The sequence below is a fragment of the Sceloporus occidentalis genome, unplaced genomic scaffold, assembly GCF_023333645.1.
Source record: "Sceloporus occidentalis isolate IW3139 unplaced genomic scaffold, rSceOcc1.0.p SCAF_1, whole genome shotgun sequence".
Taxonomy (NCBI): Eukaryota; Metazoa; Chordata; class Lepidosauria; order Squamata; family Phrynosomatidae; genus Sceloporus; species Sceloporus occidentalis.
Genome location: NW_028316981.1, coordinates 21,012,912 through 21,157,090, shown reverse-complemented (window position 1 = coordinate 21,157,090; position 144,179 = coordinate 21,012,912). Strand labels below are relative to the sequence as shown.

The window sequence follows — 144,179 nt, the reverse complement described above, 5'->3', positions numbered from 1 at the left end:
TCACACACATTGGATACCTGAATAAGGGACCCCTCTTGATATTGAGTGTGGGCATCCCCTGAATGACGCTTCTATGTGGAAGCTTCCTCCATCTCTTCCAGAGGGCCTATCCAATGGATCGTCTCTAATCTGATTTTGAACATCTGAATACGATGACTCAATTCTTACGACTGTGAGCAATACTGTAACAACTCTTCCCTTTTTATTTCTGATTGATGTATTTTGTATTATCTATGTATTTTATGATGTTTTTACTGTTGTAATCCCGCTTCGATCTGAAGGGAGAAACGGGAGATATAAATAAAATTTATTATTATTATTATTATTATTATTGCCTCAAAGCGGGCAGATCATGTACACAAGCTAGCGTTCCAGGAGTCACTAGGAGGATGTTTAGTTCCAAATATAACAAAGGTGGTGAGAAATGACCTGGTCATGGAAGTTGGGATGATCCCAGTGGGAGGGAACATCTTTGTTTACCAGGTCTGGTAAGACAATGTGACCATTCATATCCCCCCAATTCATGCCCTGGAAGATCCTTAATGAAGATTTAGACCATTTGGCCTCACAGCCTCTGGACTTTGTCCCAGGGCACAAAATCTCTATTTAAACATCGGACATTCCTTTGTTCGCCAGCTTGGACTTGCAGGAGGCCTGCCAGTCTGTTTGACCATGTTCCTTGGTGTTTCCACAACATCCTGCTTTGTGAGGGGAACTGTTTGAGTCCTTCATTCCCCAGGATCCTCAGTAACCAAGACTGTAATTCTTCAGGTGAAGTATCTCTGATGTATTTCAGTCTAACCACTCTATTTCTCAAGGTGTATGTGTGTGTTTTAAATAAACTGTGTTTCACTGAGAATTTGCCTTTGGAGTCTCTTTGTCTTGGACTTCAGTATATATAAGCTTAAAGACTCCCTAAATAACACAGCCATTGGTAAGGTCCTGGCTGTGGCTTACCTGCCAGACATAGGAATATAATAAGACCTTTGGGTATGAGTTGTTTACATTCTTTGTAAAAGAGTGATAAAAGAGCAATTGCTGCTGAGGCAGGAACTATCTGGCTTGTGATTTTACTGATTTCAGAGAATACATTAGACCAAAATTTTGCTATCTGGACATTTCCACCAAAGATTAATATATGTACCAACCTCTTTCCATCCTCACCAACAGGTGCCCTTCAAATTAGAACTAAGTTATCTTAAATGTACAGGGGTAAGGTACCATCTGTGAATGTTTTTAAACATTGTTTATAATAAACAGAAGGAGTACATGATCAATCTTTTGAACCAAGGAGGAGGTTGCTCTTCCTGTGAAAAAATAGGAATTTTGAAGAAACCCAAATAAGTTTTGAGAAGATCAACAACTTGACTGTTGATAATAATGTATAATGCAGAGTTTGGGAAAATAACTGTCTTCAACTACAGGAGTCTACAAGAGTCTTTCAGCAAACATGGACACTGTAGTCCAAAAAGTAAATTTTCAAAACCCAGTAATGTAGGTCACCTAGCACAAAGCCTTAGGAGCAACAGCTTAATGTCTCAACTGCCTTGGAGTTTTTAAGATGTTCCCTCCTGAAAGGCATGGATACCTGTTTCTGCTTTGCTTCAATTAAAAGCCAGTTCAGCAAGAGGCAAACAGACAAAGCCTGCCGCAAGAAATGCCCTAATTATTGAAACTGCTAATTAAGACATTAGACTCAGTGGTTACGCCTTCAGAATGAATATTCTTGTGTGTGTGTGTTTTATAAGATGCCAATGGCTATATGAAAACAAGCACATTAACTCTGGATGAGGAGATTAAGGCAACCTAAGGGAATATACAGAGAACCAGTGTGTTGTAGTGGTTCGAGCATTGTACTAGGACTCTGAAGACTCTGCATCTCTCATCAGCCATTGAAACTCACTGGGTGATCTTGGGCAAACCATGCTCTCTCAGCCTCAATGGAAGGCAATGGCAAACCCCCTCTGAACAAATCTTGCTACCAAAAAAGCCACACATGATAGATTCACCCAAGAGTCACCATAAATCAGAAAGACTTGAAGGCACACAACAACAACAGGGATATACACAGTCTTTTTAGACCTAAGATTCACTTTTATCCCCAGCCTTGAATATGTCACCCACATTAAAAAAAACCAACTATATATATGTCTGCCTTCTTGCTCTCTATGGCGCGGTACAGATGCCCCTTTTGCACTGTGCTGGCGGTGTAGTAGGGTTAATTGCAGGTATTCACAATCACTAGTCACAATTGTAACACTATTGCCACAGCCCCCGCCCACCTCCTTTACTAGGCATCAGCTGTGTGGAGTGAAGGGGCTCCATTTGCAGCATCAGTGAGTAGAGGCTACTTACTTAAGCATACTGAACTATGTAGCTGTTATAGAATACTGGCTTATTTTTTACTGACCCCATATTTTAAGACTTTTTGTTTACTAGCTGCATTGTATTGATATGGTCTAAAGCTAGGGGCTCCAATGTCAGTAGGACAGTGAATCTGCTCCAGGTTTTCCTCTGTTTGAAGGAGCTGTCCAGGGTGCTAAACTCTCTCCCCCCAGAGTCATTAGAGTCCTTATTTGCTCATGGTCAAAAACTGGGTTACAAATGCACCAAATAAATAAATCACTGGAAGGCCTTTGGTTGTCCCAGAGTCTTAACCCTACTTTGTGTATAAGAAAATAAACTGGAACATGAAATTTTAACTACTGGGATGTGGGGAAAGGCTAAAAATAAAGTATGTCATTTAAATAAATTGGTGCCTTTGTTCTTACTTTGTGCTCCACTTAGAGTTTGTCCTTTTTCTCAAGGAAAAGTAGGTTATATTGTTCACTGACAGTCAGAAGAATGGCTTCTTGCCCTGGTCAGTTCCTTTGCAAACATTTCTGTTCAGTTTTTGCTACAGCAGCAGAAGCATGATTGAATGCATAGACAGTTTGGGTCCCCCCCCCCATTATGCAGCTGTTTTTCACTCAAGAGATAATAGAAGGGGGCTCTCCCTGCGTAATCGTTGCTTATAACTCAGTGCATAATATGCAAATCTAAACTGAGCAATTCGATTCTAATTTATTCTGAAAAAAAAAAACTGTAAACAATAAAATCAATCCCAGGTGTGAACATAAAATTAAATTACTTCTTTGCTTCTGCTTCTCATTCATAAGTTTGTCAAAGCATGGAGCTTTTTGCTGACTGCAATTTGCAGGTCTTACATGCAAGTAAGGCTGCATCCACACTACAGAGATAATACAGCTTGACACCACTTTAACTGCCATGGCTGAATGCTATGGAATTCTGGGAACTGTAGTTTGTTGTAGCATGAGAGATCTCTGACAGAGAAGGCTAAACGGCTCACATAAGTGCAAATCCCAGAATTCCATAGCATTGAGCCATGACAGTTAAAGTGGCATCAAACTAGATTATTTCAGCAGTGAGGGTGCAGCCTAAGTCGTTGACAAGATGGCCACCAATGTATATATGTTTTCAAAGGATAGTGGATTACGATTTGGGTCACCCTGATGAAAGAGTAAATTGTTTAATGTGTTGGCCTTGCACCAAAACAAACAGGCTGTTGTGATTTTGTCTGTTTTTTCTCCCTTCAGATCAATGCAGTGTGCCATATGCCACTCCCTTAGATATGTTGACATCTAAGGGGGTGTCTGACACCACTGCTCCTCAAACACCTACCTTTTGGCAAAAATGGGCTGTGGCATTCACCTGCTTCCCTTTAAAATGCTTTAAGTGATGGTGAGAGTGGGGTGAAGCTCAGTGGGAGGGGGGGGGAAAGAGGCCCAGAATTTTTTCAAATTAAAATTTCAAATTTTTATTTTTTAATTTTTTTAAAAAAATAATGTTAATTTTAATTTTTAAAATAAAATTCTTTAAAAACATAACATTTAACCAAATCTTCACTATGTATACATAAATACACTTAGGTTGTGTATATCATATTGTAATTTGAAGGTATAATTTTAATTTTGCTAGTTGTTTATGTCACAACTATGAGCATTCCATTCAGTGGTATGTGGGAATGATGATTTATGAGTAAAATTAGTGTTCAAAAAGCATTAGTAAGGATTCTGTATGGTGTGAAATGGGAGGAGGTCAATGTGGGGAGGTGACACCATGAGTTATCGCACCGGCTGACACCAACCCTAGGGATGCCACTGCTTCTTGCAGTGGAGGAGACAGTGGAAATGGTTTCTAAACAGCATGGTAGGGAAAACTGGATCAAATGCTCCTCTTAATGATTGTACATTGCACTTTTGTATATTTGTGTGTGTTTGTGCATCTTCAAGTTGCATCTCAGTTTTTGGTGACCCCATGCATTTTTTAGGCAAGCTGTCCTCACAGGTGGATTTGCCAGTTCCTTACTTTGAAATATAGTCTAGAGCTCCTGGTATTCCTTGGCTGTCCCCTATTCATGTATTAACCAGGCCTGATCCTGCTAAGCTCCCAAGATCAGACAGGATCTGGTGCCTTTGGAGTATCTAGGCTTTATAATATTTGAGATAGCCCCTCATCAAAAAGAGAACATAGTTGCTAGGGACACTTGAGTTTCAATCCCTGTTGAAACAACATTCAAAACAGTATACAGAAGAGAAGTACATTTATTGCTACTTTGGAAATAAACTACAGCCCATGAACTGTTTGAGCCTCCAGGTCATTTTGATGGAGTATGAGAAACTTTTGATCTAGAATATCCAACAATGCTGACACTGTATGTAAACGAAGAATCTCCTTGTCTTTCTCTGCCGTGCACCATACTTGATAGGGGTCACTGAAACAAAATTCAAGATGCCTGAGATAATTGGTTTTTAATCCCTTTGATGAACAGCTTCTATTTAAAGAGAAATAAGGCTACGTCTCACAGATATCTAGGTGACACCCTGCAAAGACTGCCCTGTTTCCACACCAGCTTTCAGACTGAATGCCATCTGGAAAATGAAAAGTAAGTAGGTGTCTCTATCTATGCTATTTTTTGTATTGTGACATCCTCTGTGTGTAGTTATACTGCTGTTCTTTTGTTTATTCCATATTAAACTAGTCCCATTTTGGAATGATAAAATATTTGAAATAATTTTTGAAATAATTTGAAACAATAAAAATATTTTATGATTATTTTAATTTATTGAATTATCCAGATCCACCCATACCACTGAAGTTCTTGTTTTTATATCTGGCAGTATGAATACAGTTTCATGCAGATGTTCAGACTCTGTTATCTATTTCCTGTATAAGGAACATGGAAATGCTCTCCAGTTTGTCATGTGTATTTTACTGTGATGATTCTCTGCTTCATCTCATCAGTGTACCTTTAAATCTAGCAACAATAATTTTCAGATTTTCAGTCTATGCATCCATTATTTAGTTTTCAAATGCTCATCATTTAAATATTGCTTTCCAGCTTCCTCTGAGTGTAGCTAGTATCTCTGTCTTTCTCCTCTTTGTTACCTTTTACTCCTCCTCACTGAAAGACTCTTCATATTGAATTCATTGCAGTGTGTACATATTTCAAAGAACCTGCATGGTGATTTGAGTGTTGGACTACAGCTCTGGAGACCAGGGTTCGAATCCCCATTCAGCCATGGAAATCCACTGGGCAACCTTGGGCAAGTCAAACTCTCTCTTCCTCAGAGGAAGGCAATGGCAAAAAACCCTCTGAACAAATCTTGCCAAGGAAACTCCATGATAGGCTTGCCTTAGGGTTTCCACAAGTCAGAAACGCCTTGAAGCCACACAACAACAACAATACATATTTCAATTAGATCATAATTTCCCAATGAAATTGAGTCCAGGGAGAAATGTTTCTGACTTACCTTATTCTCCCTTATCCTTATGCTAGTTAAGCACATAGTTAAACTGCGAGACTTATGATCACAAGAGGTGTTAACTAAGTTGGTTTTATTAGGGAAATTATATAGTATCAAAGAGGATAAGGCAACCATCAGCTACTAATGGTTGTCTACAATTTCTAGGATCAGAGGTATCAACATGTGTCAGTTGCTGCGAAACAACAGAGGCAGGAGGACCATCTTGCTCTGCTCAAAGCTTGGAAATAACATGTTAGAAGCGATGAGTCTCTCATGTCTGGGGTGGTGAATCCATGCCTGGTCTTAGTCCAAACTTTAAAGGATTTAAAGGATTTATCCAACATGCTGAATCTATTTGGGAAACAGGGTTTAGTCTCTTGGATAATTCTTCTCAAGTTTGGACTACAATTAGCATGGAAAACATCAACTATCACTGCTTATCAGTCAAAGTGTTACCTATATTGTGCTGCTTTCAGGGTTGATGATCTGCATCCCCCCGCCTCCAGATGTTTTTTGGTGGAAACTACAGCCTTATTCTTACCAACATGCATCTCTTTAACCAGGGAAAAGATCCTATAAACATAATTTGACTCCTAACCTGAAGGGATTTAACTCAGCTTGAATGGGATGGGGGAATCTCCCTGTTATTTCTAATCAGTGATGCAAAGTAATAATGGAATCATCTCCTTTTCCTGCTTATATTTCTAGTTTGCAAGATGAATAGGGGAAGATTCCTCCTATTATCTCTGATCATTAATTAGCAATAACAGGGGAGAAGATTCCTTCTTTTGCCCCCTCATTCTCCAATGGAATGGTGAGGATTGTGCAAAGAAACTTTCTCTGTGATGAGGGAGGCAATGGAACCATGCTCCATGAGGAACATCTTAGGGAGCTGGGTATGTTTAGCCTGGGGAAGGGAAGGCCAAGAGATGACATGACAGCCATGTTTAAACATTTGAAAGGATGTCCTATTGAGGATGGAGCAAGCTTGTTTTCTGCTGCTCCAGAGGCTAGAACATGGAGCAGTGGATTCAAACTACAGGAAAAGAGATTCCACCTAAACATTAAGAAGAACATCTTGATAGTAAGAGCCATTTGACAGTGGTGGAGTCTCCTTCTTTAGAGGTTTTTAATCAAAGGCTGGATGGTCATCTATTGGGAGTGCTCTGATTGTGTGTTCTTGCATGTCAGGTAGTTTGGACTGTATTGCCCTTGGATCTCTTCCAACTTTAGGATTCTGTGATTCTATGAACTCTGAGAGACAGTGAGAGAGAAGAACTAGATAACATCCAGGGAAGAGCTGGTGGTGCTGGGCTATTTGTTTATAGTTCAAGAGGTACAGCAATCCCAAGAAATATAGAACATGCATCCAAAGGCATGCTGCTGGTGAAGAAACAAAAATAACAAACTTCTCCATGTTCAAATGACAATAACGACATAAATGATATACTTCTCATGCATTGTTTAGGTTCTCTGTGTGTGTGTCTTCACGTGTGGTTCTGATTTATTTCAGAAATGAGCAGCAAAATTCCTTTGGGATTTCTGAACAATGAATTAAAAGTAGGTAAGTGTGGCATGAACAGACAGTGACATAACAGACACAGGGCCTTTGGAAGGGGGGGGGCAGTTTGACTGTGTATCTTTTGAATATTAAAAAAGTGAATAGAGAATGTAGCAAGGATGATGAGATAAACTGAACATTTTGGACCTGTTCTTTCTGCATGGAAATGCACTGATTGCTTCTTCTGAAACTATCAGTGGAGAGTTTTTGCCACTGAAATCTATACCTTTGTGAGGTTTGCAGTGGATTTCAAACTGGAGGAAATATGAACAAAAGCATGAATATATTTTATAAAAGTGTACAAACATGCCTTGTAAATACTTATGTAAATGTGTACATTTTGGTGGGGGGAAGACATGGAAAATTACATCTCAATTTCTGCACACAGAGGGGAAAAACCACTGTACCTCATTACTGCTAAGAATGAAAACAATAGAAGGCCACCTATTTGTGACTTCCATATGAGTTTCCTTCTGGCAAATCAATGAAAATTGTTCATGCATAAAGTAAGATATAAACCAGGACCAGCTAGGATTAACAAAAATTTGAATAAATGGAATGTAATGTGGAATGATGTTTAATATTGGGCTAGTTTGTTTGTTTTTTGTTCTATATTCTCACAGAGCTTTGTGAAACATATGACTAAATATTAGAAAATGGACCCAGAACAAATAGAGGAAGTTACCCAAATTGGGATAGCCAGCATTCAACAAAGTGCCACCATTCAAGCAGAGGACATGGATGAGACTGGTACAGAGGGCACTCACATTCATATGAGCAGCAAAATCACAACCACCTTTCAGAGCAGAGATGGCAGTGATGAAGACACCATTAGCTCCGAGACCACCGAGACCACCGTTGGCATTACATCTGAAAGGATCACCACGTACCAAGCGAGCCCAACGATTATACCAAAAATCTACATTAGCACTTCCCTTGAGAGCAATACTGAGGATTGGGAAGAAACGTTTGACATGGGTGGTCATGAAGATAGTGTTACTTCTGGATATAACCACGTTAGCACCCCTGAAGTGGTTAGCAAGTCCACTTCTGGTGATGACATCTCAGATTCCAAGGAAGACATTTTGGAGGCATCTCAAAATATTAAGTCTACAGCTTCTGAAAATGAGCATAGTGAGGAGTCCATTATCAGCACAAGCCCTGATGACAATACTAAATCTACATTCAAAGAGACTACTACAGTTCTTGAAGATATAACCATCACCACTACCAGTGGTGACACCTTCTGCAAAATGGCCAAAAATATGGCTGTTGATGAATCCATTGTGAGTGCCATTCCTGAAATAAGCACTACACCAACCATGACCCAAGAAGATCTTTGCAGTAACTTTGCCACAGGGGAAACTGTACCTCTTACTGGAGATATTAGTGATATCATTTCTGGAGAAGAGATTATCAACACACTCTCTGGAGATTCTCTTTCTGTTGGAGACACACTTGACACTGATAGTACTCTTGCCCCAATGGTGGACTTTATGGAAACCAATGGCACTGAAGAAACATCATACTCTGGGAACTGTGCCACAAAAGAAGATGATTCCACCATTTTTCCTGGAGATTTCACCAACAGTCCTAGCCCTGTTTCAAGTCCTGGTGAGAATTCCATTCATGCTTTGAAAGGAATTTCATGCTCTGACCCAGAAGCCACCATGTTTTTTTCAGACAGTGGCAATGAGAGCCTTTTTAGTGAAGATACTTCAGCTATTACTCCAGCGTTCTCAGCTGCCTTTCAACAGGTTAAAACTGTTGTCCCAGGAACCACAGTCAGCCTCTCCTCTGACAGTGACATCATAGCTGTTGAAAGTGCCAAAATGACAGTTTCTTCCAGAGATAGTCCTACAAATGGAAACATAACAGACAGTATAATTAAAGAAGCCACAACCAATGCTCTCACCACTGCTGTTGCCTCCAGTGAGATGTGCAATGTTTCTCCAGATGGCAACTTTAACATTTCTGAAAACAGGACCTCCACTATCTCTTTAGGGACCCCTAAATATGCTGTTACAACAGACTCTGGAAACTTTGCCATCGATGATGATGATGATGATGATGATGATGATGATGATGATGATGACAACACCACATTTTCTGGAATTGCCTCTACTCCTCCTGCCTCTATTAATGCGAATTTCCACATTGTTCCTGGAAATGTAAGCAACAATATTAGCACTAGAGAGACTACAACTAGTGACCCCAAAGACATGGACACAGCTTTTGGAAACATGCCAACCACAGAGACCTTCAGCAAGCCCAGCCCTTCTGGTGAAAGTACCAGCATATTGTCTTCTGGAGATGTCAGGAAGACTGAGGCCTGTAAAGAGAAAGCAATCACTATTACTGAAAATCCCATCATTACACCCAGTTCCATTCATTCCTTTGACTATACAAACACCACTGAATACATTGCTACTTCAGGTTCTGGAAATAACACAATGGAAGAAGATGGCATGGGCACTACTCCAGCAAGTACATGTGAAACAGAACAATCATCTTCTCTTGGAAAGGTCACTAACTTCATGTCTGGTGATATCCTTTATAGGAATACAAAAGACACCTTTGGAGATACCTCAACTGTTTCTTCTTTCACAGAAAGCATTGTTGATCCCATCCCTATGTGTACTAAGACTATAGCAACTCAAGGACGCCCATGCACAAACATGGCTGGAAATATTACTACCAGCTGTGGAACATCCATTATCTCTGAAAGTATAAGTATCACTTTGGATAAAAGTGATCCCTATATACACAAGATCGCTACCAATAGCTTTGGTGATTATGCCACCCCTAGAAAGAATACAGAAACTGTATGCAAAGATATCAACCATTCTCCTTTTGATTGTGGTATGATCACCACTGTATCTGCCTCATTCCAAAATGATTTTGATGATCCTGGATATACTACTACCACTGCTTTTTCCCAGGATACCTCTGGATATGCTGCTGAAACAAAACTCCAAAAATCATCAGAAACCATTACTGACAAGATCAATATGGCTTTTGGAAATGCTACCACTACTCGTGGAGTAAGTGCTAGTGCTGATGTCATCCACACGATTCCTACGACTATTGCCATTGCTGAAGGTGCTACTAAAAACACAATTCCCAACCTGGAAGACAATAACATCACCACCACAACAGGAACTGCTCTTGCTTCTCAGTGCTTTAGTGGTACAACTTCAGAAGAACACATTGCCACAGCAACATCTAGAGATCTTATGTCTAGAGAAACAGCTACAATTCATGTTGAAAATGATTTTGTTACAGCACCCTTTACTGATTCTGAGAATACCAATATCACCTTCTCCAGCAGAGATACTATTTCCTCTGCTGGAGAAGATGCTGGGGATATTGCTTCTAGAAATGTCACCACTTCTGCTAATGAAGAGCTTCCTACCACTGCACCTAACAAGGTTCCCATTGATAATTACAAAACCACTATGCATATTGAAAGGACAACTACCAACCCTAAGTCTAAAGATTCCCAAATCACAGATCCCTTTGGAAACTCCAAAGAGAGAAGCATTACTGCCTCCATCAACCCTTCTGCAATTGTTACCAGCACCAAAGAGGCAAATAACACAATGGATTCTGCACAAAGAGACACAGCCACAACAGCTATTGATAAACAATTGACATCTCAACATTCCAGCATCTCTCATGTGACCTCACCTTTAGGAAAGGATAGTAGTTTAACAGAAAGCTACACATTTAGTGAGACATCAACGTCTGCTGTGACTATGAGAATTCAAGGTAACACCAACCATGGTGAGAATACACTTCCAGAAGAATTAATAACCCCAGTTCCAAGCCCAGCTTCATCAGCTGATATCACATCTCCAACAACATCTTCCAGAGGTCAGCCTGCTCATGAATTCACTAGTACTCATGGAGATAATCATGAGATTGCCAGCTGTGAGACATCTTCAACCCACAGTATAGTATTGGAACAAAATCTGAGTGTTGCTTCAATTGATGATGACAGCAACCTCACTTCAGATACTACAGCAGTAGATTCTGCAATTTTTAAACCAGACTCTGAGTCTGCTCCTAACATTTATCTGTTTTCAAGAGAACTTGATACTGATGTAGTGGAAGACACTACCACCAGTACAGTTGATTCTTTATTATTTGATACAGCTGATAGCACAGGCACTTCCACTGATACTTCAGAGGAGAAGCAGTATGGCAAGGGAAGCTCTTCTACATGTAGTGGAACCACTACAGTCCTTGTTCATCTGAACTCTTCATTCTCAGTTGTATCTAATGTTCAGGAGGCTAGCACAGAACCAACTGTTGCCTACACCACCAATATCTCAGGGGATGCACACACTGAAAAGGTATTTGTGTCAATGCCCAATCAGATAACCACCACCCTTGAGCAGGAATCCAGCTTTATTAAAACAACAAGCAGTGGGTGTACCACAATTGAAATCACTAGACAAAATGGGAGAGCTGGGATAGAAGATATTAGTAGCTGTTCTGAAAGTGACAACATGTGGAGTGATACATCCATGAGTCCTGTGGTGGTCATAAGATCTAAGGACAATGCCAGTAATGGGGATACAATCCCTCTTCACAAACCTGTGACACCAGGGTCCATGGTAACCTCAGTTACTTCTAGAATATCTGATGTCATTGGTATACCTGAAGATGCCAAAGATAACACTGTTACCAGAGACATTTATGCAATGGAAGAAACAAACATCCTGAAACCTTCTGTTGGGACAAATGTCTCTCTTTTTAATAGATCCAGAGATCTGATCACTATGGCCTCAGATGAATTTGCTGAAACTGCCACACATTTGGAAGATGCTGTTGCCCTTGGCCCTGTCAAGGAAGCCATATCTACAGTTACTACCATTAAAGATTCTGTCACAATCACCCAAGATTTTTCTGGAGATATTGACACTCATTCTAAACATAAACTTCCTTCTATCCTTCATGACAGCCCCCAAGAGGGAGAAATTCTCCCTTTGGAAAATATTGTAGCGTATAACCTTGGGGACACCAAAATGGTAATTGATGATGAAGTCCTTACTTCTGAAATGACATCCTCTGCAGAGACCCACGTCCTTGAAGATACTATTGACCTTGTGGATAACATTATCCCAAAGGAGACTCTCAATAATGACCTTACTGTGATGACTACAGATACACCAGCTGCTTCAGGTACCATCAGTTCTCTCAATGATACTCTTTCTACTCTTGATGATGCTACTTCTGTGCCTGAGATTGCCATGAGTTCTGAAGAAATTTTGTCTTCTGGGAATGACTCCACAGCTCCCTTTGAAGCCATCATTATTCAGAATCAGACCCCATTTGCTGGGGATACTACTATTGTCCCTGGTAAGATCTTTCCTACTGGAGAAACTATTACCATTACCCCAACTTCTGAAGCAGAAACCATCACTGATTATTGTATTGTAGCTAATGGCATGGAGAATGCAGTCACAGATGATGCCAACATTCCTAACAGCCCTGAAAATGTCACTAATGTCACTGTCCCTGGCATCAGCTCTACAGATTCAGATACTGCTACCTCTATCCCACCTGACAAACATGCTTCAACCATTGCCCTGCAAGAGACAGGGTCCTTGGGAAAAACATTTTCCTCGGGAAATGCTATCAGTGTGACCACAGGAGACACCGGTGCCCATCCAGACAGCTGCATTACTACACTGGGCAGCACTCCACATCTACACAATAGGCACCCATTCACTTCCAGCCTTGATCCTGTTTCCACATCAGGAGATACTGCTAGGATATTTGAGGCAAGTGATGCCTTTGGAAATTCCATACTTCCTAACCTAGTTGCTAATGAAACTGATTCAACCATTGATGGTGGAGAAGCTAGCCCATGTAAAGATATTGCTAGCATTACCTCTGAAGTTTCCACTAATTCTGGAAGTCTGAACACCAGTAAATCTGAAGGAACTACACTTACAAATGCCCCTAAATATATCCCCATCACTTCTGAAGCCATTGTTTTGTCTGCTGGAGATAATACTATTGAACTCTCTGATACAAAATGCATATTCACTAATTCCCTGCCTTCTGGAGATATTACTGCCACAATCCTTGAAGATAGCACTATTGACCTCAATGTTCCAGAAGGTACAAACATACCCACTGCTCTTGGAGATATTCACACTACAAATGTGATTAGCTCTGGAGATGCCACCAACATGATTAAAAATAGCACTATCCCAATTGTTGGAATCACTAAAAATACCCAGTATGACACTTCTACCCCTAGCCACACAAGACCCCTTGGAGAGACATCAGCATCTGAAATGACATGTGTGCCAATGGCTAATGTGGCCACTAGAGAAACCTGTGGCACCAACGTCTCTAAAACTGTCATGAAAACAGGAAAAGCAGCTACTGTAAAGGGCAGTACTACAGCCCATACTGAAAAGCCCACCTCTACTCCTAGAGATTATACTTATGTTTCTGATGGCATCCCCCCCTCCAGAGGGAAAGTAACTGCCATGATTGCTATTTTTGAAGATGTGGGGAAACAGAATGAGAACTTCATCTCTAGAGCACCTTTTTCCTTCACAGAGACACCTGTAAGACAAGTAAATTTCAAGTCTGGAGTGAACTTTACTTATAGAGAAGTTACCAGTACCAATCCTGTACCAATTAAATGTAAAGAAGATGCTGTCTTCACCCCTGTTGCTGCTTCTACTGTTGCTGTCATTCAAGCTAGTGAAACTGCCACTTCCTATAGTAAGACCAAATCTTTTAGGAAATCAGATCTAAGTATGAGGAGTACCAGATCTACAGCAGACTCTGTTCCTGAAGATGTGTCTTGCCCAAGAGAGATGGTCCATATTTCCAATGATGTAATGTCTGGCTCCTCCTCTGAAAACACATTGAAAGGGATACCCACCATAGAGATTCCTTCTGAATTTCCTGAGGTTGGTAGTTCTCCAGTAACCACACCTTTTGAGGATACTCATGTCTCTGATAATGCCACAGTTCCTATAGATATCAGCAACAGGATAACAGTTGGCACTGAAGAGACCTCCACATCTAATGTTTACAGTGTCCTGGGAAAATATCCAATGTCAGAAGTAAAAACAGTCTCAGGAGAAATTGCTCCTACTGGCATCATCAGTTCCCCTAGAGATAACTTTTTTTATGGAGCCATTAACAGTTCTATAAACACTACAGATGTTAGTACTTTACCAGATTCTGCCTCCGAGTCCACTATCTTTCCTGCTGAAATGGCCACCCATGGGGCTCTTGTTTCCTCTGAAGAGATGGACACATCTGGAAATGCTTCCTCCAATAAAATTGTTGCCACTGTTGACATGACTTCTATGGTCACTACTACTAGCAGTATAAATTCCTCAGAGGATGTCATTTCCACACCTTGCAGTGGTAGTAATCCTGATGAGGCACATATTTCTGGAAAGGTCATCACCATCAATAGTGAAACAAGCAGCCTCTCAGCAACCACTGCCCCTAAAGGGGAAATCTTATTTGAAGATGGTGTTACTGATGCTTCTGGATATGAAAATACCTCTGAACATCTAAACATCCATGAAAATGAAACATGTGCACCAGAAAATGCATTCCCTACAGTTCCTGAAGGTGTTGCTATTGACTCTGGAAGCAAAATCATTGCTCCTGATGATGTCATCACCAATATTCTTCCCAGGTTCAGTGACATGCCCACTAGAGAGATATCCGATACTGTAGGAGCAAACCTCTTTGCCTATAAAGGAGAGAAACTCACTGCCACACCCAGAGAAACCACTCCTGAAGAGACCAGGACTGTTAGAGAGACTGAAGTTGTACCAAGAGAGACTTCCACCCTTACTCTAGGAGAGACAACCACTGTCACATCAGAAAACATTGATGGTGTCATAACAGAGATCTACACATCAGTAGAAGAAAGTAGTGCTATCACATCTGGCGAACCATCAGTTGATGCCTCTGGAGACACAAACATTGATACATTTGGAAAGATTGTTGGTCCCAGCTCTACAGACTTATCCCCAACTCAAAGAGAGGTAGGAGTTGTTAGTCCTGGAGAGAGTTATGTCTCTGCCACATATAGAGAGAGCGTCGACAACACTAGGGATGCTCACGAACACTCCTTTTCTGCTCCTGAAGAATTGCATATTGATGCTCCAAGGGAAATAATTGTTGCCCAACCTGGTAATATTACTGGAGCCACCACTAAGGAGATCTCCACTGGCATAGATGAGGCAACCACAGTCACTCACAGAAAACCATCAACCACAGTCTCAAATAAGAACCATCCCGCTGCTGCTTCTGGATCACGCTTTGCTATCAATGCTAGTAAGATTCCTCCCACTGCTTCTCCAGTAGCTTCATCTGGAATTACTTCAGGATCCCAAGATGGCACCATCAAGCCAGGTAAGCTAGACTTTATTTACAGATTTATTTCCTTTAATTTCTTAACTACCTCAGGGTGGTTATGAGGGAAAGTAGGAATCAAGGGACTGGTGAAAGCTGTGCTGGGAAGGTATACTGGACCTCTATTTTGGGATTATGGAATGATTTGCAATGGCTTGAAACCTTCCAAATGTTTAGCAATAGGAGAACCAAAAATATGTCTGCTACTCTTCATTAAGATTTTAGAATCACTGATATGTACTAAATTAGGTAGAGATTTATGTTTATATATGCAGATTATCTCAGGGTTCGTCTTGGGTTACCATTGGTACAGGTATATCTCAGTTAATGAAGTTAAAGTGTTCCTGGGTATTACCTTTTTTCACAGAACATTTGGTTTCAGAAGAAGTAGTAACTTAGATAGATAGAATTCAAAGACATAGCTGTGTTAGTCTAGAATATGTTAAGGAAAATGCAACATGGGATATACAGTGAAAGAAATAAAACATGTATGTGAGAGTCAGGATGACTCAGCAGAAGCAATTAGAAACCACACAGGTGTAAAAGGTAATGCAATTAGCAAGTCCTAAATGCCAAGGACAGAAATGCAAAGTGGATAATTGAACACACCTGAGAATTGTTAAGTGGACAAGGTGAAATGATGAAATCATTAATTGTGGGTTGAACCAAGAGAACCAATGAGAGTGGATGTACACGCCCACTGGGTGGAAACTGACAAGAGTGGGTGGTATTATCCAAGGACTATAATAATGGCTATGAATCCCAATGTATTTTGTGGGTAGTAGAGGAGTTGTATTGGATAGTTTTTGGAGCTGTATATAGTATAATAAAGTAGATCTTTTATATAAGACTACTGAGTTGTCTGGTGTCTTGGGTGAAGATACAAGAGCCAGCTGGATCCTGAAGAAGTGGGAAGACTTCTGTGGAAGCAAGAGTGAGAAGGCTTGGAGAGTTTGTCAGGGTCTTCAGCCTATTCTCTGTAACTCTGCTGCTTTAGAGCAAAGCTTTAACCACTGACCAAAACTGGTCAGCGCCGGTGCGTAACAAGGTGGTGAGTTCGAGCCAGAGGTGAAGAGCTAGAACTCCCATCATCCCTGACAGAATATTGATATGCAAAGAGATCCTGCAGCATCTTTGAGACTAAGACAGAGGTTGACAGCATGAGCTTTCCTAGATTTGAGCCTTCTTCCTCAAATACATTTGGTGGAGTGGAAAGCCCAGGGACAGATCTATATAGCAGTCTGTGTATGAGAATGTCCATAGGAATGAAAAACTTTGTGGATATGGAAATGAATGACAAGTCATCTTGTCAGGTGAAGTGCCTCTTCATTTTGTGACCTTCCTGCTCAGACTACTGAATTTGCTGTAATGGTGGCAAACAAAGCACAATTCCCCCTTTGAAATAAATCATGTGCTTCCTGTACACCTTGTTTACAAGTTGAATCATGCTCTCAGAACTCCAAGGATTGTGATTCCATCTTCAAACAAATCAGAAGGGAAAACTGACCTTTAGCTGCTGCTACAGCAAAATTATTGGTGGTGTACATGTATTTGTTCACCTGTGGAGGTTGCCCACTCCTAGCTAAACACTGACTTCCCAAAAAAAGTCACTACCTACCTCAATTACAGTATCCCAAATAACAGAGCAATAAAATAACACTGACAGAATCTTTTTTATGCTTATAAAACTATATTACAAGCTTGTATGACCATTACAGAAGCCCCAAAATTTGGTTATCATATAGCAATACACTGTAACAAATTGCTGTTCAAGATTCTTCAAAAGGTCCTCCACATATGAAGTTGACGTGAAATGTGTGGAAGGAATCCTGTGTAGCCCAGAGATGGCAAATGTGGAGTTATTCAACCATTTTGCAGTTCTTCATTCCAACAGTTTTCAATGCAAAATTATAAATGGTATGCATGCATTTATTCACCTGTGGAGGTGAACGCTTGCTAAAAGCTGACTTGGGCACACTTAAATTTCCCATCTGGGCCAGTTCAAATAAAAGTACTAGAGCTTTGCTTGGACAGTACCACAGGAATTTAAATGGGTTTTTGTACATTTAAATACACATTTTGAAAGAAACTATTCTTTCTTCTTCCTTTTTGCAGTGGTTCCTCCATCCTATTGGTCAATTATGCTTACAGGCATCATGGTCACTCTTACCCTGGCTGTAGGACTCTGCATGGTAAGTGCATGTCCTCTATATTCTGGCTTTTATTTACTGGAAAGAAGGGAGAAGGAGAAGAGGGATAAGGAGAAAGATGACTGCTGGGTGTGGGCTGAACAAACCTTAAAAGCAGTGGGGAGGAAATCTACTCAGTATGTTGATCATACATTGCATGAGGAACGATAAAGAGGGAGCCACAAGAATGCTTGTGTCTGGAAGCACAGCTGGACAAATAGTTAGAGACTGTATATATTAGTTACATGAGAGACTTTTTAAAAGTCCCTTCTGGTCCTTTCCCTGCATCCCCAACCATCAAACTGATAGAATTTTGCAGGAACAATGGACATTATCACATGTGAGGCAAAGTGTCCAAATCCCATGGATAAATGGGGTTTAGATCCCAGGAATATCCCACAAAAGTGGGATTGTTTTCAGACATGCCACACTACTTGAGGATTAACCCGACATTAACCTGTGCAGAAAGTGGGCAAAATTGGCCACTTTTTACTTTCAGGATTTTGCCCACTTTCTGCACAGGTTAATGTCGGGTTAATCCTCAAGTAGTGTGGCATGTCTGAAAACAATCCCACTTTTGCGGGATATTCCTGGATTTAAATCCCATTATCCACAGGATTTGGGCATTTCCCTCCTGTGTGATAAGGTGCAATGTTTGGGTGAGACTGACTGTATTTGGATATGTTGGGGCTCAGCATATAAAAATCATTCAGCTGGCATCCTATGTCACGTGCAGCAAAAATAGAGCATGTATGACCATGTCAGATGGTGGACCTTTTTTAGAGGAAAAATACTGGAGAACTAGAAATACAAGCAGAGAAGCACCAGCCAGCAACTCCCATCATCGATTGGCTATACTGGGTAGGGCTGATGGCAGTTGCAATCCAAACAATCTGGAAGGTCACATGTTTCTCCACTCCTACCACCTGAACCTTTTTAGTGACTGTTTTGCTTTTTCTTCACCATCATACTCTACATCGTTGGCATCTTTGCTCTCTGCTACTGTCTCCTGAGCTTAGCAATGGTAATTTGGGTGGTTTTGGTACCTTATCAGTTTAAATAGCCACTTACAGAATGAGTGAGCTGTTTTGGCCACTATATTGCCCCGGGAGGTGCACACACAGCACCTACATATATACACACACAATAAACTGGGTGACACCAGGGGTGGAGATACCACTGACCTTATTCCCACTTATTCTAAGCTATATGCAGGTAGTGCCATCTCTCCACTGATGGTGGACCTTTTTTAGGGGAAAAATACTGGAGAACTAGAAATACAAGCAGAGAAGCACCAGCCAACCATGTTAACAAGGAGCTTGTTATCCAGGGGCAGACAAGATATGCTGAGGCCCTACACAAAGTTGGGGCATTAAGAAACTAGAAAGTGAAGAAAAATTAAACCTGGTGTATCTCAGAGTACTGCATTCTGTGCTAGATGTCAGGGTTTGTACATTTGTGCTATAACCTCAAATGTTCAGAAGATATGCAATCCTGGCTATCTCCTCTTTTCTTATATTAAAGAGATAAAAATAAACATTGTCAGATCCAAACATTAAGATGTATGAAGGAATTACAACAGAAGGAAGAACTTTGGAGTTCATGCACTTGAAAATTCAACTTTTTGGCTTCACAGTTCTCCATATGACTGTACACTGAATCCAGTGCTGATACTTTTTTTTGTCTCTACCTTTCCCAGGTCATCTATTACATCACATTCTACATCCTGGTCACCTATTCAACATCCTAAATAGATGCATTCCTTCACATCTGCTTTGAAATAGGGTTGGTACAAAGTAACTGTTAGCTGGAGATGTTATGCAAAAAGTTGACTGTAGGTCTTTGCAAGGGAGGGTGGGAGAGAGAAAAAAAACTCTTGACGGGTTCCTTCTTCAGAAAGAGCAGAGCACAAAGACTGTGAATCAAAGATATCAAATGAGGCCAACTCACTGTGGAAGTGGGTTAATGTATTCATTAGTGTTATTGCTTTATATTACACAAATATACTGCTTTGATTCCACTTTAACTGCCATGGCTGCATTCTATGGAATCCTAGGGTTTGTAATTTAGAGAGGCACTAGAGCTCTCTGACAGAGAATTTACAATAGCCCCCCCCCCTGCAAATCCTAGGATTCCATAGTATATTTGGCAGGGGAGTTAACGTGGAATAACAGCACTATGCACAGTATTAAAGGGCCCAAACTCATTGCTTCTTATGAGAAAGCTGCACTGAAGAAACAATGCAGTTTGACACCACTTTAACTGCCAAAGCTCAATACTATGAAATGAGCCAGCAAAACCACTGATCATGTTGGGGCCACATGCCAGCGGAGGGATGTTCCTGTCCACCTTATGCCCCTTACCCCAAGTTTGCCTAAAATCAGTTGGTTTTGTGGGCCCATAATGTTCCCACAGTTCACCATTTTTGGGGGTGGGCGGGATTTAAACGTAGAAAGATTTTCAACTGCAGCAAGACTCTACTATTGTAATGGCAAATCTGTACTGCATAGCTGCTTACAATTTCTGCTCAGTATTGGGACTCTTCCACACTACAGCAGAGGTTCCTAACCTGTGCTCCAAGGAGCCCTTAGGGTTCTGCATGCACTTCCCAGATGGTTCACAATCACTCCAGGAAAATGAAAGAAATAAAAATTGAATGGAATTAAAGAATAAGAATATATTCTTATATATACTCCTAAACATCATTAACTTGTAAGACATAGGATATGCCTCTTAGAGGCTCCGCCATAGAAATAAGGGCTCAGTGAGTCAAAAAGGTTGGGAGCCCCTGCACTACAGAGTTATTATTCCACTTTAACGGCTGTGGTAACATATCATGGAATCCTGAGGCTTTTCGTTCGGGGAGGAACTAAAGTTCTTTGGCTAAGAATTGTTTTGGACTGAATTATGGTGCCCATAACTGGATGGAGTATTCCAAGCGAGGCCTGACCAAAGCAGAATAGAGTAGTACTATTACTTCCCCTGATCTAGACACTATACTTCTGTTGATGCAACCTAAAATTGCATTGGCCTTTTTAGCTGCCGCATCGCACTGTTGACTCATGTTCAACTTGTGGTCTACTAAGACTCCTAGATTCCTTTCACTAAATTTGTTATTGTTGTGTGCTTTCAAGTTGTTTCTGACTTATGGTGACCTCATGGGGTTTTCTTGGCAAGTTTCTTCAGAAGGGGCGGGGGTTGCCATTGCCATCCTCTGAGGCTGAAAGAGTGTGACTTGCCCAAGGTCACCTAGTGGGTTTATATGGTTGAGCTGGGATTTGAACCCTAGTCTCCAGAGTCTTAGTCCAACACTCAAACCATCACACCATGCTGGGTCAAGAATTCTAGATACACCTCCCTAAACACCATAGGATACTGCCACAGCAGTTAAAGTGAATCATGACACTATAATTGTGTAGTGTGTGAGGGGGCTTTTGTTCATTGAATGGCTTTGCATTCTTAGGCCATTACCACATGTTCTTGTGGCAATCGTGACAGTTTTTTTTAAAGGGAAACATAATGGCTTCAGAGGAACCATTATTACATCACAATCGCATGGTTAGGGCTGCTTCAGCCAGTGCGCTCTCCTCCAGGCTCCCCCTTAACCCTGCTTCCCTGCCCTATGCCCCACACAGCATGCCTGCCAGTATTTTTAATATTATTTATTTTTAATTTTACTTTTTCATGCAATTCCAGAGCTCTGCTACTGTGATTTAAGGGGGTTTTTTTTAAAGAAAAGAAATAGAAAAATAAAATAAAATAAAATAAAAGGAATCAGTCTGCTTGGGAATAGACAGGGGAAGAGGGGATGGGGAAGAAGATACTGGACCACATGACTGCCAATATCACAACTGCCTCAGCAATGACATTTTGCACCTGGGGACTAATGTAATTGTGAGCTTTCCATCTCAATGAAAAGGGATGCCCTAACTTTGCTTTGGGAACACAGTAGCTATGGGCTGGAGGCATTGTCATGTGTTAAGTATTACCAAAGCTGCTTTTTCCCCAGCTCCAATTGCATTTTAAAAGCCCTGTGTTGTCATCTCCTTAGTCTGCAAATAAAGTCATTAAACATTTTATTTCTATGTAATTCTCAAACTAGCAGTTTACAAACTAGAAGAATTCTCCTTTAAAAATGAGGGGACAATTTTTCCAGAGAAACAGCCATGTACCTGCTGACTTCTTTATCACATGATGAAGTGCTAGCTATTTTTCTTTCTTTGTCCCATCTCTCTACAAGTCTGAGATAATAAATAGGTATGGCTCTTATACTCATGCTAAAAACACACACCCATATTTGTTCAGTTTATTGCATGACAGAACATGGCATAATTAGGATTGTCTAGTGGCAGAAACAAAATAATGCAAACAATTGAAATAGCTTCAAATCCTCAAAGCAATTTCCAATTCCCTGTAGCATAAAAATTGGACTTCTACAGTGTGAAAAATTAAATATGTTTCTGAGCAATTGTTTAGCCAGTGAGATTCTCGATCTTGGATGGCACATGGCCTCTTCTCCAGACTATTGGTCTGAGGTTGCTGGTAAGTGGTCACACAGCCATAGTTGGTTTGGGTGGGATGAAATTAGTGCCAGGAGAGAAACAATTTGCAGCCTGAATGCAACTCACAAAGGACAAAGAAATCCAAGTGTTTGCAATACATTGTCAAGAGGAAGCACTGAAGATCTGCAAAAGATAGACAGTTGCCTTGGAGAGAATGGATGCTGTCCTCAACCTCACCCTGTTGGGCTGCTTCCCTGCTCCCTGCTGCTCAGTGTGTATATTTCTAAATAAACAGATCTTACTAAACCACTGAAAGTCTCTAGTGTTTCTACTTGTTGAGGAAAGGATGGGAATCATATGGCCTTCCAGTTTTTGGACTGCAAGTCACAGCATTCCTCACTGTTGATTATGGTGGCCAAGGCTGCTAGAACTTGAAATTCAACAACATCTGAAAGGCTGCACGATTTCCACTGCCTGATCATGGTCATCCAGCTATTAACCAGCCATTAAGTCATAACAGGGAAACAGAGACCTTATGTTGGGGGAAGTTGTGGCCCTCCAGATGATGCTGAAATACAGCTCTTACGCTAGCCAGCCTGACCAATGGTGAAGGATGATGAGACTGCAACATCAGGAAGTCAACAAAGTGTCCTCTTCTAACATATGTAGCATACTAGACCAGAGGTCCATCAGATCCAGCATCCTGTTTTCCAGACTGGCCAACCACATATTTTCACACAAGGATGTAAAGAATGGATAAGATCCTGCAGCAGAGGTGTAGCCATAACCACAATCTGTTTCCAGACCAGAGCTCTGAAACCCACATTAAAATTCAGATGGCTGCACCAAAGGATGGAATTTTGTGGCTCTAATGAGCAAGGCACTGGAAGATGATGCACCTGGCCCCCTCCCACCAGTGAGCTGTGATATACAGAGGACTTGCAAAAGGACCTTGTGGCAGTTCTTGCTTCTGATGTTGCACCATGACTCACTAGTAGGAAGGGCTGGACACCTTGCATCTGTCATCCATCAGCACCCTCTAGCTAACTGAAGAATTCCATCCTTTGTTGCGGCTGGCTTGATTTTAAGATGGGGTTTAGAGGCATTTATGGTTGTGGCAATGATACCATTGTAAATATGGATGAGAACAGCTGCAGTATGATAAGTCTAACATACAACAGCATAAGTAACAGGATGCCAGCCAATATATTTGCAATTATTCATCTATAGATCAAAATATAGGTTTGGGAAATCTCAACAGGAATAATAGTGGAGCAGTGAGATTTTTGTGCAGCTCTTCACCAATATTCAGACATCTTAAGGTACTGAAGAGGAATTACTCTGTCGAGAAATATACAAACAATATGAGTAGTTTAAACAAGAAAGACACTTTTTGTGCTGAAAACATGTTTTTGTATGAAAAACCCACATTTTCCCATAAAATTATTGCTCCACAACACCTCAGGACATTTGACTACATGAAAAATACTGGGGAGAAAAATACAACAATTATTGGTATTTGCATGTGATGATGAAACAGTGGAATTTCTCAGGAAAACAGCAAGTAAGGGCCAAAGAGCAGTTCCCAATTCCTGATCAATTAACTCAGCAGGGAAAGAGGGGGCTGGAGTTTTGCCTTTCCCAGAAGGCTCAGGCAAAAACAAACTGCTGCAGCCTCTCCCAGATTCTCTGTTCTTCATTGATCACTTTTGCTTTCTTGACTGCACTGTGATATTGCTTAGCCACACGTGTCCTGATTTTATCTGTAGTACACCAGAGGGTGTGATCCCATGCTTTAAAGTCTCCCAAAGCAGCTTTCATATCAATTAACCAAAACAGTCCCTCCTCTCAAGCTTACAGTCTAAAAAAGTTGCAACAAAAAGGGCACATAGGATAATGAAAGAAGAAGAAGAAAAAAGAAAATCCAGGTGGTACTGTTTTCCCCAGGGAAAACGCTAAGCAGAATATCGAGGGGAGGAATTAAATGGCATGGCAGGAGGGTGTCTTGACTTTGTGCAGTAAGGGACCTGGTAAAAAAGAAAAGAAAGATGTGTAAAGATCCATGGGTTACACACTCAGGACTTTACCACACCAGCCTGCTGTCCCACCACAGTGAAACTAGTATAAAAATGGAAACAAACCAGTTTGGCATAATTTCTTATCACACTTTTCAATAGTGCTTTGATTATCTCTGGTTGCATGATCTGTTTTCCACACTGTCAAATGCTATCTTCTGGAAGGAAGTGGGGGGAACGAGCAATCACAACTGCCAACTGCCTCCCAAAGCTGGCTACTGTATGAATGTATTCACAGCAGCTAGCTTTGGGAAGCAATTGGCAGCTGCAACCACTCCCCCTCCTGAAGCACTGGGCTGCTGTGTTCACAATTACACAGCAGTCTCAAGCAATCGTGGCCACCAATCACCTCCTGAAGCTGCTGCTGTGTGAATGTGCATATAGCAGCCAACTTTGGGAATCTGTTCTTTTTCAGCTGCATTTATGTCCCAGTTGGTTTAGTGGTTAAGATACCAAGTCTGACAATCAGAAGATTGGAAGGTTTCTAGTTTGAGGCCTGAGTGCTGCATGATAGAGTCAGCTCCTGTTACTAGTCCCAGCTTCTGCCAGTCTAGCAGTTCAAAAACATGCAAATGCAAGTAGATAAATAGGTACCACTTTGGTGGGAAAGGAACAGCGTTTGATGCAGTCATGTTGGCCACATGATCACCACAGCAGTGGTGGCTCTTTGGCTTAGTAGTGGAGATGAGTACCACTCCCTACAGTCAGTTACAACTATACATTTATGTGAAGGGACTACCTTTACCTTTACCTTTACCTTTTCTCTCTTCTCCCCCCACTTTTCACCTTTGTCCTTGGGATACATTAATTGTTGGAAACTGAGTTCAAAGAAGATTTCCATACCCGGCTGAATCATAGCTCCAACGTTGCTCAAATGTGCCTGAAATGTGGAGGAAGTGTGCATGTCTGGAAGCCTGGCGCACTTCCTCAATCATTATGGAAACATCACTCCCTCTTAACGTCCCTGAACTTTGCGTTCATAGGAAATCCACTCCCCTTGAGACAATTCAGGGACGTTAAGAGGGAGTGACGTTTCCATGACAATTGAGGAAGCGCATCTGACATCCAGACACGCGTGCTTCCTCCATGTTTCAGGGACATTTGAGTGACGTTTGAGCTATGATTCAGTCAGGTATGGAAATCTTCAAAGTGCAAAAACAGGTTGCATTCTAATCAGCTCAGCAGAGGAAGAGGAGAGAAGGGAGAAGAGTCTTGCCTTTCCCAATAGGTTAAGGAAAAAGCAAGCTACTGGAGCCTCTCCTAGTTGGTGTGTTCTTCCTCATTAATAATTGTTGCCACCTTGATCACCCACTGATGTTGTTTCACCACATATATCTGAGTTTTCATTTGTGAAATGTTGCAGATTATGCAGCTAAATACCACTCTGCAAAAGGGAAAATTGAAAACAGCTGCCCAAATCTGACCATTGTAATACTTACCAAAAAGAGGAGGCCCACTAGAATGAAAAGTAAGAATGTTGTTGCCAAGCAAAGAAGAACAATAGCCCATGCTGGGAAAATATGGCAGTCCAGGTAGCACATTTCAGAGTTCTCTGAAAAGGATAATATTAAGAATATCTTTGAATGAAACTTGTGGCCAAGTGCTGACATCACTTAGGCTAAAAAATATTTAAAGAGAGATCTTCATTGCAAATGTACAGAAGTTTTTAGGATTATTGTGAATGTTTTCTTGCTAGTAGCCATAATGGTTATATTTCACTTCCAGAACCGGAAGACTCCTCTACATTGGTCTAAAGAAGTGTGAATTCTGATATAGCTCCTTGTATTGTATTGCCAGTTGTCATCACTGTCACTAAAGGCACCAGATCTTGTCTGATCTTGGAAGTTAAGCAGGGTCTGCCACCAACAAATGCTAGGTGCTGTAGGCTATATTTCAGGGGAACTGGCAAAACCACCTCTGAGTATTCCTTGGCTATGAAATCTCTATGAAATTCATTGCATTGCCATAAGTCAACAGGCTATATAAAGGCATATACACACAAAGTGCAGTTCTAAGCAGAATGAGCAAACCAGTCATTTTCTTGCTCCTTACCTTGGGCATCAGCAGAAGTCTCTTTAGGTATGGGAGTGGTATTTCCAGAATCTGTAGTCATGGCATGTGTGGTGGTATCTTCATGGGCTAAGGAATTTGTTTTCCCAGTAATAGTATGAATAGTGTTTTCTGTCTCAGGTGTTTCTCCTGTGATAACATCTTCCTGATCAGAGGAGGGTTCCTGAAGTAAACTCAATATATTCATAGTCAAGGCCCCATTCTGGGGTGTCTCACTTGTAGGAACCACAGTAGCTGTGTATAGTATGGGAGGAGTCTTTGTCGAAACAGTGTTGATAATATTTGGGGGGGCATTTTCAGTGGTATGTTCAAAAGGAGAGGAGGAAACACCAGGGATGGGTATGCTGGTGGCAAAAACACCTGCTGAAATGGTCCCTTCAGCTGTTGTATCACTAAAGGTCGTGATGACGGGCAAAGAGATTTGAAAGTTAATATTGCTACAACCTGCAGCAATAGCTATGTTTTTATCAGGAACAATAACAGTTGCAGCAAATGAGATTACATAACCCTTAGAGACAGTGGTTACCGTATAAGTCACATTAGTTCTTAGTGTGCATGGCAGGGGATTTGCTTTCATAGCTGATGTCTGACCACTGATGTTGGCAGGGAAGGTTGCCTTCATTTCTTCAATTCTTCCTTCAGTGATGACAGGACCTGTGGGTGCTGGAAAGTGATAAAGAATTGTATATGCTTATCTGTATACTAGGACAGACAAGTTGAAGGTGAGCATGCATGCACACACCCACACAAGGATGGTGAAAATACAGGCCACATGCATCTCAACCACACTAATCTGGCCTCTAAAGGCCCTAGCACTTCCACAAAGACCCAGACAATGTTATTTAAAAATATAATAAATAACGGTAATTTTCAGTTGATTTTTCCACCCTGAACTGTGCAGATACAACACCCCCAAACACCATTTCTCCTAGGCATTGGCTGGAAATTGTGATGTGACATCACTTCTAGTGTGCCAGGATGCACTATTTGCAACAACAGATACGGGGACAAACATTGGCTTCCCTTGCCAGGTGTTCTCCTCTGCTGTATACATATGAAACTGTTATCTAGGAGGGGTTCATTTGGACTCTTGATCTACATAGTTCCAAGGAGACAAAGAAATGAGTATAAGAGGTGAGTTTAAGTTCAAAACCTGTAAAAGGCAGTGTTTCAAAGAGATGAAGACAGAGTTGCAATGTGAACCAACCATGAAAGAAGCTCTATCTCTGATGTAAATAGGCCAGGTAGCCAATTTGAATTTCATTTAGAGAATATCTGTACCTCCTTACTATTTATGAGCTTTCATTAAAAAAAGAATTATCCTCCCATTCCCACCCATTTAGGGTAGAAAAGAGATTAAACTGGCAGATGAAGACCTGAGATACTGCTTCTTTCATAGGAATGCTGAATCACAGACACTTCAGATGGCACGGCCTTCCTCAGAATATAAGAGCACATCAGAGACTATAAATCTCCTCAGGTGCTTATTTCATAAGGGTCCAAATACCTAAAGGCACCAGATTCTATCTTATCTTGGAAGCTAAGCAGGGTCAGCCCTGCTTAGTACTCGGGTGGGAGAATGCCAGTGAATACCAGGTGTCAGAATCTAATCAAATCTGTCATAAGTTGTGTGCATGTATTGTGTTAATTGGTTATTAATGTAGCAATATAGGGGATATCATTTAAGAGTTGTATATAACATATGTGCATTTTGGATGTGGGAAATGATGGGAGGTGTAATATTGGAGAATATCTTGCTGGTGTTTCACAGTGAAGATACTTGCTTGATACAGGAATGCACAGATGTGTGTGGGATGCTGTTTGTCAGGGGTCTTCTCATGAAAGAAAAGGCATAAAGGGAAAGGGATATGTAAATATTGGGTTTGTTTCAGAGGAAAGAACTGGCAAAACCACATCTGAGTATTCCTTGCCTAAGAAAACCCTGTGAAATTCATGGGGTTAGCATAAATCGACAGGCGATTTGAAAGCGCACAAACACATATACACACAGTTCATGCAAAGAGAACTATTGGGGGAGGGGGCCTAGTTCAGTAAGAGAACACAAGCTTTGCATGCAGAAGTTCCCCAGTTCAATAATAAGAAATTCAAGCTAGTTTTGGGAAAGACATCAGTCTGCAAACTTTGGAGAACCACTGCCTGTCAGTATAAACTGTATACATGGTCTGACAGAGCATAAGACAGTTTCCTACAATCCTATTTCTTGGCCAGTACTAATAACAAAATCAACAGGAGCACTGTACAGGGTGGCTATCTAGGTAGACTGTTCCCCATGCACCTGCTCAACTCGCCTCCAAGGACAAGGCTATCCTCTCCTTTCTGCAGCCACTTTTGCTTTATTTTTGTACATTTTAATTATTTAATTATTTCTTATTTATTTATTTTTGCACAGTGATCGGTTTTCCCAAACAAGGTGCCCTCCAGATATTTTTGTATACAATTTCCATGAATCCTGAGAATTACCTGTGCTACTTGGGGGTGGATGAGTACTATAATGCAACACACCACACTATACCATCCTGAATACACCCAACCTCATCCAATATTTTATTATTTTATTTTAATTTATTATTATGAAATATAAGCCTGTTAAAAGCATGCAAAAGCAAACACCTCAATAAGAAGCCAACCTGGGTACAGTTAAGTATTAAAAGCCTGTCTGGAAGGCTTTTGGAAGATAACCAGTAGAGTGGGGCTGTAGTGGGGAAGATGGACCAGTCATAGGACTCAGTAGAAGGCTTCCTGTGTTCTTATGGGACCCATTGAATATTGTGGGAATTACTATTAAGTAAACATGAATAGGCTACTAGTCAGGGTGGAGAATAGTTGTCCCTTTCAGTATTCTTGGATGGTCATTGGGAAGAGTTAGTTCTTGGACTGCAACCTCCAGAATCCCAACTACTAGCAGATGTACTGCTGTCCAAAGAAGTGACTTCTCCAAGCTATAACAGAAATTCCCATCATTTCTCACCACTGGCTATGCTGGCTTGGGGTAAGTCTCTTTCACTGTGATAATTCAAGACGTAGGGATGGAAAGAACAAAAAACAAACAAACAAACATTTGTAAAATGATTGAAAAACATGCCTCTTGAGTGGCAAGAGACCCTGAACAGAATAATCCTAGGCTGACTAGACTATTTGCAGTTCAGGACTTATTCTGTGCATGTAGTTAGTTTGGATGGAAACAACATTTTCACTGCAGGGAACAGCATTTTCTGTGTCAATAATATCCCTTTCCTGGAGGAAATATTATTTTTAGACACAGAGAATCCTGTTTTTCTGTTTAAAAAAAGTGTAAATTTTAACTTTTGTGCAGAAAATGTTGTTTTCTGTGCAAAAGGACCATATGTGGATTTTGTGCAGTCTTTGAAAACTGTACCATTTTCAAAGGCTTTCTCACAACAGGAAGAAAATGGTTACAATTACTTGGGGCTTCCTTTGAGAGGAAAATTAGCAAGGAATTACATCCCAGTCTGAAAGGTGGCTTACCTGCTTTTGCAAGGCACAGGATAACTGGGAAGAGGATCTCCCAGTTGGCAGCCAGAACAGACTCCATTGTAGTGGCTTCCCAGTAGCCCTACCAGCTGCTAATGGCAGGAGCACAAGTGACCAGATTGGATGGTTTTACAAGCAAGAGGATGTGTGTGGTTTCCAAAGATACAGAGGAATGTTCCCAATAAAAGATGGCAATGCTGGTGCCTAATGACATGGGAGCATGTGAAATGGTGATGGGCAGGGAGAAAACTATAGATGCTAAGGATAACAAAGGGCTTTGCTTCCGACAGAGCCAAAGTCTTTTAAAACCACATTTCTCCCTAATTTTTGTGACATTTCTCTCCCTCACCTTCTTTATTCCTTTTGTCTTGTAAAACATTTTTAGGAAATTCATGAGATAATCTGACGTTTCCAGAGGTTTGGAAATAAGAAACGTTGAGAGCTATACAAACTCATAAGGTGTCTATAAATCTGAAAGATAATAGCACTCTGTCCCACTTTCTCTCCTTTTTCCTTTCATTCATTTATATCTCTTCTTCTTCCCAATATTGTCTGGAGGGATTATGGGAGTTATAGCCCAAAAAGTAATTTCTCCTAGAGCCTAAAGGAGCCTAGCAATGGCTCAAGGTGTATGCAAACATAGCAGTCCAAGTAGAATAATAGCACTATAACCGTGCATTGAGGTATTAAACCAAACACTGGCTCTGCTCTACTTTTAAGTCCTCACTCCCCAAGAACAACACAAATATTTGTACATTTATCTCTTCATTCATTGTTTTACTCTGAAATAAAATAACCTCCCAAATGCCTCACTTCTTGGGCTTGCTGATTCTTTCATAGGATAATGGATGCTTGCCAATCAATACAACTTTGCAGAGCTAGTTTGACACCTCCAGAACTTGATGTTACAACAAAGTAGAATTATTAAGCCCAAAGAAGTAGTTTCAAAGTTGTCACTGCTGCACTTAAAATTCAAAAACTATTACAACAGGTAGTTTTGTCAAGACAAAGCATAGAAAAATATAAGGGCAGAGGTTGTGTTGAAATGCATGGTTCTAATGTCACATAATAAATAGTATTACTTAACAGACTTGACAGTAGTTTTTTTTTTAACTCTGTGAGCTGAGTGGAAAAGACTTCCAAGGACTTCCAGAGCAATTAAAAATAGAAGTCTTGGGGGATTTTAGATTTTTGTGAGATATTTTAATCTAATGCATGTAGGCAAGCTTCATTAAAGGAACAAGAACACTGATACACATAGATATTTTGTGAGTATAAAGAAAATTCAAGATAAAGTTTTTTTCCTAGAAAAAGTAGTCACACAGTGTCATGACATTCCATAGAGATACCAAATATGACACCAAGATGCTGTGGTCAGATGCTGACAGCTCAGATCCTTTTAGTTTATATGTGAAGTTGGGATTTTCTGCCCCAATATGTATCACTTTACACTTGCTTTCGTTGTCTTTTCATTTATGGTTTTGATGCTTCTATTACTACATTCCAAACATGTGATTCACCCCCCCCCCCCTGGTTTTGGTGATGCCTATTAAATCATAAAGGCATGCTTCAGTTGACAAAGGACTTTACTGCATGAGAAAAGAAAGGCAAAAGCAGTCGGGAGAATTGTGGCTTTCTCTGTGCCATTCCACATGTCCTCCTAGCACTTCTGTTCTCTTCCCGAGAGGAGACGATCATCAAAGCATGCCTTCTGCAGAAAGAATTTTTCTCGTTCAGCAAAAGGCATTCTTTGATGACTGTGTTTCCTTGTGAGGAGAATGGAAGTGCTACAAAGTCATGTGGAGCAGCATAGAGAAAGCCATGACTCTCCCTATTAGTTTTGCCTTCCTTTTCTTATGTGGTAAAGTCCAAAATATCTGGGGATAAAAGCTCAAAATTACAAGTTTAAAATTTTACTTCTGTTTTCTGGAAGTTTTTTTTTTTAGCAGCAACAGTACTGAGAGGATTATGAAGGAGTGCTGGAGAAACACAGACTTTTGGTGTTGATTTGCATCTATGTATCTAGGGTTAACAATGCAATAAAGCACTTATTGGGTTCTTGTTGTGTGCTGTCAAGTTGACTCCAACTGACAGAGACTCCTTTCTCAGAGGAGGTGTGCCATTTTGTTCTCTTAACTGGCATTTCAGACAGAATGTAGGCATGTGACTCTAACATCATCACAGTTTTTCTCCTGTATGCTTTTTAAAAACATCTCATCCTGATGAAGAAGCCAGGGAAGCTTTGAAAGCTTCTATAACATATTTTATGCTTTGGAGTTTGCCCAATAAAGGCATAGTTTCTTATGGATTCTGTTATATTTGACTTGCCCAGTGTTACCCAATGGGCTTCCATGATTAAATGAGGATGCATTCCCAGAGTCCAAATCCAACACTCAGACCACTACACAGCACTGGCTCTGAAAGCATGGCTACTGATGATCAATGTAACTAGGTAATTAGCCTGTGTGATCCCAAAAATATGGAAGCGTTTGTGATCAAATGAAGACTCCTCCTTCTCATAAACCTCTATTCCAAAGATGGTTAAGCCACTTCAGAACCCTCCACCTGAAACTCTCTCTTACTTTATTAAAAGTTAGGAAACCAGAATGGATATTTATAATGTGTACTTACATCCAACATGTAAAATATTCTCAGTTATATAACTTAAATCCTGCCTGTTTGCCTGATGCTTTTCTGGTTAGTCTCTGTAGGGTGTGCTACAGATTCTGTGCATTTCTCTGTAAAATTCTGCCAAAGAAATCTCCTTCCTAACAGATCAGGGGCTCATTCATTTTGACGTCTATGCTTTCATCCTGTGGCATCCTAGAACTCGCAGAATGAATGAGTTCATGTTGAACATTTTCAAACTGGTATGATTGTTTGAAAAAAAGAGGCTGTTGTGATAAAGCCCTTAGCCTCTCCCAACAACCCCATGAGGACTGCCATGCTTAGTGGCTACAAGCTGTTGGTCTTCGGGCACACTGACACACTCCCTATCAGTGGTTTCACTTTGAACTTCAAAGGAACTATCCAAGGTGATATTCTTCTTTGTGGAACATAGTTAAACCTGATTCAATGCCCCAATGACATGGAACACGTGGCACCAGTGGTGGATGTATGTATGAACATACTGTTACCCAAAATGCCAGGGTCTAGGAGGGCACCCACAATTAATATTCAATAACATAATTTTATTAGCTCAATTAAAATCAGCCAAGAGTGCTATTTTCCCCTTGTGGCTATACACTCAAAACATTCCTTTTAATATCACATTGATATCAGAAAAAAGATGTGGTGAAAAAGGACTGGAGGTAACAATATACAGAGAGGAAAATAAAATGGAAAGGGAGCATCTGGAATCTTGGAGAGATAGTACTTCTCTTTGCGCCATTTTGTTGCAGGTCCTGGTTTTCTGTTTGGTACACTGCCTGAACTGAGTCACACATCCTTACAAAGATGCCTCTTTATGAGCATCATCTTTATTGGCTGTAGTCAGTAAAGTCATTATCCAGCCATCAGGTGCAGTTAGTAAACAGGGAAGCCATTTCCTGTGCTGCCATCTATTAAGGGACATTTCGTGTCCACAGGAGGCATGAAGTTGTCACTGTCTTGTCGTCGTCATCACCATCATCATCACCACCACCATCACAATCACCACTCCCTTATTTAAAAAATCAACACTATGTATTTCTGTGGCCAGTTCAGATCAGGGTTGGGTGGAAACAAGGCCATACTCAGGAACCTGTTTTTTTTTTTTTTTTTACATTCTGTGATTCAAATTCTGTGTCACCTCTGACAGATAAATTATACGCATAGATAACAAAACGAACAAGGCCCTAATAATGTTCTTCTGTGATGTCAGTTAAGCTACAGGAAAAGAGATTTTACTTCAACATTAGGAAGAACTTCCTGACAGTAAGAACTGTTCGACAGTGGAACACACTCCCTTGGAGATGGTGGAGTCTCCTTCTTTGGAGGTCTTTAAAGCAGAGGCTGGATGGCCATCTGTCAGGGACGCTTTGATTCTGATATCCTGCATGACAGAATGGGGTTGGACTGGATGGCCCTTGTGGTCTCTTCCAATTTTGTGATTCTGTGCGTGTGTGTGTTTTGAAGCCATGCATGGTTGACTCCATGGATGAAGAATCCATAGATAAGGACCAACTGTACATGCAAAGGATTCCCACAAATAACATCTAGAGGGTCAATCACATTCCCAAGAGATTTACTCATCTTCCTGCCATCAGCATCATGGACCATTGTGTGAAGGAATACCTGAAGACGAAAGAGAATCAAAGCAACTAAGGGACTATGATTCTATCATTCTATATGATTCTATGAAAGAGTGGAACTACATACTAGAAAGGAAACATGGCATTCCCAAACTTGCTTTCCAAAAATACTTTGCCAAAAATCTTCCTGCCCCAGTGCTTGAAGAGGAAAATAGAGTCATTTAGCTCTTTTAGCTATTAATCTTCCACTGCAAATATACCCTTGCTTGTTTCGTTTCTTGCTCATTTTAAGTTCCTTTCTTTCACAGTGGAAAGGAAACAGAGAGGCCATCTAGTTGAGCCAAGGGTGCCTATCGTGCTCTTGTGCTTGCTGCCCTCTGCTCTTGGCTTCTCAGGCTTGGAGATAGATGCCTGGTTCTTGGCTCCCCAGCTTTCCCACAAAGCTGGCTCCCTCCCTCCCTGCCTTCCTTCCTTCTTCCTGAGTTCTGTGGTGTGGATGCCGCAGACTGCTAAAAAAGACAACTGAATGGATCACATATAGCAAATCACTAGGACTCACACTAGAATCCAAGATGACTAAATTGAGACTGTCATACTTTGGATGTATCACGAGAAGATATGACACACTAGAAAAGACAATAATAAATAAATAAATAATAAAAGACAAGGTGGAAGGCAATAGGAAAAAGAGAATTTCAGCAGGTGGATAGACTCAATCAAGGAAGCCACAGTCCAGAGTCTGCAAGACCTGAGCAGGGTGGTTGAGAACAGGGACACTTGGTGGCCTCTCATTCATAGGATTGCTATCTGACTTGATAGGATGTAACAATAAGACCCTTGCATTCAAGGAGATGTTGCTATTGTTTAAAAAGACTGTATACAAACCAGTAAACCAGGCATAAGCAAAGTGTGGCTCAAGGGCAGTATGTTTGTCAAATCTGTTTTTGTGACTCTCTCAAGCTGTTGCTTTTGTTATTGTTATTTTATTTATTTTTAATTCCAACCTTTCCACAGTCCTGAGAATCAAGACAGCTTATAAAAGTTAAAACAAATACATTCAAAAGTTCAAATCATACAGAAGTTAAAAATGTAATTAAACCCTGAACAGAACTGAAAGCAATTTAAAGCAAGACTATTAAAAACACACACACACACACACACACATATATATACACACAATACAAAATGTGATGACCTTCTTCCTGAGCAATGAGTCCTCAAAAACCTGCTGCAATTTTTTCACTTGTCTAAGGATAACAAGGAGGGCACCACTCTAACTTCTCTTGGAAGAGAGTTTGAGATGCTGGGAATGACCACTGATATGTTCCTCTCCCATGTTTCCACCAAATGTACTATGATGGTGGGGGTCTCCCCAGAAGATCTCAAAACAGGGCAGGCTCATAGCAGAGAATGCAGTCCTTCAGATAACCTGGATCTGTAGGACTTCATAGGTCATAATTTGCACATTGAAAAAGGCTGTTCTCTTCCTAGCAAAATAAATGGTAAATTACGTCCAGGAGTAGTAATTTATTTTAACAGACTGCAGAAAAATTGAATATTTTTTAAAAACACAACTTTTCAAAATGAGATATGGAATTCTACCAACTTAGGTCCAAAACGCACTGCAGAAATAATACAGTTTGAGACTGCTTTAACTGCCCTGGCTCAATGCTAGAGCTTTGGTGCCACAATAAACTAGTTCCCAGAATTCCCTAGCACTGAGCCAGGGCAGTTTAAGCAGTCTCAAACGGGATTATTTCTGTAGTGCATTTTGGACCTTACTTTTGTTTTCTTTTGAATCTTTGGCTTTTCTGCCAGAGTGACCCAGGTGCAGAAAACTGTCAGTATTGCCCATCCCTACTGGTGGAAGCTGTAGTTTCTTTAACAACAACTGGGCAGCATCTACAACGCACAATTAATGCAGTTTGACACCGCTTTAGCTGCTGTGGCTCAATGCTATGGAATTCTGGGATTTGTAGTTTTGTGAAAGATTTAGCCTTCTCTGTGACGAGATCACTGCTGTGACAACAAACTACAAGTGCTAGGATTCCATAGGATGGAGCCACGAGAGTTAAAGCAGTGTCAAACTGCATTAATTCTGCAGTGTGGCAGCAGCCATGGTCACTCCTTTCTTTAACCAGCTGAAGCTGCAGTACCATGGGCTTTTTCTTTTCCATAAATTCCTGAGTTATTTTTAAAGGTTGTATGCCGCTTTTATTGTGGAAACAAAAAGCGGGATATAAATTAAAGTTTTATTATTTATTTTTATAGAGCCCAACTGCTTTGGCTTTTGCTGCAGGCAACCTTCTCCTCTTGTCTTTTGCCTCAGGAGCAGAGTGTGATAGAGGCCTTGGGGGACCAGAGCCAAAAGAATGGGTAAAGCTTTTCTGTGAAAGAGGCTCTGAAAGTGAAGAGAGGTTCTAGGTCCTCTGAGTCCGAGAACGTCAACCGACCACCTTCATAGTCCAAGCTCACAAGAACCCTGCGGGTCGGGATCTCCGTCTCTTCCTCAGAGGCTGGCAATGCAGGAAAGAGCTGGTAGGGGCCCAGCTCCACAGCCCAAATTCCACATTCTGGCTGAAGCACCACAGGCTTCTTCCTATCCACAGACTCCTGAGCCACACCCAGGGCCCAACCACATCTGCCTCTCACATCCACCAACCAGTGGTGACGGCCCCCTGTGAAACCCTCAGAGCCCAGAACACAAAAAGAAGGGTAGAATCTTTTAGACATGTTGCAATGAGCTGGGCAAACATCCTTGCGACTTGCAGTCTTCCGGTTAGCTGAAATAGCCAGGTTGGGATGAGCTGAATCAGGATCTAGGGTCAAGATTTCTGTGACAGATACAGAGCAACAAGGTTAATACATTCCATTCCTATTATTTTTATTCATCTATTTACTTTTAGTTACATTTACATCCCACCACTCCTCCAATGAGTTCAAGGTGGCACATGCATCTGTCTTTTTCTACATTTTATGCTCACAACAAGCCTGTGAGGCAGGGGGTGTAGGGAGTGCACACCGAACCAGGTGACATCAAAAGGGAGGGTGACACTACTGCTCCCCAAACATCTGCCTTTTGGCAGAAATGGACTCTGGAATTTGCCTGCATCCTTTTAAAATGCTGGAGCTCAGCTGAAGTGATGGGGTGAGTGGGGCGAGGTTCAGCAGGTGGAGAAAAGTCAGGTCCAAGGTGTTTTTTTAAAAAAATTAAAACCTGTATTTTTAAAAAATATATATTATTTTAAAATTTTGTTTAACAACATCATATCTTACCAAAATTTTCATTTTAACTACATGAAACTATGTACATGTAAATACATTTAGGCTGTGCACATGAAATTGTAATTTAAAGGTATCATTTTAATTTTGCTAGTTGTTCATGTCACAACTATTACATTCAGTGATATACAGGAATTACAATTTATAAAATTAGTACAGAAAGCATTACTAAGGATTCTGAATAATAATAATAATAATAATAATAATAAGGATTTCTTATGGTGTGGTATGGGAGGACTTCATTGTGGGGTGACACCATGAGGTACTGTACTGCCAACACTAGTGATGCCCCTGCTGTGAAGGAGGTCAACACGAGAATAAGTCATTGGCCCAAGGCCAGACAGCTAATTTCATTGCTTCATGAGGACTTGAACCTGGATCTCCCAAGTCCAGGCCTATAGTTATTACGCTACACCACACTGGCTCTCGGGTAGAAATGATATGACTAACCTTGCATCTCAGTCATGTGCTCCTGGAGGGCTCTCTTCTTATGGGAAAAATGAGAAATCCTCTCTTCCAGTTTTATGGTGGACACTGGTGTCCACTTTGGAAAGCTCCAACTTTGACACCTTCAGTGAGAAAGAGGCAGGACAGCCATCAGATGGCAGTAGGTATTCTCATGTCCCAGAAATTCTGACTGGATTGAGATAACAGGGAGCCATACATAAAAGCTGCTTTAAAATCTAACATATAATTCATTTATTTGTTCATTCATTCTGTTTATGTCTTCCTGCCTTTCCTCCAGTGAAGTCAAGGAGGAATATATGGCTTTCTTCCTCCCCGCTTTACTCTTAAAACGACCCTGATGAGGTAGATCATGCAGAGTGAGATTAATCCATGGTCACCTACACTCAGTGAAACTCTATCCATATTCTCTGGATACAGAAAGCAAAAAATCCTACAAGAACCTTGCACCATTCCTGGCAGTAAAAACAACAACACAATAAACAAAATATTTGGTGACTTGTCACCAAAAAGTTGCTGCCTGAGGTGCTCTCTGCCTAATGGTAGGGTCAGTTCTGGTGGGAAGCCTATCAATTTGCCCTAGCCCACCCATATTTTGTATGCCAGGTCTTTCAAATATGCCAGGATACGCAACCTGAGCCCTAGTTAAGGATTATAAGAGCTATAGTCTAAATGCTAAATACTGAAGCCAGAATCATCCACGACAGAGTATTTTCCAATTTCTATGTATCTGTGAAAGCAGGACAGTAAAGAAAACTGACAGGAAGAAAACTAACCAATTTGAAATATGAGCCAAAAACTTTTTTATTCAAGCAGGCTTTTAATGTCAGGGAAGCTTTTGTATGGGATGTGTGTTTTTGTTATGTTTTTAACTTTTGTATGCTTATACATTTTATACACTTTTTTAGCTAGTTGATTTTAATCATATTTTAATTTTTTATTGTAAAGTTTTAGATGGTTTTATTTGTGAGCTGCCTTGGGTCCCTTTCTGGGAGAAAGGCAGCATAGAAATGAAATAAATAAAAATAACATGAATAAATGTGATGCTAGATGGGGGCTTCTACAGATACAACGGACTCCCAAGAAGACAAATAAATGAATCTAAGAGCAAACAAAGTTTGAACTCTCACTAGAAACCAAAATGACTAAGCTGAGGCTATCGTACTTTGTATACATTGAAGTAATTAAATATGCAAATTCCCATTTTTAACTTTTTTCTTTCCTTTTCCTCTATATTCTTAATAAAATATATGTATACATTTATACACACACAGAGAGAGATATGCTTATATATAAATCTAGAAGAGAATATAGGAAAATAAGACTAAATGGATTATCATGCATACATACGGTAACTATAAATCATTTCTGTTAACAAACATGTACTGTAATGTTTTATGTTGTATGTATATGCTTTGTATGTTTCTTTTAACTTGTATACAATTTAATAAAGATTAATTTTTAAAAAAGAATATTCCCATTCCTCCTGTGAAGCATGGAGCCTTGGCTTTATTTTTTGTTCTTCATTGTTGTTTATTCCACAGATCCAGGCTACTGCCAAGTCTTGTCGATTCTTCTTGTATAATATAGCTAAAATCAGACCTTTGCTTTCAATTTCTACAGCTAAGACTTTGGTTCATGCCCTGGTTATTTCTCCCCCTGACTACTGCAACCCCTTGATGGGGCTTTCTTTGTCCCACCTTGGTCCTTTGGTTTCTATTCAGCACTCTGCTGCTAGGGTTATCTTTTTTGGTTCACCGTTTTGACCATATCACCCCTCTCTTGACTTCTCTTCACTGGCTCCTGTTCCTTTCGGGATTCGATATAAGCTTCTTCTTTTAACCTTCAAAGCCCTGCACAGTTTGCAACCCCCCCCCCCCCCCCCATTTGCCAGCCCTTATCTCTTCCTACCATTCTGTTCAAGTTCTGTGATCCAGGGGCTCAGGGCTCCTGTCTCAGCCAAAAGTCTCTTCTTCCTTGGTTCAGATTTGCTCTTCTCCCTTGCTGCTCCTCATTCAAGCAATCGCCTCCCCAAACACTTATGGATCATTACATCCATGGTCAATTTTAAGTCCGAACTAAATACTTTTTTGTTTAAGGAAGCATTTCGTGGGTGCAACGTGATATTCTTGAGTACCTCAGACAAAGGTTTATTGTTTATCTGTTTGATTATCTCTAGTAAATTTAATGGGATAAATTGTTTATTTACTTTTGCTGTATTTTGTGATTTTAGATTGCATACCTTTGGCAGGTTTTATGTTGTTTTGATTTGGGAAAGCGCTGTGCAAAATGTATAATGCTATATAAATAAACACTACTACTACTACTACTGCTAATAATAATAATAATAATAAGAGACAATGTGACTCAATGTAAAAGTTGATAATGCTAGCTAAGGTGGAATGCAGTAGAAAAAGAGGAAGACCATATCAGGGAAACTATGGGCCTAAGCTTGCAAGACCTGAGCATGGCTGCTACTGCTAGTGGCTCATGGTGGTCTGTCATTTAGAAGATTGCCATAAGTTGAAGTGACATGATGACACATAATAACAAAAAAGCCCAAAACATCCAGAGAGCATTGGGTTGCCTACCTCTCCTCTAGTAATAGACAGTGTAACAGAAAGAATCAAAATTCAAATAAAAAGGTGAAAATCAAACAGTTGCCTACCTGTTCAGGAGGCTTCCAACATCCTAAAAAAGAGATGGGAGGGAAGCAGAAATGTGAGAAACTGGAATTCTAAAGGGTCAGTAAAGACGCTTGGACATTAGGATGATATTATGAACTGCAACTCTCACAATAGGGCAACACTATGAAGTTGCTACTACCTCTACCATCAGAAGGCAGCACCTGTTTCTTAAAGAAATCCAAAGTGGGGGAAATTAGGCAGTGCAACAGAAACACAAGCAGCTTTGCAAAAGATTATCAGATGGGGAAAATCGGAGAAGAGAAAGGCATACCGTATATACTCGACCTCATGTATAAATCGAGGGCAGGTTTTGGGGGCAAAATTATGGATTTTGATATGACCCTTGAATAATGATGAAGCAAAGGAAAACAATACCAATGAACCTACAATATTACGGCAGGCACAACTGTTTTGGCTCACACTAAAGGCTGGATAGAAGAAAGAGTAGAAGAAAGTCAGTGTTTTCAGGACAGATTCCACTCTTGCTTTTCAACAGGGGATGGTTCCCTTTTTAATAAGAGTTAAAATATAGTATTTACCTTGGCCCATTGGGGTCAATTTTTTGACTAAAATGTCTAGAATTATACATGAGTATATACAGTACTCCCAGGATAATTGCGCAATCGCGCTGAATATTTTCAGATGTCACACATATCCAGGACTTATCCCAGGAAGAACCAGGAATGCTCCAGGAAAAAAAACATTTCTGGGACATCCCTGTGAATGGTTTGTTGCTCGAGCATTCCTGGATCTTCACAGGAGAAGTCCTGGATAAGAACAATGTGTCTGAAACATTTCAGAGCGATCGTGTGACTTTGCCAGGTGTATGCCTTTTATTCCCAGCTTTTTTTCCACATCTGATAATCAAGGCAGTTAGGGTACTCTGACAAAAAACTAACATTATTGTTGTCATGTTATCTATCACTGTATTTGTTGTGTGCCTTCAAGTTATTTTCGACTTAGGCAACCCTAAGGCGAACCTATGATTGGGTTTTCTTGGCATATTCTTCAGAGGGTTAGCCATCCACTGAGGCTGAGAAAGTGTGACTTGTCCAAGGTCACCCCAGTGAGTTTACATGACTTCCAGACTCATAGTCCGACACTCAAACCTTGATACCATGCTGGCTCCTATGCTATTGGAAATACTGTGGATTTCTCTGTGGACAAACAAAGAATTATTGCACTATACTCTTATACTGCTGCTGTTCCACTTTTGCTGCTCTGGCTGCCTCCTGGTTCCCATCTTAATTTCCATCAACACACACACACACACACACACACACACACACACACACATCTAATTGGGACAGAAACTAAAACTCCTGAAATCAGAGCTCAGAAGAAGAATTGGGTTTGGACAGTAATCAAACATGTAACAAATCAAATTTTAAAAGCCGTCCATGCTGTAAAAAAGAGTTCTAACTGGAAAAAAGTCTTATTTGTTTAAATGTATTATTATTATTATTATTAACTTTTATTTATAAAGCGCTATAAATTTACACAGCACTGTACAAAATGTATAAAAGAATATATATTATTTGATTTCCTTAGAGAAAGAAGACTTAAATGTATTGGACAAAGCAATAAAGAATCACGGAAAGATAAATAAGAAATTGTGATTAAATAAGTAGAAGAAGAAAAATGGATTATGAAGAAGTAAAAAAAATTAATATTTTCCATATCTCCGAGGATGATTGTTAATTTAAATGGAATGTATAGCCTCTGTGTGTCTGTTTGTGAGACGAGGAAAAGGGAGCCAAAAAATGGTATATTATGAATTATGGATCATATAACTTGTATATGCGATATGTAAATACTAAATTTTTAAAAAGAAAATAAAAGAAAGCGCTCAGAAATTTTGAACGTTGGCTAGTGATTCTAGAATTAGTAGTCTAAAAGAAAATTTGTTAATTTCTGCATATAGTTAAACAACATACACACTTCCCTCTCTCTCTTTCTTTTCCTGGCCCTCTAATTTTACCTTAAGAAACTCAATATGTGGCTGTTGACACTTTTGTTCCAGCTCAAGGATCAAACTGCGTAGAAGTGGCGCTCCCTGCTGGATCTTGTTCTCATTTGCCTGCTGCATTTGCTTCAAGTCCCTGGTGACTTTTGACAGCCCCTGAATGATATAGCTCTCCCTGTCCTGAAGGGTTTTCCGTAAATCCTGGAATACACAGGCAGTTTGTTGCTGTACCACTTCTGCACGACCCTACAGAGGAGGGAAAGTCAAACAGGGTTCTCAAACCTCATTGCAAAGGGTAAGGACAAGTGGCATTAAAAAAACATTGTCACAAAACTAACAAATGAAACTTTGACTATATGTTTCTTTTTTTCTTCTATGTAAATGTCCCTGGATCTTGGAGTGTTACTTTTAAAATGTAGTTAATGAGCATCCATGGATTTTGGTGTCCATGGGGGTTCTGGAAACAAACTTTAATGTGACAGCAGGGGTGGGCAAAGTGTTGCCCATGGGCCACATTCAGTCCACAGGAATGTTTCTGTGGCCCATGAGGGTATTGTTTTTTGGGGAGGCCTGCCATGTGCCCTCTAAGAAGTGTGAAGTGCAATTAATTTGTTAATTTTGGGGCCCATTTTGGCCATCTGAAGCCCCAAAGAGATGTTTTATTTAACAACAAACAACAACAACAATGATGATGAAACAAACAAGTAGTAAGTTCCCAGTCACTTCCGGCTGAAAAAATAAAAATGAAAATAAGAGCCTCTCCTAAAATGGCACAGAGCTCCCCAATATGAGGCAAAATGTCCTCAAAGTGTTTGGCGACAACTTTTTAAAAATAGTGTGTGTGTGGTATGTGTGGCAGAAATTCTGGCCCTCCAAGGTCTCTGGAGGAATGGTAACTCAGTCCCCTAACCTCTGACACTTGTTCACCCTTGTATTAAAGGGTATTTACCCTAAAGTACAGCATGGACAGTCCTCCAGATGATGTTGGACTATAAGTCACATTAGCCCAGGCTAGCATAGCTGATGGTGGGGAATGTGAGGTTTTTCAAATTCAACATCATCAGGAGGGTTGCATAATTCCATTCTCTGTGTTAAAGACTCTCTAAAGGATCTCTGTTTTAAGGACTGTCCTTCAACCCTGAGCCAACCCAGGTTTGTCCATGAGAGGCAGAGAAACTTACCACCAGCATTTTTAGTCTCTTCCCTTGGTTTATGGCAAGTATCTCCCTGCTGTCTCTCTCACTTTTCAATGTGGCCAAGTGGTGCTGAAACTGCACCTGTTGAAAGCAATGCACAGAGGGCATTAACACCTTACAAAATGAATTTTTCTGGGTCTCATACCTTTCTTCTGTGTGGCAGACACTGTGTGGCAATGGACTGTACAGGCAAAGAGTATGCAATTCATAGGGTACAGGTTAGAATCACAAAGCCCTCCAGGTGTTGGACTATGACTCCTAGCAGCCCTAGCCAGCATAGCCAATGGTGAGGAATGCTGGGAACTGCAGTCCAAAAAAAATCTGGAGGGCCATGCTTCCCACCCCTGTTATAGACCAAGATTAAGGAACCTTTTACAGTGTGAGAACCAAATTCAGTATCACAGCCAGATTGCTTTTCAGCGATGACAGTTTCCTAGCTTTCATATGGTTTTTCCTTCCCATTCTAAAATCTTTTATTTATTTAAACTTTAAAATGCTTCATTACTGGCAGTAAGAACTTGAAGCTAAAGCATAAACTGACCCTTTTTGTTTCCACTCTTTGGCCCTGTCCACCATGTGCTGAGGATACAGTGGACAGCCAAAAAGACAAAAAATGGGCCCTAGAACAGATCAAGCCTGAAATCTCCCTGGAAGCCAAGATGATGAAGTTGAGGTTGTCACACTTTGGTCACATCATGATTACAAATGACTCACTGGAAAAGACAATAATGCTAGGAAAGGTGGAGGGATGCAGAAAGAGAGGAAGACCTCATGCTAGATGGATGCTTTCTATTAATGAGATCACAGGCATGAATTTATAGAAACTAAGCAGAACAGTGGAGGACAGAGGGTCTTGGAGATGTCTCATCCACAGAGTTGCCATGGGTCAGGATCGACTCGAGGACAGTTAACAACAACAAAAACCACTAAAATATGTGCCCCTGAGAATTTATTCAAAACTGATTTGACCCTTGCAGGGCCCTCACTTAATCTTGGTGACAGTACCATTGGTGGTTGCCTATGGAAGTAGGAATAGATTTTTGTAGGGCCAATTTTGGGCAAACTGAGGTGGCTGCTTCAGGCAGCAGAGCTTTTTAGATTTCAACAGCAAACTTACTGGGATGGGGAACTAGTAGGATTTTCTGCCACAGATACCAAAATAATTTTCCTGGTCTTGGATATTACTTACCTTACAGTGGGTTATGGTGAGGACTGTGATGTTCTGAGTGTTCTTATACAATTTTCTTATACAAAGCTACTAAAAATTAAACTTGAATTATAATCCCAAAAGTATTTATTAAATATGATAGCTACAAAAATGGAAGAAAGGAATGAAAAACTATGCTATGTATGTTCACAACTATGCTATAAATGTTCACAAATGCAAAAAAATTAGGAGGTGAAACACATTCCCACAACAGACAATTGGTTAACTAGACTATATGATATGATGCACATGGACAAATTAACTACTTTTATTAGAGAAAATACTTGGACAAAATTCAAAGATCAGTGAAAATGATCAAGGAATTAATATTATTTTTTAAAGGAAATTGGGGTGAAACAGCAGTTATAAGTGTTTAAGAATAAAATGAAAACAAAAACCAAATAAGTAAATTTATAAATAAATAATTTGATGAATAAATATGTATTAAATACGATACATAAACTGATGGAGTATATTTACTACAAGCATCTAATGTGGAAATAAGTTGTAAATTAGTAGAGTCTGATGTAGATTATGAGAAAGATAAATTGAGAAAGTTATAAGTAAGGAGCAAAAAAGTATAACATCTTAAATCAATAAAAGGGGTTTATAAGATCAACGGAAGAGAAATCAAGTTAAAATTTAAAATTGATATGTAACATCCTAATCTATTTTATTTTTTATGGTTTGTTACTTGGCTGAGGAAACCCACTGGGTGACCTTAGGAAAGTTACACTCTCTCAGCCTCAGAGGAGGGCAAAGGCAAACTCTCTCTGAAGAAACATGCTCATGATTTGTGGTTGTTGTGTGGCTTCAAGTCATTTCCAACTTACGGTGACCCTAAGGTGAACCCATCACAGGGTTTTCTTGGCAAGCTTTGTTCAGAGGTTTTCCCCTGAGGCTGAGAGAGTATGACTAGCCCAGGGTCACTGAGTGATCATAAGTTGGAAAAGACATGAAGGCTCACACCACCTCCCACTAATTTTTATTTTATTAATGTATGGAAATGATATTGCAACTATGTTTGATGGTGGAAAAATAAAAGTGATTAAAAACATTAAAGAGAAATGTTATTACGTAAATTCTGCGTGAATTAAGGCAAGCTGTCATTTTCTATGATGTATTAGTTTAAGATAAATGGTTTGTGGGTGGGATTGCACAGTTTGGAGGAGACTGGTGACTGGCGGAGAATTTAAAAGACAGCATTTGAAAACTGGTGAGTGACAGGTTTTGGAGGTGGAGGGTGGAAGGGTATGGAGAATGATAGAGCCTTAGGGTTGCCATAAAATGGAAATTACTTGAAGGCACAGAACAAGTATCTACACTCAGCCTTACTAGCTCTCTTGAAGAGTGTGATTTATATTCTAGTGATACATGTGAGCCATGGGATTTAAAGCAGTGTCAAACTGTATTATTTCAGCAATGTAGATTAGATGTAAAAGGAAAAGGGTAATCCAGGCTGGAACAAGAGGTGAAAATAAAAAGTATAAATATAACACTCACAGCTGCATTCTTTCATGCTGCCTTCTCCTCTGCTGGACAGGAATGGGCTTGTTGGAGTGAGATGGAGGGAAGGATAAACACTATCTGCTGCTGTGGTTCGGACAATGAAATGTCTGTGTCTTGGCCTGGGCTGTCAAGCTGGAAGAAGCTCCCCACTTACCAGGGTGGCCATAAAGTCCTAGAGTGGGAAGAGACCCCAAGGGCCATCCAGTCCAACTCCCCTGCCATGCAGGAACTCACAATCAAAGCACCACGACAGATGGCCATCCAGCCTCTGTTTAAAGACATCCAAGGAAGGAGATTGTGCCACACTCCAAGGGAGCGATTCTACTATTGAACAGCTCTTATTCCTTCTAATGTTGAAGTGGAATCCCTTTTCCTCTAGTTTAAATCCGTTGCTCCATGTCCTATTCTCTAGAGCTGCAGAAAACAAGCTTGTTTCATCCTCAGTATAACACCCCTTCAAATACATAAGCAGGGCTGTCATATCACCTCTTAACTGCCTCTTCTCCAGGCATCCTCCTTTTCCAGGACATGTCTTACACTTCAACCTTCTGTCCAGGAGGAATTCCAAAATGTCCTCCATTTTGAGCATGACCAGGAAGCATGAATTTATAATTATATCAGTGTTTTTAGCTTTTGTTTTGTAATGTCTTACATTTTTCTTGCATGAGATGTAATGTACATTTTTCTTACATTTTGGGGTACCTTGTCCTCTTTTGCGGTTATGACACGTGGTCACTCTGATTCTTACCTTAATCCCTCCCCACACACACATTCACTCATACACAAACAAGGAGGATTTTCTTTTATTTGTTGATTATTATTATTATTATTATTAGGAGCCTTGGTGGTGAAGTGGTTAAATGCCTGTACTGCAGCCACTCACTCACAAACTACAAGGCTGTGAGTTCAATACCAACCAAGGGCTCAAGCTTGACTTGCATCCTTCTGAGGTCGCTAAAATGAGAGCTCACACATTGTAAACCACTTAGGGAGTGCTTCAGTGCATTGATAAAATGGTATAGAAATGTACTTGCTATTGCTGTTATTATTATTTTCTTATATCCCACCTTTCTCCCAATATAGGGACTCATTTATACTTCAGCTACAAAGGCTATTCACTAGATACCAGAAACTGGGACTGCCCTGAGAGAAACCCAAGCCTACTACAAGTACAAACAGCATTTGCATGCTGCAGGTTCACACATTTACCTTGTACTCCTCCACTGCCTCCTCCACAGGTATCACCATGTGGAGCCTGTGCTCCTTGGACCTGTCACAAACCACACAGATCAAGACCTCGTCGTTCTTGCAAAATAATTTCAGTGCCTCCAGGTGCTGCTTGCACATATCTTCTCTGGCAGCAAACTCTGGCTTGTTTGCTATCTTCAGAGTAGGGGTCTTTGGCAGGGCCGAGTCTCTGGCTGCTGCCAGCTCTTTGGCCTTCTCGGCCACCTTCCCCAGCTGGGTATTAGGCCTGAGATTCCCTTTGTGGCACCTTTTCCTGCATTGTGGGCAGGGTAAATGGTCATCCAGGCTGTCCCAGTAAGTGCAGATGCAGGCCCTGCAGAAATTGTGCTCACAGTTCAGGATCACCGGCTCAGTAAAATAATCCAGGCATATGGGGCAAAAGAGTTCTTCTTGCAAGGCCCTGGCAGGATTCAGAGCTTCCATGACTGTCCAGGAAAAGGAATGAAAAGAGAAAGTAATGTTGTGCCGCCCACAAGGAAACCTTTTTTTAAAAAAAATGTAGGCGTGGAAAATGCAAAAAGAGCCGTGCAGTAAAAGGAGAAGTGTTTCGCAGCCTGCAGGAGGAGATAGGCCAAGTTTAGTGGTTCAGATTTAAATGTTGCCACATGTTACTTTTTAAGATTACAACTCCCAGACCCCCCATCCAGACAACATAGCCATCTTCAGAACTGAATTCTGGAAGCTGTAGTCCCAAAACGCAACCTTTCCAAGCTTTGTCAAAGTTGTTAATTGTTGTTGTTGTTGTTATTTATATGCTGCCTCTCCACCGGGATCGAGGCGTCTTACAAAGTGAACAAAAATAAAAATTCCTACAATACAAATACGGTCATCCCTCCATATTTGCGGCTTTGATATTTGCGGATTTGATTATTTGATTATTCATGGATTTGATTAATATGTTCTCTCTACGAATATCTAGGTCCTCCAGCACAACTCTGTGGTTAACTTGAACTAAAAGTAACTGAAAAGACTAGAGATCCCAAGAGAGGATACTCTACTAGGCCTTTGTAGCTCCTCCAGTGCAGTTCTATGGTCAGTGTGTCTGTCAGACAATGACCGCAGACTTGTGCTGGAAGACCTAGAGATTCCTAGAGAGGCATCCTCTCAGGTAAAAACATGGTGGTTTTGTTATTTGCAGTTTTTCCATATTCACGGGGGTCTTGTGCCCCTAACCCTAGTGAATATGGAGGGGCAAGTGTAATCCCAAATTACCGCTCCCTCCCTTAAACCTATAAAATCACCACGTAATAATAATAATAAATAAATGTTAAAAATATTACAATAATTACTAAAATAATCAGAGACGGGAATAGTCTTCAGTGTAAAGGTCCATTTCAGAGGAGGGCGGCCAAGCTAGCTATTCAGGAAAGGCCTGTTGGAAGAGATCCGTCTTGACAGCTTTTTAAAAAGTGTCAGGACTGGTGAATATGATGGATCTCCTCCTACAGGCCTTTCCATAATCTTTCCATAATCAAATCCCCGCTCAGCCATGAAATCCACTGGGTGACCTTGAGCAAGACACATACTCTCAGCCTCAGAGGATGGCAATGGCAAGCCCCTTCTGAAGAAACTTGCCAAGAAACCCCCCATGAAAGGTTGTCCTTCAGGTTGGTATAAATCGGAAACGACTCGAAGGCACACACCATCAAGACCTTGGAGGGCTGTACCTGCTACCTCAAACAACAAACAGAACAAAACAAAAGCTAAGAAATGTTTTTGCCCCCAAACACCTCAAGAGGGTAAAGGGGCATTTTCTTCATTATTTGAGTTTCAAAGAAGTCTTCGCCTTGGCCTGAATTGTTCCAGGGGACCTGTAAAATGTGCTGGAAATGCATCCCACATCCCCTAAGGGACATTTTGAGGCATTTCAGGACAAATTTTTAAACACTTTTTAAAAAACAATTTAATTTTTGACACATGGAGGGCCCTGGTGGGTCTCCAAATGTGTGTGTGTGTGTGCTATGCTTTAAAAAACAACAACACCAGCTCTGCAAGGCCACATGTGGCCCTTGGGCTCCGCTTTGCCCACTCCTGCTCTAGCTAAGAGGCTCTAGGTCTTGTCCCAAATACCTCCTGCCTAGTTAATGATAATGATTGCCCAGTAGCTTTAAAAGTAACTGTACCAAGAGGTTGTAGCAGGATTACCTCCTAAATGGATGAAGGTTACAGGTGTCACCCATTAATTTGAAGGAAAGCTAATGGGAAAATTTAAGAGAGACCAAAGCTCAGTCTGTTACCACAGTGACCTGCCAGGTGCCCACAGGAGCTGGCCAGTAGGACATGAACTCCCCTTTCATCTTAAGCACCTGCAGAGGCATGTTTCTGCTGATAATGGAATGATATGCCTCTGTCCCAACTGTTGTCACTGATATTCCATCCCCTATGAATTTATCCTATATCCTTTTAAAACCACTTAAATTGGAGGCCAAAACTACACCACGTGGCAGTGACTTCCACAGTTTAACTATATTATGGGGTTGTTCCCACGTAAGATTAGAAACGTTTTAAAATACAACGTTTTTAATAAAATCGATTCAAAATAACACTGTTCTTATCCCGCTATCCGAATCGCTTTGTTCATCGTTCCCATCTGGTTATTTAAATCGAAGTTTTTACCTGCAAGCGTTCCTACTTGGCATGAAATCGGTGTTTAAATAAAGCGATTCTTCTCCTCCATACCTTATTTGGAGCTGTCAATCAATAGTACGTCAGAATGACGTAACGTTAATCCGGAATATTTGGAAGCGATTTATCTTTTGGCATCGTTTCCATTTCATTGACAGCCAGGGAGAATCCCTTCAGAGAGCACAGAGATCAATGGGAGAGGCTTCTGGCAAAAAGCGAAGCTCTTTCCAGAGGAACTATGGGATAGGTTTTGGAGAGCAGCATCCTGTCTCCCAAGACAGCCAGGGAGAATCCCTTCAGAGAGCACAGAGATCAATGGGAGAGGCTTCTGGCAAAAAGCGAAGCTCTTTCCAGAGGAACTATGGGATAGGTTTTGCATGACAGCATCCCCTCTTCATGTCTCCCAAAAGACAGCCAGGGAGAATCCCTTCAGAGAGCACAGAGATCAATGAAGGAGGCTGCTGGAAAAGCAGGGAGGGAGCACTCTTCCCAAAGATTCTCTTTCCAGGGTTGGAGGAGAAGGCAGATTCCATTTGAGAAATGGAGGGAGAAAGGCTCTATTCCCCCCCCCCCCAATTGATCAGAGCCCTTCCTTGCCTGGGCGAGATCAGATGCCTCCTCGCGAGGAGCTTTCCCTTCCCTGCCTGGGTGAGATCAGATGCCTCCTCGCGAGGAGCCTTCCCTTCCCTGCCTGGGCGAGATCAGTGCCCAAGCGGGCAGGGAATGCCTCTTTGAGAGGAGCCTTCCCTTCCTGCCTCTCCTCCGTTAGAAATGGGCTCTCTCCACACAGAGGGGAGGTTGCAATCCACCGGGGGAAGCCTTGTACTCCTTTGGCAGATGCAGGCGCTTGAGCAGCCGGGACTTCAGGCGCTTAAAGCGCTGAAGAGATTAAGCGCCTGTAAACCATTAAAATAAAAAATAAAAATAATCCTTATCTCTTATTGAAAGACCACAGCGGACAAAGGGGTAAGGGAAGCAAAAATGGCGACAGCCAGACGGATGGGGACAGAAAGGGCAACTCTCCCAAGGACAGCCCCATCGCACTCCGCTCCTCCCATTCATCTAACGCAATTTCAAAGGCTGTCGTTCCTATTTAAATGCTCCGGTTCCTAAATCGAATCAATGGAAAAACGTAGGTCAGACCCTAGTGTTTTTTTAGCACGCGTTAAATGAGGAAAACTCGAATCAAAATTTTATTCCGCTCTACAATTCGATTTGTAGTGGAGACGATTGCGGGTTGCTCTAGAACCGTTCTAGGTTTAAATCGGATCCTAATAGGAACGCCACTCCTTGGATTCGATTCAGAACGCGGGGTTTCACCTAGTGAGAACAACCTAAGACCCCTTTCATCTTAAGCACCTGCAGAGGCATGTTTCTGCTGATAATGGAATGATATGCCTCTGTCCCAACTGTTGTCACTGATATTCCATCCCCTATGAATTTATCCTATATCCTTTTAAAACCACTTAAATCGGAGGCCAAAACTACACCACGTGGCAGTGACTTCCACAGTTTAACTATGTGCTGTGTTCAGAGCAGGTTTGCCATTACCTTCCCCTGAGGCTGAGAGAATGTGATTTGCCCATTACAAACAGACAAAAACCAAACAAATGAAAAAAACATTTTTCAACTTCCTGAATTCATCTGATCTCATTTTTAAAAAACCTTTTAGCTCATTAATATAAACTTCTGATTTGCCATACATTTTATCAGTCTCAAAAAGTGATTCACTCAAAAAGCTCTGTAATTACATTCTCTATATTTTACACTTTCAATTTACAAAATTCCAAACCTGGAGTCCATGCTTTGTTGTTTTTTTCACATCCTTGTGGTTCAGCCAAGATGTTAGTTTAAATAACCAGTTTAAATAACCATTAACCTATTAAGGATATTCCCCCTCTTAGCCCCCCCCCCCCAATATTTAGCTAGTAATATTGTAGATGAAGTTACCATGCATAAAATTATCCTCCAGTAATTTTCCTCATCAGTTTCAAATCTAAATTGAACAATGAAATTCTAATTAATTATTTCATAATCATAAATGTTAAAATTAATCCCAACTGTGAGCACTAAAATTAAATTACTTCTTTGCTCCTGCTTCTTATTCATGATTCTGTCAAAATGTGGAACTTCCTTGCCGACTGCGATCTGCGGATCTGCCAGTGACTTCAGGGGAGGCCTAGATTTTGTCTGAATCCAGATTAACACAACTATCTTTGTTGCGTGTCCTGAGAGTGGGGGCAGCCCCAGTTGGTAACCCCTATATCAGAGCCTTCTTCTAAGACAACAAAGGTTTCAAATGTGTGAAGGGGTACTGTTACATTTTAAGGAGACAGAATCACAGAAGTGACAAGATGGCAAATGTCCAATGAGATGGATAGTTGGAGAGAAGCGTGAATCTTCTTCGAGATGGTTGGGAGGAGAGGTTTTAAAAAGCCGAAAATCACCACTTTGGGACGACACTGGGGCAGAGTTGGGATGTAGCGTCCTCACAATGCCCCCAGGGTGCTGTGATGTGTGCTGCACCACATGGCACGCGGCATCACTGAGCTGCATCCATACGACACAGTGTCAAAGGAGCGCTGCTGCTTTTTGTGGCTCCTTTTTGTACCCTGGAAAGGCTGGAAGGCAACCTCACACCACAGCTCTGATCCGGCTAGGAAAGGGGGGGCTGGAGGCCGCCTCTTCAGAGCTGTATGTACAGGTTCCCAGTTATCCCATTAACACCAAGGACTACAAATCCCATCTGATCTGTGAGTAAGATCAGGAGAATGTGATGTTCGGATCTGTCTGAAATGATATTATTATTATTTTTATTATGGTTTATTTATATAGCGCTGTAGATTTGCACAGTGCTGTACATACAAACAATAGATAAGAGTAAAGGGAGGAACTCAGAGAGGGTTGTGGGATTAAGAGGGTGAAGTTTTGAGTACAGTACAAGAAGGGGATGGGTGAGTGTTCTCTAGAGTCTTTGCTTCTGTCTTACTAGACGGGGGGAGAGGGCAGGAAATTTAGACTCTCTCAGCCTCAGGGGAAGGCAAATGGCAAACTTCCTCTGAACAAATCTCACCACGAAAACCCCATGATAGGCTGCTTGGGGCTGCCAAGTTGGAAATGGCTTGAAGGCACACAACAACAATAACACAGGACAGAGGAGCTAGCATGGAGTAGTGGTTTGAGCACAGCTAAAGTAAATTCATTGGGAAATGTCTGCTTTTGCATCAACCTAGAACAGTTTTTGTGACAAGCCCCCTTGGATCTTGTCTAGGGATGCCATATCCCGCCGGTAGGTGGGACAAACCTGCTTTTGGCGCTCCGGTTCCGGTTCGGTTTTGCGCCAAAGGCGGGACTGCCCCGCCTATGGCCACCCACCTCCTCCTCCTCCACCTCCTTCTCTTCTGGCCGCTCGGGGTTGCTCATGCAGCCGGCGGGCCCTCAGCCACCGCCTCCTCCTCCAGCTCCGCCTCCTGGGCCCAAGGCAAGCGTCTAGCGCGGTTGCGCGAGGCAGAGGAGGCGGTGGGTGGCTGCCTGCCTGCTGCCTTGGCGCGCGGGCAGGGGGGAGCGCGCCAAGCCAGGCAGGCACCTCTGCCTCCTCCTCTGCCTCCCGGGGCCAAGCCAAGTGCCTAGCGCGGTCGCACGGAGGTGGGTGGCTGCCTGCTGCCGCCTTGGCGCGCTCCCGCCCGCCCGTCCATGCGCCAAGGCAGCAGGCAGGCAGCCACCCACCTCCGCTTGGGCCCGGGAGGCAGAGGAGGAGGAAGGAGGGAGGAAGAAGGAGGGAGGGAGGGAGGAAGGAAGGAGGGAGGGAGGGAGGGAGGAAGGAAGGAGGGAGGAAGGAAGGAAGGAAGGAAGGAGGAAGGACAAGGAGGAAGAAGAGGAGGAGGAGGAAGAGGATAGTGATGATGATGATATGAGCCAGCTTCTGAGGCACGACCAATGTAAGTTGCTCTGATTTTTACAAACTCATGTGCAGTGAAGAAAAACCAAAGTCCCTTGACCAAGTACACACTTCTCAGAAGTACAGTTGAATCCGAGGGCAAACCCACTTCTTGTTAAACCACCTTGACATATTCAGTATGCATAGCATGTTCAGTGTGAAACCCAAAGAGTTTGGTTATGGAATAAGCCTCTGAAATATGCAAGAGATTGCCATGTTAAGTAAAGCCATGTTCAATGCCCAAATGTGCTGTTTGGAATGGGGGAGGGGGGTTGGCCAGAAAGGGAAGTACATTTCTGGCCTCTTTCTAGGAATAATGCCCAAATGCCCTCCATTTTGATCATGCCTAAGAAACATGCATTTATAGTAACATTTTTTAAAAACGTCAATTTTGTTCTCATGTCCTCCATTTTTAAAAAATGTGCCCTCCATTTGAAACTTTTGTCCTACATTTGGCCTACATTTGTCCCGGTTTAGAGGTCCAGACTTATGGCAACCCTAATCTTGTCCTCCATGTGCTGGACAAGGAGCCAAAAACACTGGAAGAAGCAGCAGCAGATTGTTACTTGGAGACCAGTGGAGAGCCACCTGCACAACTGAATACAGAAGGCCCCTGTAAGCTGAGGCCAGAGCACCACTTTACATGCAAAGACAACTCTCACCAACAGGTGCACAAAAACCTGATCAGCAGCTGTCTTCTAAGCACCAAAGCCAACCAAAATACAGGAGTAATATGAAATGCTTTCCATGTGGGGAATCTGGCCATGTTAAGGTCCAGTGTAAGCAGAAGCCTAAGTTGATCTAAATGGTGGCTGCATCCAATTCTGATGCAACTAGGATTCTCCCTGTTGTTGATCCTGACACTGACATGGTTCCTGAGCACAGCAAACACATGCTGTTGACTGAAGGCAAGGAAGTTGTTGGCACCCAACTTTCGGTTCTTCATCGGTCCTATGTGGACCCAGCCTTGTTGGTGACCACATCAGGATTATGCTAAGAGGTTTCAGGTCACCCTCAGTGCAACCGCCAACAGCACATCTCTTTATTCAGTACAAGGGACAGGACAGGCCCAACGCCATCGGGCCTGAAGAGGAAGAGCCCTCCCCTCCCTCCTTCCAACTGTCATCTGGCCTGGGATGGAGCGAAAGGACAGGCCCAACGCCATTGGGCCCGGCCTCGATTAAGAAGAAGAGCCCTCCCTGCAGTCCATCTGCCTTGATCCAGGCCTCAGAGGGAGAGAAGGATGCTGGACCTGATCCCCTCCCCCCCCCCACCATTCCCTTCTCCTTTTGTGTCATGTCTTTTTAGATTGTAAGCCTGAGGGCAGGGAACCGTCTTTTATCCCCTCTGTTGTAAGCTGCCCGGATTCCCAGTGATTGGGCGGCATATAAATAAATCCTATTATTATTATTATTATTATTATTATTATTATTATTATTGGATGGAAAGGTTACTAGACCTTCACAGTGTATAGTGATTTTGAATGTCCTGCAATATTGGGGGGTATTTTGGTCTTCCATGTCATTTGGTCACTGGGAAACCAGACATAGATCTTTTGAGACTAACTGAAAGAAGTTGGCAGCATGAGCTTTTGTAGACTTCAGTCTACTTCCTCAGATGCATTTGGTGGAGTGGAAGCCAGGTACAGACATATATATGCCATTGAACTGACATCCTCAAATACCAATGGCATATATGGACAGGTTGCTTACCTGTAACAGTATTTCTTCAATTCGTCATCTGGCAGTTAGCTTCGGAATCTTCTTGGAGATATTAGAAGCGTATTGGCGGTAGTCCCACCCACTCCCCAACTGCCCTTTTGGGCTCATTTCCTGCCTAGATCCTCAATTCCATGGACGCCGAGCAGCAGCTCTGAACCGAAGAAGAGGCAGGGGCACGACTGCGTGGGGAGGATGAGGGGGGATTTCTGTGAATTTGCAGATGACCATTCCAACAAATACCTGTCTTCCTCCTTCGTGGCCTCTGCAAATCACACAAATGGGTTAGACTAGCAAGCCTTGGCCAATGGAGGAGGGAGTGCCATGCCACACAAGACACATTGCTCCCAAAGTAGAATCACCATTCAGGAAACCAAGCCCTGTGATTGGAAGACAGGTTGTTTTTCGTGTAGGTTTCCTCTTGCTATAGAATTTCCTTACTAATAAAGCCTTTTTTCTTTGAATGTACTCTGCCTCTTTTGCACTCCTTTTCACATGCCTCTACGGCTGGCAAGGGAATTCTCAGCAGTGTCCCATTGTGTTGCTAAAGTGTGGGGAGTCAAGCAGTGAGTTCTTTAGGTAAGAGGTGGCCTCAAGGGGCCCCATCTAGCTCAGGCAGGAGAAAGGAGGGGGACCCAGAGAACCTTTACAGGTCCAATTGGATCTTTGGACTCTTCATTAAGCAACATAGTACTTACCCTCTGCTACAACTGTGAGAGCACATGGAGATGTTCTAAAAGTTACATCTGCATCCTGTAAACAGTGTTTGGTTGCACTTGCCTGCCCTTCCCCAGCAACCATTTCTGCAAATATGACAGAACCAGTGGTGAGATGTACAGTCTTTTCTACTGTAGTTTAGGACACCATCAAAGACATGCAGCCCAGTTGCCTGTCCCCCTTCTCCTTGACCCTTGGCAGAACATGGGGAACTGTGCCATAGCCAGAGGCAACCAATGTTTGTTGTGTGATAGGTGCAAGTGTCCTGTCATGTCCTGGGGTTCAAATTCACCCCAAAACAGAGACTGAGTGTGATGACTTCAAGGATGGAGAAAAATGGATCCAAATACAGAGTTTGGAATACTTATCTTTTTTGGACAAGAATTCCCAATTGCTCCAACATGGACATTATATAGTTAAAAAAAACAGTCCAAGTAGACCTTTTGGGGGTATAGTCAAAGGAATTTTGCTAAGCTCTGTCCAAGAAGGCCATGATGCTCATGATGCTATATTCTGCTCTGGTCAGGCCCCAACCTGGAATATTGTGTCCAGTTCTGGTCGCCACAATTCAAAAAGGACATTGAGAAACTGGAGTGTGTCCAAAGGAGAGTAACTAAAATGGTGAATGGTCTGGAAACCATGCACTACAAGGAACGACTTAGGGAGCTGGGGATGTTTAGCCTGGAGAAGTGAAGGCTAAGAGGTGAAATGATAGTCCTGTTTAAATATTTGAAGGGATTTCATATTGAGGAGGGAGCAAGCTTGTTTTCTGCTGCTCCAGAGACTAGGACCCGGAGCAATGGATGCAAACTGCAGGAAAAGAGATTCCACCTCAACATTAGGAGGACCTTCCTGACAGTAAGGGCTGTTTGACAGTGGAACAAACTCCCTCGAAGTGTGGTGGAGTCTCCTTCCTTGGAGGTCTTCAAGCAGAGGCTGGATGGCCATCTGTCAGGGATGCTTTGGTTGTGATTTCCTGCATGGCAGGGGGTTGAAATGGATGGCTCTTGTGGTCTCTTCCAACTCTACAATTCTATGATTCTATGAAAATTAGCTTCAGTAGACATTGATACTTCTGTTATCTTTGCATAAAGGCTAACACTGTCCCTTCCTTCCCACCCAAAGAATTTATCTCCAGAACACTTAGAAGAAAGTGTTTTAGCTCAGGTACATTCAAAAAAAGAATATGGCTCCTTTAAGCTCAAACAAATTTTCCCTGTGATTTTTCTCATTTTAAGCAGCTGTAGAGCTACTTAAGTTCAAATCTTGTACTGTTTAATATGGGGGACTTTTGCTAATGTAACTTGTATTTTATTATTCTGTAAACCGCCGTGATCGAAGGAACGGCGGTATATAAATAAAGACTCATTCATTCATTCATTCATTCAAATCAGCTCCAGGACAATGCTCAAACTTCAAGTACTCCATTTGTGGCCACATCTCCAAGCTGAAGCTTGGGATCCATCTATCTCCAGCCTGATATTTTGGACAACAATCCAAAAAAGCTAATGGTTAGGCATCATGTAAATTGCAATCTAAAACATCTAAAGAGCCACTAGATCAGAGGAAATTCAGCTAACCCAATGAGCTGTCCATCCTTGGCCATGACATTCCTAATGACTACAGCCAGAAACACATTAGACTCTTGCTTTCTCTCCCTTTCACCCATTCCACAATTCCCATCCTTTTCTGCCAAACCCATTTAAGATACAACTGGTTTGCTTGTTACCTCTCAAAAATATAATACAATAAAATAAGGAAATATTGCAGGCCCTTTTAATAGAGGATGTACATTTCAAACCAGCTGATATTCCATTTCAGGTTCTGATGAAATGTATTTTCATTTCAAATTCAAGGTTTTTAAAAATCTGTATAATTATTATTCAGTCATCTTTTCTTAAAATCTTTCTCCAAATGAAGTATTTTAACAATCGTGGGGGTGCATTCATACAGAAACCTTCATATTAAAAAACTGGACAGCCACAGATACCTTCGCAACAGCTTTTCCCATACTCTTACAAGAGCAAAACTCCAATGTCCATGTTTATATAAACACTGTTGACAAGTGGCTGCAGCTGTCTCCAGGAACAATCAAAATTACACATAATGTGTAGTTCATCCCTTGAGAAGAATCAATCAGGCTGAAAAAACAAAAAACAACCCACCCACCCCAAAATGAAAGATGCCACACCTTCCAAGAAACATGAATAATGTGAGGCTATTCTTAGTTCAAAGAGTGACAACTAGCGGCCAGACAAGGGTTCTGTACATTTTTTGTCTGTCAACCTGTGCAGCAGCAAAGGCCAAAACTGAACTTTGATAGACATAAATATCCTTTCTGTGGGAGGTTTAAGATGAATATTTGGATAGTGGAGTTTCTGGAATTCAAATGTTCATTCCTAGTGTCCAAACAAAAGCAATGCACATTGATCTCAGCAGATGAGGTTCATCACAGAATTTGGTGCCTCAGGGTCTCATGAACTTTCCTACGGATTCCCCAGTGCTTGGTCTCCATCGTCTCATAATGAATCCAGTTATTTGGAATAGGTATAATATAGATATAGTTCTCATTACTCACTCCTCTCAGGAGACAATTTTTGCTTTCTAGTCATCTTCTGGAAGGTTGTTATAGCCTGTTTCACCTTTTCCAACTCGGAACGAAACAAGGAAATCTGTGAAGGAATGATGGAGATTAACTTTGTGGATAATGAGTCATTGTGGATGGTGCATTACAGCTGTGATGGTATGTTATTCAAATAACTTCTGGGATGAAAAAACCTTCAGAATTATCGCTGCAACAGTAGTTGTTAACCATTGGAGGTCATGGATCCTTTTGAGAAGCTGATGAAATCTATGGTATCTCCCCATAATATGGTGATGATGACAACAACAAATGCACATTAGCTGAGTTGTATCCCATGCCATACTACAGCGGTTTGGAATGAATGGAGTTTGGAGCAATGTTTCACATAATTTGACATTTAACAAGTCCCCTTAAAAAGACAATTTTCAAAGTAACAGGAAATAAATCAAAAGAGGGGAGGTAATCCTTTTTGCGCCTGGTCCATGGACACCTGACACCTGTCTATGGGCTCCATGGGTCACAGGTTAAAAATCTCTGCCCTATAATGTTTGGTGGCTATTTCCCCACTTTCTCCCACAAGGGCTAGCAGAACTTGGAAACATTACCTTTTTTTGGACTATCTGGCAGGACTCTGGAAATTGCAGTCCAAAAAGATAACTTTACAAAGCTTTGAGAAATAGTACCTTTTGTTGGTCAGCAGTTTTTGCCTTGAAGGAGACCTGCTCCTGATATCTGGTCCTTTCCACACGTACTGTGAGATCTGCCAGCTGCTGATCCAGTTTCTGTTGCCGAGATGTTAATTTGAGGAGCTCCTTCTGGGGATCAACTAACCCCTGCAAGTGACACAAAAGCCTCAGACAATCTGTTTTGGAACATGGTACCATTCAAAGATGCAACCCCTTCCCCTTCTTCACCACCATACTCAAGGGTGATTTAAGATAATTTCCTGTTTGAGACAAAGAACAAGATGGCACCCCTCCCTCATTTGACATATAAATGTTGAACAGAGAAGCAAATTCCACCCTCCACCCCCACCACCCCCATACTGACAATGGGGTAACAATCTCTGTTATACCAGAAGGCAACAGACTAGTTTAGCTGGTGCAGCTAAGGTCCTCTCCTCCAATATCTATCTGCTTCTCTGATAAGGTGGTATAACAGAGATTTATCGCACGGGCCCTGGAACGGCCCCGTTCTGGGAATGGGATGGGGCTCAGAATGGGAGTTTACTGCACACTGGAATGTTGCTGCTGCCGCCGGACATCCCAATCACTTTCTTTTTCTAATGGCCTTTTTATTTAGACAGTGTTCCTGCAAAGGGTCTTCTAATGGGGGATGTGCCATCCTTCTCCCCCCACCCCATTTTCCTGTCATGCTTTTAAATGCTTCAAAATTATTTTAGTTCAGGGCTTGCCTCCAAGCACTGTTTTTTTTTTAACAATAATGTTATAACTATTGGCTTTTAGTGGTATTTTATTTTAATTTACATTGTAGGTTTCCTTGGGTAATGCACTGGGAGAAAGATAAGAAAATATATAAATAAGGTAATTCAAATTTATAATCTCCTGTCTGACACTGGCCCACAATCGTCCCACCATACGTTTCAGTTTTCACCATCATTCTACATTTTCCTAATAAACCCCATTGATTTGAACCCATAAATGACCCATTTTTGGTCTTACCTGCAGATCCACATAAATGTCAGTATGACTGTTTGCCCTTGCAAACACACAGCTTGCAGGTGGCTCTGCTCCCTCAGAATCTGGAAGGAACCTCAGAGATCCAGCCAAGGATAAAGTCTGCAGTGCTTCCCAATAGTTTTTATATGCACTAAGTGGAACTGCCTCTGGACAGATCAGATATACTAGGGATAGACAGAGAGGGTTAAAAAAACAGTCTAGACTCAGGTAGTCAAAAGTTCATAGTTATCAACCATTATGGGACAGCAATGAGATATGCCTTCTACAGTGCATGATGAGTATCTGTCTTGATAGCAGAATCATAACATCCATCTGTCCAATTATATATAGCAATAAGAATGCAAGTTCATTTCTATACTGCTCATCAGTGAACTAGCACTCCCTAATAGCAATAGAAAGTACATTTCTATGCTGCTTATCAATGAACTAAACACTCTCTAAATGGTATACAATGTGTAAGCCAATTGCTCCCAACAAGCTGGTACTCATTTTACCAACCTACAAAAGGATGGAAAGCTGAGTCACCTTGGGAGGTAGTGCTGATGTGCCTCTTGGCTCTGTTCCCTGACCTCTGTACCATTGATGGAAGGTATCAATGTAGTCTCTATTCCAGAATTAGGAGTTAGGAAATAGATAGCAGACATAGTCAGCATCCAGCCATTCACACTCCACTAAGATCTTTTGCCTAATGGATGGAGGTTAAGTTGGTATACGGAAGAGGGGATCAGGCTTAGAGGACATGTTTTTAGTCCCTTCACATGTGCTCACTGATGTAGGACTCCTAAAAAAACTCAGGTGGTGCCAGAATCAGTGGGTATATGGATTCAATTCTCACTGCTGAAGTCAGTTTACTACAACTCTCTAACCATTTACTGGGGCTTGTCCCAAAGGTTCCTATAGTCCAGGATCTCGGGACTTCTGCAATTCCCCCAGTCCTAGGGGAAAATAAAGTTTCCCACAGCACACATGTGACAAGCCTCACCTGCTGGCCGAGCTTTAGTGAGCTGGTAAGTTGCCCTTAGGGAACGCACCACTCTGACAACTTCCTGTACCAACAGGAAGTTTGCCTCTTCCTCAGGATGACACCAGTGAGCCTGGAAATAAAGGGAAAGGAATGGGATGCATATGAAAAAGTCTTTTCTACTAGACTTGAGTCAAATTCCAGAATCTAGAATGTAGTTTGTTCAGTAAGGAAATTCAAAACAGAGTCAATAATGAAGAGCCATTTTCCCTAAAGAAATGTTTACAAAGTAAGCCTCAAATGGACCTGATTTGTGAATGGAGACCTTAATGACACTGAAATGCCAACTCCCACCCCAGTTTAACTTATTCCACCTTTTACATGACTCACCAGGTGCTCTTTGCTTGGGTATCTGGCCACACAGATGCTGGGAGGAGACTTGGAGTCCCTCTTGGGAAGCCGCTGCCAGAGCTCCTCTGTGAGAAAAGGCATAAAGGGAGACAGGAGACGCAGAGCCAGGTCCACACAGCTGTGCAAAGTTTGACGGGTGGCAAGGAGCTGAGATGGATCCCCACTCCTCAGTATGGGTTTTACAGACTCCTGTGTGGGAAGTGACACTAATCTTAGCTTGAACTGGAGACCATGAGGGCTTTCTGGAGCGTGCTTATTCATCTTTGCCTCCAGTGAGAATCCAAAATCCCCATTCTCCCTATACTACAGTCATCTCCCCCCTTTTCTTGACTTGTCTGCTTTTACATCTTAAACTATGGATAGAGGATTAGATGTTCTGGATTATAAATTCCACAGGGTGGAGCTGAGGAGCACTGTAGGCCAAAACATCTGGGAACTCAAATGCTCCCTACTCTTGTTTCAGGCAAAGATTTAAGGCAAAACCCCTCATCTTAACCGAGGCAGCTGGAATTGGATCCCAGGGGAACTCACCAGGTAGACATCACAGAAATCATGCAACCAGAAAAGATGGACTGAAGAGGCAACAGAATGCAGTTCATATTCTTCAAACCACTGGGCACAATCTACCACTGTGTGATACAGACGACTGAGAATCCATTTATCCATTGGAGACTTAGGGAAGACCTGAAGGATGATATAAAGGAGTGGCAGTAAAGCTTCAGTTGTTTAGAATAAATATATCCCACCTTCTGCCCTACAACTCAAAGCAGCCTCCATAACAATCTCAGCTGGTCTTCCATCTAGGCACTGACCAGTTGCCAAGCCCTATTTATTTTCACCAAGACTGCTGCATCATTCTCCCTCAGATCATACCCTGAGACCTATGCCCTCCAAACTTCTGTATGGGTTGCAAGTATCTATCGCCATTATCCACATTCCCAGTTACCTCCTCTGGAGCCAGTGGATTAAATCCTTCTCCCAAGGCTGCCAAAGTGAACTTCAGAGCATTCCACACCTTGTTGCAAAAACGACTGGCATTCTCCACTGTGGCCACATCCAGGTTAATGCCATTGCCTGATGCAGAGTGGGGGGAGAGGTATATTTATTTAAAATGCTTACTATAATTAAAGTTTATAACTGACATTCTCACCCTTTCTTACTAGAGCTAATGTTTACTCTGTGTTGTAATTTTGTTACTATGGTGACTTCATCTGAAAAAAAGCATTTCCATTCAATCTTTCTACATTAGTGCCAAAGGCAGCTTTTTTTAAAAAAAAGTTTTTAATTTTTTTTAAACAAGCTTACTTGATGGAACCCACTAAATATAAATATTTTAAATAAAGTAATTAAAATGCAGGAAAATCCCCATTCAGCTACAAAACTCACTTGGACAGGGTTGCTCTGAGGGTACATTGGGACTACTCCATATATACCACACCAAAACTCTTCAATGAACGATGGGGTACACCAAGTGATAATCAATCAGTAGATTATCAGTGAACTACTGCCAGACATCTCAGACCAATTTCATACAAATACTATTCATGATCAAGTGTGAGTTTCATTAACAACAGGGGCCTACTACAATCAGGACCCTAGAATGAAAACATAATTACTTCAGCCTTGCCAGCCACTTCATCTCATATTTAATAAACAGGAGATTGTAAGGAGAATGACCCAACTTCTCACCGTGTGCACAATATGAGCAGAGGGCAAATCTTAAAGCATCTGTGCCACATTCAGGAATTCCTTGAGGGAAATCTCCTCGCTGGAAAGGAATGAAGATAGGATTAGCTTATGACACTCCGAAGGGACAGAAACTAATGGGGAGTGGGGTATCCAGGGAACAGATAATCTCACCTGGCCTTCCATAGCAATGACAACCTCTCTTGGATCCAAGTTGCTATTTTGAAGCTTCTCCTGTAGAATCTGAAACAGGAAGACAAATTCAGGATAAATTGAAGTCAGAATTAATAAGGGAGAATCTGCAACTCTCCACTTCCTGTTACATTCCACCACAATCACGGGCTAGCTATATATTCTGTACATGGCTACATGGCAGAGGTAGAGTCTGAAATACTGATCATCTTGAGAATCTCACTTTGCTATCATGTCTACCTTGAAGAACATAATCAATATGATTATGAGAAAGTTATATAGACAGCAAATTGCAGTCAAGGACAGTTTAAGACATGCTGATGCTTCTAAGCTATGTTATATATAAAAAGCCTTACAGTCTCACCTGCCCCATTAAAATGCCTGTTATTACAAAATATCTATTATGGTATTTACCATGCTCTGAGGCCCTAAAGTGTAGCTGTCCTAGTGTGTGCATAAATCTGGCAATGACTGAAGCAGAACTCTCTTTGGCAAAGGAGAGCTAAAGGCTTTAGGAGTTAAATGGAAAGTACTTGTTTTCATCACCCAAGCAGGAAATACAGTAGGCTTTTGGTATCCACTGGGGTTTGGTTCCTTCCAGGTTGCCCTGTGGATACCAAAATCCATGGATGCTCCAGTCCTATTAAATACAGTGGTGTAGTAAAATGGTGTCTCCTATATAAAATGGCAAAATCAAGATTTGCTTTTTGGAATATATTTGCAGATGTCACCAAATTAGGAGGAATAGCTAATACCCCTGAGGAGAGAATCAAAATTCAAAATGACCTTAAAAGATTAGAAAGCTGGGCCAAGCTGTTATCAGCTTTGGCTGCTACACCAGCAATGCCCTTTCCTGGAACCAAGGGATCTGGAGACTGTGTACATGCGCTGGTAACCTCATGACTCAACTTCTGTAATGCGCTCTACATGGGGCTACCCTTGTACCTAGTCTAGAAACTTCAATTAGTCCAAAATATGGCAGCCAGGTTAGTTACCAGATCACCTAGAGATGCACATATAACACCTATTTTTAAATCTCTACACTGGCTGCCTATTAGTTTCCGGGCACAGTATAAGATGTTGATAATGACCTTTAAAGGCCTCCATGGCTTGAGTTCAACCTATTTGCAGGATTGTCTCCTTCCGTACAATCCACCGCACACACTTAGATCTTCTGGGAAAAAACTATTGCAGCCAATAACAACAAGATGGGCAATGGTTACCCAGAGGACCTTTTCATCTGCCACTCCTAAACAATGGAATGGCCTGTCAGAAATGATCTGGAATAGTACCAACCTTGACAGCTTCAAAAAGGCTGTCAATATGGATCTCTTCCAACAGGCCTTCCCTGAGTAACTCACCTGGCCACCCACTGATATGGATTGTCATTTGGAGACCGTCAACTATCACACAGAGAATTTCAACTTGTTCAGGATACCCATCTCTGATTATGGGTTGTATTTTGCATTGTTGTATTTTAGTGTATTTTATGTCATGGCTGTATTTTATTGTTTTATGTTATATTTTAATTGTATTGTAAGCTGCCTCAATCCTCCGGGAGAGGCAGAGTAAAAATAAAACTTTTATTCTATTTCTAATTTGTAGCTGGAAACTATGCCCTATGAGGAGAGACTTAGGGAGCTGGATTTGTTTAGCCTGGAGAAGAGATGCCGGCCACTTCACAGATGGTTAAGAGGTTATATGATAGCTGAGGCCCGTTACAAACGGGTGTAAAGTGCGTCCTGGGGACGTACTAGGCTTAGGGAAAGCGCGTGCCTTACGCATGCACCTAACGCTAATACGTCCCCAGGACGTACAAAATGGCGTTCCACATGGGGGCTGCCATTATGATGTCACAAACACGCCGCCTCCAAATGGGGTGGCGCGGACGCGACGTCTTTGCGCCGTGCAAGGGCGCATAGAGCGCCCTTTCCGCAGCGCTAGAAGGAGCTCCGAAATGGAGCTCCTTCCGCGATTTGCGTCGCTGGCGCAGCCTTTAGACGGCTGCACCAGCAACGCAATGGAGAAAGGGGCCGAGTGGACCCTTTCTCCTCCTCCCCGCCGCCATCGGGTGTCCTTGGGGCATGAAGCCCCAAGGACACCCCTTTCCAGGCCGCAGAAAGCAGCCTTTTGCCGCTTCCCCGCGGCCTGGAAAGTGGTGGATTGGGGCCCCAGAGGCTGCCGTTCTGGCAGCTGAGGCCCTGATCTGGCGGGGAAAGGAGTGCCTACAGGCGGTCTGTAACGCGCTTGAGTTTACTTATTTGAAGGGGTGTCATAATGAGGGTGGAGCAAGCTTTTTTTCTGTTGCTCCAGAGACTAGAACCCAGAACAATGGATGCAAGCTACAGGAAAAGAGATTCCACCTAAACATTAGGAGGAAGTTCCTGACAACAAGGGAACACACTTGCTCGGAGAGTGGTGGAGTCTCCTTCTTTGGAGGTTTTTAATTAGAGACTGGATGGCCATCTGTCGGGGGTACTTTGATTATGAGTTCCTGCATGGCTGGGGGTTGGACTGGATGGTCCTTGTGGTTTCTTCCCACTCTATGAGTCTATGGTTCTATATGTGTGTGTGTGTGCATGTTTTCAAGCCATGCAGGGCTGACTCCATGGATGAAGAATCCATACATAAGGACCAACTGTACCTGCAAAGGAGCCCCATGAATAACATCTAGAGGGTCAATCACATTCCCAAGAGATTTACTCATCTTCCTGCCATGAGCATCACGGACCATTGTGTGAAGGAATACCTGAAGAAGAAAGAGGATCAAAGAGACTAAGAAATTGGCCTACGTTAAGCATCTTCATTCCAGACCCAAAAGTAAACATATAATATCCCAAATGCAGGATCTGTTAACTAAAGTTGCATGGCAGGGAGTTGGACTGGATGGCCCTTGCTGTCTCTTCCAACTCTACGATTTTATGATCCTGCTTTTCAGACAAAAAGTGGCACTCAAGGCAGAAATTTGTACAGGTTGCGTATCCCTTACCCAAAAATCCAAAAACTGAAATGCTCCAAAATTTGAAACTATTTGAGTGCCAATGTGATGCTTTGAGGCTTCAAGTTTGGAATATTTTGGATATTTTGGAATACAAGTATTGTAGTGTGTACTTTATTTGCAAGGCTGGAGATCTGGCTGGAGAGAGATGGGAGAATCTGTAAAATGGAAGGAAGCGTGCATTCACACCAGCGCTGTGCTTGGATTCCGGCCATTTCATTTATCCTTGTGTCTGTCTCCAGCCTCATGTCTCACATCTCTGTCTAGCCTTGTAAATACAGTACAGATACATACTATACTACTTTTATTCCAAAATTCAAAATACGAAACACTTCTAGTCCCAAGCATTTCAGATAAGGGATACTCAACCTATTATAACATTCTTATGAAAACAAATATAAGTCATGGTATCAATCAGTCAGTACAATTTGACCACTTGGGAACTAAGCTCTTTGCAACTTGGCAGGAGAGACGAGATCACTACATCCTAAAATAGAATTGAAAGGTGCGTCAGGGATTAATTCATATACGATGTCAAGTTAATGCATGTGGTGCCAAAATTATGCTGTAACTAGGATGCACTGATCCAAAAATACATGGCAAAGGTAAATATGTGTTAAGACTAACTTGACTTTAGTGGACTCTTCCCACCATACCTTTAGTGAATAAAGTAAAGGATTTCTAGTGCCCAACCCATACCTGAGAAAACGGTAGCTCTCCAGTTAGCTGTTTTCCAAGCATCACCATTCGGGCCACCCAGAAGAACACAAGGTCGCTTCCTGTCTCCAAGAGGCTATTGGGATAAAACTGCTTGAGGTCTTCTGTCTGTAAGGAAGACAAATACACCTCAAATATTATCATATGGCTTTAATCAAACACTGAGTAGTACCCCCTTGAGCCTTCCTCCCTGTCACCTCTCTTGGTATCAGCTTCCTGAGTCACAGGTCATTAAGCTCCAATGCCCTTCTGAGCTTTTGACATGGACTGGGTAGACTTCATTCAAATCCCACTTTAGTCACTGACTCCCTTGACAGCCTTGGCTTCAATGCCCAATCTGTATAAAGGGCAGACGATGACCCAGCTCATAGCATTATTGTGAATTCTCATGCTGATTCTGTGAGATGGGAGTCCAAACGATAACTTTTCCAAGTTCTGAGCATTTGCGGCAAGATGTCTGTAGTGCCAGGATCCAGTGATGTATTTATATCTATTAGAATCATAGAATCATAGAGTTGAAAGAGACCGCAAGGGCCATCCAGTTCAACCCCCTGCCATGCAGAAACTCTCAATCAAAGCATACCCAACAGATGGCCATCCAGCCTCTGTTTAAAGACCTCCAAGGAGGGAGACTCCACCACTCTCCGATGAAGTGTGTTCCACTGCTGAACAGCCCTTACTGTCGGGAAGTTCCTCCTAATGTTGAGGTGGAATCTCTTTTCCTGGAGCTTGCATCCATTGTACCAGTCTCAAGTCAAGTCTCAATTATGGGAGCCAACTTTTAATGTGGGGTGCATTTCTCAGAGAGGAACAGAAAATCCGTCAGGCAATGGGTTTGAAGTGAAGGTTGAGGTCTACTCAGCAGCCTGCCACTGCTGCACAACAGATAATCATTCTAAAGCTTTTCAGAAACTTTAGTAGGATTATCCTGCCTCAAGTCCATTGTCTAATACATTTGCTGTTCCCTTCCAAGAAATGCACCATGGAGTCTGGGGGTGGTCTTGCTTGCTGCTTAAAGGGAATGGCACTGGCAAGTCAGTTACTAAAAATATACAACTCTCAAGTCAAGTCAGTATATCCTTTGTGCCAAGTCAAGTCACTGAAGCAACTTGAGTCCGACTTAAATCCGAGTCAGTTGACTTGAGTCTACATCACTGCCAATATCCTCCTCCCCTTTTCATTTCATTGCAGTCACTGCCTATTTGCTTGGTCTCATACTATGGACCCATCCAGAAAAAAGGGGCAAAGACAGCAGAGGTCATCCACCATGCTCTCACCCCTCTTTGCTTAGGGGCGAAACAGATCGCCCTGAAAGGGCAGAGTGATGTTGCCCCTGAGAAAGCCAGGTGGAGGCCCAACCTGGCTTTTTGCTGGCATAAAAAGAAGTGGCAAATTGCCACTGCTTTTTGAACCTGCAAAAAGCAAGGTTTTCTGGTGCCGTAGTGGATTTGCGGCACTCCTGTAGTGTGCAGCGTGCAAAAGCCATGCCACTGGAGCATTGCAAAGCCGGTGCATGCATGGTCGGATGGGGACATGAAGCCGCCTTGAGTCCCTGTACTGGGAGGAAGGTGGGGTATAAATAAACATAAAATAATAATAATAATAATAATAATAATAATAATAATAATAATCTCGAAGCTGGCACAGAGGGACGGACTGTTTTGCCCCTTACTCAGAAAAGATAGGTAAACAGGCAGTGGGAGCTTGGAGGAGGAGCAGTTTCAAAGAGCTTGCTGTGGCATAGACTTGAGCTCATACCCAAGAATACCAGCTTATGGCAAGGGAGGGCATTCTTTCTCTACCTCTTGCTCTGGAAACTTCTGCCTATAGCCAAGAACAACAATGGGTTAGCAATCCTGTCCCCCCTAAGGCGCACTTACATTATGAGGCCAACCCAATGCTGCAAAGGGGAAGAGGCCAGAGGAGAACCAAGTGTCTAAGACATCAGCATCTAATGAAAAGAAAAGCAATGTAAATCTTACTGAAATCTGCAAACCCCAGGGGAGGAAAAAAGGAAGAGCACTTTAGACTGGTAAAAGTTTAAGAAACAGTTGGGGGACTTTATTTTTATAATTTCCAGAATTTTCCTGCTATCTAGTCAGTGGCCATACTGCTGGCTTGGGAATTCTGGGAGATGTCAATAAAAACACTAACTTTCCAATGCCCTGAGGAATTGAAAAGAGCAAAAGGAGAGGTTCGGCTGCAATTAAACACTAGAGTCAGTGAAGAACTGAGCCATGAAAAAAGGACAAGACGACACCCACATTCAAAATACAATTGTAAATTGGACTGCCATTACATCCTTCATTACACCTGTAGGCAGCAGACCAGTGAGAACAGGAAAATCCATGTTGAACAGACCACAGCTCTATCTTTCAACACAGAACAGTTGAGAAACTTAGGAAGAAGAGCCCAGTGACTGCATCTGTTGCTAGAAACATCTGTCATTTCAGGAGGATGGTGAAGAAGGAGGCTGCATACCCAGCTGCTTTTTCAGAGGCTGTATATCAGTGCACCTAAATTAAAGGCAGGAGATATATACAAGAGTTCTTTCATTAAGAACTTCAACAAATTACTTTCTGAAGTATAACTACTAGAATCTCCCAGACTGAGAGATTCTGGAAGTTGTAGTAAAAAAAAAGTAACCCTTGCAGACTCTTCCTTTTGATACTAACCTAAATATATTGGTACATTCCCTTCCAGAAATTAGTGCGACTGTCCTGTTGGCTTTACCTCTCACCAGCTCCAGGTCCTCTTCTGATTTTCCCAGCATGCTTGCTGCTTTTCTCCGAGCTTCTGCTTCTGTCCTACCAACTACCCAGACTCCATCACTCTCTTCCTGCTACAATCCATGACAAAAATACAAATGACATACTGGCTGGGCCTGGAAGAAGCAGAGACTACCTCTGCACAGCCAACCACATGCTACGGTAGTTTGTACTAATAGGCAAACACTCACTTCTCTGAGGTCAGGTGACCCAGAAACTGTGACTCGATAGGCTGGAATCTGATGACCCCACCAGAGCTGGCGGGAAATGCACCAGTCACTAAAAAAACAAAAATAAAAATGAGACCATAAAGTTTTTAAGAACACAAGAGCCAACAGCTAAACAGAACCAGTATGCTGTAGTGTCTGAACAGGGTTTATGGGAGATCCAGATTCAGCTTTTCACTGAGACATGAAACTCACAGGGTGACTTTAGACCAGTCACAATCCCACAGCTTGGCCTACTTCACAGGGCTGTTGTTGCAAGAATCAAGTAAGGATAAGGAGACACATGTCTTCTATCTAGAACTCTATGGATAAATTACCAAAGACACTCAAAGCAGCTAACATTTTGGGAGCTTCTGGTTTTTGTGGTGAGCACAGTATAATGCATAGGAATCCAGGACAGGGATCAAACTGGATGGCTTTGGACAACTTATTACATGCCTGTTTCAATAACCTCAGAGGGCTATTGAAATATCAGTAATTCAGTTTATGCCAAATCAAAAGGAAGAACTGAAGGGTAGCAGTATAGATTTTAACAGGGAAAGAGACAATAACTTAAGAGTGTGGCATTCCCAGTCCAAGTCTCAACATTTCTATTTAAAAAGTAGTTGGATAGGAAGGTGATGTGAGGATAGAGGTACAGAAACTGGAAACTGAGTCCTAAACTTTTTTGATAAGCAATTCTCAGTATTATCCAGCCAGGTGTCCTAAAAAGTAACTACCTCTGATTTTTTTTGGGAGGGGGAAGGTCTGGCTGAGATCCTGGAGAAATAAAACACAAATGCTATAACCACAACTGTATAATAATTACAACTGCAATATACTGGCAACTACTGTCTTTCAAAGGCGGGTTACATACCGCCGGATTGCGGCGGTCTCCCTCCGCCACTGCTTGCAGCGTCCGGGAGCCGCAGCGGCCAAACCGTGCAGCTCCCGGACGCTCTGAGGAAGGAGCGTGGAAATCGCGCTCCTTCCTGGGCCCCGGAAAAGACGTTGAGAGGTGCTAGTCGTGCACTCGCGGCATCATTTTCGGGGCGCGACGTGTGGACACACAGCGTCCGCTACGTCAATATGGCGGCGGCCGTGTGGCACGGCCGCTGCCATTTTCTACGCACAGAGCGTGTATTAGGGTTAGGGGCGTCTGGAAAGGATGCCCCTTTCTAACCCTAGTGCGCGCTCGTCACGTACTAGGGTGCCCGTTTATAACGGGCCAAAACCTCTTTTTCAGAATGGATTGTAATCCTCTAGGGAGCCACTACCAGTCAGAGTAAACAATATTGTATTAGTTAAGCAAACAGACTAAGAGCACAAGGGAGCTTCATATGTAAAACTGATTGTTTGAACCAGCCCTTTCTAACAGAGGTCCTGATTAGTCTATCAAAAGTTGTATACTCAAGTCAAAAGGGTAAGAAGGGCGGGGAGATTGGACTGCCCTCTTTGTACCTGATACTCAAGAGCCAAGTCCTCCAATTCTTCTCATAAGATTTAGGCGTTACCTTCAGGTTTCCAGATTCCACAGCCTTAAGGCAGAAATGAATAAAAAAGAGGTTAACCAATGCAGGACTGTTCAAAGTCTTGGAAGAGGTGGTGAATTGTTTTGATGCAGTCTCAGAAAAAATTCCCATGATCAACACTCCTCAAGTTGGCATGTCAGATGGAAGATTCTGGCAGTTGTAATAAAACAACAACAACAATGACACTACAGCTTCCACAAGATCTGATCCTTACATTCCAAAATGAACGTGTCACCTAGAACATCTGACAAATAAATATAATATCTAGTATGTTTGCTCCTTAAGCCTGACAAAAATCCCTGCAATTCTAACACATGCAAGCGTCCCACAGTGTTTTAACTTTATTTTATGTTTTGAACTATAAGGCTCATGAGGGCTCTGTCAAAGTATTCAATAAAAGTTTCAATTGTTCAGGGAAAATTACCTCTAAGGCTTTGTGAGCCATCGTTTCACACCGGACAAACCACTGGTTCTTTAGGAGAATTTCAACCACATCCCCAGAACGGCTGCAGATGACAGAAACAAACAAACCTGCTAAGTCTCTCCATGTTTCCTATGTTCCACCTTACAAAGGCTATGGGCCTCTTAAGCTGAGTTGAGAGGTCCCAGGGCCTTAGGCTGAATCTACTCCTCCTAGGGTCCTGGTCTGGCTCTCTGAGATTCTCCACATGGGCACATCTTGTTCCCCACAACACCATCACCAGCTCTTCCTGTTTCTATAAAGGTTGAAATGCCTCCCCTGGCAGCAAGAATTTAAAGCTAAAAATATGCAGGTATTGGTCCCACCCTTTTCCCTTGGCCTGCCTGTCACTGGAATGAGGCATGTGAAAATTTCTCCAAAATAGGATTTGGCTCTTGGGATGAAAGAGGTTTGACAACCTTGCTCTGTAGTATTACACTTCATACAGCAGCATAAGCAAAAAATGACAGACCTTTTCTCTAAGGAGCATGCAGTCTGTTGATTAACCACAAGAGAGGATGTCCTGAGATTTATTTACTTAGAGGAATTAATTTCCCTTTTAAATACCTTCTGCTCTATTACCTGCAAAGAGGAAGCACCAAAGGATTCTCTTTTGCACCCTGATGAAGACCTTTCTCCTTCAAAGCAGTCAACACCTTCTCTCGTGCCACAAACCTATTCAGGCCCTGAAAGAGAAAAATTTACTTGACTCATCATAGTCTTGTGGGCAACACAAAAGGCTAACAGTTTTTATGGCCTTATGTCTAGTTTAACCATGTGCATATATATCTAATTGTATCAGCAGAAGAACTACTCAAGAGCTACTGTTGTCTAGATTAGGTAATTTTAAATGGGGAGCTCTCGTGATAGAAAGATAATAATCATAACAAGTAAGTGATCAATTATTGTCTTTCAGTCGGGCTTCCAAATATGCCACCTTGTGTATCTGAATCCCTAATGTTGGCCCTGAATTGAGCACAAAAGGGCGGCATCCTAAATTTCTAGTTGTACATTACTGCACTGTATCTGTATACATTTTCCAGAACAGTGATTGTTTTAGTTGTTTCTTATGCACTTAAAAATCACAAAGGGAAGGAATCAAAAAATTTGATGTGAAATAGCTCCTTAAAGCAATATATTGTTCGATTAGAAATAGCATGATCACCAGTCTGGCTGCCCCATCAAAGGACATGCTTACCTGTAACCATTCCCCACACTCTGCCGTCATTGAACCATCTTCTGCAATAACCGAAATGAAAGGCAATCTGTGTTCACGAGCCAGTTCATAGTCAGCATAGCTATGTGCTGGTGTTACTTTCACAGCCCCTGCAAGATGGTATGAAGTAACAATGACTGACTCCTCTGAACAGAATCATGTCACAACATTACACCAAGAGACATACATTTGCCACATTTCTGTAAGGAAGTCTCTGATCTCTCCTTACGCAGGCAGTTAGCCTGCAGTGAGTGGTGGTCCAGCTTAAAGGCTGGTAAATGTGTGGGCACAGGCCTGCCCACACATCCCCATGAGCAGAATGGCAAATGGGACAGCCACTGAAACCTTGCGGCTGTGCCCCTGTTTTCCAGTTGTGTTTGCATAAGTGTGCCAGTGAATGTTATGCTCCACCGGTGTTCAGCAGGATTTCATTTCTGACAACAAGCACCCCATGTCTAATGGCAAACTTCCCTCCTGTTGCAAGGTAGGGAACATGCATATTTTTTTTCACCTGTGCCCATCTCCCGCTCCACCAAGGGATCTGTAATGACAGGAATGAGACGGCCAGTGAATGGATGGCAGAGCCTCTTCCCATGGAGATGCTGGCAAAACAAAACAGAGAGAAAAAGTAGTCAGGACAGATTGCAGGCATCTTTTTAGAAATTAAAAATGGAGAGATCACTTCCTGTTGTTGTTTTTTTAACTGTTTCAATATATCATGTTTCCAGCCACTTCATTAGCAAGGAATGCAGAAAATATCCTTATCATGATTCAATCTGCTGCTTCATTGGCCAGTTAATTTGACTAACACTGCCCTCTATGGTTTGAGGCAGAATAATTTTTCTGTCTAATCTGGGATAGAGATATTCTAACATAACGGCATCTAAGCCATGTTTTCCTGAATTGTGCTATCCTGCTTTTCCTAAGATAAAAAAGGATGTGACAGAGCCCTCCCACAGGATAGACCACCAGAGCCTACGCGTGACCACCAAGAATGTTCTTTAAAGAAAGACCATTAAGACAGATTGAAAGTGTAAGGGAGGCTCCACTGATGACCTTAGAAAGTGAGCAAGTTGAAATGAGAGGTCCTTTGTTTTGCCTTATTGTCATTGTACCTGGGTCACTGCTGGAGAATCCAAGGGTTTCTAGGAATTTTCAGGCTATACCTCCCAGTCATTCTTTGCCACTGACAATCTTTGCTAGGCCTACTGAGAGTTGCAATCCTACGAAATTTGGAGGGCCACACATTCCTAGCCCTGATCAAGGCTAAATTGGTCCTTGTCTAATAAAGCACAGTTCTAAGCTTCCAAGCAGAGCTTGGATCAGTTACTTTTTTAGATAATAGTTTCCCAAATCCCCCAGCCAGGAAGGCCACTGGCCAAGTCAGTATGAGGAGTTTGGAGACTGTAGTCTAAAAAGATAAATTTTTCAAGCTATGATTATCAGGTTCCACATCAACCTGTCTGTCTGCAGACAGGTCCCACTAATGCCCAAAGTCTCTACAACCCTTTTAAAATTGAAGTTGCTATGGTTTCAAACCAGGAACTTCTCTGAATACAGATCATGTGCTCTACCACCAACAATAGCCTCTTTCCCAGAGGAAGGGGATGCAGTGCAGAAAAGGCTTACTGTGTACCGTGGGTCATCTGGATGGACAGCAACAGCCACGTCTCCTAACATGGTCTCTGGGCGGGTTGTAGCCACAGGAAGCTCCAAACCTGACCTCAGTAAAAAGAAGTAGAGACCAGGTGACAACAGATGAAGACAACAAAACAAAACGTTAATTTTTTCTCAGAAAAGCAGCTTACTTCTGGGGAATATTTTGCTTAAATAGGGAAGTGGTCATATTATGAGAAGGTTGCACTTGAAGTGGAACAGGGTCAATATGTTGCATAACAGACAAACTCGCAAACCAAGATAATATGATCTGTTCTCATCCAGAATACATATCTAACCTATGATTCTGTAGGTCAGCCCAATCTATTTTGCAGCATTGTTACAAGCTTAAAAATGGAAAACCTCACTGTGCTGAGTTTCTTGGAATGAAGCAAGATTAAAATCTGACTCTGTTATTCTGGGGGTTTTGGAAAGTGAATGCAAATTACAGAAGGAAAACATACAATCTCAAACTCACTTTAAAGTACTCAATAAAACAGGTGTCCACACAGGAGCTGGACATCTCAGCAAAATGCAACATCCAATCATTTCATGCAATATCAAGCTGTTGCCACATCGTGCATGTTCTGTTGAAACCAACTCAGTATTGTTAACTCACCTTCCTCTCCTTCTACCTTGTATGCAAACATCTCCAAGACCCCAAATGGTACTTTGCCCTGGATGCCAGGCACAGAGAGCTCCGTCCGTCCAGCAAGTTGCCTGTTTTCCACCTTGCAGACACAAATATTATGAAATGCCTCTATCCAAACAACATCAAACACCTTAACTGCTAGCACTTGGAACACTTTATTAAACTACAACTCCCAGAATCCCTCAATGGTTATGATGGGAGATTCTAAGAACAGTAGACCCTCCCCCCACAAGGTAACATCTTCAATATGGGACCTAGGCATCCGTTCTAATCTTACCTCAATGTCAGAAATGGCCGATTGCAAGGCACATGACCAGTTCACCAGGCGTCTATCCCGATATATCAGACCTTGTTCATGCAGTCGCACAAAGGCCTCAGTCACTGCTCGGGAGAATCTCTGCAGAAAGACAGAAAAGAGGGTCCAGAATAAGATTTAGAAATTTTGAAGCTATATTGGTTTTTAAAAAACAATACTATTTTTTTCTTGCGGAAAAACAGACAATTTCAGGGAAATTGATAAACCCTTTGCCATAGGGTTTTGGTTTTTTTGACACTCCTTACAAATGTAAAGTCACTCTACTATTTCAGGAATAGAAATTGTGTTATGTGTATTATGCTGTGTTTATGTTTTTTGGGTATGACATATTTAGTTTATGTAGATACTAATTCCAATTTTCCTTCTGAATTTACTTTCAAAGGATTTTTGTTAGAAATTGAGCTACTAACTACTGGACCTTCCATTCTCTCATATCTAGGCACTTGGCTCTCTGAGTGAGGAAATAAATGTTTACAATTAATGATATCTTGTAGAATAACACGCAAACTAGGCCTACACTTAATTTGTAATGCCTCAAGACAGAAGAGCTCATTGCCTTACTTCTTAAAGCATTTACAGTAAACTACTTTTGCAGTTTCATTTTACTGCATCCAGTCTGTATCCTTCCTCTCCTCCAAGGACTATGGAACAATATTTACATTATAAAACAATCCACCCAGGGTCTCCCAGCAACTCAGTGGCACAGCTAAACAAAAAGAATTTAGGATTTATCCAACCCATCTCCAGAACAGAGCTGCCACATTTAATGAACTGGGGAAAGAATTCATAAATGGTGATTCACAACACATACACCTCTTTCTCAACATCCATTACTCACAGAATCCATGGTGAAACACATACGGTCCCAATCCAATGATGCTCCCATCACCTTCAGCTGTTGAAATATTTCATTCCCTTTTCTGATAGCAAGGAAAAATAAAAACAAAAAACCCTATTACACACAAATATATATATATATATATGATATGATATATAATGAAAACCAAGCCAGAGGTATTCTATCTGGTTGAATGGGAAGGACTAAATCCCCTCTTGGCCTTTCAAGAAAAAGATTTAAGTTGTTTTATTTAAGGTTCACCTGGATATACAGTCCTCTATTTATTTGTTATTGTTGTGTGCCTTCCAGTCATTTCTGGCATATGACAACCCTAAGGCCAACCTATCACAGGGTTTTCTTGGGAGAATTTGTTCAGAGGGGGTTTGCACTTCCCTTCCTCTGAGGCTGAGTGTGACTTCTCCAAGAACACCCAGTTGATTTCCATTGCTGAGCAGGATGTATGAACCCTAGTGTCCTAGTCCAATGCTCAAACTACTATACTACGCTCCCCCCCCCCCAATCTGTCCATAAACCAAATCATGACAGCATTTAAGGCCACAGCCACCATGTTATACTCACTCCTCTTTCCAGTGCCAGACTTCTTGGAGGAACTTCTCTCGTGTAAGCTCTTGTCGTCGGATTCTCTGTTCCTTCCAGATTTTTCTTTCTACCACAGCCTGAAAAAAGAACCAAAAAAAAAGGGGGGGGGCAGATCCCATTTGAAGGAAACATGGCTAGGATCTTTCTCTTGCCCATCCTTCTTTAAGGCTATAGTCCTAAACCCAATTGCCAGAAAGTATGTCTAATTAAATACAGTGAGATTTACTTCTGAGAAAACAGGTATAGGGTTGCCCCATTCACTTCAGAAACTGTAACAATGGGTGGTGGTAGAGGAATTGCCCTCAAAAAGCTTCCTTGATGATTCATCTACCACTACCACCCCTACCCCCACTTTCTGCTGGCACTTGGATGTCGATAAAGATGGTGCTACTTTTCCATTGCTCTAGCCTGTATTTAGAACTGAACACTCTCTTTGCTCTTTTCCTGTATTATGCTCTTTTCTAGTGACTTTTCATCTTAATTATTTTTTAATTTTTAATTCTGTTACATTTCCTGCTGGTTATGCATTTTGACTGGTCTATTTCTTGCAGACAAAAGGTGAGATAAAGTGTTTTGGTTAATTCAGTTATACCAGTAGTATTTCAAACACACATTTTTTTAAGAGAAAGAGGAGGGGAATAATAGCAACAACAGTCCTTAAACATTAAAGAGTTTGGAAGTGCAACAAGACGCCAAAAGGTCAGATTTCATCTAGAGTAGAACAAATGTGACCTGCAATAAAATGCTGCAGCACAGAGTGCTGCTTTTCAGGATTCTAACCATTGTATTTTCTTCCAGCTGTTCACCAGTAATCATTGTTGTACTAGGGAATCACAGAGCATGCTCCACCCTCACATGGCTGTTTTTAGGGAATGCTTATGGAAAGTGTAATGTTTGGGATGAAACGTTTAGGGCTCCAACCAGTCCATTCTATAACAGCCAGCCAGAATTCTGTGCTCAATAAACTAAATGTAACCAAGCACATCAGTCATGGTTGGGCTGTTTTGGTTTTTTTACTTTCCCAAAGGGGTTGTTTTTTGATATTTTATATCTAGTGGTATTTGAGCAAGCAGTGTGATACTGCTGAGAGGCGATATGAACACACTCTTTAAATACGTCAAGGGCTGTCTCAGAAAAGAGAGGGCAAAGTTCTTCTTTTCTGTCCCAGGTCTAATGGTTTGAAGTTATAGGAAGGTAAATTTCAAGCTAGCATTTGGAGGAACTTCTTGACATTGAGAGCTGTTTGGCAATGGAACCAACTGCCTAGAGGTGGGGTCTCTTTCTCTGGACAGCTTCAAAAAGAGGCTGAACAGCTGCCCGCTCGGGATGCTCCAGCTGGGGATCCTGAACTGAGCAGGGATTGGAGTCGATGGCCCATGGGGCCCCTTCCAATTCTATGATTCCACTTCTACAAGTGTTGGGGTTGGCCAGAGCCTACTGATAACCTCCCTCTTGTGCACCTGGAACTGTTCTAGCTGTATAAGCAACTGCACTCACAGCCTGAACATTGGAATGACCAGGTATCATTACTTCTTCTCACCTGAGTGGCGATTCCAGCATGATCTGAACCTGGAACCCACAGGACTTTATATCCTTGCATCCTTTTCCTATAACACAACAAAAAGCAAGCATACACAAACGTATAGAACTCAGTAGTGGAGACATGCACAAATATCCTGCTCTTCAACATACATAGGAATCAGGAGTCCAAAGTACTAAAGGTTTCACTCTCATATTTACATAATATTTCAATTATTCTCTCTCTCTCCCCCCCTTTATGAACTGGGTTGTAAAATCTTCAAGGCTCCAACATGGGCAGGGAATGTGTGGCTCTACAAATATCACTGAACTATAATTGCCATCAGTCCAAGACAGCTTAGCCAGTGGTGGGAAATGCTGAGAACTGAAGTCCAGCAATATGTGGAGGATCACCCAATCCCCAACCTATTTTTAGTATCCATCTATATTTGCTGTAATCTCCCCACTGTGAGCTTCATGGCTATAGACTAAGGACATCAGCGATAAATCTGAAATTGTGTGACCATTTCCCATACCCTCTAGAGCTTCACTTACCACCGTACCAAAGCATCTTCAATAGCCACAGTCAAAGCATGGCCCAGGTGCAGGGAGCCTGTGACATTAGGTGGGGGAATAGAGAGAGAAAATGTTTCTGGCTTCTGATGTGACAAATGATGCTGCCAAAAGAAGGAGAAATGAGATAGATCAGCACTGGCTGAAGTCAGAATGATTCCCACTAACCAATGAGCCCTCAGGCCCCAGGGGTGGAATCACTAACTTCATATTCATAAGAATATAAAAGTTTTCTTTTTATATTTAGTGGCAAACAAGATTCTTTGCTGGGAAATCGACAAGCAGAGCATGAAGCCAAGCACTTCTCTCTGCTGTTCGAAAGTACTAACATTCACTGGCTTTCCTGGAGATTCCATAAAATGAACATGGCAATCAACAGCTGATCAATCCATTCTCTATGAATTTCATAGAATCAGAAAGGAGTTAGAAGGACACACACACCATGCTTGATACAGGAATCTAGGAACTATTGTATCCCCTGATAAATGGCCATCCATCTTCTGTTTAAATGCCTCCAGCAAAAAAGAGTCTATTAGCTTCTGAGGCTTATTTTCCAATGTCTGACAGATTTCACCACTAATAATAATAATAATAATAATAATAATAATAATAATAATAAGCTTTATTTTTACCCTGCCTCTATGTCAAAGACAATTGAGGTAGCTTACAATTAAAAGAATCCATACAAAACCCAATATCCCAATTCATCCCTCCCTTCCCTAAAACATGAATTAAACAGATTAACCATTAAAATAATCTATTAAAATAAACAAAAAGTAAATAAAAATAGAGCTACAGTGTATTCACTGAGGTGGTAGATTCAGATTGATGGCCAGGTTTGCTATTCAGGAAAGGTCTGCTGGAAGAGATCCATCTTGACAGCTTTTTTAAAGCTGTGTAAACTGGTAATATGACGGATCTTCTCCCACAAGCCATTCCATAATCTGGGAGTGGTTGAAGAAAAGGTCCTCTGGGTAGTTGCAGTCAACATGGTTTTTGTAGGCTGGAATAGGTTCCTCCCAGAGGACCTGAGTGTGCGGGGTGGACTGTACGGAAGGAGGCAGTCCCATAGATAGGTTGGACCTAAGCCATGTAGGGCTTTAAAGGTCATAACAAACACCTTGTACGGCGCCCAGAAACCAATGGACAGCCAGAGGAGTGATTTTAGAATAGGTGTTATATGGTCATTTCTGGTTTTTCCAGTGACAGCCAGACAGTCATATTCTGAACTAATTGAAGTTTCCAGACTAGAACAAAGACAGATGTGTGGGCCTGCATCTTGTGTTGAGCTCCAATCCATCAGCCCTTACTGGGCAAATCAATAGTGAGGGAGCCAGTGGTGAGCCAAATGTTCTCCTGATTCATTTCCTCCATCTCACACTCCATATTCCACAATAATCTTTTTACTTATTTGTAATTTCTTCTGTCAGTTCAAAGGGGAAGGTTTCGCTATCATTTGCTCTGAGAATATTTTTCTAATACAATTAGACTGTAGGAACAAATTTCTACCTGGTATTCTGGTTTGAAAAAGCCTTCTTTCACCCACCAAGCATACCAAGCAGCTTCAACATAGCGTGGGCTATAGGAAGTGGGCAGAGGCCCTGATGTATCTGTGGGAAGAAGACAATACATAGACCCCATTACTAAAGCAGGCATTTGCATATAATATAAATTGTTAAACATGTGTAGGTCTGTTTTGTTATTATTATTGTGTGCCTTCAAGTCATTTCTGACTTATGCCAACTCTAAAGCAAACCTCTCATAGGGTTTTCTTACAAGGATGTCTTCAGATGTTTTCCATTGCATTCCTCCAAGAATGAAAGATGTGACTTGCCCAAGGTCACCAAGTGGGTTTCCATGGCCGAGCAGGGATTTCAACTCCATTCTCCCAGAGTCCTACACCAGCACTCAAACCATTGCACCATACTGGTTCCTGTGGGTCTGCTAAAGTTACATACTTTATATGGATCCCAAAACATAAGAAGAAGAGGGTGGATTAAACCAAAGGCCTCTCCAGTTTAGTATCCTGTTGCCAAACTTGAAAGAGGACATGAGATCATAAGTCTTCTTTCACTATTGTTCTCCACTGAATGGCATTCCGAAGCATAATTCTCCTACAATATAATCATAATGGCTAGTTGATATTGCTACCCACAAATCAGATCTCTTGTCAGATATACTAGCTCATCAGTTTAGGACAAAAATACTTCTTGAGGAGAAATTCTTTTCTCTAACATATTTGAACAAAAGGGCCTCTGGAATGGGTAAGGAATCAAATTCGCCCACCATACCTTTCTTTTCCCCAGCTACAGTTGGAATGTCATACTGAACCATGTCTCTCACAGCTCTGCCCTTTCCTTGTCTCGGGTGCTCATCCTGTAAAAAGTAAAAACAATAAATGTTTAAAGGAACTTGCATGGTCAGGGGGAAAAAATGACCACTGAATCCATCTCAACTCAGCAGGACTGTGGAGTCAAAGTTGTGGTAAGAAGAAATATATTGACTCCAAAACAAAAACTTATACTCTTATAGGAGTTTTGTGGAAATAAAGGGAGATGGGACATAGATTACACAAAACCATGTATGATACCTTCGGTTTCTGAGAAAAGGAGGGCATAGCTACTGATCCTCACCACCAACCAAAATTTAAAATATATGCAAATGATTTTATTTTGGTCCTATTCAATGGTACAGTTACCTTGCATCAGGAGTGGGAAACTACAGGCCCTTGTATTTCATTTTCTTCCAGTCCAGTCCAGCAGAGTAAGGGATTATGGAGGTTGCACTCAACATACAGAAGGTATATGGTTCCACACTACTTCATTACATTAAATGCTGTCCACTTTACACCTTGCACAGAAGATCATGACTGGCTTCCAGTTTCACTCCACTTCATTCTGTTCTCCACATGCTCCCTATTGCCCTTCTGGCAGTAGCAAAGACTTTTGCTTTTGTAAATGGACTTTCTGGACATTCCCCCACTAACACATATAGGCACATAAAGGCTGCACTTCCACACTGCAGAAATAACCCAAATTGGCACTTCTTTAACTGTCATGGCTCAATCAAATTCTGAAATCTTCACTACCTGTTAATTCCAAATTTATTCAGATTTGGCCACCATGACTGCTGGCCATCACAACCTGCTTGACTCACCTTCAGCCCAGCAGCCAGCCCCGCTTCAATGGATTCAAGTCTCTCCCGTTGCCGTTTCTGTTTCTCTGCCCTATTTTTCAGGTGAGCCATTTTCCCCACTTGGCCATGGGGGCCAGGCTTGCTAGCTTGGGAGTAAGACTTTGTGTCAGCAGGAGCATTTTGGTACCTCTTGAGAAGCAGATGGCAGAGAGAACACAGATTTCGGCTGGGGCTGGGATTAAGTGTGGGTGATGGCATGCTTGGAAAAGTGGAAATTTTCAATCCTCATACAATTCTTCTGTTCACTAAAATTAAAAGGAAAATAAATACTTAGTAAACAGCTTTACCTGATGGGTTTCTGCTACTATTGTAAGCATTGTCAGTGGGGATGTGAGAGTGGGCCTTCTGGATGGCTGCCCCTAGACTCTAGAGCTCCGCTCCCAAGAAGGCCTTGTTGTCTTTCTGCTGGCAGGCTAAAACCTGTTTTTTTCAGACAAGCTTTTAAAGCGAAAAGGTTTTAATGAATAAGCTGGGGGTGCTTTATTTATTTTTTTGACTGAGCTGTTTTAAGAGCTTTTAAAACAAATTATTTGCATTTTATTCTTTTATTGAAGTTGACTTGTTTCAATACTGCAAATCATTTAATTCTATTTAAATGTTCCCTTTTTTATATGTATTTATAAGTATTTGAAGGGATGGCATATTGAGGATAGAGCTAGCTTGTTTCTGCTGCTCCAGAGAATAGGACCTGGAACAATGGATGCAAATACTGTACAGGAAAAGAGATTTCACCTCGACATTAGGAGGACCTTCCTGACAGTAAGAGCTGTGTGACAGTGGAACACATTCCTTTGGAGCTTTCTAGTCTGGCCCAGCTTTCTAATCTATTCAGGTCATCTTGAATTGTGATCCTGTCCTCTGGGGTATTAGCTACTCCCCCTAGTTTGGTGTCATCTGCAAATTTGATAAGTATGCCCCCAATTTTGTCCTCCAAGTCATTGATAAAGCTATTGAATAGCAGGATGGAACACATTCCCTCAGACGGTGGTGGAGTCTCCTTCTTTGGAAGTCTTTAAAAGGAGGCGGGATGGCTATTTGTCACAGCGAGTGCTTTGATTATGAATTCCTGCATGGCAGGGTTTGGACTGGACGGCAGTGGCATCACTGAGGGGTGTGTGTGGGGGACCGTACCAGATGACACCCTAAGGGGTGTGTGACACTACTACTTCTCTAACGCCTACCTTTTTGCAGAAATCGGTAGTGGTATTCATCTGCTTCCCTTTAAAATGCTTTAAGAGATGGTAGGAGTGGGGTGAAGCTCAGTGGGAGGAGAAGGGAGAGGCCTCGAAGTTTTTTAAAATTAAAATTTCAAATTTTTAATTTTTTTAAAAAAAGTTTATTTAATAACATCACATTTTAACCAAAACTTCACTATGTATATGTAAATACATTTAGGTTGTGCGTGTGTAATTTAATGGTATAATTTTAATTTTTCTAGTTGTTTATGTCACAACTATTAGGATTATATTATATGGATAAATTGGAATGACAATTGTTGAGTAACATTAGCGCAAAAAATCTAAGGATTCTGTATGGCATGAAATGGGAGGAAGTCAGTGTGTGTGTGTGTGTGTGTGTGTGCGTGTGTGCATGACACCATGAGTTTCCACACCGGGTGACACCAATCCTAGTGACACCAACCAGACCCTTGTGGTCTCTTCCAACTCTATGATCCTATGTTTTAATTGTACAGGTATTGCTCTTTTAAACTGTGAGTTGCTTTGAGACCAAATTTTGGGGGGAAAGTAGGATATAAAATTGATAATACAGTCAGCCCTCTGCTTCCACTGATTTTTTATCTACAGATTCAAGCATCCATGGCTTGAAAATAACTTTAAAATATATAAATTCCAACAAGCAAACCTTGATCTTGCCATTTTATAAATGAGACACCATTTTATTAGTCCAGTTTATTTAATGGGACTTAAATGGGATTTTTGTATCCATGGGATGGGGAGGGGGTGGTCCTGGAACCAAATCCCAGCAGATACCAAGAACCCGCTGTAACAACAGCAACAACAACAACAATTCTCCCCAATCATGCAAAAGACTGAAGATGTTGGGTGGGGGGCAGAAGACAGGAGTCTGCCAGCCCCTTCCCTGCACCAGCATTGTCAAGGAAACACAGGCTGCATCTGCAATGCAGGATGAATCCAGTTTGACACTGCTTTAACTGCCATGGCTTCATACTATGGAATGCTGGGATTTGTCATTTTGTGAGATATTTAGCCTTCTCTGCCCACCAAAACTTCAAATCTCAGAATTCTCTAGGATGGAGCCATGACAATTAAAGTGGTGCCCAACTGGATTACTTTTGCAGTAGTGTTTTAGCTATTTGGGTTAACTTACAATGTAAGCCAAGATTCTCTATCATAGGCTGCATCCACACTGCAGAAATAATCCAGTCTGACACCGCTTTAACTGCCCTGGCTCAATGCTATGGAATTCTGGGATTTCTGGTTTTGTCAGACATTTACCCTTCCTTGACAGAGAGCTTTGGTGCCCTACGAAACTGAAAATCACAGAATTTAATTGCACTGGGCCATGGCAGTTAAAGCGGTGTTGAACTGGATTATTTCCACAGTGTAGATGTGGCCATAGAGCACTGGTGGTTCAAGTGCCGTCAAACTGGTTTACTTCTGTAGCACAGATACACCTTGAGTATTCCTCCTTTCTCAGCTGCATTCGCACTGCAGAGATCATGCAATCTGACACCGCTTTAAACTGCCTTGGCTCAATGCTAAGGAATTCTGGGAACTGTAATTTTGTGAGACATTTAGCCTTCTCTGTCTGAGAGAGCTCTGGTGCCACAATGAACTACAAATCCCAGAACCCCATAGGATGGAGCCATGACAGTTAAAGCAGTATCAAAGTGCATTAATTCTGCAGTGCAGATTCAGCCACACTCGCCTTTCTCTTGAGCTTAATTAAAGAAAAAAGGGGGGTTAACCCTGGAGAGACAGAGTGGTGTATTGGTTTGACCATTGGACTATGTCTAAGTCACACTCTCTCAGCCTCAAGGGAAGAGAAAGGCAAACCCCATGTATTTCTTAAGAGCCAGTGTGGTTTAATGGCCTTACAACACATTTGTTCCATTTCATTCATCTTATTACCATCTTCCAGCTTCTTCTCTCTTCTCCTAACCTTCCCCCTTTCCTCTTACCTTCTACTACCTCCTTTCTCCTTCCTTCCATCTTTCTTCTCCTTCCCCATTGTTCTCCTTTCACACTCATCTCTCCCTTTACCTTCAGAATGTACACACTCCTTCAACTACATACCTAACTCTCTTATCTTCTCCCTCCTTTCTTTCACTTTCCTCCCTTCCACAGTTTTAGAAGAATAATGGTTTAATGGTGTGAGTGTTGGACTGGGACTCTGGGGACCAGGGTTCGAATCCCATGCCACAAAAACCCACTGGCTGACTTTGGGCAAGAAGTCACACTCTCTCAGCCTCAGGGGAAGGCAAAGGCAAACCCCCTCTGGACAAAACTCTATGTATTTATTACTTAAGAGCCAGTTTTTTACTCTTGCAGTGTGTTTGGACCTGGGATAGTGACACCTTTACTTTCTTGTGGTTCAGTGTACACAGACTTTTGTGTTTCATGCACAAAATTATTAAAGAATATTATATATAAAATTACCTTCTGGCTATGTATATAATATATATATATATATATTTTCTGGGAACTGTAGTTTTGTGAGACATTTAACCAACAACAACAACAAACACTGACCTTCAGTCAAGGCAGGAAAGGAAGGCTTCCTAGGAAAGGCAACACATACAGAGAGACTTTTCCTTCCAGATTTGAAAGAAAGAAATAGCCTAGGTCCCTTCCTTCCCTCCTGACGGAAGTCTCTATAGTCTTTTCCTGTCTGTGATGATGATGAAAGGCATGATGGGAAATGAGGCGGACCCGAGGGAGGACTGTAAAGCTGGAGCCTCGTGTTGGGGGTAAGGATGATTGGAGAGAGAGAGAGAGGTCCAAAACACACTGCAGGAATAAACCCACTTTGAGACCGCTTTAACTGCCCTGGCTCAGTGCTCTTAGGGAATCCTGGGAACTGTAGTTTATTGTGGCACTACTTGAATTCTCTCTCTCTGACAGAAGGCTAAATATCTCACAAAACTACAGCTCCCAGAATTCCCTAGCATTGAGCCAGGGCGGTTATAGCAGTCTCAAACCGGGTTATTTCTGCAGTGTGTTTTGGACCAGAGAGTTAAGTCCAAAACACATTGCAGAGATAGTCCAGTCTGAGACCACTTTAGCTGCCTGGGCTCAATGCCAGAGAAATCTGGGAGCTGTAGTTTTGTGAGACATTGAGCCTTCTCTGTTAGAAAGAGCTCTGGTGCCACAATAAACTACAGTTCCCAGGATTCCCTAATAGCACTGAACCAGGATTGTTAAAGCGGTCTCAGACTGGATTATTCCTGCAGTGTGTTTTGGACCTCAGTCCCTCTGTATGTGAGAAAGGATGGCAACTTGAGTCTGCATGAGAGAGAGAAAGAGAGGATGTGTGTGTGTTTATGAGGAACAAAGAGTAACAATCTGAGGAGATTATCCACATTTCCAGACTACTCTCTTACAACATTGCTATACTTTGGAAGTATGCTGTTTAAATGATGCATGCATCCTAAGAGTCCAGAAGCCGCACCAAAGCCATGCTCCAGTCCTAAGGACTGAAATGCAGCTTTGGCGTGGCTTCCGGACTCTTAGCATGCATTCATCATTTAAACAGTATACCTCCAAAATAACCCAAAGCAGCTTTATTGTGGCCTGCATATACATGCCCATAGAGTGTAGCATTCTGCCTGTAATTGTGAGCGGTCCCTTCTGTCCCCTAAAGTGTCCCTCAAATTCCCTGTATGATATAAAAGTTAGCACTTTGGAATATACAATATGATATTTCTGAATCAGTCTGCAATCCAGACTAGGATGCTTGCGCAGCCAATATCCCAGCATTTTTACCCTGAATACTATAACTGGTTTGTCTCTGTTTGGAATTGAGGGGCCATCTCTTTCAAGTACTTTGATTAAAAGAAGAAATTTCTGGATCCACAGACTTAAAATCTTAACATGGCATGGTCTCAACGTAGGGAACAATACTTAATACTGTCATTCACTTAATATCAACAACAGTGTTCTTAACTGTCACCTTGTATACAACATACTTTTATGTTGTGCAAATGATGATGGCAGAAGCTGAAATGTTTTGTTAATTCATTTATTAAGTTTTTGTTTGTTAATCACTCTAATAAATATATTTATGCCTTTACATTTGTCCCTTAAATGAGTATAGCTGTGGCTTTGTTTCTGGGCAAAGGTTTAAGCGCGTAAGTTTGTACTATCTAAATATCTTTCTCTCAGCTGACATTGTCACAGTGGAGGAGATGCCCTAGCAATAAGCTGAAGTTTTTAGTATGGAGTCAGTGCTGAAACTCCAGAAGGTACACTTGAAATGCAAGAATCTTCATGAATTCCTGCGGGGCCTCAGCCCAGGGGTCCTAGATCGTCTCTACAATCATCCTGCTACTTGTCTAGCAGTCTTCCGGTGAGTGAGAAACCCACTCCATACCCACCCCAATACAGTATCTGAGTGCTACTCTTTCACTGTTCTGAGATTGGGAGAAGAAATAAAAACATCACTATGTTTCTTAAAATAATTTAGACCCAGTCTAAATAACACTCTGGATCACAGTTTTTTGTAGTGCTAAAGCTGCATAAGCTATAAATACAATCCATTTTAAAGATGGTGTTGAATGCGTGGAATAAATGCAGTATAGGAAACTGCCTTCTGTTGAGTTCTCAGCATGTCTCTGGGTTCTCCACATTGATTAGTAATGGCTCCTTAGGGTTTCTGGTAGGAGTTTTTTCAGTCCAACATAGACAAGGGTGTCCTGCAGCCTGAGGGGTCTGCAGGAAAGCATGTGCTCCATCATTGAGCGACAGTCTCCCTAAATTATATAAACATTTTTCTTGTCTGTTTCAGTGTTGCATTCAAGTCAGGCTTTAATGTTTGACAGTAGAACTGTTACTAAGGGGCAGTGAATTCAATTTCATGTCTGCTCCTCTTGCAGCTAATCTGGGTTGTATAGGCACCATCCAGATGTTGTCTCTTATTTTTTACAGAGATTTGGCACCAGGAGAGCTACAGAAGGTGCAGCCTGAGAGTGGATTAGCCACCCTACTAGTGACAGATGCACAAAGTGCCTCTGTTAGACTGCATATGTTAGCAGAAACAGGAAAAAATGAGTCCATGTTCAAATTAAGTGATCATGGATTTGAAAATGATTGTCCTGCTCAAGGTGACAACAGTAGTTCCAGAAGTAAAATACTACAGGAGTAACTTTATCTATTCCACTTTAAAGGTAGGATACCTGAGTAGAATATGGAGGTCTTTGTTCTTATGTCTCCAGAGAGCTGCCAGGCTTGGCCAAGAACTATGTTATGCGAATGCTGTTTCTTGAACAACCTCTCCCTCAAGCAGCTGTGGCGTCATGGGTAAAGAAGAAATACACTAAGTAAGTATTTTTGGTTTCTAATTTCTTCCATCTCTAAGGCTCAGGCTATGTAACAAAATATTGAAACAACCAATAACTGCTAACCTTGACACCTGGATCCAGTTACTACTACAACTAAAGTTGTTGTTGTTGTTGTTGTTGTGTGCCTTCAAGTCATTTTCTGACTTACAACAACCCTAAAGTGAACCTATCATGGAGTTTTCTTGGCAAGTTTCTTCAGAGGGTGATTGCTATTGCCATCAGGGGAAGTTTTAGTGATCTGACATGAGACACACATAAATGTTTTAGTATCTACTGATCCAGTCCAGATTATTATTATTATTATTATTATTAACCTTTATTTATAAAGTGCTGTAAATTTACACAGCGCTGTACATACAAACTTTTTAAATTAGACACCTTACCTGTGAGAAGGAAGTGTACTGCTACTCCTCCTCCATTTCTTCCTGCTGACCATGCTTACTTGGCTCATGATTGGTTCTTTTGTTTCAGAGAACAGGAGGAGAGCTCAGATATCTTGCTGGGGCTGCGGTTGTGGCACAAGCAGTTGCTTCCAGGGGGTCTCCAAGGAATTGTCTTGAACCCTATCTTCAAGGAGAACTTGCGTATTGCCCTGCTGGGAGGGTAAGTGACAGCCACAAGGACAATTGTGGTCTTAGGTATCAAGGGAGAGACTCAGAGCAGAGTTTGCTTTCACCCTGGTTTAGCAATAATGGTGAAACATTGCTGTTATTCTGGTGCCGAGTGAACACATAGTTGTTTACTCAAACTTTTGGTTTTATCCAAGTCTGCATACGCACATCATTTTAAATAATTTAAATTATTTTAGCCAGTTTTAATCTGTCTTCTTTTAACTTGTAAAATGGTTTAATGTGTTTTTAGCCTTTTAAAATCATTTTCATTATTTACCTTGCTTTAAATGGATCGAGCTGATTTTATTGTGCTCTGAAATTTTTAGATGGAAGGTAAATAATGTTGATGTTGGCTGAAATGTGGTTACATCTAACCTGCATTTTCTGTTTCTCATCTTTTCTCTGCAGTGGTAAGGCCTGGTCTGATGACACTAGCCAGTTAGGACCAGACAAGCATGCCCGGGATGTCCCATCTCTAGACAAATATGCTGAAGAGAGGTGGGAGGTGAGTATTTTTGTTTCTTTGTCTTAGTGTTCTGGCAGTTTAGGCTGTGTTTGTATTTCACTGTCCCCCAACATCCTGCAACTGAGTCCCAGTGTAGCGCTGTTTTGAGGACCATGTTTCATTTTCTGTCTGTTTAGTACTTGGTATAAGGAATGTGTTGGTTATGCTCTTTACATTAAGGGGACCTCAGCTGTTGTCAAACAGATTGTCATTGCGGGAATTGGGTCTGTTTTGCAACAGTGTGTAGCTAACTATGGCCTGTTACAGACTGCCAAAATAAAGCTGCTTCGGGTCTCTTTGGAGGTATGCTATTTAAATGATACATGCATCCTAAGAATCCGGAAGCTGCACCAAAAGCTGCATTCCGGTGCTTATGAATGGAGTGTGGCTTTGGTGTGACCTCCGGACTCTTAGGACCCATGCATCATTTAAATAGCATACCTCCAAAGAGACCCGAAGCAGCTTTATTTTGGCAGTCTGTAACAGGCCTATGAACCAACCTCTGCAAAAACCTTTCAGTGTGGACACACCCTTCTGTTTCTTTACACCTTCTCTTAGGTCATCTTGGACTTTATGGTAGGCTCTCCTAGTGCAGCAGTGAGCCAAGATTTAGCTCAGCTGCTCATTGAAGCTGGCCTGATGAAGAGGTAAGAGGCAAAGGAAATAGATGGAGAATACTTGTGGAGTGATCAAATTGAGAAACGTCTTTTATTTCAGCTTTTATTTACTGTGTTTCATAATCATAGCATTTCCTGTAACTGTTTTACAGAAATATGATTTATGCAAAATGTATTTTTGATTGTATTGTATTTGATTTTATTTTTTGCAAAGACTTTTGGTGATAAGGGAAGTAAGGTGTAGCTGACAGAAATAGTTTTGTATCTTTTTCAGGGATGGGGAACTTGTGGCTGTCCAGATATTGTAAACTACAGCCCCCATAGTTTCACCTTGGGGCTTCAGGGTCCTGAAGTCCAAAATGTCTGGAGAGCTTAGGATTCTCTTTGTTCTTGTAACAGTTCCTGGAATTTGATGTATTCTTTCATCTCAGATGAAGTAATAGCAGAAACATAGTAGAGGATCAGAACTCATATCCTTATATAACAGGAATGAGCAAAGTGTGGGACCATGGGTGCCAAGACAATTTTTCTGACCCCCCCCCCAGGTCAAAAATTACATTTTCCCTCTGAAATGCTCCAAAATTATCTCTAGGTGCTGTGGAGAGCATTTCCACCATGTTTGGAGCCCCCAGAGACAATGTTTGCCTCAAAATGCCTAGGGGCCCAAGAAGGCACAAAACCATGCCCCCCATGTCTACTACAAGGCATTTGGGAGCAAAAGGGGATATATATATATATATATATATATATATATATATATGGAGCAGATGTGGTGCCAGGTACAGCCTTCCACATTCTCCTGGATGGTTGATGTAGCTCCCTAGTCTTTCACAGTTGCCCATCCCTTTTAGATGAGTTCACTTAATGTGATATTCTGTATGTGCAAAAGGGCATGTGTACTTCTGTACAGGATGAGTGTATGAATAATACAGAAGTACAAAACCCCATGATTGTTTCAATGTAGGGTCGCCATAAATTGGAAACAACTTGAAGACACAGAACAACAACAAAAATAAGATATCACATCCTGAATTAATAGGTGTCTAGCTCTCTGTTTCTTTTAACTTTGAGTGCTTTTCTCTCCAGTAGTGAACCTGGTGAACCACCTTGCATTACATCTTCTGGCTTCCAGTTCCTGTTACTGGATACCTCATCTCAGCTCTGGTACTTCATGCTGCAGTATCTCCAGTCAGCTGAGGTGAGGAGAAGTGATTATGTCTATCCATTTTGGCTTCATTTGCTTGGTCTGTTCCTAGTTGTGCTGAACTTTCTTTCTTTCTCTGAATCATTCCTTGCAGACCCGGGGCATGGACCTGGTGGAGATTCTTTCCTTCCTCTTTCAGCTCAGCTTTTCCACTCTTGGCAAGGTGAAAAAGAAAAAAGAATACTCCTCAGTGCCAGTCTATTAAATAGGGCCTATAAATCAGAGGGGGGGGGGGGGGACGACATGGGACAGATAAATTCCAGTGTGGTATATCTGGTTAGAGTGGTTAGAGTGTTAGACTCGGATCTGGGCAATCCATATGTGAGTTCCCACTGATTTGAATGCTATGTCAGATAAACTGCAAAGGGCAGAACTTTTGTCAAGTGTCCCAGTGCTGGAGCAGCCTTCCCCAGCTTTGTGCCTCAATATGTTTGGACTACAAGTCCCAGCATCCCTGATCATTGGCCACACTTAGCTGGAGTGATAGAAATTAGAAGTCCAAACCTTTGGTGAACACTAGGTTAAGGAAGAGTGCAACAGAATCAAGCCACTCTAATTTGGTTGTCAGTCACCATTTATGAAATAAGTAATGCAACTCTGTTACAAATGAGTCTTAATTTCTAACTCTTTTCCTCCAGGATTATTCTGTGGAAGGCATGAGTGAATCTTTGTTAAACTTTCTTCAACATCTACGGGAGTTTGGTCTAGTCTTTCAGAGAAAGGTAAGCCATAAAAGGTGGGTAGAGTACTGGTTGATTAAATGAAATATAGTATCAGGGATTGGGGGAAACATGGGATTATTTGAAAAAAATAGAAAGCTGCAGGTTGTAGAACTGTTAGTGGCAGTGATCAGCAAAGTGAAGACAATGAGCTAAGATTGTATGTTTGGACTGAGAATTGTAAGGAGAGTAAAAGCTTTTAAATTTGCAAGGATCTTTCTCCCACTGCCGATCCTTCTCCCCTTCCAGAGGAAATCCAGGCGTTACTACCCCACCCGCCTAGCCATCAACCTTTCCTCTGGCATCTCAGGCACTACGGTGGATACTCATAACCAGGGCTTTATCGTTGTGGAGACAAACTACAGGATCTATGCATACACAGGTCAGAGGTCAAAGCCCAGTGTGCCCTTGACATGTTGGTTTATTTCATTCACAAAGTCTTTCCTCACGTTCTCTTCCTCTTGTTTTGTGATTTTGAACCATTGTTTCCTGGCTGATGTCCCCCACTTGACCAAGATCTGCAGATTTTAAACTGATAGCCTTAATATTGTAATCCAAGGCCACTTCATCTGAGATGTAACCAAGATTTTTGAAGAACCCTCCCCCCTGTTTTTTCAGTCTCCCTGAAAAACTGTTTGATAATGTTATACCAGTCTGATTCACTAGGGTATTGCTTACAAATGATTTTCGTATTTGGAAAGGAAGATGCCAGCCCAGATTGTTAGTCAGTGTGGACAAGGAATATAGGAAGTGCAGCTCATGGGGTGCATGCAGCTCCTGAAATCTGGACACATGATTTTTCAATGGCACCATTTGCAGTGATAGTGGCATTAGTGATAGTGGTAGAAGCTTTACTGTTCCTCCATGATACTGCTGTGGCTGCCCTACTTCCCAACCTCTCTTATCTCCCAGTAGCTTATTCTCCCTGCTGTCACAACAGGGCAGAGAGTCACTCATTGTCCAGGAAAGGTGAGGAAAAAAAGTCTTGGGGGGAGGGGGAGGAACTAAGAAAGCTTAGAAAGCAAAGCAGCCAATTATCCGATGGTAAAGAAGTTGCAAGTGACCACTCCAAGGCCTGTGTTGAAGTGGAACTTACCACTTGCTCACTCCTTCCCTCCCGTTTCCAAAGATGAAAGAAGAAACAAGGCTGCTGCTGCTGCTGCCTTTTTCTTGACTGCTTGAATCTTCAGCACCGGGCTGTTTGGTAGGAGAATGGAGGATTGTTTTTGTTGTTGTGGCTTGGTTTGTTTTCTTCTATCTTGCCTTTTTATCAGTTCAGGACGCAGAATGGCTTACAAAATTTTTAAAAAACACAGTTAAAAATTAGCAAGATACAATTAAAATGAGATTGAACAATAATAAAAAAATTAAAGCCAGATTTAAAAATCTACATTGAACACTGCAAAATAAACTATTTCCTTAGTTCTCCCTGCTTTGAGGACCCATTTGGGAAGCTGCCATCTCTACAGAAGAGCTGGCTGCTAAGTGCAATGGTGTTTGTTTCTTTGACTTCATTGCTGGTGGCAGCAACAACACTAAGGGATTTATTTATTTATTTATTTGATTTATATCCCGGATTTCTCCCAAAATGGGATTCAAGGTGAGTGTACGAGTGAGGGAGCACTCACTCATTCTGCCTCCCTCCAGATGGAAGAGAAGGAGGAAAAAACTATGAGTGAGAGAAGAAGTAAGAGGGGCCTCACTACCTGACCTAGGAGAAGGGGGCAGAGGAAAGTCAGGAGGATAGAAGTGCTAGCAAAAGAACATTTGGGATTTATTTGTAATTTTAAAAAAATGAATACAGTGGGCCCTCCACAATCGCTAACGTTGAAAGTGTAGTGTCTTGTGAAAGTGGAAAAATCGCATATTTAAAAAATCGCTATTTTATTTTACCTGAGATAACAGTCCTTTAGGAATCTCTGGGTCCTTCAGCACAACTCAGTGTCAACATCAGGTGGGAGTTGACCATGGAATTGTGCTGGAAGACCTACAGATGCCTAGAGAAGTGTTTTCTCTAGGAATTTCTAGGTCCTCCAGCATGACTCTATGGTGAACTAGCAGAGTCGCACTGGAGGACCTAGAGATTCCCAGAGAGAATATACTAATCAAATCTGTGAATAGTCAAATCCGCAAAAGTCAAAGTTGCAAATGTGGAAGGCCAGCTGTAGAAGAAAAAGATTAAAAACTTAAAATGGAGGCAGTGAGGATTGGCCCCCCAAAGTCCAGTGGGGTGCCAGTGCAATCCTGAAAGTTGTCTACTCCTGATCCAGCCCATTACTGCTTACTCTGACTGGCAGAAGCTGTTCTTTCCCATCCTATTTTATGTTATATTTATATTACTGTATATTATATGTTCCTTTTTTTTTAAAAAAAAATGAAAATGCCAGGCATTGAAACTAGAACTTTTACATAAAGTTGATAATCTGCTATTGAACTGTGGTCCTTTGTCTAAACTTTAAGTTCTTTTTCATGGTCTTTGTGAATCACACAAATGGGTTATTCTGCTCAGGGAAATGATAACCCATTTGTGTAAATTCACAGATGACCACTCAAACAACTATGTTACAGGTAGGCAACCTGTCCTTCTGGAGCTTGGCAATAGAACATGCAAAACAATAATGAAGGAAGTAGTGAACTTGGACATGTGCAGGATATATTTCTGTTTCACAGCACTCAACCTTGGTTTAGAGGGATTTCATCCAGATCAATGGATGTGTTTTTAAAGGAGACTTGAGCTTGAGCCTCCTTTGGAAATTAAGATCTGATCTTTTTCGCTTTTCAGATTCTGAGCTGCAGATTGCACTCATTGCCCTCTTCTCTGAAATGCTCTATCGCTTCCCCAACTTAGTGGTGGCTCAAGTCACTCGTGAAAGTGTGCAGCAGGCCATCGCCAATGGCATTACAGCAGATCAGGTAAAAACCAGGAGAAGACTCTTGAAACCTGGTCTAAGAAGTGTAGGGAGGTATGGGCTGGTTCTGTTTGCGGTGTTAATTTTCTGCTTCTGGGACATTTCTCAGCCACAACAAAAATATGCATTAGGAAGTAATCATACTGTAAGTATCCAATTCAAAATATGTTAGGGGCAAATTTGGTTCATTCCTATTGGTTTCTCTTTCTTGCAGATCATTCACTTCCTGCGTACTAGAGCTCACCCTGTGATGCTGAAACAGGTGAGAAAATGGTTATGGTGGTCAGGTCTGTGGATGAGAGGATATAAAAAGAATGCCACTCTGTTTAAGAGGGCTATTGCTTTTTTTTAAAAACGCTTCTCAGCAAGTCATCTTCTACAAGGATATTGGGAGGAACTTAGGATGGATGCTTAAATATTGTTGTTATTTAATCATTTATATCCTGTATTTTTTTACATGGAGACTCAATATGGCTTACAAAAAATTAAGACAAATATAATTTTAAAAATTTATACATTTTAAAAAATATATAATTTTAATAACATATAAAATTATTATTAAAATAAATTTAATCAGTACCTAGAATTAAAACTCTAAAACAAATCCTTTAAAAAACAAAAGATAAAATAATAGCAGAACATATGACATACTTATTATTACTGTTTATTCATTACTAAAAGAGACAAAATATGGAATATGGACTGAAGGATTCTGCCCAAACACTGGTAAGCCAGTTCCAAAGGGAAGAACTGTTATTACACTAGTAGCGAAAAGACTAAAAAACCTCCAGGACTGTAGTCATTGTAGCTTTATTTTTTTAATCCAATTAGTACTTCTCTGAGTGGATTACAAAAAAAAATGAAAGAATAAAATAAACTACTATAAAATGTAGTAGATTTTAAAGAAAAGTCTATAGGAAAAGTACAGAAAAACCACCATAAAATCTGAAATGCTTGGTAGGAAAAGAAGGTCTTTGCCTAGTGTTGAAAAGGTAACAGTATGGTTGCTTCCTTAAGTAGGAGTGTACAGCTGAGACGCCCCCCTATTTTATAGCCACCCAGCTGACTTCCTTTGGTGGTGTCTCCCAACAGATGGCCTCTAAAGGTGAACTAAAAAAGAGGAAATGTCATATTGATTCAGTCCCGATTTGTAATTTAACAACTTTTGTTTTGAACTAATTGGTTTCCAAGCCTTTTCCAAAGGTAGGCCCACAACAGTGCTACTCAGGATATATGAGTACCAGTGCTACTCAGACTAGTTGTCCATGGATTGGTGCCAGTCTGCGAGCCATTGGCTATCAGTCCATGGAGAGTTTCCAGGAAAGAAAGCTATTTTTGGCAATGGACACAAATATACTACCAGTTCCTGCCACATTGGGGTGGGAGGGAATGCCAGCCCCCTCATCAGAGAGCATGAGAACCACTACCACATACAAAATGCTGCTGTAATCCACCCAAGAAAACACGTAGCTCTCTCTGTTTAGAAATAGGGTTGGCATCCCTGAGGACCTCCAAACCAGGAAAAATGTAGGACAAGGTTTAAAAATGTAGGACCTTTTTCTCCCCCACCCCTGGCAAAATAAAAAAGGTCCTATATTTTTAAACATTGTCCATGGCCTCCACGATCGCGGAGCCGCTGCCTGGGCCTGGCTGGGGCCTGGGAGACAGCGTCTCCCAAGCCCCAGCCAGGCCTCGGAGGACTCCGCAATCGCGGAGCCGCATCCAGAGCCTCCCTGGGGGGGATCCTGGGGGCGGGGCCAAACCGGGGCGGGACCGTGCGGACCCCCCCCAAACCGGGAAAGTCCCGCCCCCAGGCGGGATATGGCAACCCTATTTAGAAAGAACCATCAATATGATATCAGCTTGAGTTAATAAACACTTCCTGTCATTGAGGCCACCTGTGCAACAAGTGACACTGATATATCTAGGAGTACCCCTAAACAAGGAGCCAGTATGGCTAGGGTTGCCATAAGGCAGGACCTCCAAACCGGGACAAATGTAGGACAAATGTAGGGCCACATTTTCAAATGTAGGACACATTTTTTTAAAAAATGGAGGACACATGAAAAAATTGATATTTTTTTTTAAATGTTAATATAAGTGCATGTTTCTTAGGCATGCTCAAAATGGAGGACATTTTGGCATTATTCCTAGACAGAAGGCTGAAATGTACTTCTCTTTCTGGCCAAACACCCCCCCCCCCCAATTCTACAAGAACATTTCCCACTCCCAAGCAGGCATAGCATTTGCAAGATCACAGGCAGTCCCTTGTGCCATTGCAAACTATATTTCCCACTCCAAAGCAGACATAGCATTTGCAAGACCACAGGCAGTCCCTTGTGCCACTGCAAACTACATTTCCCACTCCCAAGTAGGCATAGCATTTGCAAGATCACAGGCAGTCCCTTGTGCCATTGCAAACTATATTTCTCACTCCCAAGCCTTCTTAGGAATTCCCCCCTTCCTCCTTTTCCTTGCCCCCTCCAACCCCCCCAAACCCCTCCCCCCCTCTTTTTCCCAGGTATGTCTCAACTTAGGAGGGATTTATGGGACAGATCCAAAGCCTTTTTTCTTTTCTAATGGGGGCAAAGCCTTGAGAAGCCCTGGACCCCTGAGAAGAAGAGGAGGGGGGCTTAGAGAGAGGAAGAAAGAGAAAAAGATGCAGAGGGGGAAGAAAGGAAGAAAAAGGAGAGGAGGAAGAGGAGGGGAAGAGGAGGAGAAGAAAAAAAATGGAATAACAAGAAGAAGAGAAGGAGGGGAAAGAGAAAGAGAAAGAGGGGAAGAACAAAAAGCAACTTGCCTGCAAAGCCCTCTCCGCTTGGAATTTGGAGCATCATGCCCAAATAAGGAAGCAGAGGGCTGGCCAATAGAGGCAGGGCAGTGCAGCAGACCCCGCCCCTGCTGGTTTCAGTCGTCCTCCTGCTGCTCCAGCCAAGCTGCACAGGCAGCACTCTATAGAAGGCAGGCAGCAGCCCTGGGAGCTCAGAGTTGGGCAGCCACCCAGGAATGGGCGCGGGGGCAGGACGGGACCGGGCACGCCCCCCAGGGGCGGGAAAGTCCCGCCCACCACCGTGAAATGGCAACCCTAAGTATGGCATAGTGGTTTCAGTGCTGGACTACAACTCTGGAGACCAGGGGTCGATTCCTGCTCAGCCATGAAACCCATTAGGTGATCTTGGGCAAGTCACGTGCCTTTAGCATTCAGGGGAAGGCAATGGCAAACTTCTGAACAAAACCCCATGATAGGGTCACCTTAGGTTTGCCATAAGTTGGAAGGCACAGAACAACAAAAACCCCAAACAACTGTGATCTGAAGGGGGTATAACCATCTGCAGAAGAGTTAGGACACCAGTCAGCTGGAGCAATGAACCACCCAGTAACAGAACCTTCATCTGGACTGAGTCCATTTTTTTTAAATAGAAGAAAATATGAAAACTACAACTCTGAAGACCAGGGCCCAAATACCTACCCAGCCATGGAAATCCACTGGGTGACTTGGGGCAAGTCACACTTTCTCAGCCTTAGAGGAAGGCGGAGGGCAAATCCCCTCTGAATAAATCTTGCCAAGAAAACCCCATAATAGGTTTTCCTTAGGGTTGCCATAAGATCGAAATGACTTGAAGGCACACAACAGCAAATAAAAACTTATATAGGGCTTTACAAACTAACAAATACATTCTGCTGTAAGCTTTCTGAGGTGTGGTTGCTTTTCCATGTGATCATAGCACTTTCACTTTTCATTTTCCAACAGACCCCTGTGCTGCCCCCTACAATCACAGACCAAATCCGGCTGTGGGAGCTGGAGCGGGACAGACTGCGCTTCTCTGAGGGTGAGCATATGGGCAGGAAAGGGGGATCAATACTGAAAAATGCATTATGCCATAGGCATTTTGAGGGATTGTTGCTTTGCCCTGTATTCATAGCACTTTTGTTATAGATACATCAATATCCTAGTGAGGAGGTTGGGATGGGAAGAATATTTGCTATTATTTGTTTCTTGGCTGAAAATGGGTTTCCTGACACTTGGGAAACCCACTCAGGAAGAATAATACAGTGGTGAGGATTTCACATTTTTCACCTGGTTTTTACACATCTCTCAGTGTTTGGGGAAATTATTCTGTACAGCAATACACCTTGATGTTTTTGTAGCATTTTCTGCAAGCACACACACACTTCCACTGTTTCCATTCATATATGGATTTTATTTTATTTTTGGAAGGTTGCTGTTTTTTGTCTTGTGCAATCTTGCACAAAAAAATAGTGACATTGTTGGGTTTTTTGGAGCAAGATTTCTGCTTTGTGTGCAAGGTTTTTGCTATGCGAGATTGCTAGAGGTTGCATAGAAAACAGCAGTCTAGCATTAAAAATACATGTGGGGCTCTAGAGACTGGCATTTAAACACATGTTTAAAAAACACATGCATGTGTGTGTGTGTGTATATACTTTAATCTCTCCCCTTGGGCGACCCATTTTTCATACACCCAAACACATGTATTTCTGTACAGAATAGTTTCCTGAAACACTTTGGGATGGGCAAATACCTGGCACAAACTGCACTGAAATATTTGTCTTTTCTGCAGAGGGGAATGAACTGGGAATTTTTTTGTCCTCACTTATGAGAAATAGAAGATGGTTTACAGCCGAGTGGTGTTTTGCCAGATCCTTTCCTCTCTTCTTGACTGATACCCCTTTCTTCTCATCTTTGTCTTTGTACTTTGTCTTGTTTGCCTCTTCTATCTGCAGCTGTCCATTGGTTATTTCTCTTTTTTCCTTCTCTTCTCTAATCTTCTACTGCAGTGATTCCCAGACTTTAGTCCTCCAGGTGTTTTGGACTTCAACTCCCAGAAGTCCCAACTAACTTGGCCAACCATCAGGAATTCTAGGAGCTGAAGTCCAAAACATCTGAAGGGCCAATGTTTGGGAATCACTAGTCTACTGCCTTTGGTCTTTTTTAAACACATGTTTAAAAACACATGCGTGTGTGTGTCTGTTTATACTTTCTCCAAACTCTCCTCTTGGCCGACGCAAACTTGGTGCATATTCCTCTACGCTTTATAACCACCTGGCTTAAAAGTGTCTTTCATTTCATCTCTCACCCCATCATACACTCCTTAAATTCTTCTTTTTTCTGCATTGCTTCTCTTTTCTCTTGCTGTAATTGTGGTCTTTTCTTTATATCCCACCTCTCCCATTCTTGGTTCTCTCCATGCTGCCTTTGAGCCATGGCTTTCCCTTTCTCATGCCCATCTATGCTTGTGTACTTTTCTTCTTCCTGGCTCACTTCCTCTTGAGTTTCCCTCCACCACCACCCTCTCAACTGTGTTTTTACTCTCCTCTTTCCCAGGTGTTCTCTATAACCAGTTCCTGTCCCAGGTGGATTTTGAGCTGTTGCGTGATCATGCGAGGGAACTTGGGGTGCTTGTTTTTGAGAACCCTTCCAAGCGTCTCATGGTGGTGACACCTGCTGGTCACTCAGATGTCAAACGCTTCTGGAAGCGGCAGAAACACAGTTCCTGAGGGCAGTTGCTACCTTCAAGATTGATGCTAAAAGCTTGAGATGGTGAAGAAGTGGTTATATCATTTTGCCCAATAACTCTGGATGGCTAACAGAGACATGGAAATAAAGAAGAAGTCTTAACTGATTACTTCTCTTCAGCCAAAAAGAAGTTAAGAATAATGTGAAAGCCCTCTGGGGGTGTTCCAGTAAGAGAGCGGTTAAATTCTTTTTTGTCTTCTGGAAATTCTCTCGGAAAGGAAAGGAACATGAGTGAATGTGCACAAACTTTCAGAAAATTTGAAATGGGTAAATGACACAAATGGATTCCTCTTCTAGATGTACCTTCTTGGGATCAGTGAATGGCTTGAACAGAAGATAATGCTGGATTATTACAAATGCTTATCCACTTGTGTGGATAGGAGTCTGTTGACTCTTGGTGTATGAGAGGCATGTGAGAATAATAATAATTTTTCAAAATATTGATGAACAGTGACATCTGTACTTTTCTCCTCCAGATATTAATAGTGATGTGTGTTTGAGGGGAAGGATAGTGGGGAAGAGTTGTTTGGACAGTTTCTTTTTTTGGACTACCATTTCTACAATCCCTCAGATAGCATGGCCAAGTGTATGCTGAGATTCTGGGAGCTGTAGTCCAAAAAAGTAATTTTTCCACAAGCTCCCTTTCACTGTGTATAGTGGATCACAAGAGAAATGAAGCAGAACTTTAAGAAAAGTGTGGCCCTATCCTTTTCTCTTGAGGGTAAGAATGAAGCCTCAGCAATGGATGAGGGCTGTATTAAGGGCAAAAGGGAACTTCAGTGGGATCAAATGTATCAGGGAGACTGAGTAAGTGGCCACCGAGGAGCAAAAGGAAATAGTCTTCATTCCCACAATGCTATTTTTTAAAAAATGAGTGTTTATGGGCAAGGGTCCCAGTCCAGTGTTAGCATCATGCATTTACTTTTCTTGCTCCAAAAAGAAATGGAAATTAAATTTAGAAATTAAGACCACTTAATGAAGCAATGGGTTTCATGTTAAATCCATTCCAGCTCACCTACAGTATTTTTTTCCCCCCATTTGGTAGAAGCCAGTCTGCCAATGAGCAGATAAGCATTTATTTTCTATCAGTTTCAGTATTTTTCATTATTTGTAGATGGCATGCCTTTGCAGGACCACTGTTTATGGGTGTTTTACTAGTAATGGTACTATATAAACCAACAACAACAGCAATAATAATGTTGCTCCTGGCTTATATTTTCAATCCTTAAAACTCATGTTTCTTACACGCTATAAGAAAATTGTTTGTAGAGTGGGCAAAGTACAGCCATAGAGTGTCCCCTAATCTCCCTAGATCAGCTTTTTTCTAAAAAGGAAAAACCAAAACCAAAATGGAGGTGAATTTCCTAGAAATACTCAGGAGCAGTGATTCATCCTTTAAATCGGTCACAAGGCTCCTCTGTACTATTTCATATCACAGAATTCTAATTTTTCAAAACCTTACTTAGAAAGAAATTCTTTATTACAGTCAAAGACCAAAACCTTACTTAGACTCTTGGCTATTTTCAGTTTTTTTCCACATTGTTAGGCAGTCTGTGTGGCCAAATTGGCTATAGGTCCACTAAGGTTTCTCACCCCTGCTCTATTACCATCACTTCTGTGACTAAATATGGGAGTAGAAACAATGCATCTAGAGCTCCCAGGTGCTGAGCCTGAGATTCTCTTTTTTATGGTGCTCCAGTGACAGGCTAAAGAATTGTGGTAGGATTTTCCTTGTGTGATTTGCCAACATGTGGAGTTTGATTGCCAGGAAGAGGAAGACATTGAAAGGTAGGATGCATTCACACCACAATGGTTCTGCCATTGTAAATCATTATATAGTGGCTGGTTCTAGACCAGCAGTAGCCAGCCTAAATACCATGAAGGTATCATGCCCTGTCTGAGCTGGGAGGCTAAGCAGGGTCAGACTTGGTTAATGCTTTGAAAGGAGAGTACTGGGGAATATCTGGTGCTGTAGGCTATATTTAATGGAACCTTCTCAGAATAAATTTAAATATCCTATGAAACCCTATTACAATGCAGGTTACCTTTTTGTTGTTATGTACCTTCCAGTTTACTCCAGCTTATTTTGATCCTCTTGTGGCTTTTTCTTGGCAAGATTTATCCAGGAAGGGACTGCTATTGCCAGCACTGAAATGATTGGAATCTTCATAGCAGCTGAGAGAAAGACAGATTTTTCTCAAATATTTTGGTATGAGCTATTCTGCTATAATGGCAAATATCTCACTCAACCCCCTGCTATGCAGGAATACACAACTAAGGCACTCCTGAAAGATGCCCATCCAGCCTGTTTTAAATTTCCAAAGATGAACCCACCTTCTGAGACAGTTCCACTGTTGAATGGCTCTTACAATCAAGAAGTTTTTTCTAATGTTTAGCTAGAATCTGTTCGTTTTGAACCCACTGGTTCATGTTGTAGTTTCTAGAGTAGAAAACAAGATGATATCCCTTCAGATATTTACAGTTGGCTACCACATCACTTCCCAGTCTTACCTTCTCCAAGCTAAAAATGCCCAGTTGTTTCTCATAAGGCTTGATATCCTGACCTTTCACTATCGTTGTTGCCCCCTTCTGAATACATTTCAGCTTGTCAGTATCCTTCATGAACTGTGGTGCCCAGAACTGGTCACAGAAAGATCTGACCAAAGCAAAAATAGTAACACTACTACAGTTCTTGAGATCCAGTGAGGTACAGTGCTTTGGATATTGGTCTATGACCAGAATTCGAATCCCCGCTCAGCCTTGGTGACCTTGGGTAAGTCACCCTCTTTCAGACTCAGAGACAATGGCAACTTCCCTCTGGACACATTTTGCCAAGAAAACTATGATAGCTTCACCTTAGAGTCACCATAAGTCAGAAACAACTTGAAGGCACACGACAACAAAAAAAACTACAATACCCCCCTTGATCTGGACACTGTATTCTTGTTGAAGTAGCCTTGAGCTTCATTGGCTTTTCTGGATGCCACATCACACTGTTGGCTCCCATATAGTTTGTGGTCTACTAAGCCCGTAGATTCTTTTCACATGTAATGCTTTCAAGCCAGATGTCACCCATCCTATCTCTATACATTTCATTTATCCTGTCTAGATGCAGTACCTTACATTTACCTGTTGAAATTTATTTTTTTAGTTTGGGCCCAGCTCTCCTAACTGTGAAAGTCATTTTGCGTTCCATTCCTGTGCTTGCGGTGACTCTTTCTTGAATGGGCAAGGAAGATCCTTCAACTTTGCAGAAGACCCACTCTTGGTGAAAATTATCTCTGAAGGGACTGGTTGGTTGATATGGATCAAGATAGAGCCTGCCTTTTTGGATTTTCCTTTGGGTCTGGCTGTAAATAATAGTAATAATAATAATAATAATTATTATTATTATTAATATTCTGCTTAATCACTCAGATGGTCAGAAGGAGCGCTTGCACTTCAATATTTACCACTGTATCACTGCCAAGGACTGAATCCATGACCTCCATCAGGCAAAGCATGAGCTCATGAAGAGGGTCATACTTTCGTTTTAGGTATCGATTCCCTGCTTGACATGGGAACCCATTGGGTAACCTTAGGTGTGTGACACACTCTCAGCCCCAGAAAACCCAGTGAAACCCCAGAAAACCCTTAGGGTCACCATAAATTGGAAACAACTTGAAGGCACACAACAATAAGTGAGATATTACGGAATAGTGAAAACTTCTCAAGGGAAAACATTTCTGTTTAACCCAAGAAGCTGACAGAGTGAGGGACCTCACAATAAAGCAAGACTTTATACCTTGCATCAGAGGAGAACAGCCATAACTGGGAGATTTCCAGTAACATCCATTCTTTCTCTTTCTTTGGACACTTTCGAGAGTTTTGGGGTGCAGAGGCAGATCCAAGGAGGCCCCACAGCCACAAACAGGTAGGCTGCATTTGGCTCCTGAGCAAGATGTTGCTGGCTCTGTTACCTACCCTCCCACAAATGGAAGGTTTTTATGTTTCAGACATCTAAATAAATAAAAAATACAAGATGCCATGCAACATGTTTATATATGACTGCTCTCTTTTTCAAATTGAAAAAGCAAGTGTATCCATCACAAGAGTAAACAATTTCACTCAAAACCCATCTTTCGGAGTGTATCGCCATCATCATCGTGGCTTTTTTTTCTTATTCATTTGTTTCAGCTCATACATTCATAGTATATTTTAGGTAAGTACTCACTTGGTTTCATCAAAACCATCGTGGGCCTCTTTTAGAGAAAGAGTGATGCCAAGAGCTTTGCATATGTACAGTGATTATCTTTGGATCCTCTAGTGAGGACAACAACAACAACAGCAAATATTCCAGAATGGATTGAAGCTCTTCGCTTCCTTTATTCTATTCCATTCATGTCAAGTCACTAAATGCCTGGCTGGTTTTCTGGAGACAGTTATCTATTGCTGAATGGTTCATCTAAACTCGAGTCGCATCATCCTCAGCACATTCTTGTCGAGATAAGATCCCTCTTATATGAATGCAAAGATGTATTCTGCAGATGTTAGTCTGCAGAATCAGTACATATAATAATAATACGTTTATTTTATAGACCGCTATTCCGCAATGATCATAGCGGTGTACAGTAAAAATTGCAATACAAAATTATCCCCTACCCACCCCCACTCCCTCCAGGCTGGATGATGACAGTTGGCCATGGAGGGAGGGCTCTGTCTCTTCAGGGCAGGTCCGATGGTGTTGGATATAGATATTATTATTATTTATATTATTTATATAGATATAGATATATTACTAAAGCAAGAACAGGATTTTAGAACTAGATAGATAGATAGATTTTAGAACCAGAATATATCTATTCTAGAACTATATATGACACATAAAGCAAGAACATGATTTTTGAACATTATATATAGATAGATTTTAGAACCAGAAAATATCTATTTTAGAACTCTCTCTCTCTTTCTATGGTTCTAATATTTTAATATATTAGAATACAGTCGGCCCTTCTTATACACGGATTTTTTATGCACGGATTCAAGCATACACGGTTTGAAAATGTTCCAAAAAAGTATAAATTTACCTTGATGTTCCATTTTTTATTAGGGACACCTAATAAAAAGCACATTGGACATGAACCAAATGGGAAACTGAGAAAGAGTGCAGTGGAAAAAGATACAGATATCTATGGTTCTAAACGTTCCCCCTATATATATATTCTATATATATATATACAGTGGATCCTTGTTATACGCTGGGGTTTGGTTCCAAGATCCCCCGTGTATAACAAAATCCGTGTATGCTCAAGTCCCATTAAGTATAATGACATAGCAAAATGGTGTCCCTAATAAAAAATAGAACATCAAGGTAAATTTATACTTTTTTGGAACATTTTCAAACCGTGTATGCTTGAATCCGTGCATAAAAAATCCGTGTATAAGAAGGGCCGACTGTATTCTAATATATTAAAATATTAGAACCATAGAAAGAGAGAGAGAGTTCTAAAATAGATATTTTCTGGTTCTAAAATCTATCTATATATAATGTTCAAAAATCATGTTCTTGCTTTATGTGTCATATATAGTTCTAGAATAGATATATTCTGGTTCTAAAATCTATCTATCTATCTAGTTCTAAAATCCTGTTCTTGCTTTAGTAATATATCTATATCTATATAAATAATATAAATAATAATAATATCTATATCCAACACCATCGGACCTGCCCTGAAGAGACAGAGCCCTCCCTCCATGGCCAACTGTCATCATCCAGCCTGGAGGGAGTGGGGGTGGGTAGGGGATAATTTTGTATTGCAATTTTTACTGTACACCGCTATGATCATTGCGGAATAGCGGTCTATAAAATAAACGTATTATTATTATATGTACTGATTCTGCAGACTAACATCTGCAGAATACATCTTTGCATTCATATAAGAGGGATCTTATCTCGACAAGAATGTGCTGAGGATGATGCGACTCGAGTTTAGATGAACCATTCAGCAATAGATAACTGTCTCCAGAAAACCAGCCAGGCATTTAGTGACTTGACATGAATGGAATAGAATAAAGGAAGCGAAGAGCTTCAATCCATTCTGGAATATTTGCTGTTGTTGTTGTTGTCCTCACTAGAGGATCCAAAGATAATCACTGTACATATGCAAAGCTCTTGGCATCACTCTTTCTCTAAAAGAGGCCCACGATGGTTTTGATGAAACCAAGTGAGTACTTACCTAAAATATACTATGAATGTATGAGCTGAAACAAATGAATAAGAAAAAAAAGCCACGATGATGATGGCGATACACTCCGAAAGATGGGTTTTGAGTGAAATTGTTTACTCTTGTGATGGATACACTTGCTTTTTCAATTTGAAAAAGAGAGCAGTCATATATAAACATGTTGCATGGCATCTTGTATTTTTTATTTATTTAGATGTCTGAAACATAAAAACCTTCCATTTGTGGGAGGGTAGGTAACAGAGCCAGCAACATCTTGCTCAGGAGCCAAATGCAGCCTACCTGTTTGTGGCTGTGGGGCCTCCTTGGATCTGCCTCTGCACCCCAAAACTCTCGAAAGTGTCCAAAGAAAGAGAAAGAATGGATGTTACTGGAAATCTCCCAGTTATGGCTGTTCTCCTCTGATGCAAGGTATAAAGTCTTGCTTTATTGTGAGGTCCCTCACTCTGTCAGCTTCTTGGGTTAAACAGAAATGTTTTCCCTTGAGAAGTTTTCACTATTCCGTAATATCTCACTTATTGTTGTGTGCCTTCAAGTTGTTTCCAATTTATGGTGACCCTAAGGGTTTTCTGGGGTTTCACTGGGTTTTCTGGGGCTGAGAGTGTGTCACACACCTAAGGTTACCCAATGGGTTCCCATGTCAAGCAGGGAATCGATACCTAAAACGAAAGTATGACCCTCTTCATGAGCTCATGCTTTGCCTGATGGAGGTCATGGATTCAGTCCTTGGCAGTGATACAGTGGTAAATATTGAAGTGCAAGCGCTCCTTCTGACCATCTGAGTGATTAAGCAGAATATTAATAATAATAATTATTATTATTATTACTATTATTTACAGCCAGACCCAAAGGAAAATCCAAAAAGGCAGGCTCTATCTTGATCCATATCAACCAACCAGTCCCTTCAGAGATAATTTTCACCAAGAGTGGGTCTTCTGCAAAGTTGAAGGATCTTCCTTGCCCATTCAAGAAAGAGTCACCGCAAGCACAGGAATGGAACGCAAAATGACTTTCACAGTTAGGAGAGCTGGGCCCAAACTAAAAAAATAAATTTCAACAGGTAAATGTAAGGTACTGCATCTAGACAGGATAAATGAAATGTATAGAGATAGGATGGGTGACATCTGGCTTGAAAGCATTACATGTGAAAAGAATCTACGGGCTTAGTAGACCACAAACTATATGGGAGCCAACAGTGTGATGTGGCATCCAGAAAAGCCAATGAAGCTCAAGGCTACTTCAACAAGAATACAGTGTCCAGATCAAGGGGGGTATTGTAGTTTTTTTTGTTGTCGTGTGCCTTCAAGTTGTTTCTGACTTATGGTGACTCTAAGGTGAAGCTATCATAGTTTTCTTGGCAAAATGTGTCCAGAGGGAAGTTGCCATTGTCTCTGAGTCTGAAAGAGGGTGACTTACCCAAGGTCACCAAGGCTGAGCGGGGATTCGAATTCTGGTCATAGACCAATATCCAAAGCACTATACCTCACTGGATCTCAAGAACTGTAGTAGTGTTACTATTTTTGCTTTGGTCAGATCTTTCTGTGACCAGTTCTGGGCACCACAGTTCATGAAGGATACTGACAAGCTGAAATGTATTCAGAAGGGGGCAACAACGATAGTGAAAGGTCAGGATATCAAGCCTTATGAGAAACAACTGGGCATTTTTAGCTTGGAGAAGGTAAGACTGGGAAGTGATGTGGTAGCCAACTGTAAATATCTGAAGGGATATCATCTTGTTTTCTACTCTAGAAACTACAACATGAACCAGTGGGTTCAAAATGAACAGATTCTAGCTAAACATTAGAAAAAACTTCTTGATTGTAAGAGCCATTCAACAGTGGAACTGTCTCAGAAGGTGGGTTCATCTTTGGAAATTTAAAACAGGCTGGATGGGCATCTTTCAGGAGTGCCTTAGTTGTGTATTCCTGCATAGCAGGGGGTTGAGTGAGATATTTGCCATTATAGCAGAATAGCTCATACCAAAATATTTGAGAAAAATCTGTCTTTCTCTCAGCTGCTATGAAGATTCCAATCATTTCAGTGCTGGCAATAGCAGTCCCTTCCTGGATAAATCTTGCCAAGAAAAAGCCACAAGAGGATCAAAATAAGCTGGAGTAAACTGGAAGGTACATAACAACAAAAAGGTAAACTGCATTGTAATAGGGTTTCATAGGATATTTAAATTTATTCTGAGAAGGTTCCATTAAATATAGCCTACAGCACTAGATATTCCCCAGTACTCTCCTTTCAAAGCATTAACCAAGTCTGACCCTGCTTAGCCTCCCAGCTCAGACAGGGCATGATACCTTCACGGTATTTAGGCTGGCTACTGCTGGTCTAGAACCAGCCACTATATAATGATTTACAATGGCAGAACCATTGTGGTGTGAATGCATCCTACCTTTCAATGTCTTCCTCTTCCTGGCAATCAAACTCCACATGTTGGCAAATCACGAAAAGTCTCTTATAGTTTCAAAGACACAAGGAAAATCCTACCACAATTCTTTAGCCTGTCACTGGAGCACCATAAAAAAGAGAATCTCAGGCTCAGCACCTGGGAGCTCTAGATGCATTGTTTCTACTCCCATATTTAGTCACAGAAGTGATGGTAATAGAGCAGGGGTGAGAAACCTTAGTGGACCTATAGCCAATTTGGCCACACAGACTGCCTAACAATGTGGAAAAAAACTGAAAATAGCCAAGAGTCTAAGTAAGGTTTTGGTCTTTGACTGTAATAAAGAATTTCTTTCTAAGTAAGGTTTTGAAAAATTAGAATTCTGTGATATGAAATAGTACAGAGGAGCCTTGTGACCGATTTAAAGGATGAATCACTGCTCCTGAGTATTTCTAGGAAATTCACCTCCATTTTGGTTTTGGTTTTTCCTTTTTAGAAAAAAGCTGATCTAGGGAGATTAGGGGACACTCTATGGCTGTACTTTGCCCACTCTACAAACAATTTTCTTATAGCGTGTAAGAAACATGAGTTTTAAGGATTGAAAATATAAGCCAGGAGCAACATTATTATTGCTGTTGTTGTTGGTTTATATAGTACCATTACTAGTAAAACACCCATAAACAGTGGTCCTGCAAAGGCATGCCATCTACAAATAATGAAAAATACTGAAACTGATAGAAAATAAATGCTTATCTGCTCATTGGCAGACTGGCTTCTACCAAATTGGGGGGAAAAAATACTGTAGGTGAGCTGGAATGGATTTAACATGAAACCCATTGCTTCATTAAGTGGTCTTAATTTCTAAATTTAATTTCCATTTCTTTTTGGAGCAAGAAAAGTAAATGCATGATGCTAACACTGGACTGGGACCCTTGCCCATAAACACTCATTTTTTAAAAAATAGCATTGTGGGAATGAAGACTATTTCCTTTTGCTCCTCGGTGGCCACTTACTCAGTCTCCCTGATACATTTGATCCCACTGAAGTTCCCTTTTGCCCTTAATACAGCCCTCATCCATTGCTGAGGCTTCATTCTTACCCTCAAGAGAAAAGGATAGGGCCACACTTTTCTTAAAGTTCTGCTTCATTTCTCTTGTGATCCACTATACACAGTGAAAGGGAGCTTGTGGAAAAATTACTTTTTTGGACTACAGCTCCCAGAATCTCAGCATACACTTGGCCATGCTATCTGAGGGATTGTAGAAATGGTAGTCCAAAAAAAGAAACTGTCCAAACAACTCTTCCCCATTATCCTTCCCCTCAAACACACATCACTATTAATATCTGGAGGAGAAAAGTACAGATGTCACTGTTCATCAATATTTTGAAAAATTATTATTATTCTCACATGCCTCTCATACACCAAGAGTCAACAGACTCCTATCCACACAAGTGGATAAGCATTTGTAATAATCCAGCATTATCTTCTGTTCAAGCCATTCACTGATCCCAAGAAGGTACATCTAGAAGAGGAATCCATTTGTGTCATTTACCCATTTCAAATTTTCTGAAAGTTTGTGCACATTCACTCATGTTCCTTTCCTTTCCGAGAGAATTTCCAGAAGACAAAAAAGAATTTAACCGCTCTCTTACTGGAACACCCCCAGAGGGCTTTCACATTATTCTTAACTTCTTTTTGGCTGAAGAGAAGTAATCAGTTAAGACTTCTTCTTTATTTCCATGTCTCTGTTAGCCATCCAGAGTTATTGGGCAAAATGATATAACCACTTCTTCACCATCTCAAGCTTTTAGCATCAATCTTGAAGGTAGCAACTGCCCTCAGGAACTGTGTTTCTGCCGCTTCCAGAAGCGTTTGACATCTGAGTGACCAGCAGGTGTCACCACCATGAGACGCTTGGAAGGGTTCTCAAAAACAAGCACCCCAAGTTCCCTCGCATGATCACGCAACAGCTCAAAATCCACCTGGGACAGGAACTGGTTATAGAGAACACCTGGGAAAGAGGAGAGTAAAAACACAGTTGAGAGGGTGGTGGTGGAGGGAAACTCAAGAGGAAGTGAGCCAGGAAGAAGAAAAGTACACAAGCATAGATGGGCATGAGAAAGGGAAAGCCATGGCTCAAAGGCAGCATGGAGAGAACCAAGAATGGGAGAGGTGGGATATAAAGAAAAGACCACAATTACAGCAAGAGAAAAGAGAAGCAATGCAGAAAAAAGAAGAATTTAAGGAGTGTATGATGGGGTGAGAGATGAAATGAAAGACACTTTTAAGCCAGGTGGTTATAAAGCGTAGAGGAATATGCACCAAGTTTGCGTCGGCCAAGAGGAGAGTTTGGAGAAAGTATAAACAGACACACACACGCATGTGTTTTTAAACATGTGTTTAAAAAAGACCAAAGGCAGTAGACTAGTGATTCCCAAACATTGGCCCTTCAGATGTTTTGGACTTCAGCTCCTAGAATTCCTGATGGTTGGCCAAGTTAGTTGGGACTTCTGGGAGTTGAAGTCCAAAACACCTGGAGGACTAAAGTCTGGGAATCACTGCAGTAGAAGATTAGAGAAGAGAAGGAAAAAAGAGAAATAACCGATGGACAGCTGCAGATAGAAGAGGCAAACAAGACAAAGAACAAAGACAAAGATGAGAAGAAAGGGGTATCAGTCAAGAAAAGAGGAAAGGATCTGGCAAAACACCACTCGGCTGTAAACCATCTTCTATTTCTCATAAGTGAGGACAAAAAAATTCCCAGTTCATTCCCCTCTGCAGAAAAGACAAATATTTCAGTGCAGTTTGTGCCAGGTATTTGCCCATCCCAAAGTGTTTCAGGAAACTATTCTGTACAGAAATACATGTGTTTGGGTGTATGAAAAATGGGTCGCCCAAGGGGAGAGATTAAAGTATATACACACACACACATGCATGCCAAGAAACAAATAATAGCAAATATTCTTCCCATCCCAACCTCCTCACTAGGATATTGATGTATCTATAACAAAAGTGCTATGAATACAGGGCAAAGCAACAATCCCTCAAAATGCCTATGGCATAATGCATTTTTCAGTATTGATCCCCCTTTCCTGCCCATATGCTCACCCTCAGAGAAGCGCAGTCTGTCCCGCTCCAGCTCCCACAGCCGGATTTGGTCTGTGATTGTAGGGGGCAGCACAGGGGTCTGTTGGAAAATGAAAAGTGAAAGTGCTATGATCACATGGAAAAGCAACCACACCTCAGAAAGCTTACAGCAGAATGTATTTGTTAGTTTTTATTTGCTGTTGTGTGCCTTCAAGTCATTTCGATCTTATGGCAACCCTAAGGAAAACCTATTATGGGGTTTTCTTGGCAAGATTTATTCAGAGGGGATTTGCCCTCCGCCTTCCTCTAAGGCTGAGAAAGTGTGACTTGCCCCAAGTCACCCAGTGGATTTCCATGGCTGGGTAGGTATTTGGGCCCTGGTCTTCAGAGTTGTAGTTTTCATATTTTCTTCTATTTAAAAAAAAATGGACTCAGTCCAGATGAAGGTTCTGTTACTGGGTGGTTCATTGCTCCAGCTGACTGGTGTCCTAACTCTTCTGCAGATGGTTATACCCCCTTCAGATCACAGTTGCTTGGGGTTTTTGTTGTTCTGTGCCTTCCAACTTATGGCAAACCTAAGGTGACCCTATCATGGGGTTTTGTTCAGAAGTTTGCCATTGCCTTCCCCTGAATGCTAAAGGCACGTGACTTGCCCAAGATCACCTAATGGGTTTCATGGCTGAGCAGGAATCGACCCCTGGTCTCCAGAGTTGTAGTCCAGCACTGAAACCACTATGCCATACTTAGGGTTGCCATTTCACGGTGGTGGGCGGGACTTTCCCGCCCCTGGGGGGCGTGCCCGGTCCCGTCCTGCCCCCGCGCCCATTCCTGGGTGGCTGCCCAACTCTGAGCTCCCAGGGCTGCTGCCTGCCTTCTATAGAGTGCTGCCTGTGCAGCTTGGCTGGAGCAGCAGGAGGACGACTGAAACCAGCAGGGGCGGGGTCTGCTGCACTGCCCTGCCTCTATTGGCCAGCCCTCTGCTTCCTTATTTGGGCATGATGCTCCAAATTCCAAGCGGAGAGGGCTTTGCAGGCAAGTTGCTTTTTGTTCTTCCCCTCTTTCTCTTTCCCCTCCTTCTCTTCTTCTTGTTATTCCATTTTTTTTTCTTCTCCTCCTCTTCCCCTCCTCTTCCTCCTCTCCTTTTTCTTCCTTGCTTCCCCCTCTGCATCTTTTTCTCTTTCTTCCTCTCTCTAAGCCCCCCTCCTCTTCTTCTCAGGGGTCCAGGGCTTCTCAAGGCTTTGCCCCCATTAGAAAAGAAAAAAGGCTTTGGATCTGTCCCATAAATCCCTCCTAAGTTGAGACATACCTGGGAAAAAGAGGGGGAGAGGGGTTTGGGGGGGTTGGAGGGGGCAAGGAAAAGGAGGAAGGGGGGAATTGCTAAGAAGGCTTGGGAGTGGGAAATGTAGTTTGCAATGGCACAAGGGACTGCCTGTGATCTTGCAAATGCTATGCCTACTTGGGAGTGGGAAATGTAGTTTGCAGTGGCACAAGGGACTGCCTGTGGTCTTGCAAATGCTATGCCTGCTTGGGAGTGGGAAATGTTCTTGTAGAATTGGGGGGGGGGGGGTGTTTGGCCAGAAAGTACATTTCAGCCTTCTGTCTAGGAATAATGCCAAAATGTCCTCCATTTTGAGCATGCCTAAGAAACATGCATTTATATTAACATTTTAAAAAAAAAATCATTTTTTTCATGTGTCCTCCATTTTTTAAAAATCGTGTCCTACATTTGAAAATGTGGCCCTACATTTGTCCTACATTTGTCCCAGTTTGGAGGTCCTGCCTTATGGCAACCCTAAACTCCATCTGGAAGGCAGGACTTTTCAGCCAGCTCTAGCCCTTCCTTTGCCAATAAACACACGCCACAGAAATCGATACAAAACGAAGCTCTTCTTTTCAAAAGAACCAATTCCTAAGGGATCTTTAAACATTTTTGGAGGAGGAAAAAACACAGAGGACTTTTAACAACAACAACAGTAATGATAATGATAATAATAACAATAAGTTGGAGTCCAAGCCAAAAGGAAGAAAAATATTTGAGAATCACTGGAATAACAACAACAACAATAATATGTATTACACATTATATTCTATTATATATTTAATAATAATAATAATAATAATAATAATAAATTATTTATGTCCCGCCCCATCTGCACTCACACAATCGAGGGTGGCTTACAGCATTAAACATTATACAAATCAATAATATATAACAATAATATAATATAATATTTTGAATTAGATAGATAGATAGATAGATAGATAGATAGATAGATAATATATATATAACTATATTATATAATATAGTTATATATACACATATATATTATAATGTTATATATATATATATGTATAATGATGTTAATATCATTATATATATTATATGTTTATATATATATAATGATATTAACATAATTATATATATTATAATAATATATATATACAGTATAATAGATTATAATATTATAGATCGAATTTTATATATATATATATATATACACATACATTAATATACATATAACAATACTACTATATATTATATTATTTATATTGTAATATTATATATATATGTATTATTACAATATATAATATATATAATATATAATTATATTATTATATATATTATATATATTAATATATAAATATTAATATATACATATATACATATAATATTATATATTATATATATGTGTGTGTGTGTGTATAATAGAATAATAATTTTGTTGTTGTTGTTGCTGTTGTTGTTGTTATTAGTATCTGCTCTTTCTCCAGAACTGGGGCTCAGAGTGGCTTCGCAGTATTAAAAGAACAATACAATTAAAGACCTAGAACAAAAGGTGCATTAAAAAGGAATTGAATTATTACAGTGTTAAAATACATAAATATTAAAATAATAAAAAACATTTTTTTAAAAACTGTATGAAACATTTTAAAAAATGAAAGAACATCCCAAGCCAGTCTAACCATTAACACCACCACCATCACCACCACCACCATCCCATTGAGTCTCTCAGATGTTGGTCTGCCTGTCGGCTTGGACTCCAACTCCCAGAAGCCCTGTTGGAGGGGTGGATTCTGGGAGCCCCCTCCAAGTGAGGAAATTGGCGAAAGCACGTGTAAATAGCGTCCCCTCGCGGTCTTTCCAAATGCAAAGCAGAGGCCCTGTGAAACAAACGGTGACGTCATCAGCAGACACCATGCGGATTGTACCATTCGAACTGGCACCATTGCGCATGCTCAGTCGCGCTTTTTAAGGCGCGGGGAACTCTTGCACTTCCTGTTTCTCCTGAGCGCTAGCCGCACGTGGACGGTGGCTCCGCGTGTCCTCTCCCCTTCTATTCCGTTCCAGGGCTGTAGCGATGCCCTGGACCCCGGCCATGCGCTGCCTGGAGCTCCTGCTCTCCTCCATTGGCCTGATGCTCGCCAGGTACCGACAGCTGCGGCTCCGGAGTCAGCAGAGGCGCCGGAAGATGCTGCGGTTCCTGCGCCTGTGGCTGAGCGCCAGGGGCCTCAGGGGCCTCTCCGTGGAGGAGGCGCTCAGCATGCTCCTGCGAGGAGAGATCAACCTGGTCCTGGCTCTCAGGGCCACAGCGCCGGAGCCCCCGCTGCGCATCCGGCGCTGGTGGTCAGGAGAAGTACTCCAGTCCTGGGAGGAGGAGGCCTGGGTCAGGCACTTCAGGATGCCCAAGAAGACCCTGCTGGACCTGGCCTCCGTCCTCAAGCCCCATCTGCCCGCGACTGGAGCACTCACCGCGGAGGAGAAGGTGGCCATGGCCCTCTGGTGGCTCTCCAGGCCCCTCCGGTACCAGAGGGTGGCTCAGCGGTTCCAGGTGAAGGCCTCCACGGCAGCCACGGTCTGCCTCCAAGTGGCCCAGGCCCTCGAGAGGGTGCTCCTCCGGAGGACGGTGCGCATGGGGGACCATCGCCAGGTATGTATGTGCCTTTCACTGGAGATGGTTCTGGAATCTTCAGTCTATATCTATATTCTGCTATCTATATATATTTATTATATATCTATGCATGCATATAGACATTCGTGTGTGTGTATTTGTACACACTCATCCCTCCATATTTGCGGCTTTGGCTTTTGCAGATCTGATTAATATGTCCCCTCTAGGAATATGATGGTCCTCCTCCAGTGCAACTCTGTGGTGTGCGCCTTTCACTGCGCCACTGTGGATAGTTAAGGCAGAGCATGTATCTGGAATCTGCCACCGCATTCTATGGTTATATCTATATCCAGATCAATATTTATGTCTATCTCTATATTCTGTAACCTATATCTATGTATTTGTTATATATATATGCGCATGCAGATTTGGTCATCCACAGATTTGGCCAATATGTTCTCTCTAGGTCCTCCAGTGAAACTCTATGTTCAATTTTAACCAAAGGTTGCCCTGAAAGACCTAGAGGCTCCTAGAGAGAATCCTCTACTAGGCCTTTGTAGCGCCTTCACCGCAGTTCTGTGGTCAGTGTCTGTCGCACGTTGGCCACAGAGTTGCATGGAGGACCTAGAGATTCCTAGAGAGGTGTCCTCTCAGGTAAAAACATGATGTTTTTGTTATTTGTAGTTTTTCCATATTCACTTGTGCCCCTAACCCCAGCGAATATGGATGGATGAGTGTATATCAACATATGCATATATGTGTGCATGTTTATACATTTCTCTTTTCCCTTTCCTGCACTCTTCATATGCATGCACATGTGCACATGCATATATATGTATATATCTCTTTATACACATATTCTTATACACATATGTGTATTTATCTATGTAGCTCTGTAATATATCTATATACAAGATCCTTTGCAGTGTTAGGAAGACGACATGTTCACTCAATCCCTGTCCCTCATGGCTGGCAGCACAAGGGGGAGCGACTGTATCAGATATGTTACGTCGCATAATTAATTCATCCTTCAGGGATGGGCGATTTCCATCCAGTTTAAAAACGGCTGTCATAAAACCTTTGTTAAAAAAACCACTCCCTTGACCCCCTAATTCGGAACAATTATCGGCCTGTCTCCCTGCAGCCATTTTTAGGGAAGGTGATTGAGAGGGCAGTGGCCGTCCAGCTTCAAGGGATCTTGGATGAGACGGATTTTCTGGACCCATTTCAAACTGGCTTCCAGGCGGGCTATGGAGTTGAGACTGCCATGGTTGCCTTGGTCGATAACCTCTGTCTGGGCATGGACAGGGGGAGCGTGTCCCTATTAGTGCTTTTGGACATCTCAGCAGCCTTTGATACCGTTGACCATGGTATCCTTCTGGAACGCCTGAGAGAGTTAGGAATTGGGGGCACTGCACTCCAGTGGTTCCGGTCCTACCTTTCGGGTAGATTCCAGATGGTGCAGCTGGGGGATGTGTGCTCCGATAAGACGGCACTTACATCTGGTGTCCCTCAAGGAGCCATTCTGTCCCCCATGCTATTTAACATTTACATGAAGCCGCTGGGAGAGATCATCCGGAGACACGGGGCGTGGTGTTATCAGTATGCTGATGACACCCAAATATGCTTCTCTGTGTCTCCGACTGATGCAGTGACCAGGGATGGCATCTCTCCTCTAGATGCCTGTCTGGAGTCAGTAATGGGCTGGATGAGGGAAAACAGACTCAGTTTGAATCCAGAGAAAATGGAAGTACTTGTGATAGGTTCTCCAGGCCCGGGGAAGGAGATTTTTCCACCTGTCCTGAATGAGGTCACGCTCCCCATGAAGGACTCAGTCTGCAGTCTGGGGGTGCTTCTGGATTCGTCCCTCCACCTAACATCTCAGGTGGATGCGACGGTCAGAGGTGCCTGTTATCAGCTTCGGCTGATACGCCAGCTGCGACCCTACCTGGACCGGGGGGGGGGGGGGCTTCAAACGGTGGTACATGCTCTGGTAACCTCTCGGTTGGATTTCTGCAATGCGCTCTACATGGGGCAACCCTTGTACCAAACCTGGAAGCTACAATTGGTTCAGAATATGGCAGCAAGGCTGGTCACTGGATGTTCCAAGACCAGCCATACCTATTCTACAAGATCTACATTGGCTGCCGATGCGCTTCCGGGCACAATACAAGGTGTTGGTTATAACCTATAAAGCCCTAAATGGCTTGGGCCCAGGGTACTTGGAGGACCGCCTCTCCCCATATAATCCGCCCCGCACTCTCAGATCGGGCGAGAAACATCTACTTGCAGTTCCTAATTGTAAATATGTGCCATCTCAAAGGGCTTTCTCGATCTCAGCCCCTCAGCTTTGGAACTCTCTGCCCAATGAGCTCTGCACTGTCTCCTCCCTAGACGCATTTAAGAGGAATCTGAAGACCTTCCTCTTTCTCCAGGCTTTCCCCCCACGAGCTTCAATGTTATTCCAATCCCCTCCGATGATGTATATTGTCAATCCAGCTATTGTATGGTTTTAATTTGTTATAGTTTGTCTAGTCTTGGTCTGTTCATGTATGTATGGAGGGTGGGTTTGCACTTTGTTGGGATATTGTTGTAACCACTGTTTTGTGGAATTTTAAATGTTGGAAACCTCTGTGATCTGTTTTGGAATAGTGGTATACAAATAATAATAATCATCATCATCATCATCTATAAATACATATGCATACACATATATGGTTATATGTCCATATATTTCTGTGGATATCTATCTACATGTTTCTGTAGATATAGATTCCCCATTTCTCGCACTGTGAATTTGCAGGTCTTCATATGCATATACAAGCACATATTCACATACATATATATGTATACATCAATCGCAGAAGCAGTCAGGCCTGGGCGAGGCTCTCTTCCGCCCCTCCTTCCACCTGCCTGGTTGCCAGAGCGACGCAACTGAAGCGGAGGCCAAGGCGGGACTCCATTGCCGCCTTCTTCACCATCGGCTCTCCAGCAACAGTGGTGGCGCAGAAGCAGTCAGGCCTGGGCGAGGCTCTCTTCTGCCCCTCCTTCCACCTGCCTGGTTGCCAGAGCGACGCAACTGAAGCGGAGGCCAAGGCGGGACTCCATTGCCGCCTTCTTCACCATCGGCTCTCCAGCAACAGTGGTGGCGCAGAAGCAGTCAGGCCTGGGCGAGGCTCTCTTCCACCCCTCCTTCCACCTGCCTGGTTGCCAGAGCGACGCAACTGAAGCGGAGGCCAAGGCGGGACTCCATTGCCGCCTTCTTCACCATCGGCTCTCCATCAACAGTGGTGGCGCAGAAGCAGTCAGGCCTGGGCGAGGCTCTTTTCTGCTCTTCCTTCCACTTGCCTAGTCTCAAGACCATTGAACTCTGTCCCCAGTTTTTGTCATTACTTAAAAAGTCACAATAGATCGATTGCAGACTATTTAGGGGTCTACGAGACACTGGTTAGATGGAGAGTCTTGAGGTCAATCAAGATATATATCCATCATTGTATGTTTCAGGGGAGGGATTAGATGTCTTCAACGGAGCAGCAATTCAAGTTGTGCAGGGCAATGGAAGATATGGCATTAGCAGGGCAAAAGGTCATTACAGAAGAAGACGTGATAGATGTCTGATATCTATTCCGCCTTCCATTCGCCCTGCTACCCCAAAAGATCTGGAAAGCATGCCTAACCATTCGCCAAACCTTTCCCTGCTCTTATGTAATGCCAGGTCAATGAAGAATAAATCCCGTATCATCTATGACTTACTGATAGATCACAATGCTGACCTGGCATGTATCACAGAGACCTGGCTAGGAGCAGATAGCTCTGTAACCTGGGCTCAGGCCCTTCCGGCCAGGTACTCTGTCAATGAGCAGATAAGGGGAAGCGGGAAGGGGGGAGGCGTAGCCATAATCCATAAAAACAATCTCACTTTAACCAGGATACCTATCCGTGCATTAAACCACATTGAATGCATTTACCTTCGCTTGAAGACCAGGGAGAGTTTGGGGATTCTGTTGGTCTATCGCCCACCCCGTAACGTAACAGACTCCCTAACTGAGCTGACACAACTAGTCTCAGAGCTGATGTTGGAATCGCCTAGGCTGTTAGTCCTGGGCGACCTCAACATCCCTCTCAAGGGTGATTTGACTAATCTTACTGGTGCGGCTCGGGAATTCATGGGTTTCATGACAAACATGGGCCTCTCCCAGATAGTCTCTGAGCCCACGCATTCTGCAGGTCATACTCTTGATGTGGTCTTCTGTACCGAACAGGCATATCCATGGGCAGAAATAACTAGTATCTCCGCATTATCATGGACGGATCATTTCCTGGTTAAGGTTGGTCTGGAGACTACTATTCCTCCCTCTAGGGGTGGAGGACCAATTAAAATGGTCCGCCCTCGAAGGCTGATGGAACCCATTAGGTTCCAAAAAGCCCTAGGGGGTTCTATGGTTGGCAGTGCCAGTGACTCTGTTGAAGTTCTGGTTAATTTATGGAATAACAACATCACCAGAGCTATAGACATGATCGTTCCCAAGCGTCCTTTCCAACCCAGTAAAAACCGTAACCCTTGGTACACTGAAGAGCTTAAACAAATGAAGCGGGTTGGACAACGACTAGAGAAGCGTTGGCTGAAATCTCAACTCATATCTGATAAGATACTTCATAGGACTTTTCTTCGGTCCTATCAAATGGCGATAGATGCAGCCAAAAAATCTTTCTACTCTGCATCTATCGCATCTGTGAAATCTCGTCCAGCTGAGCTGTTCAGGGTGGTAAGGAGTTTAACACAACTGCCTCCCACCCAGAACCCTCTATTAGAGTCAACCATAGCTTACTGTAATTCTTTTAATGATTATTTCACAGATAAAATCTCTCGGATAAGAGCTGATTTAGATGCCAACTTTAAGTCAGAAGCAATGAGAGAGGCATCCAACGCCTCCGCCATTACTGTTAGACTGGATCAATTTGAGTCGGTAAGTACTGAGGACGTGGACAAGCTCCTTAGTAGTCTGAAAAAAACGACTTGCCCTCTTGACCCTTGCCCATCCTGGCTGGCTGTCCAGGGGGGTGATATAGTCAAGCTGATGCTGAAAAATATAATCAATGCATCCTTCAGGGAGGGTACCCTGCCTTCTTGTCTTAAGGAGGCAGTGGTCAGACCACTCTTAAAAAAGCCCTCCCTGGACCCTCTGGATAGAAATAACTATAGGCCAGTCTCGTTGTTGCCATTCTTGAGCAAGGTGATCGAGAGGGCGGTCGCCAATCAACTACAGGCAGTCTTGGATGAAGCTGATTATCTGGACCCATTTCAAACCGGATTCAGGGCAGGATACGGAGTTGAGACGGCCTTGGTCGCCTTAGTTGATGATCTCCGTCTAGGCATTGACAGGGGAAGTGTGACCCTGCTGGTGCTCTTAGACCTCTCAGCGGCCTTCGATACCATTGACCATGGTATCCTTCTAGAACGCCTGAGAGAGTTAGGTATCGGAGGCACTGTTCTACAGTGGTTCCGGTCCTACCTTTCAGGCAGATTCCAGATGGTGGCGCTAGGAGACAGTTGCTCTTCTAAAAGAGAGATAAAATTTGGTGTACCCCAGGGTGCAATATTGTCTCCTATGCTGTTTAACATTTACATGAAGCCGCTGGGAAAAATCATCCGGAGACATGGGGCAGGATGTTATCAGTACGCTGATGACACCCAAATATATTTCTCTATGTCTCAAACTGATGCAGTGTCTATGGATGGCATCTCTCCTCTGAATGCCTGTCTTGGGGCGGTAATGGACTGGATGAGGGAAAACCGACTCAAGCTGAATCCAGGTAAGACAGAGGTACTTATTATAGGAAACCCAAGCCCAGGTATGGAATTATGTCAGCCAGTTCTGGATGGGGTTACACTTCCCCTGAAAGACTCTGTCCGCAGCTTAGGGGTGCTCCTTGACTCGTCGCTTCACCTGACAGCTCAGGTAGATGCGACAATCAGGAGCACTTGTTATCAGCTTCGGCTGATACGCCAGCTGCGCCCCTTCCTGGAGCAGGGAGACCTTGAAACAGTTGTACATGCGCTGGTCACCTCTCGATTGGACTTCTGTAATGCGCTGTATATGGGGCTACCCTTGTGCCAAGTTCAGAAACTTTAACTTGTACAAAATATGGCAGCCAGGTTAATTACAGGTACTCGTCGTACCGATCACATAACACCGGTTTTGAAATCCCTTCACTGGCTGCCAATTAGTTTCCGGGCAAGGTACAAGGTGTTGGTGATTACCTTCAAAGCCCTACATGGCTTGGGTCCAGAATACTTAAGAGATCGCCTCCTTCCATACTGTCCGTCCCACACTCTAAGGTCCTCGGGGAAGAATCTACTTCAGCCAATAAAATCTAGGCTAACTTCAGTCACCCAGAGGGCCTTTTCCATCGCAGCTCCGAAGCTATGGAATGACCTGCCGAAGGAGATCCGTGACATTTCTACTCTTACAGCCTTTAAGAAGGCTCTTAAAACGGATCTCTTCCGGCAGGCCTTCCCTACCTAGTTCTACTCCCCATTTACTGTGACTTATGTCACTCTGTCCACCAATTCTTCTCTTAAATTTAATGAGAAGAATTAAATTAAAATTAATTAAAATAAAATCCTTGCCTCAAGAAGAAGAGCCCTCCCTCCATGACATCATCATCAGACCTGGGAGGGAGTGAAAAAGAGAGGCCCAACTTCCATCAGGCCTAACTGTGAATGTACTCACTTCGCTCTCTGTAATTTTATTTTATTTTATTTATTTATTGTATTTTATTTTATTATCTTTATTTTTACTGTTGTAACCCGCCTGGATTCCTTGTGATTGGGCGGGCTATAAATAAATTATTATTATTATTATTATTATTATTATTATTATTATTATACATATATACACAGCCCCACATTTATGTGGTATATGAACTTTGGTGTATGAATCGTGTTCTCTATTTGCATATTAATATATTCTTGCTGCATACATTTCTGTACATGCAGCCATATCCCTCCAGAGTGGCTCTCAACGCCTAGCTCTAGATGTTGATATATGCTTATCTTGCTATGGATAGCCGTTGTACATATGCGCATTGTGTAGATTTCCATACATGTATATATACATATGTATACTTGGCAGTAAGTAGGCAGATATGCAGCGATAGACCTATGTCTTTACAAATATAGACATGTACCTATCTAGCTGTAGGTATATCTTAACACCAATATGGATGTATATAGGCATGGAAATACATGTTGCTAGGTAAATATGTACATATATTTTTAGATTGGGGATTGTCTGCTGTATCTTTTTATATGTATGTCCAATGTATAACTCCATGTAAATGTGCCTGTGCGTGTGTATCTCTCTGCCCATATATATTTCAAGTGGATGTTTGTGTGCAAATACACCAAATATAAGTATATGCATGGGTGTAGATAACCACAATCCAACTAATGTAACTAATGTATGTATGACGAATGGGCCTCTATCCCACTTTCCTGCAGACAGCATGACTTTGTGCTTTGTGGAAGACAATACATATATGACCTCATATCGGATAACTCCTTGACTGGGAAAAACGTACATGTCCATAATTGTGGTCCTCATGTTTCTTGCTCCTGCACTTCATGTTCAAATGTTGCATATTTGTAATGTGCTTCTCGTGTTTCCATTCCCGCACAGATCATGGATGGCTTCGAGAGGTTGGGATTTCCTAACTGTGTGGGTGCAGTGGATTGGATACATATCCCTATACGCCCTTCCCGGGAACGTGCCAAGAAGTACTACAATAAAAAGTATGGGTACTCCATACTAATGCAAGCAGCAACGGACCACACTGGGAGATTTACATATATAGAGGCTGGATACTCTGGCAGCGGTCACACGGCATTCATATTTAGAGACTCATTAGTTTATCAAGCAATGGAAGCTGAGATATTTGTTCCTGGCAATCCCTGCATCATGGTACATGGAGTTCAGGTACCGCCGTTGATAATAGTGGATGGAAGGTACGCCATACGTAAGTGGCTGATGAAGCCATATGGAGGTAGCGCCACAGGTGCTGGCCAGCACAAATTCAACACTGTTTTGAGACATGCTCACGGAGTGGTCAAAAGAGCCTTTGAAAGGCTGAAGAGCCGCTGGGGATGCCTGGGAGCACGGCTCAAGATGAGGGAGCAGAGGCACTTCACAACTGTGGTGGTTGCCTGTGTGGTGCTGCATAACATATGTGAAACTCAGGGGGCCTGCTTGCATGAGAGTTATGACAATAGTAGTGGGACGATGTGTCTTCCTGAGATCCAGGGCGATCAACCAGGGTACGATGCCCACTGCAGAAAGGAGGGGCAAGCTGTAAGAGCCGCTTTGACGCAAATGTTTCAGCAACAATGAGGAGTGGGGTGGTCCCCTGAATGCCCATTGGCATATGTTATCTGTTGGTGCTTGAAACTACACTTTCCGTTCTTCCCACTGTTTCCTGAATGTCTATTGGATCAATAAATGGTTGAAATCAGAGTTTTTTCCTTCTTTTTCCATTATCTAGCATCCCTGGTAGTTGCAGCATGGAGATCCCACCTGTGTTCTACATATTAATAGCACATTGATCATTTAGGTATTGTTGCTTATATGGCTGCAAAGCAGCTATCCATGCGTTAAACATGGCTGACTGCAAAATCGGGAAATGTCTCCAGAAAAAAAATCCCATTTTTTAAATAGGACCAAAATCTTAGCATTACATTTGGGGCAGAACTGTGTGTTGCATAAATGACATATAAATATAAAGAGGCAGGGGAGCGCCTGGGGTCAGTTTTTGGGAAGGATCTTTTCCCTCTGCAAATGAAGAAGCTGAACTGAAGTGTGTTAGCTTTTGGAGGGAAGACTGGCTTCCCTTGTCCCTTGGGTTTTTGGAAAAAAACACTGAATGTCAGTCTTGGATCCTGAGATATTTTTATATATATATATATATACACACACACACTCTTTAGCAGTATGTCTGGGGATTACTGGAACTGTGGACTGACAACATCTGGAGGCCCATGATTGGGGACCACCGAGACCAGCTTCTGGCTGGCATTCCTCCCTTAAACCTCTCTCTCACCTCAAATGGCACCTGTTTCTTAGCCCAGCTCACTTGTTAAGGATTTCTGAAGGAGAAGAGCTTCTGGCAAAGAATAATGCAGAGGAAACAGGCCCCACAAGACAAGGCATGCTGCCCCCTGAGACACAACAGCTCCCCATGGACCAAGATGCCTAGTGGCTACTGCCATTTGCCACCTGGATCCATTTAAAGCTAGACCCCAACAGGCTTGGGTTTGAGATTTTTGTTTCCTTAGCAAAGGCCGAAGCCTTGGGAAACTTGAATTGCCCATTAGAGACTCATGGGGCTTGTAGTCTGTTGGGAAATCTGTGCATTCTCTGGCTCTCCCTCCTCAGATAGATAGGATTTTCCTGCATGCAAATCCCACTGTCTACTTTCTTTAAAACATCCCATTTGGTCCTATTGAATCGCAGGGGCAATAAATACCTTTGTAAATTGGAAAACAAATCACAGCCAAAGGGGGAGGTGTCATCCTGCCTGCAAATAAGTCCTCCCTACCATCTGACCAGAAACAGAAAATGCAGGCCTATGACCAACATCTTCCATTTCTTTCTCCTGTTTGCCAGATGAAGAAGCCAGTCTGACTTTGAAAGCTTGCAACATGGAATTGTGCATTTCGGTTAGTCCTATAAAGGTATCATTGGATGGTACTGGATTTGCTATATGGCCAACAGGCTACCCCTGATGATGATGATGATGATGATGATGATGATGATGATGATTCATTAGCTAGGTTAGGGTGTAGCCTCTATGCATATGTCAATTTAAGCCATTCATAAAGTTTTATTTTTAAACTAGAAGCTATTTGTGTTGACTTTTAGTCAGCCTCAGTTTTTGGAGAAGCAGAGTAAGGCTACTGCTACTACAGTTTCTGCTACTCTGCTGATTTCCCTTGACTGGTCCAAAACACACCACAGCAGAAATAGTCCGGTTTGAGACCACTCCATGTTGGTGGAGTGAGCATCATGCCACCCCCTCCAGGTGTTGCTGGACTACAACTCCCATCACTCTTCATAGGACCGAGGAGTCTCAGCGCTAGAAGGAGCTGCAGGGCTTTTGAGGCCGCTCTGGAGCAATGCAAAATCTAAGGCCGTCCGTAGCCATTCTTGGAAGGTTGTCCCGTGGGATCTGTAGAGGCAAGGCTTTGGCCTTAGGGTCTCCAGTTTGAGGAGTTGACTTGGTTTTCTCTGGCAAAAAGGTGCATTCTGTCTATTGTTACCTCTGGAAAGAGAGGCAAGATATAATCACGTTTTTTTAAGAACCCTTGGATCAAGAATGACAAAAATTCTTCAGTTTCCCCCCAAAATATATATATAATTTTTAACTCGCATTTATGTAGCTGGAACTTTTTGCCTCACCATATATATATATATATATATATATATATATATATGGTGAGGCGAAGAGTTCCAGCTACATAAATGCGAGTTAAAAATTAAATCTCCCTATTGTTGCAAAGATCGTTTGGAAAAGGGTTGTTCCAAGGTTTGTTGCGGGGACGCAGCAACTACCTACAAACATGACGCCTTCAAGGCACTGAAAGGAAGGAGGGATCGGAGCCTATCGAATTAAACAACAACAACAATAATAATAATAACAACCCCGTCTGGAAGGGAGGACATTTTAGCCACGTTTTGCTCTTACGAAGGCAACAAAATACCACAGAAACCGACACAACACGGACCTCCCGTTTTGAAAAGAGCCGATTCCGACGGGATCTTTCACTTTGGTGGAGGAGGAAGAAACAGGGGATGCTCGCCTGTCCTCGCCCTCTCAAGAGGACATTAAATAGTAGTAATAATAATGATAATAATAACACTAATACTCATTCCAGGAATTCTGAAATGTTGGCCCTCCTCTTGCCTTGGGCTTGAACTCCCAGAAGCCTTGGTGGGGGATTCTGGGAGCTAGAGTCCACAACCAAGGAGAAATCCAAGTGTGAGAAGAAGCCTGGCTTTCAACCGGCCTTGCTTTCAACCTCTGTCTTTGGGCAGCAAACGCCCATCGTCTTCAGGGCATAAGAAGAGAAGCCTAGTGGTTGGAGCACTGGGTAAGGACTGGGACACTGTGGTTGACCAGGGCTGGCTTCCCTCTTGGCCATGAAATTGTGATAATATAATAATAAGCAAGCTTTGGCATTAATGCTTGGTAGCGTGTAAGAGCTAATATGTAGTTTAGAAGGAGGCCTTTTGGGGGATGATGGGATGCAGAAGGGAGTCAGGGATGCCCAAGGTCCCAGGCTCCTCGGGAGAACAAGGGAGCCTTAATAACAGACTGATAAGGAAAGCCTGGTCCTTGGAGTGCCAAACTCAGTGTCATCTCCTGTTTGCTGGATTGTTATATAGATAGGGCTGCTCCCTGCTTTGTTAGCTGCGCCGTTTGGTAGAAACCGATTCCCCTGCGCCAGTGCATGCATTAAAGTCATCTGAACCATGGACCTAGTCTGGAGTCTTCTTACTAGTACCTGCGAATCTGTAACATTTCCAGACCGCTCTAACTGCCTTGGCTCATCGCCAGGGAATTCTGGGAACTGTACTTTTGTGAGGCGTTGAGCCTTCTCTGTCAGAGAGCCACAATTCCCATGATTCCCTGGCATTGAGCCAGGGCAGTTAGAGCGGTCTCAAACTGGATTATTCCTGCAGCGTGTTTTGGAGCAGAGATCAGAAGAGCCCGGAGTCGCTTCCGCAAGAGGAGAAGGAGGGCTGATGAAGCTGCAAAACTGCAGAAGGAAAACTGAAACCTCTTCGGAAGGAGATGAGAGATTGTGGTTCTGGTTGTTACTCAATCTGGAAAGATTATCTAGCTCGATTTGTAAGACTTCGTGCTTGTTTTTGCTTTGTTTCCAGCTAAGGATGGAGGGAGGGGGGGTGTCAGAGCCCTTTTGTGTTTTACAAGGGTCTCCCTCTCTTTCTCCCAACTCTGTCCCGTGTGTGTTTCTGCCTCCAAGCTGCCTGGTGGGACTTATGGTTGTGAAGGAGAGTTTGCCAGCTCCTTCCTCTGACATATAACCTACAGCAGCTGGAATTCCTTGGGGGTGGTCTCCCATCCAAGTACTAGCCAGGGCTGACTCTGCTGAGCTTCCTAGACCAGAGGAGATCTCGTGCCTTTAGAGTACTGAGGCCCCAAAATAGTCTCAGGGTCCTGAGGCAAATCCACAGCCACAAACCAGGAGGCTGCATTTGGCTGATGAGCAGGACCTTGCTGATGATACCTTCAGACAAAGGGAGGATGGCATTTATGTTTCCAAAGCTCCTCTGAACAAATCTCGCCAAGAAAACCCATGTAAACCTATTGGGTGAGTTTGGGCAAGTCACACTCTCTCGGCCTCAGAGGATGGCCATGGCAAAGCCCCCTCTGAAGAAACTTGCCAAGAAAACACTTATGGTAGGTTCTCCTTTGGGTCGCCATAAGTTGGAAAGGACTTGAAGGCACACACAACACAAACACCCGAATAAAAGAAAAACACACTCTTGAGAAGCCCTTCCAGGACTATGAAAGGCTGCCCTTTCCTATCTATCCTATCTATCTATCTATCTATCTATCTATCTATCTATCTATCCATCCATCCATCCATCCATCTATCTGTGCCCACTAATTTGCAAGGAAACTATGTATTTTATTTTTTATCCCGCCTTTCTCCCAAAGTGGGACCCCAAGGCGGCTAACAACATAGATAAAACACCTTAAAACAAAAATTAAAATAGATTTTTTAATTAAAAATTACAAATATAAAATTTAAAACATACAAAGTTTAAAATAATAATGATGTTGAACCAGCCCCCCTCATCCCCCAATAAAACCAAGCCTTGCAAGATATTAAAAGATAAGGTGTGTGTGTGTGTGTGTGTGTGTGTGTGTATATATATATATATATATATATATATATATATATATATATAAGGGTCGTGACTGAGTTATTTGTGAAATACCTTCCAAAACATATTATTATTATTATTATTATTATTATTATTATTATTATTATCCAGAGCTCAAAAATGCTAGGTGTAATAACAACAGAGCACAAAGTTACGGGAAGATGCTCCCTTCCCTTTTCACCTGCTCGACTCCAAAGTGAAAAGCACAAAAGTAACCAGAAACAGGGGGGCAGTTTGACTAAGTCCCAGTCATACCTACCAGGAATAAGAACAGCCTGACTAGGTTCAAAACAGTTCCTGGGGGGCTGGACAGAGAAAGCACAAGAGAAGCCAGCCAGAGTGGCTCCCAAGCAGGGGCTGGGGGCTACCATTAGCCCCCTGAATCCTTTGCCTGGTGGGAAGGCTGCTGTGCCCACTTTCACCCCTCCAAAATAATCACAATGCTATGAAATCTCCCGTGGGTGGCTGGGTGGGTATCATGCCACCCCCTCCAGGTGTTGCCGGACTACAACTCCCATCGCTCTTCATAGGGCCGAGGAATCTCAGCGCTAGAAGGAACCGCGGGGCTTTTCCGACGGAGGCCAGAGACCGCAGAGAGAGCGAACAGAAACCGCTATTGAACATGCGGAATCTAAGGAGGCCAGAAAGGGTGGCTGCGGTCTGTAGTCATTCTTGGAAGGTTATCCGGTGGGATCTGTAGTGGCAAGGATTTCTAGTGCTGGAATTGCTTGGAGTCTAATTCAAGGGATATTAAGAGGGCGATCCTTCTGGCTGCCCGCCGTCTATCCTGGGCCTAGTGAAATTTCTCATTTATTTAAGTTTGCTTTACAGCTAAAATAGGGGTGTGAGAGAGAGCCCTATTCGTTTACATTTGTTCCCCCCTTTTCATGTTTCTCTCCCTTTCTTTCTTTCTTTCTTTCTTTCCTGAACGTCTTTTCCGAATGTAGTTTCTCTTGGCTTTGACTGTAAAGTGGATTGTTAGCGTTCTGTCAAGAACTAAATAATTTGAAGAAAAGAAATGGAATAAATAAATAAATAAATAAATAAAGACAGTCCGAAAGAAAAAAGAAGGAAGGAAGGAGGAAAGAAAGAAGCTTTTATTTAACTTTTCTTTACAGCTAAAATTGGGGTGGGTGAGAACCCCGTTGTTTTACATTTATTTGGATCCCTTCTTTTTTCTTTTCATTCTCCTCTCCCCCTCTTCCCCCCCCCTTTCTTTCCTGAATGTCTTTTCCGAATTTAGTTTCTCCTCGCTTTGATTGCAAAGTGGATTGCAGTCAAGAACTAAATAATTTGAATTGAAGAAAGAAAGAAAGAAAGAAAGAAAGAAAGACAGTCAGAAGGAAGGAAGGAAGGAAGGAAGGGAGGAAGGAAGGAAGGGAGGAAGGAAGGAAGCAGCCCGCCCACAGAAAGGAAGGAAAAGTGGAAACTTTTAATAATGGACTTCATAAAATGAGGGCATGGCAACTGGACTAGAAGCATACATATAACTATAACTCCGCTTTCTATGGCTTTTCCCATGCTTATTTATCTAATTTTTAGACTGCTGTTCGTCTGGCAGCCTGGTGTAGTGGTTGGAGGGCTCTGGAGAGCAGGGTTCGAATCCCAGCTCAGCCATGGAAACTCACTGGGAGACCCTGGGCGAGTCACACACTCTCAGGATACAAGAGGGGCCTCTTGGAGCCCCTTTGAGGCTAACGAAAGAAAGAGGTTGGCAGCTGGAGCTTTCCTAGACTTAACTCTACTTCCCCCGATAGACCAATGTCGTATATTTCCATGGCTTCCACTCCACCAAATGCATCTGAGGAAGCAGACTTAAGTCTAGGAAAGCTCATGCTGCCAACTTCCTTCCTTCAGTGAGTCTCAAAGGGGCTACAAGAGATCTCTCCGCTGATTCTGCAGATCTTTGAAGTCCCAGAATACCCAGAGAGTGGTTGGCTTTGGGGCCTCCATAAGTCAGAAACGACTTGAAGGCACACAACAACAACAACAACAACAACAACAACAACAACAACAACTAGCAGCCACAGAAAGCCTTGGGCCCTGGAGACTAAGGTTTGAATCCCCGCTCGGCCTTGTAAGCCCACTGGGAGACCTTGGGCAAGAAGTCGCACTCTCTCAGCCTCAGAGGAAGGCAAAGGCAAACCCTCTCTGAACAAATCTTGCCAAGAAAAAAAAAACCCTTGCTAATAGAAGAGTCCCTATAGCCTTAGGGTCTCCATATGTCGGAAACAACTTTGCATTGACGACTGAGATTAGTTTCAATTTTTTCCCCTAGGGCGATTTCTACTCTCCCCGCTCCGCAATGCTTACTTATTCGTCTGCGATTCGCTTTGTTCCTTTAATGCACCGACATTTTGCATTGAAACCCCGTCCTCTTTTTCTGAAGATCATCCCTTGCAGAGGCAAGCGGCCAGACAGTAGGAACTGGAGAAAAAGCGAGAAAAAGGTTTTAGAGCCGTAAATCTAATTTGACACCCCATTTACTAGGAGGAAAAAGAAGTGTTTTTAGGCATGTTTAGGATTGTGCCTTAGATTATGGGGCTTCTGGAAAAGAAAAAAGGCTTCTGTTCCCACTTGAAAGGAGAGCCTTATGGGGCAGGAACCAAACAGGAAAGTCGGACAGTGCTCCGCAGGGACAAGGAACTTCATTTTAAAATCATTTGTTTTGACCTAAAGATGCACTGCCCGTCATCATTATCGTCACCACCACCAGCAGCAGCACAATAACAACAACAGCAACCTTTGGGAAGAGAAATATCGGAGTTGCCAAATTATTTAAATCTGAAACAGTGTTCTGGAAATACGTGAAGGATATTATTCAGCGGTTCCTAAACTTTAGCCCTCTAAGTGTTTTGGACTTCGGCTTTCAAAACTGTGGTTATCACTGTTTTGTTATTCCTCGCTTATTTGTTTATTATTCTTAAGTTATTTTTTTTAATTGTAAACAGTTTAATTCTATTTTAAAGGGGAGGCGGGACTCTGGGATGTGGGAATGTATGTTTCCGGAGGGGCGGGATAAAAATACATTTATTATTATTATTATTATTATTATTATTATTATTATTATTATTGGCGTAGCCAGCTTGGCCAATAGTTAAGACCTCCTCCTGGGAGCAGAAGTCCAAAACATCTGGAGAACCAAAAGTCTGGAAACCACTGTGTTATATGCATTATATGCATTGTGTGTGTTTTGTGTCTTCAAGTCGTTTGTGACTTATGACGATCCTATGATGGGGTTTTGTTGGCAAGGTTTGTTCAGAGGAGGTTTGCCATTGCCGAACATGCATTTTACATTAAAATGGCATAGGTCGGATACTGATCTGCACCGTCTTGCAAATGAGAAGTCCTTCTGTTCTTTGGGAGGCTGTTTTTCATTTCCCAAGGCACCATTTTCAGGCCAGGTATGAGGATGGCTGGGTGTATGGACACCTCATCCCAAATAATCCCCACATTTCATTGCATATTCATTCCCTGAAGGGTCCCCACCCCCAAGCCTTCTGCTGTAACCCTTGTTCAGTCAGCCAAGCGACACTATAAGATCTCTGGTAAGGCTGTTTATTTCTCGTATACAAATAATGACTTCACATATTACAACTGATACTAACAGACACAGTTTAGTTATTAAAAACCAAAAAGAAACAGAGTTAGTATACTTCCATTGCTTCTTCGCCATCGTTCTTCGTTATCTGGCATTTCTCTGCTGGGAGCTGTTTCTGTCCTTTCTTCACTATTTGCAGGAAGGCTGACAACAAGCTCCATGACAATCGGATTCGTGCAATGAGCTAAAAAATATGAGATGCAAAGCCGCAGTGAGCTATTTTGCACAGAGAAATCAAGAAACTACTTCATGCCACTGATTACGATGTGAAAAGGAATGCTCTCCCTTAAGCTGAAGCCACTAACTATTTACTTAACTGGTTAGTTGTGTCTCCCACTCCACTTTGTAGGCACTTACAGCAACAACGAAGATGTAGTTCTCCTCTTAGGCCCACCCACAGATTGGCCATCTTCTTCAATGGATCTTCAAACTGGTATTTTACTTGCAACCTTTAATAAGTGGAATGAAAGAATTGGTGTGTGTGTGTGTGTGTGTGTGTGTAAACTTACACAAAGTACAGAATTGCTTTGCCATGACCATCTTCTGAGGCTGAGAGAGTGTGATTTCTTGCTCAAGGTATCACCCAATGGGTTGCACTGAAAGACCTAGAGATTCCTAGAGAGAATACTCTACTAGGCCTTTGTATCTCCTCCAGCGCAATTATATGGTCAGTGTCTGGCAGATGTTGACCACAGAGTGGCACTGGAGGACCTAGAGATTTCTAAAGCAGTTTCCTCTGGGGTAAAAACATGGTGTTTTTGTTATTTGCATTGTTTCCATATTCACGGGGGTCTTGTGCCCCTAACCCTATTGAATGTGAGGGACAAGTGTCATTCATACTTAGACTGTGGAACTCACTGCCACAAGGTATAGTGGAGGCCACCATCATGGACAGCCTTAAAAGTGGAAGAAATGGTTATATATGGTAAGTAGTTATAGTGCACTCATGCCCTACTTGTGGGCTTCCATGTGTCCCTGTGCAAACTGAAGGCTGGATGGCTCTGAGTTTGCAAGGACTATTGATAACAGGGCGACTTGGAGGAAGTCTCTCATCCCCCATAAGTCAAAGTTGAACATCTCAGTAATGAAGAACAACAGTGCTGCAATTTGAGAGCCAACATGGAGTCGTTTGAGTATTGCATTAGGATTCCAGGCACCAGGGTTCAAATCCATGTTTAGCCAAGGAAATCCAGTGGGGGACCCTGAGCAAGCCACACTCTCTCAGCCTCAGAGAAAAGCAATGGCAAAACCTTAGGATAAGGCTACCATGGATTAGAGTTGATTTGAAGGCGCATAACAACAAATGCGCGCACAAATACTTTCACTAAGATAATCTGGCAACTGTGGCTTCTCTTTCTCCCAATAAACAAAAACGGCTTTTAAACCCCCTCGGTGCATGTTTTGCACTTTTGAAACTGGTTGCTTATGATTCAGGCAACTTCCCATTTAATTTTAGACTTTCTGTTTCTTCATTATCATTGCCATTGCTGTCTTCTATTTAAAAATATAACAACAGGAAACACAAAGGAGGGTCCCATTTCTGCAACTTGGGCAGAGAACACAGCTTAGGTGGGCCTTTCCAATTTGCTTAAAAGCAATCAATATCTTCCCTTTCAAAATTATATATGAAGTTATTATTTTATTTTTAAGAAAAAGAGATTAAACTACAAGAGCAATAGCCTGGCGTTTTGTAACAAAAACTTACCTGTTTTCGGCGCTGCAAAATGCAAGAGAAGGTCCTCTAAACATGTTGCTAAACCTCTGCTTCATGTTGCTAAACCTCTGCTTCATACTCTCACACAGTCGGATGGCTTTTTATGTTTTAGGCAACGGACTATAGAAAACTATATGAAGGTGCCATGGGATGTTTTTAGACATGGCTGCTCTCTGTTTCAAATTGATTTCAGGTGTCTCCACCCCAAGAATAAATAACATCGCTCAAAACTAATCTCTTGGATACTCTTTCAAATCATTTCCAAGTGGACACTAATAAGTAAGGCAGTGGTTCTCAACCTTTTCGGCCTCCAGGTGTCCCAGGAATTCTGGGAATTGAAGTCTCAAAAATCTAGAGGACCAAAGGCTGAGAACCACTGCTCCTCAGGCGAACCTGTTGCGGAGTTTTCTTGGCAAGAGGCTGCCTTTGCCTTCCTCTGAGGCTGAGAGAGTGTGACTTCTTGCCCAGGGTGACCCAATGGGTTTCTATGGCTGAGCGGGGGTTGGAACCCTGGTCTCCAGAGTCTCTAGTTCTCCTCACTTCCAAGTCCATAGAACTGCAGTCTGCAAACTAATCGTTTGCAAGGCAACGCTTCTAATTTATTCAAGTAATTTTAAGAGAATCTTTAACAGAGTGGCGTATTAGCTTTAGCGCTGAATAAGGGCTGAATCTGGAGACCAGAGTGCGAATCCTCGCTCGACCATGGAAAACCATGGCTGACTTTGGCCAAGTCACACTGTCTCAGCCTCAGAGGGAGGCAAGGGAAGCCTTCTTGTCAAAAACACAAAAGAAAAATCCGATTAGGGTCGCCATAAGTCGGAAACTTCTGAGGCTGAACTGTTAAATTTAGTCAAATCTAAGATTATTTGGGGCGCTCTGTGTTCTACTATTCCCACTACGCAATGTCTACTTATTTGTTGTCTGTGGTCGGTTTTGTTCCTTCATAGAATCGTAGAATCGGAAGAGACTACAAGGGCCACCCGGTCCAACCCCATTCTGCCATGCAGGAACTCTCAATCAACCCACCAACTTTTTTATATTTAAAAAACGCCCCCCCCCCCCAAGGTCATCCCCTGCAGTGGCAACCAGAAAAAGAACCAGGAAAAAGATTTTGAGGGTTTCCACCATTTCTTATCAGTCATTTTTATATTAGGAACATGAAACGTCGGAGTATGCAAATTGTGTAAATTTGAAAACGTGTGTTGAAATATGGAAAGGTGTACTATGCATTAAATGCATTGCATTTATTAAAACATGTATTATTACATTAAAATGGCAGGGGTCGGATATCGTGGAGCCGTTTTGCAAACGGGAATTCCTTCTGTTCTTTTTTTCGGGTTGTTTTTCTCTCCTGAAGGGAGCCGAAAGAAAGGTTACATTTTCTCCTGGGTTTGGCCATATATACAAATAACGCTTCAATTCACTGAATATCCAGAGATCAATCTGAACCAAGAACTATATTTCGTTAGTAAACGAAATCCCTTTTCTCTAAATTGAGAAAAGGATTACGTTTTGGAAAGATCTCTGCTTCTGAAACACTACTATGATCAATACATTCTCTTTTTCTCGGTTTTCATGTTTGAAAAGGATTGCATTTCGGCAAAAGCTCTGCTTTTTATATAAACCGATCCTATTGAAAACGGCCGATTATGGCTTCGAAGAGATAACGATCCAATTTTGAAAATGTCACATTAAATAGATCGAAGTTGGTACACGCGAAATATTTGCCGATAATCAAACTGGTTTGTAAACGTTTTGTGTATATATTTTACACACGGGTTCCAGTTTCCTGAAGAAGAGAAGTCGGATCTTTAAGGAAACAAATTCCATATTATTCTTATTTGTCGGCAATCTGAGGGGTTTACTTTGGTTTCTATGGCCAAAAGGTGCATGTATCTGTCTTGTCTTTCTAGTGTTAAAAGGGAGGCAAGATATAATCCCGTTTCTTTGAAGAACTCGACGATCAAGAATGACAACAACAACAAAAAAGAAACTTCATTTTTTCCTGGGGGGAAATGGTGAAGTGAAGAATTCCAGTTCCATAAATGCGAATAAAAAATTGAACCTCCCCATTGTTGCAAATATCGTTTGGAAAAGGCTTGTTGCGAAGGCACTGCAACGTATATAACACACGATGCCTTCAAGGCATTGAAAGGAAGGCAGGATCGGAGCCTATCCAATAAACGAATTCAAAAAACCAATCTGGAAGGGAGGATATTTCGGCCCCGTTTAGCCTTCCTTTGGCAGCAAACACACACCACAGAAACCGACACAACACGGACCTCCAGTTTTTAAAAGAGCCGATTCCCACGGGATCTTTAAAATTTGGTGGAGGAGGAAAAAAACACGGGGTCAGTCAGATGCACTCCTCAAGGGGACTTTAAATAATAATAATAATAATAATAATAATAATAATAATAATAATACATTATCATCATTCCAGTAATTCTGAAATTTTGGCCCGCCTCTTACCTTGGACTTCAACTCCCAGAAGCCCTGGTGGGGGATTCTGGGAGCTGTAGTCCACCTCCAAGGAGAGACCCAAGTGTGAGAAGAAGCCTTGTTTTCAACCGGCCTTGGCCTCTCTGCCTTCTCTGCCTTCGGGCACCAAACTCAGCTTTTCGGGCCCAGGAAGAGAAGCTCTTCAGGCGCCCATTGCTTTGGTTGCAATCGCTCCATGCCATGGAACTGCCCGGGATTTGTAGTTTTGCGAGATACAACAGACTACAAACCCCACGATTCCATAGCACTGGGCCGTGGCAGTTACAGCTCATTTAAGCAATAAAATGTTTGTTGGAAAATAGTGGCCTTACCTTCATGACCTTATAGTCTCTCGGTTGCCTTTTGTCTTTGCTAGATGGTCTAGCAAAGCCGCAGCAGGGCTGAGAAAGCGACAGCAGTCCATCGCCACCTTCAACTAGTCTGTGAAAGGAAGAATATATTTGAAAGAAGAAAGAAAGAAAGAAAGAAAGAAAGAAAGAAGCATGTGATTGTGACAGCCTAGGAATGGGACACTGGGTAGCAAGAGGAGGTTGGGTTTGGGGGTGAACAGTGACTTTAGGGTTCAATATAGGGTTCAGATTGGGTCGTTTGCTGGCAGTTGCCACTCTGGCTTTACTCCTTTGTCCCGTTGAGACACATCCCCATGTCCTCTTGGTGTATAAACCCCCCTAAAGAAGAAGTTGGGGCTATGCAAGATCTATGTAGGGTCTGAGCCAAAATCACTAAAAATGCGAACTTAAAAGGGAATTAAAACATATAGCCGCATTAGTCCGTAGACTCAGTTCGTGGAGAGCTTTTGTAGCACCTCTGAGACTCACCGAAAGAAAGAAATTGGCAGCAGGAGCTGTGGTAGACTTCAGTCTACTTCGTCAGATGGATTTGGAAGTTAATTAAAAGGGAATTAATTACCTATACTGACCTGCTTAAACTGGGGCCTCACGTATCTTTCAAAACAAGATTTCGTTCATTGGACGGCATCCGGAGAAAGGAAAGCAGACTTTGCAGACCCATTAAAACAACAACAGCAACAACAATCCTGAAGAAACCGTGGCTGAGATGGTTCAGGTAAAAAAACCCAAACCCTTGGACTGCAGAAATAATCCATTTTGAGACAGCTTTGTTTGCCCTGGCTCAATGCTAGGGAATTCTGGGGACTGTAGTTTTGGAGGCATTGAGATTTCTCCGTGAGATTGCTCTGCTGCCAAAAGAAACTACAGTTCCCCAAATTCCCTAGCACTGAGCCAGGGCAGTTAAAGTGGTTTCAAACCGGATTATTTCTGCAGTGTGCTTTGGTCCTCGAAGATCATGGAGGGGAGGAGGTTTGATGAAACCCTTAAAAAAGCACACAGCTGAGCTGATTGCATCTAGCTGCGATTTTCGTTGTAGTGGAAGTTGGCAAATTCACATGAGGGTGCAGGGCATCGCCTCTGTGCTTGGAGCAGTCTCCTTTTGGGACAGACCAACTGACTGGAGTGAGGCCTTGGAGCTCACAATAGTGGGGAGACGTGGAAGAAGAAGGGAGCTTTGTGAACTTTGCAAGGGCTTGGGTCCATAACACACTGCAGAAATAATCCGGTTTGAGACCGCTTTAATGGTCCAGGCTCAGGGCTAGGGAATCCTGAGAATTGTCATTTATTGTGGCACCAGAGCTCTCTGACAGTGAAGGCTTAACATCTCACAAAGCTACTCAAACAGGATTAGTTTTGCACTGTGTTTCTGCTTTCTTTTGTTGGACAGGCTGAGAAAAGAGGTAGCAGAAGAAACAATGTGTGTGTGTATGTGCGTGTGTGTGTATGTGCGTGTGTGTGTGTGTGTGTGTGTGTGTGTGTACAACACTTGAAGCGGTGTAAGGAAGTCATATCTCTAGCCTGGGGAAGGAAGGGGAGGAGTATCTGGGATCAATTATTGGAAAGGATCCTTTTCCTTGGAGTGAGTGTCTTCAGTGGTTCAAATCTCTCCCTTTCCCCATCCATGCCAGTCTCCAGTCCAGAGCATGGGGCCTCTGTAAACCCCACACTGTCCACCTTGATGCCCTTCCTCACCTGGGAGAAGCTTTTCCCTTTGCAGCTGATCACCTTCAGAGCTGCAACTGAGCTACAAGAGGCCTCTGGCTTGCACTGGCCTTTGCCCCGAAGCAATGGCCTCACTAGCAATGGTGCAGTAACTCATATGTCAAAACCCACCTCCACTAACCTCCTCCCTTACCAGGCCACACCGAATCTTTAGTCATGTCTTCTTGTTCCAATGCTATACCTTAATAATTCCACGTATCACTGAATGTAATGGCAATAGCTGGAACATAAAGAACTCCTCAAGAACTTCTTTGTCCTCCTGATCCTGGAGGCTGTGGTCTTCATTCACACAGGAGACTCCAACTCCATGACTGGGTTGCAGGAGGAACCCAGAGATTCTTCCTTAACTCCCAAAGCAGAAGGCTGTTGTTAGAAAGGGAGAGAACAGTCTCCAACTTTGGGAGTTGGGTGTAGGAGGAACCCAGGGATTCTTTGCCCTTCTGTAGTCCGAAACAGAATCATAGAATCAGAGAGTTGGAAAACACCCCAAGGGCCATCCATTCCAACCCCATTCTGTCATGCAGGAACTCTGAGACAAAGCATACCTAACAGATGGCCATCCAGCCTCTGCTTAAAGACCTCCAAAGAAGGAGACACAACTACACTCCGAGGGAGTTTGTTCCACTGTCGAACAGCCCTTACTGTCAGTTATTTCCTCCTAATGTTGAGGTGGAATCTCTTTTCCTGGAGCTTGCATCCATTGCTCCGGTTCCTGTTTCCTGGAGCAGCAGAAAACAAGCTGGCTCCCTCTTCAATATGACATCCCTTCAAATATTTAAACAGGGCTATCATAGAATCTCTGGGTTCTTCTTGCACCCCACTCCCAAAGCTTGAGGCTGCTGCCTCCCATTCTAACAACAGCCTTCTGCTTTGGGGATTAAGGGGGGGGGGGGAAGAATGCCTATATCCCTTCGACACCTCACTTCTGGAGTTGGAGGTCCTTGTGTCAATGGCAGACAGATTGCCTTCCTCACACTCACTTGCTTCCCCTGCCTGATTCTCTGCAAGGTCTCAGAGTTGGCAGGGAGCACATGGGCCACTTGGTCCACCCTCCGGCCATGCATGAAGACACCACTCACAGGTGTTCATCCAACCTCTGTCTAGAGACTGATGGGGGTTGCAGTCCAACAAAAGCACAGTGGTGTCCCCACCTGACCCTGCACCTTCTGCAGGGGACAAGTCCCAGGAAGTCTGGTCTCTTCCTCTTCGTCCCCCCCCCCCCCCCAGGCAGCCAGGAGGTGCGGAAGGTCTCTCTCTTGCAAAGTCAAAACTTGACTTTGGTGAGGAATCTTTCAGAAAGCCCAACTTCCCTTTTGGAAGACACGGAGATAAGAAGAGCCCGGAGTGGCTCCTTCAAGGAGCAGTAGCTGACGCTGCAAAACTGCAGAAGGTTCTCGGGAAGGAAAAAGAGTTTGTGGCTGGATTTGTAACTGTTCCTGAATATCTTTTCCGAATGTAGATTGTGCTGACTTTGATTGTAAACTGGATTGTCAACGCAGTAAATAAAAGAAAGAAAGAAAACACCCTGCCCCTTCCACGATAGGAGGAGAAGAGGAGGTCCTGGGGTCTTGGTTGTCTTCTGGATGGGATATGGAAAAGGCATCTGTGGGGTGACAGCCCTCTTCTCACGACTTGTAGTTTGGGGAGGCACTAGAGCACTCTAGCTGAGAATTGTAAATGCCCCTCCTCAAACTACAAATCCTTGGTTTTCATAAGATGAGGGCCGTGGCAGTTGATCTAGAACAACAGCACCAGAATAGCACCTCATCTCCACACCCACAAAGTTTTCCTTCCTATGGACATTCTCACACAGAGACTGCTATACAGCTCTGTGCCTGGGCTTCCCACTCCACTAAATGCATTAGAGGAGCTGGGCCCAAGTCTGTAAAAACTCTTGCTACCAACTCCTCTCTTTCCTTAGTCTCAAGGGTGCTGCAAGATCCCTTGCGCAATTGTACAGTTATTATTGTTGCTGAATAATCTATCCTCCAGTGTTACACATTTCTAGTTTTGAATCACAGAAGAAAGACAGATATCAGACCAGAAGGCCAATGGTTTCACAGTAAAGCAAGACCTTGTGTCTTGCTTTAGAGGAGAAGAGCCAGAGGCACCAGTTCTTTTTGGTGTGTGTTTGTGTCTTCAAGCTGCTTGGGACTCATGATGACCCCATGAATTTCAAAGGGGTTTCTTACGTGTGTCTGTTTGTGTGTGCATGTGCGCGTGCAAGGGTATTTTGCATCTTTTATAATATTTTAACTTGAACTGTTTTAGATTTGTAAGCCGGCTTCAGTCCCTGTACTGGGAGGAAGGCGGAATATAAATAAACATGTGTGTGTGTGTGTGTGTGTGTGTAGGCTTCCTCCTCAGGCAAATGGGTTAACAATCATACAGAATATCATCACAGAATCATAGAATGATAGAGTTGAAAGAGACCACAAGAAGGGCCATCCAGCCCAGCCCCCTTCTGCCATGCAGGAACTCTAAATCAAAACATCCCCGACAGATGGCCATCCAGCCTCTGTTTAAAGATCTCCAAGGAAGGAGACTCCACCACTCTCTGAGGGAGTGTGTTCCACTATCGAACAGCCCTTACTGTCAGGAAGTTCCTCCTAATGTTGAGGTGGAATCTCTTTTCCTGGAGCTTGCATCCATTGCTCCGGGTCCTAGTCTCTGGAGCAGCAGAAAACAAGCTTGCTCCCTCCTCAATTTGACATCCCTTCAAATATTTAAACAGGGCTATCATTTCACCTCTTAACCTTCTCTTCTCCAGGCTAACCATTCCCAGATCCCTAAGGCATTCCTCATAGGGCATGATTTCCAGACCCTTCACCATTTTAGTCGCCCTTCTTTGGACACGGTCCAAATTTGTCAACATCCTTTTTGAATTGTTTTTTTGAATCTTTGAATGGTGACCTTGGGCAAGAAGCCACACTCTCTCAGCCTCAGAGGATGGCAATGGCAAGCCCCCTCTGAACAAACCTTGCCAAGGAAACCCCGCGATAGAGTCCCCGCCACAAGTCGGAAACGACTGGAAAGGCACACTGGAAGGAACAAAATCCTTGCGAAGCCCCCCAGGGCTGCGAAAGGCTGCCCTTCTATCCGTCTTGTGCCCACTGACTTGCGAGGAATCTGCACAGATCTCAGGGAGGACTCTTGTTCCGAGGACACACCCCGCGTTGGGGGGGAAAACCTTCATATTGAAGGACGTGTCAATGATCAGGGATGGGGAAAGGCATTTGCAAGCGGGCCCCATGAATAAGAACACCTTGCCAAGGTTGTGCCCCCTCACCACCACCTTAAAACAACCCCTGGGCACTGGGCAGAAAGCACAAGGGAAGCCAGCCAGAGTGGCTCCCAAGCAGGGGCTGGGGGCTACCAATGGC

At 42.3% G+C, this 144,179-nt stretch overlaps 4 protein-coding genes and 1 long non-coding RNA gene across 14 annotated transcripts; 2 read left to right on the top strand and 3 right to left on the bottom strand.

The window, feature by feature from the left end:
- The first annotated feature begins 8,024 nt into the window (after positions 1–8,024).
- LOC149321098 (uncharacterized) lies at positions 8,025–19,722 on the top strand. The gene is made up of 6 exons (XM_089491241.1): positions 8,025–8,757; positions 8,821–9,430; positions 9,608–11,771; positions 12,036–15,783; positions 17,899–17,975; positions 19,672–19,722. Exons 1-6 carry the CDS (start codon positions 8,025–8,027, stop codon positions 19,720–19,722), a joined length of 7,383 nt encoding a protein of 2,460 aa, XP_089347367.1.
- Positions 19,723–35,349: 15,627 nt separating this feature from the next.
- On the bottom strand, positions 35,350–52,794 carry LOC149321097 (E3 ubiquitin-protein ligase TRIM39-like). 2 transcript variants are annotated; one of them, XM_089515564.1, is made up of 7 exons: positions 52,634–52,655; positions 47,886–48,478; positions 43,946–44,041; positions 42,780–43,010; positions 40,780–40,802; positions 38,097–38,215; positions 35,350–37,198 (listed from the first exon to the last, which is right to left on the bottom strand). In XM_089515564.1, the coding sequence occupies exons 2-7, from the start codon at positions 48,345–48,347 to the stop codon at positions 36,690–36,692; spliced, it is 1,440 nt and encodes a 479-aa protein (XP_089371690.1). In that variant the 5' UTR covers positions 48,348–48,478; positions 52,634–52,655; the 3' UTR covers positions 35,350–36,689. The 2 variants fall into 2 exon arrangements, with proteins under 2 accessions (XP_089371690.1, XP_089371701.1); XM_089515575.1 differs by lacking the exon at positions 43,946–44,041 and having other exon boundaries at positions 52,634–52,794.
- A 5,775-nt stretch (positions 52,795–58,569) lies between these two features.
- VARS2 (valyl-tRNA synthetase 2, mitochondrial) lies at positions 58,570–87,526 on the bottom strand. Of its 4 annotated transcripts, none has more exons than XM_089515438.1 (30): positions 87,435–87,526; positions 83,662–83,945; positions 82,797–82,881; positions 82,015–82,115; positions 80,488–80,609; positions 79,955–80,021; positions 78,394–78,491; positions 77,815–77,896; positions 76,938–77,057; positions 76,628–76,739; positions 75,982–76,070; positions 74,864–74,954; positions 74,335–74,462; positions 73,719–73,822; positions 73,101–73,182; positions 72,606–72,682; positions 71,130–71,217; positions 70,904–71,012; positions 70,051–70,121; positions 68,153–68,278; positions 67,100–67,204; positions 64,438–64,506; positions 64,267–64,345; positions 63,524–63,651; positions 63,109–63,261; positions 62,557–62,766; positions 62,188–62,299; positions 61,188–61,369; positions 60,189–60,338; positions 58,570–59,593 (listed from the first exon to the last, which is right to left on the bottom strand). In XM_089515438.1, exons 2-30 carry the CDS (start codon positions 83,896–83,898, stop codon positions 59,492–59,494), a joined length of 3,279 nt encoding a protein of 1,092 aa, XP_089371564.1. In that variant the 5' UTR covers positions 83,899–83,945; positions 87,435–87,526; the 3' UTR covers positions 58,570–59,491. The 4 variants fall into 4 exon arrangements, with proteins under 4 accessions (XP_089371564.1, XP_089371572.1, XP_089371583.1 ...); XM_089515446.1 differs by having other exon boundaries at positions 70,904–71,009; XM_089515465.1 differs by lacking the exons at positions 58,570–59,593; positions 60,189–60,338 and having other exon boundaries at positions 61,282–61,369; positions 62,557–62,642.
- LOC149321095 (general transcription factor IIH subunit 4) lies at positions 87,509–102,806 on the top strand. Of its 5 annotated transcripts, none has more exons than XM_089515499.1 (14): positions 87,509–87,527; positions 89,082–89,250; positions 90,116–90,220; positions 90,713–90,844; positions 91,261–91,357; positions 91,916–92,004; positions 93,061–93,172; positions 93,273–93,341; positions 93,817–93,900; positions 94,147–94,279; positions 96,680–96,810; positions 97,021–97,068; positions 100,558–100,636; positions 102,151–102,806. In XM_089515499.1, the coding sequence occupies exons 2-14, from the start codon at positions 89,120–89,122 to the stop codon at positions 102,321–102,323; spliced, it is 1,383 nt and encodes a 460-aa protein (XP_089371625.1). In that variant the 5' UTR covers positions 87,509–87,527; positions 89,082–89,119; the 3' UTR covers positions 102,324–102,806. The 5 variants fall into 5 exon arrangements, with proteins under 5 accessions (XP_089371625.1, XP_089371634.1, XP_089371604.1 ...); XM_089515508.1 differs by lacking the exon at positions 87,509–87,527 and adding an exon at positions 87,608–87,652 and having other exon boundaries at positions 93,064–93,172; XM_089515478.1 differs by lacking the exon at positions 87,509–87,527 and adding an exon at positions 87,608–87,652.
- Positions 102,807–111,817: 9,011 nt separating this feature from the next.
- LOC149321094 (uncharacterized) lies at positions 111,818–139,134 on the bottom strand. Of its 2 annotated transcripts, none has more exons than XR_016280493.1 (4): positions 139,036–139,134; positions 133,221–133,334; positions 114,068–114,146; positions 111,818–112,970 (listed from the first exon to the last, which is right to left on the bottom strand). It is a non-coding gene; the product is annotated as an uncharacterized LOC149321094 (long non-coding RNA). The 2 variants fall into 2 exon arrangements; XR_016280494.1 differs by lacking the exon at positions 139,036–139,134 and adding an exon at positions 134,564–134,664.
- Between the last annotated feature and the right edge of the window lie 5,045 nt (positions 139,135–144,179).

Excerpts from the sequence above, each read along its gene's own strand:
- VARS2 (XM_089515438.1), bottom strand. The coding sequence starts at position 83,898 with ATGCCATCACCCACACTTAATCCCAGCCCCAGCCGAAATCTGTGTTCT. Across the intron at positions 82,882-83,661 it reads GGCTGGCTGCTGGGCTGAAG|GATGAGCACCCGAGACAAGG; the intron begins GTGAGTCAAGCA and ends TACTTTTTACAG. Across the intron at positions 62,767-63,108 it reads ATTTCTGTGATGTCTACCTG|GAGTCTGTAAAACCCATACT; the intron begins GTGAGTTCCCCT and ends CTTCCCACACAG.
- LOC149321097 (XM_089515575.1), bottom strand. The coding sequence starts at position 52,658 with ATGAATAAGAAGCAGGAGCAAAGAA. Across the intron at positions 40,803-42,779 it reads CACATATTGAGTTTCTTAAG|GATGTTGGAAGCCTCCTGAA; the intron begins GTAAAATTAGAG and ends TCTCTTTTTTAG. Across the intron at positions 38,216-40,779 it reads GTTGGAAGCCTCCTGAACAG|GTGTCAAAGTTGGAGCTTTC; the intron begins GTAGGCAACTGT and ends TTCTCACTGAAG.
- LOC149321098 (XM_089491241.1), top strand. The coding sequence starts at position 8,025 with ATGGACCCAGAACAAATAGAGGAAGTTACCCAAATTGGGATAGCCAGC. Across the intron at positions 11,772-12,035 it reads TAACCACCACCCTTGAGCAG|GAAGATGCCAAAGATAACAC; the intron begins GAATCCAGCTTT and ends ATTGGTATACCT. Across the intron at positions 17,976-19,671 it reads TGGCTGTAGGACTCTGCATG|GTCATCTATTACATCACATT; the intron begins GTAAGTGCATGT and ends TACCTTTCCCAG.
- LOC149321095 (XM_089515499.1), top strand. The coding sequence starts at position 89,120 with ATGGAGTCAGTGCTGAAACTCCAGAAGGTACACTTGAAATGCAAGAAT. Across the intron at positions 89,251-90,115 it reads ACTTGTCTAGCAGTCTTCCG|AGAGCTGCCAGGCTTGGCCA; the intron begins GTGAGTGAGAAA and ends TTATGTCTCCAG. Across the intron at positions 100,637-102,150 it reads CAGACTGCGCTTCTCTGAGG|GTGTTCTCTATAACCAGTTC; the intron begins GTGAGCATATGG and ends CCTCTTTCCCAG.